At 32.5% G+C, this 121130-nt stretch overlaps 11 protein-coding genes across 12 annotated transcripts; 5 read left to right on the top strand and 6 right to left on the bottom strand.

The window, feature by feature from the left end:
• Positions 1 to 6128: 6128 nt before the first annotated feature.
• LOC124544261 lies at positions 6129 to 24979 on the top strand. Its single transcript, XM_047122733.1, has 12 exons — positions 6129 to 6386; positions 8965 to 9091; positions 10753 to 10896; positions 11200 to 12735; positions 12812 to 13003; positions 13094 to 13234; positions 16906 to 17030; positions 17254 to 17524; positions 18309 to 18647; positions 18860 to 19456; positions 22096 to 22287; positions 24533 to 24979. The coding sequence occupies exons 1-12, from the start codon at positions 6276 to 6278 to the stop codon at positions 24673 to 24675; spliced, it is 3918 nt and encodes a 1305-aa protein (XP_046978689.1). The 5' UTR covers positions 6129 to 6275; the 3' UTR covers positions 24676 to 24979.
• LOC124544024 lies at positions 24667 to 28488 on the bottom strand. The gene is made up of 3 exons (XM_047122398.1): positions 25934 to 28488; positions 25562 to 25623; positions 24667 to 25239 (listed from the first exon to the last, which is right to left on the bottom strand). Exons 1-3 carry the CDS (start codon positions 27720 to 27722, stop codon positions 25201 to 25203), a joined length of 1890 nt encoding a protein of 629 aa, XP_046978354.1. The 5' UTR covers positions 27723 to 28488; the 3' UTR covers positions 24667 to 25200.
• Positions 28489 to 29880: 1392 nt separating this feature from the next.
• LOC124544311 lies at positions 29881 to 46189 on the bottom strand. The gene is made up of 4 exons (XM_047122806.1): positions 45861 to 46189; positions 31148 to 34154; positions 30776 to 30837; positions 29881 to 30453 (listed from the first exon to the last, which is right to left on the bottom strand). The coding sequence occupies exons 1-4, from the start codon at positions 45873 to 45875 to the stop codon at positions 30415 to 30417; spliced, it is 3123 nt and encodes a 1040-aa protein (XP_046978762.1). The 5' UTR covers positions 45876 to 46189; the 3' UTR covers positions 29881 to 30414.
• Positions 46190 to 59695: 13506 nt separating this feature from the next.
• On the bottom strand, positions 59696 to 60764 carry LOC124544486 (probable endochitinase). Its single transcript, XM_047123066.1, has 2 exons — positions 60474 to 60764; positions 59696 to 60397 (listed from the first exon to the last, which is right to left on the bottom strand). The coding sequence occupies exons 1-2, from the start codon at positions 60504 to 60506 to the stop codon at positions 59795 to 59797; spliced, it is 636 nt and encodes a 211-aa protein (XP_046979022.1). The 5' UTR covers positions 60507 to 60764; the 3' UTR covers positions 59696 to 59794.
• Positions 60765 to 69616: 8852 nt separating this feature from the next.
• Positions 69617 to 79048, top strand: LOC124544341 (protein PTCD3 homolog, mitochondrial). The gene is made up of 15 exons (XM_047122846.1): positions 69617 to 69781; positions 69857 to 70039; positions 70132 to 70360; positions 70626 to 70849; positions 71169 to 71265; positions 71640 to 71801; positions 72004 to 72178; positions 72834 to 72964; positions 73370 to 73488; positions 73900 to 73984; positions 74053 to 74194; positions 74653 to 74761; positions 76485 to 76677; positions 78112 to 78293; positions 78902 to 79048. Exons 1-15 carry the CDS (start codon positions 69756 to 69758, stop codon positions 78984 to 78986), a joined length of 2142 nt encoding a protein of 713 aa, XP_046978802.1. The 5' UTR covers positions 69617 to 69755; the 3' UTR covers positions 78987 to 79048.
• An 822-nt stretch (positions 79049 to 79870) lies between these two features.
• On the top strand, positions 79871 to 80635 carry LOC124544260 (the record flags this gene model as incomplete). The annotated part of the gene is made up of 1 exon (XM_047122731.1): positions 79871 to 80635. A coding segment is annotated over one exon (765 nt), but the record flags the coding sequence as incomplete, so codon positions are not given.
• LOC124544350 (MATH and LRR domain-containing protein PFE0570w-like) lies at positions 80605 to 86501 on the bottom strand. 2 transcript variants are annotated; one of them, XM_047122856.1, is made up of 3 exons: positions 86314 to 86501; positions 82989 to 86228; positions 80605 to 82892 (listed from the first exon to the last, which is right to left on the bottom strand). In XM_047122856.1, the coding sequence occupies exons 1-3, from the start codon at positions 86359 to 86361 to the stop codon at positions 80784 to 80786; spliced, it is 5397 nt and encodes a 1798-aa protein (XP_046978812.1). In that variant the 5' UTR covers positions 86362 to 86501; the 3' UTR covers positions 80605 to 80783. The 2 variants fall into 2 exon arrangements, with proteins under 2 accessions (XP_046978812.1, XP_046978811.1); XM_047122855.1 differs by having other exon boundaries at positions 80605 to 86228; positions 86314 to 86500.
• A 2632-nt stretch (positions 86502 to 89133) lies between these two features.
• LOC124544347 lies at positions 89134 to 95988 on the bottom strand. Its single transcript, XM_047122852.1, has 5 exons — positions 95697 to 95988; positions 91989 to 92112; positions 91255 to 91407; positions 90008 to 91177; positions 89134 to 89687 (listed from the first exon to the last, which is right to left on the bottom strand). The coding sequence occupies exons 1-5, from the start codon at positions 95766 to 95768 to the stop codon at positions 89335 to 89337; spliced, it is 1872 nt and encodes a 623-aa protein (XP_046978808.1). The 5' UTR covers positions 95769 to 95988; the 3' UTR covers positions 89134 to 89334.
• Positions 95989 to 97607: 1619 nt separating this feature from the next.
• Positions 97608 to 99475, top strand: LOC124544300. The gene is made up of 5 exons (XM_047122780.1): positions 97608 to 98161; positions 98284 to 98432; positions 98525 to 98688; positions 98758 to 99017; positions 99351 to 99475. Exons 1-5 carry the CDS (start codon positions 97825 to 97827, stop codon positions 99437 to 99439), a joined length of 999 nt encoding a protein of 332 aa, XP_046978736.1. The 5' UTR covers positions 97608 to 97824; the 3' UTR covers positions 99440 to 99475.
• On the bottom strand, positions 99465 to 101109 carry LOC124544301 (transmembrane protein 41 homolog). Its single transcript, XM_047122782.1, has 5 exons — positions 100829 to 101109; positions 100492 to 100624; positions 100276 to 100404; positions 99792 to 100129; positions 99465 to 99716 (listed from the first exon to the last, which is right to left on the bottom strand). The coding sequence occupies exons 1-5, from the start codon at positions 100875 to 100877 to the stop codon at positions 99547 to 99549; spliced, it is 819 nt and encodes a 272-aa protein (XP_046978738.1). The 5' UTR covers positions 100878 to 101109; the 3' UTR covers positions 99465 to 99546.
• A 1969-nt stretch (positions 101110 to 103078) lies between these two features.
• On the top strand, positions 103079 to 119630 carry LOC124544453 (tumor necrosis factor receptor superfamily member wengen). Its single transcript, XM_047123017.1, has 4 exons — positions 103079 to 103448; positions 104332 to 104785; positions 111347 to 111469; positions 119443 to 119630. Exons 1-4 carry the CDS (start codon positions 103431 to 103433, stop codon positions 119502 to 119504), a joined length of 657 nt encoding a protein of 218 aa, XP_046978973.1. The 5' UTR covers positions 103079 to 103430; the 3' UTR covers positions 119505 to 119630.
• Positions 119631 to 121130: the final 1500 nt, after the last annotated feature.

Raw genomic sequence — 121130 nt, 5'->3', positions numbered from 1 at the left:
CCATGCAAAAATATATTAATAAAACTCGTTCCTTCATTACTTATAAAACTAATTTCATATTTCATTATATTTTTGTTAAGTCAAAGTCATCTTAAATTGGTTAATTTAAAATCTTAAAATTGATCTTATATCAGCAATAAAACGAGTCTTTAAAATATTCTTCGCAATTTAGAATTCAGTTATTAAAATATTTGTTATTAAAACAACAGTAATGGTATTAAAAAACTATTGGTTAAGCTTTATTATTATTATTATTATTTTTCTTAGTTTTAATAAATTGTAGCAGCACACTTGCTTATTAAAATGAAAGCTGCTTTAATACCTCTGTATATTTTTATAGCCGTTCTTTCTAGCTATAAGAAGCTAATGAATATTCTTTCAAGGTTCAACAAGGAATATTCATTAGCTTCTCGTTTTAAAGTTTAAATTCGTCGCCTTTGATAAACATCGCTGCAAATATGCCTTCTTCTAATATTGCTCTTTAAATGATTAAATAATCGCTACATATTATAAAACATGTCCCTTTGTGTGCTAAAATCTTTAAAACTACGCAATGGATTTTGATGCGGATTTTTTTAATAGATCCAGTAACTCGACAATATAGTGACGAAACACAGATAAATTTAGAAGTTTGTAATGTGATGTTGATGACAAATTCTATAGTGTATTTAGTATCAGTATTGTACCCGTGCGAAGCCGAGGCTGGTCGCTAGTATTAAATAAAATATAGTCCTGTTTGTATTTCAAAGCAAAACTTTATTGCAAGTCGATGGACTTTGCCTTAATAAAATCGGAAATATCTTAGGGTTTTACTGATGATCTTGGTTTTCGTGGAGCACGAGACAAATTATAAACATTTCATGTCACCACTAGACCATCTCTTTTAAAATATATAAGAATGCGTATTTATTAATCAGTTGCATCTATTCGTAATATTTAATTCATGTTAATGATTATATATTTGTATGTAAATTCTTTCAGTTTCATTATAGAGGTTTGAGTAGAGTCACCTTAATGGTGAAAAAATACAGATGACATTTTGTGAGCTAGTATTTTATTACAATTTTTTTACTATTGCCTTACAGTATTCGGTTACATGGAAGTTTTTTTGGTAAATTTTAAAACTATTCTATTTTAGTGCACTCTGAAGATAAAAGATATTTAGGCAGTTGCTAAGGTCTTCTAATGTTTTGTCTATATATTATATAAAAGATAATATAATCATGACCAAATAACAAGAGGTCATTGATAAACTTATGCATGAAAAAAGTAATCAATGCTTCAATATAGCTCATAATTTTGCTACATAAATTGATAAGGAATATTATCAACACTTTATTTTATACAGCTCTGAATTCAATTAAGATCGATATATTACTTTTTGGACAGTATACTTACATCAGTGGTTACATTAAACTATTCTATATTATTTGTGGTTACTACGTATTATATTGTCTCTTAAATTTTCCGAATTACGATAAATTATGTCATTAAAAATCGTCGTAATCAAAAAGACAGTACCAAGTAGGTACAATTGTTTTATATCATTGATATTAAAGACTGTGGTCGATTATTATAAAATAATGATAAAGTTATTAACGGATACTTGTATTTATTTTATTGTTGCATTAAACGCTGATTATACTAACGAGTATGTTTCCATAGAGTGTCAGTATGAGATCACGCGCCGGTTAGCGTGCTTTGCCAACGATACGATCTACGCCAACAGAATTATGTAGCTAGCGCCCTATAGATAAAGGTACGTTATTTGGAAAAGTTTTATTATGTTCTACATACACACATTCATTATGGAATAAGATTTAATCTTATTTTTCTTTTATAATTTATAAATATTAAAAAAAAGTATTTGCTACGTGCCTGAGTGCACCGGACAATGACAATATTTTAGTCACATAAATGTTTATAAATAAATCATCGAAATTATTTAGATTCAGTTGGATCTGTCGCGTGGGAACTTGTGAAAGTTTCTTAGTTGGTATCGCAATTTTAGATTTGGTACGTCAATAAGTTATTCTAGATTTAGTGACGTGTCTAAATACTATTAATACTTGCAAGAATTTGTTACTTCCGAAACGGTACTTCTCAGCGGTGTTAGTACTTTAGTTATAAGCAGTGGGACGGGCTATTGTTTAGTGGTCACCACCGCTGTTTAGTAGCTGTAAGATATTCCTTACATATGTGCCACCAACCTCAGGCGCAAAGGTGTCTCTTATGCCTATCATTACATTGGTTCTCTTATCCTTAAAACCGGAACCGGAAGTGTTCGGTACCGACCCAGTGAGACTTGCACAAAGCCCTACCAATAATATTTATACTTTTAAAACAGGTTCCGAGAAATCGGTATATTGTTATATTTTCAATTGAAAAAGAATTTTTTTCTTCTTTTTTTATTAATAGTATATATATGGGCCAATAGGCCACTCGATGATAAGTGATCACCACCGCCCTGACACAATGGTGCTGTAAGTATATTGACCATTCTCTTCATGGCAAAGGCACCAATAACCTTGGGAACTAAGATGTTATTTTTCTTGAATCTATAGTTACACTGGCTCTCTTACCCTTCGAACCGGAACACATGAGTGAGTGGTACCTATCTGTCGTGCACGAAGCCCTACCACCAGTATTACAATTTATAAGCAATGGGTTAATATGATGGTAAGTGATCACCGCTGCCACTGTAAGAACTGTTACATCTCTTACAAATTCAACAATTTCGTTAACCCGAATATATTTATTTATAGAAACATCAACTTCACACATATTAAAAACTTACATTTATCTTAAAATTAAAGTATTTTTTTAGATCTGAGTGACAATTATAAATACACACATATTATACATAATTTCCTTAAAATTATTTTCTATCTTATTTGTGATACTTCAAAATAAATAAATAAAACATTACAGAAGAAGAATTATAATTTAAATAAATAAACTAACAATTAATACTAATAAAAATTAAAGTACTAAATTACCAAAGTTATTAATTTCGGGATATTTACCATGTTTTTTATTTTTATTCGGAGGAGCTCGATATTTCGACATTATCTACGAATGTCTTGTTCACGAGACTTAATTAATAACTGTAGTAATAAAATAACTATGTTAATTTCAAATTTTATAAAGTACTAACGGTTCGATTTTTTTATAAATGATTTTCATTAAAATAAATAAAATATAGGTATTAATATATTATTATTATCGTGGGTAGTATTAATCCTTGAGAGCCATTAACTAGGTGTAGCTAGATTGAAAAGATTAATATTATCTCCTAGTGCGCTGTGCAATCAATTAACCGTTTAAATTATAATTAAGGATTATTATTCCTTGTTTTAATATTAATAAGTAATCTTTATTAAAATTTCTCACGTTACTATTATTTATATGTATACTAGTTATCGCTCGTGTTTTAGGGAGTTGATTGTCTTGTGTTAGGCAAGACGTTAGGTAAGTTAGGCAATGACGACCTCCATGGTCGAGTGGTGTGTACACCGGTTTTCATGGGTACACCACTCTGAGGTCCCGGGTTCGATTCCCGACTTAGTCGATGTAGATTACCATTAGTTTTCTATGTTGTCTTGGGTCTGGGTATTTGTGGTACCGTCGTTACTTCTGATTTCCATAACACAAGTGCTTCAGCTACTTACATTGGGATCAGAGTAATGTATGTGATGTTGTCTCATATTTATTATTATATTATATATTATTAAATTTGCAAAACAACATAAAAAACTAATAATAATCTATATCGACTCGACCGGGAATCGAACCCGGGACCTCGGAGTGGCGTACCCTTGAAAACCGGTGTATATACCACTCGACCACGGAGGTCGTCAAATTTAGTTAATAAAATGAATAATTTAGTGGAAGCCCTATATATACTTAATCAATAAATAAATATGGTACACACAACAGCCAAAAATGTAAGCAGATTGAATACCTTGCTCCTTATGACCTTCTAAAATTCTCATTTCCGTGTCTAATTTTGATACTTAAATATATCATTAATTAATGGTGATCACACTGATATAACAATTTTAAATTCAGGAAGTATTTTTTCTTAATTGGAAAAAAATGAGCTTGCTGTCATAACGATCGGTCAACGTTCAAAGTCTGTTAAACTCAAACGGACACAAGCCATTATCTATATCGAATAATTTAAATATCGAATCCCACACAGAAATAAATATTTATGCTCACAACATTGATATGATACAAAATGTATATGTAATCTGCGATTCCACAAATTATGATATATGCTCACGTATAGCATACGAAACGTCACATCAACTTGAACAAACACTGGGAATATTGATTAGTTCTTAGCCATGAGAACGAATACATTGTATATTTGATTTGTGCATTAATTAATTAATGTAATATATACATAATTAAGTCGATGTAATAACAAACATAAAGGATCTTAATTGCTTGGTGTGCGGACGTGTCGGGAATGGTGAACGAGAATGTGAACTGTTTGAATGACTATAGGCCTCGGTCAGGTAACATCAGAGAGCACATTTATCTGTTGGCCATCTTATGTTAATTAAAAAAAAAGACGAATTGTCTGTATCACGCCTTATAACTATAAATTGACACTTAATTGTCAAAAATTGTAAATGGATTTCAATAATTCTTTTCCGAAAATACCTACCTGTTTTTACAAACACAAAGGAATACCCAGGAAATTTATATGATTATATTTCCTACGGTATATTTATCTTAAAATATTTTTCGATTCACGCAAAACATCCACATCCATACTTCTATAATTAATATTATAAATGTGAAATTAACTGTCTGTCTGTCTGTAGCTCTTTCACGACCAAACCACTGAGCCGAATTTGATGAATTTTGGTGAGACGCAAACTTGAAGTCCAAGAAAGGACATAGCCTACATTTGTGTCTAAAACTTGGAAACCGACCCCTAAAACGCAAACGAAGCCGCGAGCGACAATTAGCATAAAATAAAGGCCCAGAAACACGTGGTCATTATATCTGGAGCACCACGCTATCGGAACATTATGTTACGTCGTGTCGTCATTAGCTGACTAAGGGCTAGCTCGTTATAATTTAATACGATAAGATAATGAAATTTGTATGCAATTAACAGCTTTCTTACTGAGAAGTGTAAAGAAATACCTTCGCGGTATACCGTCTGAGTTTATTTGTTTGTTGTCTGAAACACTTTGATAGTAATAAGTGTGACAATTTTTATCTAATCAAAGTGATACTTATGCGTTATTTGAACTACAAATTGGTGTATCTAATTACACATAACTTGTTATATACAGCTCTATGATGTCTATATTAGAAATAGATAAAGGCGTTCTGAAGTGAAGTGTTTATAAACATAAAGTAATGTGACTATTTAATTCTTATATTTACAAATAAAAAAAATATTCTTGATATTCCATGATGTTTAATTCTTATTTACTTAAAATCCCTTTATGTTTATAAAACGTTAGAAGTATAACACGACTTAAATTAAAATTCGATTAAAAAGAATCATTACACATTGTTTTGCCATCAGTACAAACAGATTGTGCAAAATTTCAGCTTACTTAATTAGTCCGAATCGGCTTAATATTAAGGTTCAAGATTTGTCATATAAACAAATTAATTACAATTAACTTTCTTAATTGCAAATCAATTTAAAAATAGAATGTGTTCCGATTTATTTTTTAATATTTAAAACAAATCGAAACTGCAAATGCGGCACTGGACGATGTCGCAATAATTATTTGATTGATTGGACTCTTGCCTTTTTATCACGTGAAATAAAAATACCTATTACGATAATTTCACATGCTGATCCGTCATTATTGATGTGTGTACGTCATTGTTGTTTATTTAGTGATGTATATTTAATGCAATATATGCATAAGTAATAAATTAAACGTTTCACGATAATCCGACATCTTTTCAAATGATATCATATTTTTATAACGTACAAATAAACAAACCATGGAAACGTCGTAGAGATAAGGATTTCCTGTACAAATAGAGACTATCTCTAGAATCCGCATATCCCAATTAACCGTCTTCGTATATTTATTATTTATCTCTATCATAATTGTCCCATTTAATAAACGCGTACAATCAATACTTATCATTTTAAACGGTTTCGTTCTACGAGTCAGATCCGACAAAACGGCTCGTATTGGTTTTAAGTCGATGTATGGCAGTCGACAGACTATCGATGTCCCGTGCTTGATTAATTACATTAGTGTTTTACGAAATTACAGACGATGAATAAACCGAAGAAACAGTTGAATTTGAAGATAAAGAAAGATGGAGATTTCATCCCCCCGGATGGAGGCTGGGGATGGATGATCGTTATTGCAGCTGGATTTTCTAATGTAAGTTGTCTTCTATGTTTTTGGGTCATATGATATACTGACATATTTAAAAAAATCTTACGGTATTAATCATAATAATTGTATGTATATTCGTTTAGGAATTGTCATTGTTCAATCATTAATAACTCACTTAAAGATGAAGTTATATGTACGTTCCTTTTTTTAAAAAATCATATATTTCATTTTAAAATTATTCTCATTCTTAAAAAAAATGTTAAATAACATTTTGGAATTTTTTGAATAAAATAAATAAAAATTAAAGTAAAAATAAAAAAAAAGTTAAATTAAAAAAATGAAAAAATAATAAACATTTTTTGTTTCTAAGTTTAATACAATACGTTAAACCTATAAAATTATTTTTAATTAACAACAATAAAAAAATACATATTATTTTAAATTTGACTTAACTAAATCTCAATTTATATAGCTTGACTGACCGTGAAACAGTGTAGTGACCATTGGCATCTAATATATTAATAAATCGTATCTTTGAGTGTAACCATAAATGAACTTATATCAAATGAATTATAAAAAACGTACAAGGTGACGTAAAAAATTATCTCAAGTGGTAATACAAGGAAAACTAATGTTATATGGACAATCAACGCATTGTAAATACCTACAGCGTGGTTAAGTCGTGATGATAATGTTGCTCTTTGATCGTCTTTACTGTTGTCTTGTGTGCCACTGGCCATTTTTTTTTATTTTGAGAATATATTATACATTATACAACTCAGCCATATCATACTCCTTACCAGACTAGGTTTACGCTTGCTGGGTATTAAATGAAAAAGGGGTAATTATCACAATAACAACTGACTGTAAATTTCCCACTGCTGGACTAAGGTCTCGTTTCTTTTTGAGGAGAACGTTTGAAACATGTTCAACCACTATGTTCCAATGTAGAATACACATGTGGCAGAATTACTGTGAAATTAAACACATGCACTCACGATATTTTCCTTCACCGCCAAGCTCGAGATGAATTATAAACACAAATTAAGCACATGTGTATACAGTGGTGCTTGCCTGGGTTTGAACCCGCAATCGTCGGTTAAGTTGCACGCGTTGATGTATTTATTTACATGTATTATTTATATTTATAACATAAATAATATATGTTACATGTAAAGTTATTTTATTGTTAAAGGTTTTAACACCTCTAATATGGCTCGCGGGTGCGTCATTTCAGGTGTGCAAGGACAATTACAACAAATTTTATTAAACGCCGTAAACATTAATACTGGCACCATAAATGTTATAGATATAAAGATTAAGGTGTAGGCCCGAAAGTTATATTCTTGTGATAAATATTTATATATAGTTCTACAAATAATCTTGAACCTGGCTTAAAGAACAAGTTTAAATTATTGTATATGCTTACTAGCGACCCGCCCCGGCTTCGCACGGGTGCAATATACGGATACTAAATATACTAAAGAATTTGTTTATTTACGACATCACATTACAAACTTCTAAAATTATCAGTGTTTCTTTACTATATTTTCCATGTATTATATACAAAAACCTTCCTCTCGAGTCACTCTGTATATTAAAAAAACCGCATCAAATGCGTTTCGTAATTTCAAAAATCTAAGCATACATAGGGACAGACAGCTGTAAGCAACTTTGTTATGTACTATGGAATAATGAACGTTTCCATCGATGATATTATATAGTTATGTTTAGTTAAAATCAGTATGCGACTGCGAGGAACTAATTTATAGAATGCTCTTGAATATATTAGTTATATCTATTTGACATGCGCGTATAAGAGGTATGACTTTTGCATGTAATATTTATGGAACAAAGCAATTGCTTTAAATTACTATGTTTGTACAAAGATATACAAAGTAAAATAAACTATTGGACGTGTTGTTCTAAATTTGTATTTCAGGAACGTAGTCAGTACCTAACAAAAGTCAGTCTAATTCAATGTTATTAAATTAAAAAAAATAAAGGAATGATAACAGCTCTGAAGGCTTTGGACCACGCTGCTTCCCTGCAGTTTGCTAGATTGACATTAAATTGTACATCACGATGTTTTCCTTCTGTTAATATCAGATGTTTTAAATGCGTACTACGTCTAGAAATGTGTAGACTTTATTTTAGTTATGGTGTAGTGGTAAATGATAAGCAAGCGATGTAAAGTTTAAGGGCAATGAATAAATACGTTTTTACTTTTAGGCTACCTTGAGATGAATACGTGAAGTCATAGATAATAGTAAACTTTAACTAGTGCGTTTATGATGATGATTTACATTTTTTTAAACCTAGTCTATTATTTAACAAGAAATAATTAGCATTTAAATAACATACCTATGGAAATTTTAAATAATGCACGAACTTAAAAATACTATGAAATAGGTATACTAATTAATTAATACTTTTGTTTCCTGTTGTCAAATAGTACATTGACAATGAGAAGTCATCTTACAATCCTAATTAAGGTCAGAGCTGATTCGTGTCAGAGATGAAACTTAAGTGTTTTATCTCATTTACCTTCGTTTCATTTTACTTTTAATTCACTAAAATATATTAAGCAAGGTAATTAACACTTAATATGATACTGTTTCAGTTGTCAACGCTGCCTATGCTGCAACAGTTCGGATTGCTGTTCCGGGACAAGTTCTCCCGCCTGGGCATCAGCAGCTCGGAGACCACGACCATCATCAACATGAACGCCGCGCTGACCTCTTGCGTCGGTGCGTGACGCGCCTCGCATGGTAACTCTCTGATACCATACCGGCAATTCTGTGTTTTAATGACCAGCCATCGTGCCAAACTGTACCTAAATGTAGAATAATTGCTTCAGACACGATATTAGATATTGTCTCGTCGGTAATCTACGATTCCAGTTAGAACAATCGCATATTATATCAACTACTTTAGTATTTAATACAATATGACACGATACACACTTAAAAGTTATCATATATTTAAAAACTAGATAATAAATAACGAAATGCGAGTACACTGTCCAAAGCACTTTTTCCAAGTAACGGATTCAGCTAGCGTATTCCGGAAGTTGCCTCCTACGAACTTCACGTTGCACAGTGCTGCCATCCGTTGAGATGATATTTGACCGGAAATCGAATGGCGGTAACACATATGAATAGTAAATAGCTATTAAAAAGTCATCATACACAAGGCTTCAAAAAATGTCTCTACAATACGTCATTTTAGCATTTTATCACAAATTATTTTGAAATGAAATATTTCACTGAGTCCGCTTTTGTTTAAAAATTTAAACTTACTATGAAATAAATTATTAAATTAGGTACTAATATGAACATAGAAATGATATTATGAACACTAACCAAGCTCTGTGAGGATTGAATGTTAGTTGCATGGATTGGTAAAAAAAAATTTAAATTAATACTTTTGAACCGTCATTTAACAAGCTACTGAATGTAAATTCTGAAGAACCGACAACTCAGTAGTTATTTTCTCAACATATAAAATCTTATTAAATCTAAGTACCAACAATCTTCAGCTTTTACCAATCCTAGTGCTCTATCTCCATATTTACGTGACTTCAGTTATATTTCACATGCGATATATTTCTTACTAATCTTTATATTTAATTCTGAATAAAATTAATCATAGTACTCTTGAGTCACACTCATAGTTATAGGTTGAGAGACACTTATGATAAGATACTGTGTTTCTAACATCGTGTTTTAATTATTGCTTAAACAGGATAGTTAGTGAATTTTATTAAGAATGCCAAAAAGTATTGTCAAATTAAATCTCCGGCTGCATACAATAACTGCCTTGGCTGAGATATGAACTTGGAGGGCAAACTCAAGGCCAAATAAAAAAGATAATACAGCACATAATGTTATGTATGTACGTCGACTTTCATAATCTGATGGGACGACATAGATCAGGTAGTAGAGCAACGTTCATTTGTTCCTTCCGGTACCGTTAACACTGCCAACAAATTATACGCGATATTATTGAGAATATTAAAGGGATATATCCAAAAACATTATAATCGTGATCATTCGTTTTACCAATCAAATTATCGGTTAATATGCTTATTAACTATGTAAAGAAAATAATTAATAATAGTTATTAAAAACGGGAAATTTGCCATGTTTTTTATTTTTATTTGATGGCTCGATATTGATGATGCTTTAGATGTTGACCAACATCTACCCGCAAACTTCAGTCTCGTAAACAAGACATTCTTAGATAATGTCGAAATATAAATATGAATATCCCTTTTTTAATAACTGTAATAATAAAAATAACCATGTTAATTTAAAATCTTATAGAAAATAATGAATCTAGCAATTTTAATTCCGCTCATAATAAATTAGTTATTCTTTTGACATTTAAAACATTGTTTTATTTACAGGATTAGCAAATGGCCCCGTCTTTAAAATCTTCAGCTATCGCCAAGTATCGCTGACGGGAACGATAGTGGTGTTTATAGCTTTGGTATTGACCGCGTTCTCCTACAACTTTATCACGTATTTGATATGTTTCTCAGTTCTCTACGGTAAGTACGAGACGAAAAAATACAAACAACTTAATTTATATACCATAATTATTACGCTAGAAGTTGTATTACAAAGTATGAATTTTATACGTTGAATGCTATTTTTTGTAAAAAAATATTTTGTCCAAGTGCTCAATACCCTTTGTATGAGCCTCATAACTTTTTGGGGCTTCACTTTACATACACAACTTTACATTTTACCGTTTTATGAAATAAATCATCAACATAACACATGTATATTTTCGAGTTACCTTTCTTTAAACGTTTAATGTTTAATTTGATATATGTTAACTATATTTTCAGGTGCTGGATATGGTATAAGCAGTTCTGCCAATGCCTTAGCTCTAAATACATATTGGAGAAATAGAAGGAGATTAGCTACGGGCTTATCGTGGACTACGACAGGTCTAGGTCCAATAGTATGGCCGCACATTATAACTGCACTGTTTGCTTCCTTTGGCGAAACGGGCACCATACTTATTATAAGTGGCTTTGCGTTACATTCAGTGGCTTGCGCTCTTTTACTACAGCCAGTGGAATGGCATTCTAAATCTCCAGATTCCAAAGATCAAGATGAGGAGCGATTAATAACTCCAAACCCACAAACAGACAATTTAACTAATGACAAAAATGTTGAGGAAAGTGGATATTTCAGTCAAGTGTCAAAGATAAAAAATCTTAGTCTGTTTTCGAGTCAATATCTATATAATGAAGATGACCCAGTAACGCCTGGATATGAAATAACGGATCCCGGAGTACCGATGATGTTACGAGCAAATGACGGTTATTTTAGTCAATCGAGGCAATCCCGAAGTAAGCTATCTTCCAGAGAAGGATCTGCTAAAACATCTCGCCTTAATTCAAAAAAACCATCTATGTCTAATTTATTAGAAAATCGATCAAGAAAATCATCCACGTTATATCTAAATGAATCTAAAAAAAATTCCTCCGCTAATCTAGGTGCTCTGATGCAGGATCGTGAATCCAAACAAACAAATAAGCCCAAACGTAAAACCTCAATTACACTTAATACTCAGATTGAAGAATCAGAAATAGAAGATTGTCCAACATTAAAGGCCCCTCAAGATTTAAAAGCAGATGAAAAAGCTGTAGTAGAAAAAATAGATCCCGAAAAAGCAAAATATATTGCAGACAGAGCAGAAAAGCATTTAGCGGGTACAAAAAGTCTCAAATCTTTTAAAATGGATGGACAATATAGCGAAAAATATCATAAGGATAATCATAGCAATATTTCTTTAAAAAATCAAAATGAATCTGAGGAACGAAAATACCTAAAAGACAATCACAGCAACCAGTCATATCGCACGAAGCATAGAAGGAAATCTAATAACTTTAATTATGAAAGTGAAGTACTTAAGCAAGCCTCTTTAAAATTAGAGCAATACTTAAAAGAAAGTGAAGATGATTACCAATCGAATAAGTTCAAACTTTTTGTAAATAGTCCATCAGAGGATGACGTTTTTGAACAGAAAGATGAGCTCAAAAAAGAAGACCAAGAAGCCGAAGATCTCGAATTAACATTCTGCCAAAAAGTTGCAATGTTCTTTGACTTAGATCTTCTAAAAGATTTTACATTTATTAACCTTATGTTAGGCATTACGTTGGCTAACTTCAATGAATTAAACTTTTCAATACTGACTCCCTTTATCCTCGGCGACTATGGGATGACTAAACCTCAAGTAGCTTTCTTCATGTCACTGTTAGCGGGAGTAGATATTTGCGTTAGATTTTGTATCCCATTTGTAGCTGGGAAGATTGGATGGGATAACAATTCCTTTTTCTTATTCGGTGTCTTATCAATGGCCATGGGAAGAGTAGGTAATTACACTTTTCTTAACAATAATAAAATGTTAACCCAAATCTTTAAACTAAGAACTGTTTTTTACTATTTCAGTACTAGCTTATTGTCAAGATTACAGCGTAGTACTTATGGTGGCAATAATCATTGGCTTTGGAAAGGGTCTTCGAACAGTATTTATGGCTCTCGTAATTCCTACCCATGTACCTCTACATAAGCTGCCGGGTGCTACCGGGATACAGCTGTTAACAGCTGGAATTGTTTATTTAACATTAGGACCAGTTGTTGGTAAGATTTTCTAAAAAATAATGAAATACGAACAATTAAAATTTGGCTCATAACATATCGATTTTAAAACCCTTTACATCTTTCTTCTAGGTTGGATAAAGGATGGCGCTTCCACGACAGTCATATTACATTGTCTCAATATATTTACATGGCTCACTGCTATTTCGTGGGGCACAGAGAAGTACTTCATAGCGAGAAAACAGAAAATCGAAGCAACATCGATAAAAGCGTGACATGAAATACTTAATAACCCTAAGCGTAGTTAAATGTAATATAAATATTCAAAATAAGTTGTTAAGTTTAAGTGAATAATGCCCGAATAAATGGGTCCTATTAACCAATGATGTCGATTAGTAGTGTCGACAGAGGCCGGGTTGTTGAGGTCAAGCGGGCCGTCAGTGTACGTTTTAACTTCGATACATGTGTCGCGATAACACCTATCATTTATTATTATTACCACTTTTTATCTGTTTATAATTGTCGTTAACGTCTCAATAAAGTGTTAAGTGTTTTAACTGAATTTTATTGACATCTACAAATTCCCGAAATAAGTGACAAGTGTAAAACCAACGAAAATTTCAAGTAATATTAATTTTAGATTGGAAAATAGTCAAATTTTAGTGTGTTATTATAGTATCATACGAAAACATATTACTGTAAGCAAGAAACAATTCTAAAATAAAAGGCACGGATACGTTTTCACGATTGTCATAACGCCCGAATGTATTGTTAGTTAAATTTCAAAAACGCCTTACAATAATTAATAGCTAATTGGCAATTTGTTAAATTTGCCATAATAATAACAGCGCTGTTTCAATTTTCTGAAAATGTTAAAAGTGTATTCCCTCGGTTCTACAAAATTAGTAACAATAGTTATTCAATTGCGTTTAATTGCAATTTAAAATTCCTTAGTACCTTCTCGATGCAAAGACTACTGACTAATAATATTATTGAAACTACATATAACATATACAACAATATGAAATTAATGTTTAACTTTGAAGTTTATATTACTTAATCGTAATCAACTACTGTAATTTTTATAGTAACATTAATGTTAATTGACATATTTGATATAATTTTTATGGGTCACATATTTTAACGTGCCTTTCATATTAAAGAAATAAATGTTTTTTTTTTTTACGAGGACACTTACTGATTTATTTCACATTTTTTTATATATTCTTTATCAAAAAAAAAAAAATGAAAATATCCGTATAGTTTAGTAGAAATAAAACCCTAAGTAAAGTAAAGATGAAACCAAGAATGATATTTTTTTTTTTAATATAAAACAAAATAATAACAATATAATGTAAACAAATATATATTTATTTGTGTTTCAAAGTAGCGGAAATGTGAATAATGGTTTTCTACGACCTTTATCAGTATTTAACGACTGTTAGAATTATTTTATGTCTGAGATAAAATTAAATATAAATTCATAATTATTTCAAATACAAACGTAAAATATGTAGATTAAAAAATTGAAAGTGAAGACACGCGGAAGTAACTTTTTAATACCAATTGTCAACGGCCTGTATTGCATAATTCCACACTTTTTAATCTATAAATGGAATCACTCATAAATATAAATGCATTACATTAAATATAATTAAATTTTTTAATTGCCTTAAATTCACATAATCCGATCGATGCTATCATTTTAATGATAAATTTAATCCACTGCGTGACCAGTTTATCATTGATAAGGATTTTACACTCTGTAGATTAAACTGTCGTTGTGTCAATTTAAGCATATTTTTAGGGTTTCGTAAGGATAACACTTTTAATGCTGACCCATCATTATCTATAGATACACAACTGTCTGTTGGTCTCTAATTCTTATACCGCGAAATAGTTACACTTAGTATTGCGGTGTTTAAGATTAAGTGTAAATTTTCCATGGTTCTGTATATATTAATGATGTTGACAACTGACGCAAGCTAATCCCCAGCATCGATAAGGTATCAGGACTCCTAAGTTAGAAGACCAGCATAACAATTGCTGTGACATAGAAATACGAGAGTGTGGGCAAGTGCACATGAGCTTGCAAAGAGATATGTGTTCTATTCCTGTGCATCTGCGCCGTGGTCAACATACAGTCAGGGCTTTATTTATGTATCATTATGTACGTTTTTATTGTTGGTACCACGACGTCATTAAATAAATTTAAATTTTGTACGGAAACCTCATTGCGCGAGTACATTGACTCCTCCTACCGACTACTGTACGTCAGTTTTCTCAATAAGCCCTGTACTCATTAGTTATCACTACGTGATTTCAAAGCGCTATATTAATAGTACAATTTTTGTAATCTCACTTCGTAGGTAAATAAAACCATTTGCTTTACGAATTATATGTATGAAGCGTTCGTTTACGTCGATAATAGATTACAATAAAAATAATAGACATCATAATAGATGCATTCGATAAAAGTTATATTCGTTTAATTTCAAGAAACTTAGAAATGAGGTCTGCTTTAAATCTGTTAATCAATAATCAACTTTTTTAGTAGGAAATGGCGAATTATAATCATCCTGTAATTCTTATAAAATATATGTAAAATAAGTTCTTAAATAGAGACCGTATTGCTTTTAGTGATACTTTTATTACTGTTTACAAAATATTTGTTTACAATATTTTAGATCACTCTTTGTTTATATAAACTATTATCTTTGACACAATTAATATCAGTATCGTACAACAACGTAAACTATAACTGCTTATTATATGTAGGTAGGTAGGTATGTATATTTTGAAAGTCTCAAGTATAATATTTAGTCGATAATTTTCTATAGTTTCATATATTAAATATAACACCAAAATATAGTGGACTTTCATGTAGATGGTTTCACCATAAGCGCTATGAAACTAATATAAGGACAGAAGAATATATTTAAATTATCCTGCTGCAAATATAATTTATGATTGATACAAAATCTAAATTTTATTTTAAACACATTATTAAACTAGTTTATGCGTGAAATTAAATGTCAAACAAGAAAGCAGCTAGAATAATAAAACATATGAGTTACATTTCACGCCGATGCATCAAGTTAATCTTCTTTTATCAATAGTTTCCAGTTGAATAAATTAACCTTTCATAATTATATCTTTATCTAACGTCATAAATGCTATAATTAATAATATATAAATATATACTTAGGTAGTGAGGAGCGGTATGCTTAGCAATTAGGTTAGATACCTAAGAGTCATCGGTCACAGTGCAAAGAACATCTCAATATGTTACATAAATTTGAATATATATTCCAATGATAGTCGTTCACCTGTTTTGTTTCAACAGCTTTTTTCTTGGGCTATTATCGTGTAAATATTACAAAACCTTACACTTTTTTTTCGACATTATAAAAACTTGTTAATTGTAGTTAGTATTTGTATAGATAAAAAAACCTAAAAACCTAGTGACCTAAGCTTTTAAATAAAATTATGATACAATTAATTATTTTGATGCTAAAATAAAAAATATTTCTAAATGTTATTTTTTGTGTATAATCGAGAGTGTATCTAAAATTTATTTTCACAAAATAAATATAATTATCATATATCTGAAAAATGTTTATAATTACAAAAGACTATGTAAATATGTAAGTCTTAGTGCCAATAGTACGTTATTTGATAACAGGAACATTTTAGTCGCTCTGATAACAAATGTCTGAATGTATAGTTACTTACTAGCCGTCGCCTTATAACAATACTTGCGACCGCGCTCCGAGCCCACCACGGACATCAAAAGAACAGTGTTTAGTGCCATCAGATCTATAGAAAAGACAAATTGACCGGGCAGTGTTAACAAATAATGGTTAATAATAAACGCCGTGATGGCGGCTGAGTGAACTCGTGAAAGTGATTCGATTTAGACGGACTTCGTGGATAACTCTTATTGTTCGAGAAATGTGACGGTTTCCCACCCGGAATAACTTTCGTCGAAATGTCTCGTGCAATGAACAAAGTGCCACCCGATGGGGGATACGGATGGGTCGTCACTTTCGCCTACGCGTTAAATAATGTAAGTGTGAATATATAAATGCTATAGTTGGCAAAATTAAGGCCAAACGGAGATAATTATTCGTCTCTTGTTTGCTAAATTATGAGAAATACAGATGAGCATTGAATATTATAAAAAAATATATGTGGTCATTAGACCGTGAAACGTTATAAAAATTTCTTTTTAAATTACCTTCGCCTCTGAGATTTCTAGCATTTATACAAATATATATTTTTTGTTTTAGGTGGTAGTACTGCCTCTTATCGTAGGCTTCGGCCTGGTCTTTCAAGAAGCCTTTGAAGAAACCGGCTTGACTGCAACACAGGGAAGCCTCGTTATTGTCTTAAACCATGGAATCGGAATGCTTCTGTCGTTTTTTGGTGGACCTGTACTTAGTCGTTTTGGGTACAGAAAAGTAGCACTTATAGGGGCTTTATTGGTCTCATCCGGCCTTATATTAACTGCCGTTGCGACCAACTTCTGGCTGTTTATAATCTCTTACAGTATTATTAATTGTAAGTACAATGCACTCACTATAAAACAATCATTCGATTTGAAACTCTATTTCCTATATTATATATTTTCACTATATTTCCAATGGTTCTGTTGCGAAATTTTTGAACATAAATTAAAGCTTATAATTGTATCATTAGAAAATGCATATGAGAATAACCAATAGCGACATCTGAACAAATATAATAACAGAACAAAAGAATCATCTCGCGCGTCGCGTTACTAAGTGTGTCAACTAAACATGCCGCGAATGTTTTTGTGTATCGTGTAAATAATGCCTTTAATAAATCTTTACGTTTATGTAAAAGGCAAAGATACTGACACTTCAAATTTTAATAAGATTTATTAATCAAAATGTTTTAAAAAATTCATTAGTAATCATTAATTTCATTCCGACAACTCTTTCGAAAAATCATAATAGGTATTAAACTGATACGTTCAAATTATGATCTACATTAGACGAATGTGTATCTCAGGTAGTTCTCATATTATATAGACCTAAAAAAATATTGAAAGTCAATTATACATATTATTATACCTAATGAAACTCTAAAAAATATATTTTCCTTATTTAATTTTAAAGATATTTTTTATCATTTGGCGATTTGTATAAACTTGTCTTGTGTTTATGTATGTAATCACAAGTAAATAAGCTGATGTTTTTCTCGAAAGGCAAATTCATAAATAACTCTATATGGCTTGCACAAATATATGGCCATTTTTATAACCCGCGAGTTTTGTAGAGACAAATACCATAAGATTTATCCTCTGCTTCTTAATTTACAGCTATGGGGGTTGCAGCAGTTATGGCAGCCTTTTCATTAGCAATAAATTCATACTTTAAAGAAAAAAGAGGACGAGCTGTTGGTATTGGCATGTCCATTACAGGATTAGGAGCAATTTTTATGCCACTACTAATGAGCGTTCTTATATATACGTACGGTTGGAGATACGCCGTTCTCATTTTAAGCGCAATATGCCTTCATTCCCTCCTAGCAGCATGTTTACTTAGACCGGCTAAATGGTACTTAAAGGATCCCCAAATATCAGAGGAAATGGTTCCATTAAACAAAGATCTTAGCATAGAGCTAGTCAATGGTAGCTTTACCACATCGTCTAAACAAGGTAAGGAGATCGTTCAAATTACAATTACCACTTTTAGCTTAAGACTTGTTATTTGACTATGTTGTTGAGTATACGACGACTCCACGCACTCCATGTACGAAGACTCCAAGTACATAAGCAAGAAAATGATGATATTTAACAGCAAAATCCAGGAATATTATAAGATTTTTATAAGTTGTTCGTTTTATAAAAAACTACTTTTCTTCTTCTAGGAATTAATTCGCTGGCTAAATTAGACGAATCTATTGAAAATGGTCTACCCCCACCCAAAAGTGTTTCTATGCGAGCCTTGAGTGGTTCCAATGGAATCATCAATAGGAATGCGATTTCGCATCCCGATATACGAAAAGAAACATCCGAGACGCCTCTTGCTGAATCCAAATATAAGTGGTGGGAATCTCAAGAAATTAATTTGGGTAGCTCCATTAACATATTTAATGAGACAGAATATGATAAAAAAGAAAAAGAATTAACAAAAGAGTTGCCTGAAGAAGAAAAATCGAAAGGAATTGTACAAAAAATTATAGACTTCTTCGATCTAACTCTTCTGAAAGATGCAATATTTATAAATATACTAATAGGGTTATCGCTGGCTTCTTGCGTCGAAACAAATTTTTCCCTCTTGCTGCCTATTATTCTCAAGGATATGTTAAATTTTGAGACGTCAGATATTGCGAAGATTATGGCCGTAATAGGTTTCTCCGACACTCTGTTTCGGCTTGTGTCAGCGTTCATCGGGGAGTGGTGTCACAGACCTCCTCGAGTTATGTACCTGGTATGCCTGATTATAATCATCTTCACAAGAACGAGTGAGTACTTTTACTTATTCTAAAATATTTTACGCTAAGCCGCCAAAATCACTTAGCATTGTTATGTTCCGGTTTGATGGGTAATTGAGCCAGTGTAACTACAGAAACAAGGAACATCTTAGTTGCCAAGGTTGACAGCGTATTATTTATGGAACAGTTAATATTTCTTATAGCGTTAATTCTTATGAAGAGTGGTGAGCACTTACTATCAGGTAGCCCTTTTGTATAGCGCCCTCCAACAAAATTAACCATTTGTTTCAAGAATAGTAAAACCTCTTATAACCTTTATTTTTTAAGCATTTTGACAAAACAGTAATTTATTTATTTTAAAACACGTAATTAATGATTTAAATTGAATATAATATTATTTTTGATATAAAAATTCCACTGCACGTCATAAAAGCTGTTATTATAAACATAAAAATGATTTGAATAAGAAATTATGTTAATTATCTGTGCAAAAATTTAGTCGGTTAGAAAATTCTTAATTTGAAATCATTCTTTGAGATGAAATAAGTGTTGTGACCGGCTATCACTCGTTCTCTTCGCTAGACGTAAATTAAAACGCAGTTATAATAAAAAGTATTTTTATGACCACTACGATGCAATCACATTCTATAAATACATATAATGTTTATTAATTAATAAATACATGATGGCCAACGTTATGTATGCCTTCTATACCAAATAACATCCGACCTTCCGGCGTTCAAGCGTGAAGCATATCCATAAAAACTTTATAAAATAATTAGGTATATATAATAGTATGTGTCAGCGCATTTTGTTATTACTTTAAAGAGCTGGAAAATAAAGTGGTCACCACTTTTGACACTTAATAATAATCATCCCTTACAGTCTCAATGAACTAACCTGGCAAACCAATATATTATGTACATTCTACATTAATTTCCACCGGCTTACCCTTTGAACAAAAACACAGAAATAGTTATTTTTGTGGTTCTAATTATAATTAGGAATGTTGATTGTCTGTAAGATTTGTACATTTGCACCTTGCATAATGCCCTACCGCCAAATATAACTATTTGAAACAAAATATTGTCATACATGTACAAAGGTACATGTACATGTCGTGAAGGTCGTCGCAGATAACACATGCACTGGTTTAAGACGAGTTGACGTGGACAGTTTGTTTTGATTTATCCATAAATAGCGGCCCTCCCCGGCTTCACATGTGTATCGTTATATTATGACCAAATAGCATAAAATCATTATAAATTGTAGCCTATCTGTTATTCTGATATACATCCTATATTAGTGGAAAATTTCATCCAAATCCATCCAGTAATTTATTTTGTGAAAGAGTAACAAACATACATACACCTATCCTCGCAAACTTTGCGTTTGTAATATTAGTAGAATAGTTAAACGCACAACGTAGCGTGTATAATCACGCATGTCAGGTTCGGTACCCTCGTGGACCAGTACCTACTTTAGTTTCATTATTTGATAATATTTCTATGTATGCAATGTTTACAATTGATTAATACTAAACACTTAACTTCGATTTCTGGCCATGAGCCCTTATGTCTTTAAGTAGAAACTCTAATTCGATTTTATTTTATATTTTACAACTTTGCATAATAAATAAATGAATATGAGACAACATCACATATATTACTCTGATCCCGATGTAAGTAGCTAAAGCACTTGTGTTATGGAAAATCAGAAGTAACGACTGTACCACAAGCACCCAGACCCAAGCTGGCATAGAAAACTAATGGTAATCTACGTCGACTCGGCCGAGAATCGAACCCGGGACCTCCACACACTCGACCACGGGGGTCGTTATAATAACTTTTGTGTTTCAAGTAGATTGATTAATTATTATTGTTGATACAACTTGTGATATTATGTAATTACAAGTATCTCTTAATTGACTCTTGCTAATCTTAACTCAGATTAACGAGTAATACACAACGTTTGTGTTCCAAATCATTTACTAATATTTAACTTTTATTAATTATCAATTAATAATGCTGCATTTTATTGCTATGCTGACCTAGTTGAGCTTTACAATGTTGATACTGCTGTCTACTCCGTGCAAATACTACCTCGTTATCAGTTATTCAACCCCCAAACATCGATTTACTATTTATATGTTAAGCCTCTTACTATTAAGACCATTTATTCGTCTGTTTCTTTGTAATAAAAAAGAGTCTTTAATGATTAATATTCAAAGGATTTTTTGATAATTTTAATTGTGACAAGTATATGCTTACTTGAAAAGCTATCATTATAAATCAGGCTTGTATGCAATAATTTATACTTTCAAGACAATTAGATTAGAATAATTAAAGAAAATTCGTTAAATTACAATCAATAAACTAAAACTATCTTAAAACAAAAAAATATACGCTGTGTAAGTTAATAGGGTTTTAAAGAACAATCTTAGCCCAATCATCAGATGAGTTAAATTATAAATTGCACTGTCAATACGATTACATATACTAGCATGCCATTTTGATACGTTACCAAACTATTTAATTTTGTTCACAAACTGCTTACCTTCTTACCTACCTTAGTCCTATCTACGCTTTATAAATCCTTTAAAGGAAAGTTATAAAATAAATGCAAGCGAAAATGACATCTGTTAAATATATTTATGTTTTTATTTCCAGTAATGCTGTTCACGACGACATTTAGCGGCATGCTCTTTGTAGCGTTTCTGATGGGGGTGACTAAGGGCATACGAACCGTGTACATGAATATCATAATCCCGAGTTATGTGCCCTTGGAGCGGCTGCCCTTCGCTTCTGGAATTCAAATGCTCTGTAATGGGATCGTTATAACCACCATCGGTTCACTCTTAGGTACGTTTTTTTTTCCACTTGTTTCATTATTATATTGGTATTATGTGGGTTTTGTATTTTTTGGAAATATACCTGTGTGTCCATCAACCCGCGTTTGAGCAATGTGGTGGAATAAACTATAAATGTACGGAAGAGATGAAAGAATCTTTGAGCAATAGTTACATATTAACTTGTGTTTAAAATTGTTGTTATATGTTTAAGCAGGATCATTAGCTTTCCCAGTTCTCTAATTTATTGTATTAAAGAAAAAATAAATCTTAGTAATATATCTACTCTATACAATTTATCATATTAAATAGGTACTAACTTACTATGTTTAAAAACTATGATAGATATTGTAATATTGTTGATATTATAATACAAATTGCCTTTATATTTCTGGTATTATATTTTACCTATATATTTTTTCTAAGTGCATATTCTTTATTTTATATACGAGGCATATGAATTAATTTCAATAATTATTACTAATTCAAATGTTGTTGTGTGTGATTACGTTGCTATGCCATACATTTTATATATTTAAATATTAAGTCATTTTGTTACGCGTATCTTTATATTATCGTTTTTTGAATTAATATATTTATCTTGAATGATTACATCAACATTATATTGCATATGCTTCGCTCATGAGGCCGAGTTTAAAATTGCTTTAATCTGATTAAATTTTAAGACAATAAAATTCCTTATTGACGCACCTGGTATCAAGGCTTTTTGAAAGTCCACCTGGGCAGGTACCAACTACAAGTAAACAACAACAACAACAACAACAGCCTGTAAATTCCCACTGCTGGCCTAAAGGCCTCCTCTCCCTTTGAGGAGAAGGTTCAGAATATATTCCACCACGCTGTTCCAATGCGGGTTGGTGGAATACACATGTGGTAGAATTTCTATGAAATTTGTCACATGCAGGTTTCCTCACGATATTTTCCTTCACCGCTGAGCACGAGATGAATTATAAAGACAAATTAAGCATATGAATCAGCGGTGCTTGCCTGGGTTTGAACCCGCAATCATCGGTTAAGATGCGCGCATTCTTACCTCTGGGCCATCTCGACTCTATGACAATAATATGACAGTTCAATAGTTAAGGGCGCATAGGTCATGTAGGGAATGGTAAAAAAAAATTACTGTGTCTGTTATATGTGTCTAGAAGCGGTGATGGCCGATGTATTTAAAAATGAAACTGAAAAATTCTTGAATAACAGAAAACATGAAATATGTCTGTATATTAGATACAATTTTTTTTGTCTATGTTCGTACTGTTGTTCTCCTCCCATCGGATATCCTATATTACACTTGTATAAAACCATATAAAAGCCAGAGCATAACCATAAAGCCGAAAATATAGCCGATCAAGGTATCATTATTAATAAATCATCATTAATAATAAAAATATCAAAAATTTATTCTAAGATAAAACGAAAATAATATTGTAATCTAAGATGAAAATATTAATGTTCCAACTAAAATCAATTAATTAAGTCTCTCTCAAACATGCCTTTAATCTTTATCAGACTGACCAATATTTGGCCTAGCTCTGGAAGCAATTGAAAGTACTTATTATCACCAACTGCGTATAATAAGAAAACTATTATAATTTCTTAGTATACCAAATGCTATTACAAAGAAGTACGACACATCAGTAGCGAATGTTATCTTCCAACAATTATCTGTTATAAATATTTTATCAGATAAATTGAGGTCGAGATAGCGGCTCATAAAAATATATTTGAAGTTATAATTACATAACATATAACACACACAGGAGATTTGTATGAATGGAAATTCTACTTATTATTTTTGAAACATCTTCTTTGCATTGTATAAAAAAAAGTTTCTTCCCGCTGTCTGTCCCTATGTATGCTTAAATCTTTAAAATTTCACAAGAATTTTGATGCAATTTTTTTAATAGATACAGTGATTCGAGAGCAAGGTTTTTGTATAAAGTACATGAACAATATCGTTAAGAGACGCTGACAATTTTAGAAGTTTCTAAGTTGATGTTGCAATTACTCATATTCTTTAGTTTATTCACCCGTGCGTAGCCGTGCGGGCCGCTAGTATTTAAATATTATATTCATGAGTGCTAAATAAAAAACACTCAATCAAAATTTCGTCTAAAGTTTATTTAATTTCATTTACTTTTAAAATCGTTTTATTATTTAAATTTGGTATAAGTCTAAGACAAATAATATATTAGTGAAATGTATCTTTTACTGACTACAATCCTTTATTTTTCCAGGTCGCTTCCGTGACTTGTCCGGATCTTACAGAATGCCGATAATGATTCTGAATTTTGTTACGTTTCTAACAGTCATCTTGTGGAGTGCAGAGTTTATCTACTTCAGGATAAAGAACAAAAATAATGAACAAATATCTGAATAGAATGTTTTATTGTTGGACGTTACATTAGCTTATTATATATTTTAGTTACGATGTACATATTATTCGCTAAGATACATCACTTCATGCTTTATAACTTATGTACAAAACTCTTCGTATTATAAATTGTACAATACAATTATTTTAAACCTAAAAACTCATTTATTTACAAAGTATATTTACAAGTATGGGCTGTTAGTGATTATGATAATCGGTTTATTACATTTTGGATACCAAATAGCAACAACCTTAAACCTAAGCAAACTATAAGTTTCAGTTTGTAAATAAAACGAAGATTAAGACCTTACTTTGGTTTATGTTATTTTAAAATGTATTTACTATTAATTGATCAAATTATGAAGGAAACAACTGCGTATACTTCATAATTTGCTCATGCGTCTTATAATTGCACTACTTGACTAACCACTATTTAATCAGTCTGTGATAATTAATTAAAAATGTCTTTTATTTGTATAAAATATAGCACTCAACACTGTATGGCATTGCTGCCATTGGGGTCCTTCTGACTTACTCGTCTACACTGTCAGCTTTTGAAGATTTGTCCTCCTGAAATAAGAAGTATATTTTAGATTAATTAGCCCGGTGCCTATGACATATGATACATTCTATGACACTATTCGTATATTATAATACGAATAGTGTCATAGAATGTATCAATGATACTTCATCTGTAATTATTTTAGCTCTTTGAAGGCAGATTTCAAGATAACTTGTTAAATAAGATTTTATCTTTAAGTAATTACGGGAGTTTTTAAAATACCTCGAAACTAAAATTTTAAGTCATTTAAGAGTATTTTTTACTTCATAGATCAACCATAGATTATGCATGGGCATCAAATTAATTTGTAGACAAACTAAAGTAACTTACCTTAGTGTCCTTATCTGAGTCTTCTTCATAGGATGAAGAATTAGGATACTCCAGGTTATTTACTGAAACAAAAAATTGCTATTTGTAATGTGTTTCACTTCATCATTACCTTTTTGTGTGACCTATTGCATGAAATGAAACCAGATCACTAATAATACAAAAAATAACTAAGAGATCACTAATAATACAAAAAAAACTAAGAGATTGGTAAATAATTCAAAAAAAAGAACTAAGAGATTGCACTTTGGCCTGCGAACTGGTTAGGTGATTGATGTATTGTAGATCTTATTATTGGTGGTATTGAAATAACACCAATTACACATTCGAAAGTTAGTTATTCTAGTTCAATTACTAATGTTATGTTTTACTTACTTCTCCGATGCCATCCTTTAGAATAACCATACGGCGATTCAAGCTTCGTGGATTCCACTGAATCTGCAGTAAATCCGTACGAGGGTCTGTTGGAAAAGCGAGGTGACTGAAATGATACATCTTCTAAAGAGTCATCATCGAGTTCCTCTTTTTTTAATTCCAAATTTTCACCCCCATAATCATATTCCTTTGTGATATTGTTTTCCCGCCATGGCTTAGATGTAACGACGTATACTTTTTCATTTGTCAATGGTGATATTGACGTCTGAATATGTCCCCATGGCGCTGGGGTCGTCGTCTTAACGCTCCGAAAAGTAGAAGCAGCCGTATAAATATGTAACTTTTTAGGACCTTCTGACACTTCGTTCTTGTCACTGTTGTAACTATTTTTTGTCATTTCAATAACATTATATTCTTTACGTTTAATAGGAAAAGAGTTTGTCCTATTTTCGGTGACTGTGTATTGTATACTGCTCGATCCCTCGTGATCGTACGAATCAAAATTGTAGTTACTAATTTCAGTGTCGAAATTTGTAACTGGACTGATTGTTGTAAAGTATTCATCAGGTATCTGCTTGGCGTACTTTTCATTGGAACGCGTTTTCTGCGGGATGCTATAGTGTTTGGAATACTCTTGCTCCGTCCAGTCATCTATTGTGTGCTGTAATTTTATAATGTCAAACGGTGGTTCTTTAACGTCATAAAAGTCCATAGCTGGTGTATTTATTCGTTCCGTGTCATAGTGCTCGGTCATAGTTGCCATCGGTGTCTCAGTTGTTGCTGTGTTGCTGTAACCCTCTGTTGCGACGGTAAGGAAACTGTTTTCGGTATTTGATTGAATCTTTCTAGCTTGATATTCCTGGTCGTCATTAGTGAAATCAATCTGACTAGGTGAAAATTTATTATTATTGTCATCATATGTTTTTTGACCGTTCGTGTACGGTACAATAATTTGGACTATCTTAGGACGATTTTTATTTTCTTCCTCCGCAGTTGTATGAGATAAATCTTCAGTATCGTGTGTCCTACTTGTATCCCAAGTATTTAAAAATGTTGTTTGTGTTGGCGATAATGTCGTAGGAATGTCATCGTATATTTCATATTCATTTTCTTTACTTGGAGTTGTCCTCGAGAATGCAAAGTTTTTATAATTTTTATGTGGTGCACTAGGCTTTAAATAAAGTAGAGGTGAATCGATGTACTGCAAATTGCTCTCAGTGCGATATTTATCTACGTCTTCATCTTTAACTCCTCGCAAATCAGCAAAGCTAACTTTATGATTAAACGGAACTTTAGAAGATTGCTGTAAGTCAAAAGGAACCCCTGCATCATATAAATCGTTAGTAAACCCGATACTTTCAAAACTGATGTCTTGGTTTGATTTTGCTGCTGATATGTGATCTTCGGATGCTTGAGGAGATATATCTCGTATTTCATCTATTTCATGCCCATTAGCTATGTTTCTGTAAGCTTTAGACTGATTCACATTTCTAAGTTTATCGATATCAATAACCGGTGATTGAATAAAAGTTGTAGGATACTCTACAGACTGTGTATATTCAGCAACAGGAACACTCTTCGCTATGTTAATCTTGTTTTGTCCAGACTGTAAATGGTTTATACCTTGAACTACGTTTGGAGGATATTTTGTTGACACTGGCCGAAATGGGCGTGCATTAAAAATTGGAGGTAGCGGCGAAACACTGAGATTAGGTAATGCAACTGGCTGTAGTGTGTGAATATTTCTTCCTCTATTTAGGCTAAATGGCGCAGGGTTAGATAACGCCATAGTTGTGTTTGGTCCTTGAGCTTTTGTAAATGAGTCCGGTAATACTTCAGTCTTTATCTTAGAAGATGCGGCACCAGCAGCTGATACCGAATATGGATAGTCCAAATGGTACGTATTGACAATAGGTTCGCCGTAAGAATTTCTAAAACCTGTAGGATGTGTAACTTTAGGAAGTTGAAATTCTGTAGCTGGTTCTACTTCCCTAAATTCGTCTATATTATTTTGTACCGGCAAATGCTGATTTAATATTTCAGGATTATAACCTGTTGAAACTGGATTGTGTGTTGTTGATTGTACCGGATTTCTATAATTTAATGAAGGGCTTGTATATATGACAGGGGATGATTGATATGCTGAATCATGTGTACTATATTGTGAATTATGTCGGAAATTCGCACCAGAACCGACAGATGTGTTTGGTGGCTCGTGTGAGGAATTATCAGAATATGGAGCACTTGGTGGAGTTTGACTAGCAATATTTATAGTGTGGGTAGGACTTGGAGGCCCGTAAGTCGAGCTCGGGGTTCTAAATTGAGACAGACCTGGTGGTCCGTAACTGGTATGAGGTACGCCAGTCGAAATTTGACCTTGTTTAACGTTATTATTTTGTGTGTTGAAAGGTACTGGCACATTCTGCCCTGAAAAAGCATTAGCTTTGGCTGTTGGACTTGGTGGTCCGTAAGTAGGGCTATTACTTAGACGACCGCTATCGGGCGTTAAGTCATAGCGTATAACCGGGATCCATGGCACTAAGTTGCATGGATTACAGTCTTTCTTTGTGCTTGCCTGGGTTTGAACCCGCAATCATCGGTTAAGATGCGCGCATTCTTACCTCTGGGCCATCTCGACTCTATGACAATAATATGACAGTTCAATAGTTAAGGGCGCATAGGTCATGTAGGGAATGGTAAAAAAAAATTACTGTGTCTATTATATGTGTCTAGAAGCGGTGATGGCCACACATGTATTTAAAAATGAAACTGAAAAATTCTTGAATAACAGAAAACATGAAATATGTCTGTATATTAAATACAATTTTTTTTGTCTATGTTCGTACTGTTGTTCTCCTCCCATCGGATATCCTATATTACACTTGTATAAAACCATATAAAAGCCAGAGCATAACCATAAAGCCGAAAATATAGCCAATCAAGGTATCATTATTAATAAATCATCATTAATAATAAAAATATCAAAAATTTATTCTAAGATAAAACGAAAATAATATTGTAATCTAAGATGAAAATATTAATGTTCCAACTAATCTCTCTCAAACATGCCTTTAATCTTTATCAGACTGACCAATATTTGGCCTAGCTCTGGAAGCAATTGAAAGTACTTATTATCACCAACTGCGTATAATAAGAAAACTATTATAATTTCTTAGTATACCAAATGCTATTACAAAGAAGTACGACACATCAGTAGCGAATGTTATCTTCCAACAATTATCTGTTATAAATATTTTATCAGATAAATTGAGGTCGAGATAGCGGCTCATAAAAATATATTTGAAGTTATAATTACATAACATATAACACACACAGGAGATTTGTATGAATGGAAATTCTACTTATTATTTTTGAAACATCTTCTTTGCATTGTATAAAAAAAAGTTTCTTCCCGCTGTCTGTCCCTATGTATGCTTAAATCTTTAAAATTTCACAAGAATTTTGATGCAATTTTTTTAATAGATACAGTGATTCGAGAGCAAGGTTTTTGTATAAAGTACATGAACAATATCGTTAAGAGACGCTGACAATTTTAGAAGTTTCTAAGTTGATGTTGCAATTACTCATATTCTTTAGTTTATTCACCCGTGCGTAGCCGTGCGGGCCGCTAGTATTTAAATATTATATTCATGAGTGCTAAATAAAAAACACTCAATCAAAATTTCGTCTAAAGTTTATTTAATTTCATTTACTTTTAAAATCGTTTTATTATTTAAATTTGGTATAAGTCTAAGACAAATAATATATTAGTGAAATGTATCTTTTACTGACTACAATCCTTTATTTTTCCAGGTCGCTTCCGTGACTTGTCCGGATCTTACAGAATGCCGATAATGATTCTGAATTTTGTTACGTTTCTAACAGTCATCTTGTGGAGTGCAGAGTTTATCTACTTCAGGATAAAGAACAAAAATAATGAACAAATATCTGAATAGAATGTTTTATTGTTGGACGTTACATTAGCTTATTATATATTTTAGTTACGATGTACATATTATTCGCTAAGATACATCACTTCATGCTTTATAACTTATGTACAAAACTCTTCGTATTATAAATTGTACAATACAATTATTTTAAACCTAAAAACTCATTTATTTACAAAGTATATTTACAAGTATGGGCTGTTAGTGATTATGATAATCGGTTTATTACATTTTGGATACCAAATAGCAACAACCTTAAACCTAAGCAAACTATAAGTTTCAGTTTGTAAATAAAACGAAGATTAAGACCTTACTTTGGTTTATGTTATTTTAAAATGTATTTACTATTAATTGATCAAATTATGAAGGAAACAACTGCGTATACTTCATAATTTGCTCATGCGTCTTATAATTGCACTACTTGACTAACCACTATTTAATCAGTCTGTGATAATTAATTAAAAATGTCTTTTATTTGTATAAAATATAGCACTCAACACTGTATGGCATTGCTGCCATTGGGGTCCTTCTGACTTACTCGTCTACACTGTCAGCTTTTGAAGATTTGTCCTCCTGAAATAAGAAGTATATTTTAGATTAATTAGCCCGGTGCCTATGACATATGATACATTCTATGACACTATTCGTATATTATAATACGAATAGTGTCATAGAATGTATCAATGATACTTCATCTGTAATTATTTTAGCTCTTTGAAGGCAGATTTCAAGATAACTTGTTAAATAAGATTTTATCTTTAAGTAATTACGGGAGTTTTTAAAATACCTCGAAACTAAAATTTTAAGTCATTTAAGAGTATTTTTTACTTCATAGATCAACCATAGATTATGCATGGGCATCAAATTAATTTGTAGACAAACTAAAGTAACTTACCTTAGTGTCCTTATCTGAGTCTTCTTCATAGGATGAAGAATTAGGATACTCCAGGTTATTTACTGAAACAAAAAATTGCTATTTGTAATGTGTTTCACTTCATCATTACCTTTTTGTGTGACCTATTGCATGAAATGAAACCAGATCACTAATAATACAAAAAATAACTAAGAGATCACTAATAATACAAAAAAAACTAAGAGATTGGTAAATAATTCAAAAAAAAGAACTAAGAGATTGCACTTTGGCCTGCGAACTGGTTAGGTGATTGATGTATTGTAGATCTTATTATTGGTGGTATTGAAATAACACCAATTACACATTCGAAAGTTAGTTATTCTAGTTCAATTACTAATGTTATGTTTTACTTACTTCTCCGATGCCATCCTTTAGAATAACCATACGGCGATTCAAGCTTCGTGGATTCCACTGAATCTGCAGTAAATCCGTACGAGGGTCTGTTGGAAAAGCGAGGTGACTGAAATGATACATCTTCTAAAGAGTCATCATCGAGTTCCTCTTTTTTTAATTCCAAATTTTCACCCCCATAATCATATTCCTTTGTGATATTGTTTTCCCGCCATGGCTTAGATGTAACGACGTATACTTTTTCATTTGTCAATGGTGATATTGACGTCTGAATATGTCCCCATGGCGCTGGGGTCGTCGTCTTAACGCTCCGAAAAGTAGAAGCAGCCGTATAAATATGTAACTTTTTAGGACCTTCTGACACTTCGTTCTTGTCACTGTTGTAACTATTTTTTGTCATTTCAATAACATTATATTCTTTACGTTTAATAGGAAAAGAGTTTGTCCTATTTTCGGTGACTGTGTATTGTATACTGCTCGATCCCTCGTGATCGTACGAATCAAAATTGTAGTTACTAATTTCAGTGTCGAAATTTGTAACTGGACTGATTGTTGTAAAGTATTCATCAGGTATCTGCTTGGCGTACTTTTCATTGGAACGCGTTTTCTGCGGGATGCTATAGTGTTTGGAATACTCTTGCTCCGTCCAGTCATCTATTGTGTGCTGTAATTTTATAATGTCAAACGGTGGTTCTTTAACGTCATAAAAGTCCATAGCTGGTGTATTTATTCGTTCCGTGTCATAGTGCTCGGTCATAGTTGCCATCGGTGTCTCAGTTGTTGCTGTGTTGCTGTAACCCTCTGTTGCGACGGTAAGGAAACTGTTTTCGGTATTTGATTGAATCTTTCTAGCTTGATATTCCTGGTCGTCATTAGTGAAATCAATCTGACTAGGTGAAAATTTATTATTATTGTCATCATATGTTTTTTGACCGTTCGTGTACGGTACAATAATTTGGACTATCTTAGGACGATTTTTATTTTCTTCCTCCGCAGTTGTATGAGATAAATCTTCAGTATCGTGTGTCCTACTTGTATCCCAAGTATTTAAAAATGTTGTTTGTGTTGGCGATAATGTCGTAGGAATGTCATCGTATATTTCATATTCATTTTCTTTACTTGGAGTTGTCCTCGAGAATGCAAAGTTTTTATAATTTTTATGTGGTGCACTAGGCTTTAAATAAAGTAGAGGTGAATCGATGTACTGCAAATTGCTCTCAGTGCGATATTTATCTACGTCTTCATCTTTAACTCCTCGCAAATCAGCAAAGCTAACTTTATGATTAAACGGAACTTTAGAAGATTGCTGTAAGTCAAAAGGAACCCCTGCATCATATAAATCGTTAGTAAACCCGATACTTTCAAAACTGATGTCTTGGTTTGATTTTGCTGCTGATATGTGATCTTCGGATGCTTGAGGAGATATATCTCGTATTTCATCTATTTCATGCCCATTAGCTATGTTTCTGTAAGCTTTAGACTGATTCACATTTCTAAGTTTATCGATATCAATAACCGGTGATTGAATAAAAGTTGTAGGATACTCTACAGACTGTGTATATTCAGCAACAGGAACACTCTTCGCTATGTTAATCTTGTTTTGTCCAGACTGTAAATGGTTTATACCTTGAACTACGTTTGGAGGATATTTTGTTGACACTGGCCGAAATGGGCGTGCATTAAAAATTGGAGGTAGCGGCGAAACACTGAGATTAGGTAATGCAACTGGCTGTAGTGTGTGAATATTTCTTCCTCTATTTAGGCTAAATGGCGCAGGGTTAGATAACGCCATAGTTGTGTTTGGTCCTTGAGCTTTTGTAAATGAGTCCGGTAATACTTCAGTCTTTATCTTAGAAGATGCGGCACCAGCAGCTGATACCGAATATGGATAGTCCAAATGGTACGTATTGACAATAGGTTCGCCGTAAGAATTTCTAAAACCTGTAGGATGTGTAACTTTAGGAAGTTGAAATTCTGTAGCTGGTTCTACTTCCCTAAATTCGTCTATATTATTTTGTACCGGCAAATGCTGATTTAATATTTCAGGATTATAACCTGTTGAAACTGGATTGTGTGTTGTTGATTGTACCGGATTTCTATAATTTAATGAAGGGCTTGTATATATGACAGGGGATGATTGATATGCTGAATCATGTGTACTATATTGTGAATTATGTCGGAAATTCGCACCAGAACCGACAGATGTGTTTGGTGGCTCGTGTGAGGAATTATCAGAATATGGAGCACTTGGTGGAGTTTGACTAGCAATATTTATAGTGTGGGTAGGACTTGGAGGCCCGTAAGTCGAGCTCGGGGTTCTAAATTGAGACAGACCTGGTGGTCCGTAACTGGTATGAGGTACGCCAGTCGAAATTTGACCTTGTTTAACGTTATTATTTTGTGTGTTGAAAGGTACTGGCACATTCTGCCCTGAAAAAGCATTAGCTTTGGCTGTTGGACTTGGTGGTCCGTAAGTAGGGCTATTACTTAGACGACCGCTATCAGGCGTTAAGTCATAGCGTATAACCGGAATCCATGGTACTAAGTTGCATGGATTACAGTCTTTCTTTAAAGGCGCGATGTTGTAATTGTAATTTACTTGTGGTTCTAACTCGGATGCTGTCTGTTGAGACGGAAAAAGCCAGCTGGAGACTTTTTGAAACAAATTCGGCGATGGTGTCGTCGTAAATGGCTGAGGTGCCGGTACGAAGTTGAAATTGTACTGCTTGTAAAATGGCGCGGGGAATTTGAAATCTGTCGGTGGTGCGATAGGTGGCGCTGGAGGTGGTTGCGGCGGGGGCACCTGGTACTGATATGCGAAGTCATTGTTCTGTCTTATTTTCCCCGTTCCTCCGTGGAATGGTACTGGCAATATAGGCAGCAGCGGCGGCGGCTTCAATATATTTCCATAATTTGACGCAGTTTTTCCATTATTATTATTATAATTGTATATATTCGTTGGTTCACATTGGCATTTGGCTAGTATTGCGATAAATAAAACCGGAAGTACCTGAAAGCATACAAAGAAAAAAATTATTTAGTATAATTAGTTGTTATTTTTGCTATATTACGAATTTACGATTGCAAATGCTTTAGGAAAATATTTTCTCATCCACTCCATTGAAATAAGTACTAATAATGTCATTATAATCTATGTTTAATAATGCAAGACATCTGATATACATAACAATTGACTGATGATAATTGGTTTTGTAATTTTATTTCATTTAACTAAGCTGAGCTTAGTGGCAGTAATTAGCTAGAAAATACAGTGAAACCCGCCGAGCACAAACTATTGTGTCCAGTTCCCACGAACTACTATTCCAGCACTTTTCTCTTTTCTCATTCATACCTCTGAAAGGTATTTAAAAAAATCCGAAATTCCAATATAATATCTTATCTAACCTATAATATGCCCAACTGAAAAACTACTGAATCCATTATATAATATACAGTTATAATCCAGTATATAAATAGCTAGTTTATATCATATTATACACAATCAATAAAAAAATTTAAAGTAACCAAAAGCGTTTGTGTGTGTACATAAAAATTTCACCCACATATAAATTGAAAAAAATATATTTTTAATAACATTTAATTAACTTCAGATACTAAATTCATGAACACGATTTGTTTAGTCCTTATAAAACTTATTTTTTTTTTTTTAATTTAAATATACCGTTCAACGACCTAAACTTAAAATATATTTAAATAAACAGCTAAGCTTGCTTATACAAAACTGGAAAAAAGGTTTTTTAATAATAATAATGTTATGTTATGTAATAGGCAGTTATGTTATTATTTCAATTAAAAGTTTTGATTTGGGTACTAAGTAAAAAAGCTTGAAGTCGCAATTATAGTACTTACAGAAAGATACTACGTAACAAATGTGTGGTCTCTTGCACAGCCTTGTATGCGCTTAAAACTCAATTAATATGTCCTGCACGAATTTGAGTGTCACCGTTTATAGCAATAACCGATTCAATTGTCGTATACATAATTTCGTCATTCTGCTTGTTGTATTGGCAACTTATTTTGGCATATTGTTTTACGATCCGTTGCTAAATTTTTAGGACCCATAAACTGAGCCATTGTTTTGTCTGTTCAAATATTATATAAAACGTTTAATCGCCATTTGAACCAATAACAGTAAAAGAATTAACTAGAAGTATAAAAAAATTGTTGAAATTTACGTCACAAAAAATATGTAATCATAATTCATTCAATTCATAAGTTAATGAGATATATGTCAATATTTTATGAATAAATATAGGTATAAAATATTATATTGGCTATAAATAAATAAATAAGATAGTAAAATACTTCTGTCCAATTAAATTGAGAAAAAAAATATTTTTGATTTAAAAAATCAAAGTCAAAATAAACTTTATTCAAGAAGGCTTTTACAAGCACTTTTGATTCGTCATTTTAGAATTAAGTGAAGCTACCACCGGTTTGGAAAGTAGATTCTACCGAGCAGAACCGGCAAGAAACTCCGTAGTTACTCTTCTTTAACATTTAAGAAATACAAAGTCAAGTTAGTTAAATACAATTATTGTAATTAATATATGCTGCTTGGAAGTCAACAGGTATTAACTCCACGCTTTTTTATCATCTATAAAATCTTGTATCGAATAATATGCCTTTTTTACCAATGTATTTTTTATAAACGATTTGAATTTATGAAACGGCAAAAAATGTAATCGTAATTTATTCGATTACTCTTATTCCAAAAACAGAAGCTATATTAAACCCAAACAAATCAATAAACATTATTATTAAATGATAATCAATTCCAATCAAGTGATTTATTTCAGTGAACTTTAAATTAAAGTATTTTCGAAACGTCCATTTTCTTCTCCACTTATGTCTATTAGAAGCTAAAATACATTTTTTGATAATGCAACAGTGTTCTTTCATATATTTTTATGATACAAATAAATTAACATAAACACAATGTCACAGACATACAAATTAGTATTCGTTTTACATATTACATATTAGTGAAACGCAATTTACCGACATTCGCTACGATGACACGAACATTGTAAGCGACCAAGGGTCATTTAAATAGTGAAAGTTACAAACGTTGGCATAAAACTATTGTTTACATTTAGTCAATCTTGTCTTTGAATCGTTTTTATTAACACTTCTTATATTAACTTCAGGAATCATTAATCTAGATACTAAATAATTCATACGGAAGAAATAGCATTTCGTTAAACAATTATTATAGTATTATGATAAAGTCTAATTTAATTACTGAGGTATGATATCATTGTAACAAGTTTCCGCTTCCGCATTCAATTCATCCTTCCTTTGACGTTTTATTTCTGTCATGTCGTACGTAAAATTTCGCTCGATAATAAATTAAATCCGTGATAAAAACTTATACGTATATTTAATAAATAAACTGTATTAACTGTTGAAAATCACTAAGTACTGTGTGTCGCCCGTTCTTTTTTTGTAAAATCGCCATTCCAAACCGATAACTTTGATTTTTATCAACAATTAAATTGTAAAATGGTTAAATGACAATGATGCCGATGATGATAAAATATATTTCAAAATTAAAATTAAATAATAATTTACTCAAGTAGGGTTTTACAAGCACTGTTAAGCGATCGGTTCAAAATATAGATCTATTCTATGGAAAAGAAACGTCAAGTTACTCAGTAGATTGCCTTTTTCAACATTTAAAAATATGTCATAATATAAGTAAATACAATTATGTATGTATGTAATGTATTGTAATAGTTTTTGAATAACAGATTAGTCTTCAACTAGACTAAAGCTTTTTTCCTCTAAAGGAGAAGGCAGGAGGGGAGATAAGCTTTTAATGTATAATATTTCATATTAAGATTATTATAGAAGAAGTTACTAAAGGACTTTTGACTATGGTTCGTTATTCAAGCTTACGATCCAGTGTGAGTGTGTACAACATAATGTTCCAAATAACAGAAATCACACTTTTCAAATTCGATTGAAAATGACTTATATAAGGAACGAAATGTTTGTGTGCATAAGCTTAGTGTGCGATATTCCTCATTGTTCTAATAGAAAATATTAAGAAGAAAGCGTTATTTCAAATAGTTTTATGTAATAAACAGTGTGTAGTCCTATTTCGTAACAATTGGTGAAATTGTATTTCATTTGGTAAAATTCTATTTTCATTAATTTAAAGAATAAATGCAATTGTATCAGCCGTACATATATTAATTGACTGATTTATAATATTAGATTATTAATAAAAGTCACATGAATTAATCTGGTTGAAAATTCTTTAAAAATGTGTATCTTTTAATTACTTAGAATAAAGGTAACCGGACCAAGGTAACTGACCTTATAGTGCTTAAGATGGTACGATAACACTAGTCCCTTAAGGGCCAAAGATCAAGCCGCCTCAGGAAGTTTTAAGTTGATGTATAACTATATTTCTAGCCGTAACGATAAGCTACTTGACACCGAAAACACGCGGGTTTTATGTTTATAATTCCGAAAAGTCAAAATATTTGAATTTAACGTAAAAATCTAGACTAGGACGAGCAAGCAAGTTTAAATAAAATCCAGATATATGAAAAATCTAGGACATTTATTTGCATTGTCATCATAACATACGCCAAAAACAACAACAGCCCGTAAATTTCCCACTGTTGGGCTAAGGCCCCCTCTTCAACACGCTGTTCCAATACGGGTTGGAGGAATACACGAGTGGCAGAATTTTTATGAAATTAGACACATGCAAGTTTTCTCACAATTAATTCCTTTATCGCCGACCACGACATTAACACAAATTAAGCATGATCAAATTAAGTATTCAGTGGTGCTTGCCTGGGTTTAAACCCGCAATTATCAGTTAAGATGCACGCCTTCTAACCACGGGTCCAACTCGGCTAACATATGTTAAATTTAAGCTAAATCAGTTGTCCGGAACAGAGAACAAGTGATTTATGACACTTAAAGGGAAAGTGATATTACCAATGCCATAAACATGAATTACCATAATCGCAGGGAAATACCTAAAAAAAAGGCCAAATTGATAACATCCTTCTTTTTGAGTCGGATGATTGGCCGCGCTCTATGAGACTTACAAACCGTTAAATAGAACAACTCGAGTGTCATCTTGTTTGTTTTATATAAATATTATATAAAGCATCTCATATTTCTTCATATTGACATTTAGAATTTCTTGTAAATATAATAAAACAGTTTTAATGAAAGAAAATTACATGAATATAATATCCTTCCATATAATTATCTATTGTACTTGACATTTAACAAGATTAAGACTCTTTCTTATTTCAAGACTGGTTGATGGACTGACGATTTCATAGTCTTGAAATTAGTTAGGAAGTTGACAGGGTCCTGTGCCTTAAGGCCGAAAACACCATGCCGGCTTTTATACTGGTTCACCCTTATGCTTAGAACCGAACCGCAAAAGGGCTCTTCCGCTTAGTCCACAGAGAGTCATTAGAGTTAAGACGAGGCTACCCTACGGGGTCGTGAACTACGACAAAGCTTCTCGCGACTGAAATAAATAAATAAATAAATATGAGACAACATCACATACATTACTCTGTAAGCTGTATCCCAATGTAAGCAGCTTAAGCACTTGTGTAATGGAAATAAAAAGTAACGACGGTACCACAAACACCCAGACCCAAGACAACGTAGAAAACTAATGGTAACCTACATCGACTCGGCCGGGAATCGAACCCGGGACCTCAGAGTGGCGTACACATAAAAAACCGGTGTACACACCACTCGACTGCGGAGGTCGTCAAACCACCACCAGACAAAGGTGCTCGCAGAAGTATACCGGTTCAGGTTAGAAGCGAGGTCACGCGGCGGCCGTTGGAGGTGAAGGTGAATCAACTCATGGCTTTGGTCTAGCATGTCCTGATTGAGGCCAACAATGAGAGGAGGATTCCCGTGCACTTAGCACTTAATCCCACATAAGACTAAAGTCAATAAAGACTGTTGCTGTATTTGTGGATTGGTAACACTTTATTCAGATAAACATTGTACAGTCAGTGTAAGAAAACCTTCGTCAGTTTTCAAATGAATTCCTTTATCAAATCTTAAACTCTTAGTACCTGTTGAATATAAACATCAAATAATTGCGACGCAAAATGTCATTCTCGATCGGTGAAGCAGATTATCGCTCATACTGAGCACACGAAAATAGATCTTAAGGTGACGAACCCTTTCTTACCCCGACTATACTTACAGTGAGTATAGAATCTATATATATCTGCTACTATTATTAGTTCTCAATCAACTGTCGGGGTTCATAAATTTGAACTATAAACCGTAATTGGACGTATTATACATGCGTAGTTTCATCACGAAGCGGTAAAATTGAAAGTAAACGTTTATATACTTGTAAGCTCAACTCAAACACCGGTAACCGGTTTGATCACAGATGATAAACGAAAGGCTCAGGAAGTAAGTAAATTTGTTTTTACGCATACCTCATGCCAAGAAGAAGACGTAAGTTGTTTAAAATACATCTTGTGTTATTTATATATTTTGTAATAAGCTCCCAGTCTACGCGAACTTTGTTTCCCTTGGTTAAGCCGTGTCTTATTCCCCATATTAATTAACTGATAAAACTAAATCTACTGCTCATAAAGCAATGCTAATTAAACAAATTATTACTGTGTCTTATGTCTAAGAGATTAGACACAGGATTTATACAATATTCGAATTAAACGTCTGCTGCTACAGATATAACGCTTTCCTTGATTATACTTTGAATAATTACAATCAACTTATTTTAATTTGTTCAGTAAGTTCTAAGTATTATAATATGGATAAAAGCCTTCAAAGAACTGTCAAAGTGTAATCATAGACAAAAGATTTAGGTAGAGACAATTTTACTAATTTTTAATGTGATTTAATATAATAATAACACAGTTAAAACTGTTGGAAAATTACTGTTACAAATAACAAACAAGATATACAATTATACAACATTGACAATGGTACACTTTATATTTTTAAATATACACGGTAAGTCGATTTTCAAATTATATATGAGATACGAAATTAGTTCTTACAGACATTGTTATGATTTATATGCCAAGCAACTTCAACATTGTATACATCTTAGATTATTAAAGTATATTATACATATTACGCTCAGATTATGAACTGCTTATAATGACGATAACTACACGTTTGGAGACTAGACTACCTCTATGCTTTTCCAAGCAAAACACCCTCACACCCTATATAAAAGTATTTGCTCTGATAATTTGAGAGCTCATATACACAATATTATATTACTTAGTATGAGTTCAAGTTAGTTTTAATCTATAAGAAGTTTACTGTGATGAAGACACAAAAGGCTTATATATGCTATATATAAATGTTTTCTATATTTTACCTAATATACTGTAATTTTTAATAAACAGCTTAATAAAATACCTTTTAATAAAGTCAATACATCCGCCCTCACTCTAAAGATACACTAAAAGTCGATATAAATAGTTATTCATACTATTAAAAACGTGTTTATGGATTATTTGTACATAAATAAAAATAACCTGTAAATATATATGGGTTGGCAAAGATATTTTTCTTTTTTTAAGCGATTGGAGTTTATTCCACCAAGCTCAGTTTCAGTTTGTTATATATAATAAAACAGAGCTAAAAGATATCACATGGAATTACTATATAAGGTTTGCTTTTTTAACTTTTTATATATCTAATATTTGTATAAAAGGATAAGGTAAATAATTGTATTTAACTAACATTACTATAATTTGAACGTTGAAAAAGAGTAACTAGGTATGTAACCTACTGAGTTTCTTGCCGGTTCTTCTCGGTAGAATCTACTTTCCGAACCGGTGGTAACTTCACTTAATGTAGTTGCTACATGAGGATTTAAGAGTGCTTGTACCTACTTGAATAAAGTATAATTTTATTTTGTTTTTCATTTTGAATAACTACATGTTATAAGTTACGGCAATTCAAATGTCGTATAATTAAAAACGTTAATAGCTAGTCATAGAACTAATTAAAATGGAAGCATAAATCGTTGTAATTTAGAGGGAGGAATCGACCGTTTATTTTTATGTTTCGTAATGAAGTGAACAAATAATTTAACGTATCCAACGATAAATGAGAAGACATTAAAAAATCGTTTAAGAGAAATTCAACAGATGACCATGTCAAAGAGAACGTCCGTAGGAGTGATTCGAATTGTTTGAGAATACGTAAATGTCACAATTATGAACCATTACCGAGAAAACGATACGATAAATTGTAATCATGATTTTATTTTATAACAAACGTTAAATTATGTAACAATAGATTTATTATTATTATCTACAAAGTACTTCATTAGAATATTGATATTGGAATTGGGAATAGAACAGTATGTGTGGCCCTAGACCGAAATTACATACCTCCTGTGTAGTTAATGGTATATCTTAAATTAAATTTTAATTTCAACTATATATCTATTATATTATTTCGGAGATCTCTGGATAAATGGTTTCATAGGAGTCATAAGTTACATAAATAACAAAAAAGACTAATCTATATATTTATTTATTAGTTTACTCACACTAAATATAAGGAAAGAAAACCTTAATTCATTAAAATAGCTAAATATAATGATTAATTATAAGTAAATTTATCATTAATACAATAATTACACGTATTAATGTTAATAAATAACAACATTAATAAATTATAATAAACGTTACGTACCGCACGTTTTGTATTCAAGAAGTATAATTTACCTAGGCATATAAATAAACGAATCAAAAAAAATATCAACATTTTTTCTTTAAACTCTAAGAAAAACATCAAACAAACATATAGAGAGACATACATTAGACAATAAACCACATACGATAAGTAAAACAAAACATTCGCATGCACATTCGATAAATTTGTGGATCAAATCTGTAAAATATTATATACTTATCACATATATTACCTATATAATACATTCTAAAAAAATACTATCTTGTTAGTAAGTTGTATTTAAATTTATATTTTGATTAATATAATTCCAAATATTTTACTCTGACGTGTAAAGAATTTATCAAGGAATGTAACAAAAAATGAGCAAACGAAATAAAAGCAAAAATTATGCATACTGTAATTAAAAATAAAGTGCGTGTAACTTAAAAAATATCATAGATACGTAAAATTTTTGCGTTGATAACTTTCACTCAAACGTTACATACAGAAACGTTGCATATCAATTCGATGTTTTATATGAACACTCGGTACTTTTCATTGATATCACTGTAATACCGTATACATAATATTGCATTGAAGTATACGCGATGACCAATGCACAATTTTAATTGAATGCGATTTAACGCCGGTGAGTAATTATCGTGATCAGCTGCGTGTTGATTTACATTAAGTGCACTTATTCCGCACTTTTTTTCATTATGTACAATTGCATAAAACTGTCCGATGTAATTTTAGCAAATATAAGTAACAACAAGCGCGTTGACTTGTTTTATAATTTTATAGCTTCCCGTCCCGAATTCTAGTAAATATGATTTAATCTGTCAGTTAAATTTGCTCAAATGTTTTATCTTAAGAAAAAAGAGTGCAATCCTCAGTGTGCAAATCCAATCAAAATATACTTTAGTCAAGTAGATTTTTACAAGCACTTTGGAATCTTCATTTAACAACTATATTAAGTGAAGCTACCACCGAGTTCTGAATGTAGATTCTACCGAGAAAAACCGACAAGAAACTCAGTAGTTACTCTTTTGTAGCTGAATGTTACCGAAACAACCAATGTGTCACATACAAACAAGTCACCGAAATCTATCAAAGCATTTAACACACACACACACACACTAAAACTTTATGTATAGGACAACATTTTTGTAACACGTTATATACATAAAGAATGAAATGAACTTTCATATATTCACCGAGGTTGGTAATTATAACCTCGTGAATCGTGGTCCATATGATCATCGAAATCCAAAGGTTAAGTGGATGGTTTCATTCAATCAACAAGACAATTACACAACTCGTGGGACTTTACGAAATAAGCACCACAACTGCCATAGTGATAGGTGAGAAAATACGCTTTCACGAACTCTAGAAGAATACATTCCCAGACGTAACAATTGCATGGAACAATGATCAGTTCAAGAGCACTCGTGTATTATGTTCGGTGACATTAGCGGATGTCGTGAGATATGGTCATGAGCCGTTTAATGTTGGTAACATGATCCTCTCATTAAAGGTCCTAATAAACCGTATTGGGTTTTAGAAAATCGATGACAAACGATCGTGTATATGAATTCCCCTTTGTTTATCTTTTGTTTTGAATACTGCAAAAAGATTTACATGCATATCGATCTCTATAAATCTAGTACAATGAAAATATGTATCTGTGTTACTGTCTATAACATTATTGATAATAGATAGTAATTTATATTATTAATATTATAAATCTGAAAGTATCTCTGTCTGTCTGTCGTTCTTTCACGACCAAACCGCTGAACCGAATTTCATGTAATTTGGTATGAAGCATACATGAACTCCAAGAAAGGCATAGGTAAGTGTTTTCATAACCAACACACAAAAAGCGACTGAAGCTGCGGGCGCCTGCTAGTTACTGATATAGAGGAAATTACGTTTTAGTTCCTATTTCGGGAACATACATGGTGGTATTTCCTATGTCAATACCTGTCATTTGATAACCACACATAAGACACAATAAATACGATCTCAATATCAACAACGATGAAGAACACATACCATCCATACATTTGACAACCACACAATGAAAAAAACACTGTAACTACGCACTTTGATTACCAATAACTAATAGAAAAAGACTCAATAGTAATTTGTTTAGCTGATATTATATTTTATATATATGCAATTTAGTAATTAATTATGTTATAAAGACAATGTGTGTCTATGTCGTCTCGCTGTCTGTGTGTCGCGGACATCAAAGCCGAAAACGAAAGTGAAACGCGCGTAGTGAAATAATAAACGATTCGACCCAAACGCATTACAAATTTAATTAAAAAACTTAATCCTACTTAAAATTGATAGGATATATTATAATTGGTGACGTTTATTATATATTATATTAATGAAATTAAATAATAGAACTTCGATTATGTAATGATTCTTAGATTTAAGAATTCTTGTATACGTTTTTATATGTTCAAAAAACAGCAATATGCAAATTAAATTGTGCTTGATTTTACTGTAAAAAAATAATCTTTAGCGGTAAATGTAACAATTCGTTTTTTACATTTTTATTCGAAATATATTACCCATTTTAAAACTGTTCTTTATTTCAGAAATAGAGAAAAAAAGAACAAATAATAAAATCTCAATATTTTATCAGATTAATAATAAAAAAATAAACTAGTTTACGAACAAGACTTGTGAGTGATGCTTTGCGTTTTGAATTCTGATGATTGAGCAAAATTTCTTAAATATAGGTTTAGTAGTTAATGCGTAAAAAAACAAATAAAAAAATTACTTTCGTATTTCTATTATTATGAAATATTTATATTTAAAAATCAATATTTTTCATAAAATACGAGATAACAATTATAAAACTGTAAATATAATTATGATTATTTACCGCTAATTTAGTCGTAATTTAAATAAGACTCGCGATACCGACCGCACTTTAAATACTTTCATTTTCCAAACAATCCAGGCGAACTTCCTCATAACACTAGACATGTTACGACCACATCACGCATGCGTCTTAATTTTTCCTTCTTTCAAACGAACACGACGGCGGTGTCTTGTCCATTAAAACGTAAACATTTTTTTCGAATTTCTCTTAGTGTCAGAATACAATTATGAAACGTTAAAATTTCGTCAAATCATCTCCACGACATCGCTGTGAGATGAACCATTAGTTTCCCCTGAGCAAGCTTTGCTTTTTATTCAAACGCTTATCGGAATTACGAATAAAAACTCCGGTCATGCAAAAGCCTGCTGAGTGTCATCATTTCCTTTTGATTGTTTCGGTACGATTTCTCAGAGAATCAGCAATTAACTTTCGTCGTAATTTCGGTCCACTTCTCAACAACTTTTGATTCCTACTTCTAAAATATAAATACCTCGTTTATCGTTATCTACTTAAGTGTTAGGTTTTAAGGAAGTTAAACTTTGCTATCATTAAATAAATAACACATCGCTTTAACCGTCTAATGGAAACCGATATAAACTACTGTTGTAAGACTATACTGTACTTAACACCTTAAAAGGATTTGGGTTGCTTCGGGTTTAAATCATGGAATGCTATGTATATTTATATCAGTTAACATCTAGTGTACCATTAAATAAAACGTTTTAAATATTTCACGTAAACTTTCTTCTAACGAGAAAAAAAACTAACTTAATTTATTTACTAAAAAATGGTTCACGAACGTTTCAGGAAATGAAGAGGTCTCGTATAAACATACATTTTAAGGAATTATAACTGTATACTTTTGAACGCTGTAACATTTAATATTGTTATTTCTATTTAATTTATTAGAACCTTATTCAAATGTAACAGATAACGTACATATAACGTCTACCAGCATACATTAATAAATCTTAAAGTTCAGTATGACCACAATAAAGCACGAAATCATCTGTGTCTATAAAAGATAAAATTTATGTAAACAAAGATAGGTAAGCAACTTATCTAAAGCTACACGAAAAGTTCCCGAAGTAAGGTCAACAAAAAACTCACCGGCGCGACCGCCATTATCTCCGATTATCTGATAGCTATATACAGTAATCACTTTGTCTGTTTGATCATCTCTCAAATATGATCACTAACGACGAATCCAATGTTACAATACTGCACTCCAGTTTTCATATCACATAACACTAAAAACGATCACCCATAATCGACTCTTAACGTGTTAACGCTCCCGGAGTTGCGGAGGTATAAGCGTTCTGGTAAAGCACGAAAAAGTCAATGGTTCCCACGTGAGAGAAATGCTCGAGCGAACAATGGTGGAGGCTGCGCGCGAGTCGAAAGGTGGGCAAAAAGCGAATGAGCGCGGGCGCGTTGCGCGCCGTGGAGCGGGAGTCTACCTACCTGCTGACCCATTTCGTCCAGCACGATTTATTTACAAATCATGAACCACAGCCTTACAAAAATCCAAAAAAATACATTGAAGATTTTGGAGAAAACTATAATTCGTTTATTTATGATAGAATTTGCTAAGATGTGCACTAATTATTGAAATGACGCGATCACGTCAGAAAACCGCAAATGTAATTTACTAAGTAGAAAATTGTAAATCATATACGATAATTAAATACATTAACTTTCTAAATGATATTTGCAAATGAAAATATATTAAAAGTAATATTTTTATGAGGTGCTAGGTAAAATGAAAGTTAGGTGTTACTAGAAACGTATTCAGACAAAAAAGCAACAACATCCCAGTACATGATGTTAGTAATAAGAATTCCAAAAAAAAACGCATGGCACAAAAAAACTAGGAACAAAAAAAGTTAGATACAACTTGTTAGATACAATTACAGAGATATATTTTTATTATGTAGATTTTATTATTTGTTTAATCAATTTACCAAACTTTTGCAGCTAGTGCAGTGCCCAATAAATATCGATATATGCTGTAACTCAGAAAATCTATTACGACTATTTGTTACATAAACATACGATCCACTTGCATACAATAGTGATGTAATTGACAAAGAATGAAAAGAATTTATCGGACGGGTCAAAAGGATTTTTTGTTGCTTTTAAAATTTCCCTTAAAAGGTCCAGGGCACCTATCGTTATTCCTTTAAGCATAAAAACTACTTGTTACTAAAAGTCACGGTTTGTGATCATTAAAAGTTAACTATTGTCACCGTTCCAAATATAAACATTCTTTATTTTTTTTAAACAATACATTATAAAAACACTTGCACACACTATTCTGCCACAAGAAAAGGTATTTTTAAACTATATTATATATATAATAAATATTTTAACAATAAAAGAAAATGACATATGATATATATAAAAAGTTTAATTGATTAAGTACGTGAGGAAATGTTTGAAAATGATTTATAACGACTAATGAGCATGTGTTCCGATAACAAATAGGAAGGAATCATAAATTTTGCGTGTAGCTTACGTTATCAAACAGACACATGAAAAAAATATTTGTTACAAGTTACTTTTTAGTTTTTATTGTAAATATACATAGGTATATGCCATTTTATATTGTTAAGTATCACGCGAAATTATATAGAATAGGATTTAATATATTGAAATAGTTGGGTATTCAATGCTTTTTTTCCATATAAATATTGATTTTACCAGTAACTTTTAATTTTGTTTACACTAAAGCGCCTCTCGAAATTGTGTATTGAATATTTTTTCCATTCATTCCAAATACGTTCGTCTTTTGAGAGTCACGATGTTACATTCATCGATCACAATCACTTGAACTGTCAGAAATAGGTTTACTTGTTTATTTTGTATGAATTCATCGATTGTAATTATACTTTTATTATTAAAAATGTTTGTTATTGTATCGAAACATGAAAAAGAAGGTTTAAGATATTGTTCGGGTGTTTATCGTTAAATTAAAGTCATCAAGTTGACGAATTTTAACAGGTTTTTGAGTTGATAATTTTTTTGAGTTGATCTTCGCACACACATTTACTTATTTATAATTTAAGAAATACTTAGAAGCCTGTGCCAAAAAGTCTTATAAATAATACCTATAAAAGCACAATTTTTATCACAGAGCCAAGATAGCTCAGTTACGAGAATGTTATTCGAAGATTGCGGGTCAAAATCGAGCAAATTCTGTCACGGCCTGAGCATTTCATTTTGACTTATCTTCTAAAATTGAAGGTTTAACCCAAGCAGTGATACAACTAGAGTCTTCCATTATGGTAGATCTTATTAGGAGGCAAGTGTTCCATAGACATTGGTACTCTAAGAAATGTTAGTCATCCTTCATATAAAAATTGCGCCAACTTTGAGAACTACGATATTATATATTACTGATAGTAACACTGGCTCACTAACCCTTCAAAATACAACTCAACAAAAACTTTTGTTATAGTTAATATACTTTGCTTTGGTTGAATTTTGTTAGTTATATAACATACGAATTTACTTAAAATGATATAATAAAGTTCTCGTTTCAAATAACAATTAATTTAATTTATCTAAAATGTATGTGATCGCGTTTCGTTTGTGAATACAAAGAAGGAATTAACAAAATGTTATCAGCGACTAACATACAAACTGCACTGAACGTAATCCAAGTTAGTATTCAAGATGTCGGTCAGTTATTCAGTGAAATTGTAAAATTTCGAAGCGCAACGCATTTACTAAGCAGACGGCTTTCGCAACTCATGTCATTCCGACCACGTCCTTTATCGAAACTTTTACTCTTGGCTATATATTTGTCAAATTAAATTATGTTATTTCTTGTTACGAAATTAGATTACATCTGCATTTTGGCAGACTTTATAACCTACATAAGGAATGAAGCACACAGTGAGCGTAATCGTACATGTACACCACATAACGTATGTGTGCTACATCTATTAATATTTATTACTTATTCTTAATTAGAGAAATAGCAGAAATTAAACGACTAAGAAATTTTAACAGTTACATTTTTGATGCAGATATGATAGTCACTTACATACATTGTGCTAATCCTAAGATCTTTGTTTATTCTACCACCTTGTTAGTCAGTGTTATTGATATTTCGATACTACTCTACAGCCAGTATAATATCTGGTACAAAGGATATAACATCTTAGTTATCATTGTTGATGGTGAATGCTGATGTCTATAGAATAGTAAATACCATCAAGTGTAATAAATGCTTGCCTTAAAATAAAAAGACTATATAGAAACGTAACTATATAAACCTATTTATTATTAACACACGTAAACTTACACATACATAGACAACTGTACATATCCACTGTCATTGTGAAATAGTTACATTGCATATAATGAGAAAACCGGAGACGATCATCCAAGAAGCGAAATTAACAATTCGAATGAATGTTATTTAATCAATTGCAAAATCGTCTGACAGTCAACCAAAAAAGGAAAATGCAGTTTATTTGGAAAACGTGCACGTGCCCGCTTTGTTATTATTCCATTAGCATGAGCTGTAAACAAGGCTGTGTGCTCGGAATGTGACTCCGGTCGAAAGTATTGCGAATATACGCAAAACGTCGAGAAGTCGAAGTGCTTTGTCATGGCCTAGAAAGCTTATCTCGATGTCGGTAAGAGTCGATAACTGTAATATAATTACCTCGTTAGTCTAGCCATTCGCTTGTCAGGCTTCACACCCTTGAGGTCCTGCGATCAAATTCCACGTCGGCCAAAAAAAATCTCGCTCTTTGTTTTTCGTGTATGCTTGCAATTCTTAACTGACTTCGAAAATCGGACATCAGATTTTTTTTTTTAAATAAATTATTTTAGAAACGATTAATAGATCCTTACATATCTATTGATTATAAAACTTATTACATAACAATATATTCCAATAGACTCTATTTACTCAAGAAGATTAGAATAGAACTAAAACTGCTCCATTTTTTTAGTATCCCTGACAAATTCCGAGAGCGACCCAAGTCATAACAATTGTCAGTTAATTACCGTACGTTACTAATGTTTCCTCTACATTACTTATAAAACAGCCCCACTATTTATATATCTATAGAGTGGTACATATCTTTAAATAACTAATTTATAAACAGTCATCATCTTGTAGAGCATAACATATGAGATGTAACCGCTTTTATTGTTGTTCCAGCTATTAAAGTAATTGAACTATGAAACAAGTAACATTTCAATGTTTAGAGATGTTAATGCATGCGTTCGTTACTCGTAATTACTTTTCGGTTACGCAACTGAGCAATCATGTTTATGCGAGTGACACCTTTCAATATATCAGGCGCTAAATGTCGCATCATAGTATGACCAAGCGCAGTTTACTGCTGGGTACAATCAGCTCGCGAGGTGCGGGAACTAGATCATCATTCTGTATCCAGTCATATACCGAAGCATTCTTCAGGTTTTAGGTCCTTACTAATCTGAACAGCTTCAAGAGTCCTTGCTATATCAAGGGAGCCCTTGATAGAGCAAGATCAATAGCTCAAGTTTTCTCTGGATAGTCTTATTCCTTATTTATAAATATCACATCGTTTAAATTTAGTAAAGTAATTATTTGTCGATGATAAGTCGAAGAATTAAAAAAGAAACGTCATCAAAGTTTATAACATTCTTACTTATATTGATTATTTTGTATACTTCGCATAATATACTTCACATACTTAAATCTTACTTTAAAAAAAATCACCTGTAAAAGTTTTCAGTTCATAGATAACAATAATCAGCAGCGAATTAAAACAAACCAAAGCTGTGGGAACCGATCAGCGGGGTTGTAGAGACACGCGAGTGAAAGCGTATATCACACGATAGCAAATTAAACAGAACATAGAAATACATTGATTAGATATTCACACAATAACATTAAATAATATTTTAACACGTGCGTAAAACATTGAGTAAAACATATCGAATATTGTCTTGCCTCTTCATCTTGCTCGAAAGATAAATAATTAGTTTTGATTTCGATACATATTAACCATATTGTAATGCATTTATGTGAAAAGTATAATTGTAAGTGGTATTTCAACTATGGAAATAAAATATATCGATATAACTAACATGACATTTATAAATGGAGTAATTGTTATTTGATTAAATAAGTAAGTTTTTGTAGTGTAAAGTAGAAAGTGAACAACATAATTCAATATATATTCTGACAATATAAAATGTTAAATGCCAACGTCTAGAAGTTTATCAAAAAATAAACAATACATGTCGACTCTATGAATTTCTTTGTGAATTTGCGGAAGTAACTATTAAGAATCGTGTATAGCAGTGGCATTGAAAACAATGCTACAATCGGGAGCATTCTCAGACTCTTCCCTGACAAATTGTATATAATTATAAGTTTAAATTAAAACAGCACTTATCGTCAACATAATAAAGCCCATATTTATGTAAACAATACATGTAATATCTAATATAATTGTATAATGGCGTATTTAAATGATTCTCTAGACAAATTTGACCTTGATTCTGGGGGAGAGAGGCGATTTTATGATGTAGAGTTTATGTTTTTTTTTATGGTATAATTTGGCCGGCGAGCATATGGGCCACCTGGTGGTCACCATCGCCCATAGACATTGACGCTGTAATGTCTTGATAATCAATGTGTCACCAACCTTGGGAACTAAGATGTTATGTCCCTTGTGCCTGTAGTTACACTGGCACACTCACCCTTCAGACCGGAACACAACAATACTGAGTACTCTTGTTTGGCGGTAGAATAACTGATGAGTGGGTGGTAGCTACCCAGACGGGCTTGCACAAATCCCTACCACCAAGTAGGTATTCACTTCTTTATTTATATATTCACTTTTTGCTAGGAAACGACCGTTCATGTCGGACGTTATGCGTGACCGATGTCGTAAGAAGTGTTACTGTTCCGGAATTGCTCCATTAATATATTGAACCAGAAACACAAATTAAATCGTCGTATAGTGTGTTTCTAATAACGATATATCGGTTTATTGTTATTTTTGTTAGTCGAACAACGTTTTTTTTTTTTTTTATTTTACAACATCCACAGGCTCGCAGATGCCCGTGACTTTTTTTACATTCTATTTTTAAACATTTTGGCGTTTTTTATTTTCAACCGACTTCCAAAAGGAGGAGGTTATCAATTCGTCTGTATTTTTTTTTTTTTATGTTTATTACCTCATAACTTTTCACTGGGTGAACCGATTTTGATAATTTTTTCCGATGATGGTATCCATATGAAAACGACATAAGTCTTAAATTTGCATTATGTATATGAGCGACAAATAGGTGAATAACTGAAAATCACGTTAACCAATTTTGATAATTCTTTTTTTATTATAAAATATATACTTCAAGGGTAATTTGGTGAAAGTTTGGTAAGGTTCTGAGGACAGGATCCATGACAATTTAACGGAACGGAAGGGAACGGAACAATTCTGAGGAGCACGTTAGCGATACTCAGTCGAATCTTTTATTTATAGGTTATTTGGATATTTGAGGCACCTTCCGTAATGTGGTTATGTTTATGTAATTATCATAGTCGAATATTATAATCAACTAGCTACCCAACCCGGCTTCGCACGGGTGCAATACTGATACTAAATATACTACAGAATTTGTTTATTTACGACATCACATCGCAAACTTCTAAAATTATCAGTGTTGCTTTACTATATTGTTCATGTATTATATACACAAACCTTCCCCTTGAATCACACTATCTTTTAAAAAAAACCGCATCAAAATCCGTTGCGTAGATTTAATGATATAGGGACAGAGAAAGCGACTTTGTTTTATACTATGTAGTGATGGAACTCCTATACGGCTCGCAGTTAGGGTGCGATATGGGGCAGAATTTCTTACTATCTTTAATCAAATTTTGTGTATGTGATGTGATTTCATATGATGTACGAAATATAGTTGGTCTTTTTCAAAGTTTTTTTGCTGAGTTCGATTACAGCTCTTTCGAGGGATCCTTGTAGTTTACGCCGCGTGACGTATTAAATCCGCATTTTCGAAAGTCTGTTTTTGCTTTATTCGCAAGTTTCCTTGAAATTGTCCTCAAAGTAGTTTCTGACTCATATAAACGGAACGCTTAATCTATCCATATTAAAAAAAATTAGTTAGTCAACATCAGCTTCACTTAATATCAAAAAATAAATAAAAATTTTAACAAAAAGAAAAACCGACTTCAAACAAAACACTATTTTAAAACAAATGAATATGCACGAAAAAGTAATAAAAATAATTGCGTATTCAACATATTTTTTAGAGTCTTCCTAAGTTAAATGAAATGAAAAATATTAGACTACTTAAAAGTCGATTAACGATTATATCATGTAGTTATAATTATTGTTATATTTGGAGTCGGTGTCAGCCAATAAAACCCTACAGTATATCTATCAAAAATCCATACGAGAATACTTTAACAAATATGTTTTTTACAAATTACCTTTTACACAATAATATACTGGATCAATCAAGGGGCTCGTATCGTTTCTTTCTTTTGATTGTTGGGGCAAGGGCACCGTGGCTGACACCGGCTCCAAATATACCAATAAATATAAGAAAAGTAACTAAAGTAAAGTAACAGCCTGTACATTTCCCACTGTTGAGATAAGGCCTCCCCTTCCATTAAGGAGAGGGCTTGGAACATATTCCAGTGCGGGTTAGTGGAATGCACATGTGGCAGAATTTCGATTAAAATTAGACCCATGCAGGTTTCCTCACGATATTTTCCTTCATCGCCGAGCACGAGAATCCGAGTCGACATCCAAGTCGCCGAGGCTGTACTCTCTCTGATCAAGCGCGGACCAGGACCCGCTGGATTATAGTAATAAGAATTACGCATATATTACCACATATTTTTATTATTTATTATCTATTATAGATTATCTATAGTCAGTATACTGTCAGTGTGGACCACGTCTCCCAAGAAGACGAATGAAATCCAGCGAACATCTGCTGTGAAATATGGAGACTTCCTGTATAGAATACTGTCCTTTATGATACAACAACAACAACAACAACAACAACAACAACAACAGCCTGTAATATTACCACTGATGGGCTAAGGCCTTCTCTCCCTTTTGAGGAGAGAGTTTGGAACACATTCCAGGAGTTGGTGGTATAGATATGTGGCAGAATTTCTTTGAAATTTGACACCTGCAGGTTTCTTCGCGACGTTTTCGTTCACCGCCGACAACGAGGTTTGAACCCATCTCGCCTTTATGATACTTTTTCAATAATTAGTATAATCAGTTGAACAGCGGTGTGTGCCTCTAATTATATCTCAACATAATCAAGATTAGGTACACTTAACAAAATGATAAATATTACCAAGTATTAAAGAATTGGACTTATTTTAGTAAACGGCACCGTTTAATCCATAACCTACGTAAGTAAAACCTTCAGGGAGCGAAAATGCCAGCCAGACTCATATTTGTTGCAGTAAATCACTATCTCCCTGTAGACTAGACACTCCTAATAGTGAAGCAAACATTTTAACTTTTGGACGTTTTGTAAAACAATACTTGCATAGTATAAGCAAAAAATCTTTTATTTAGTGAATAATGATGTAAAACTAGCCGCGCTTCAGAAAAGTAAATACCCTGGGTTGAATCGTAGGCTAAAGAAATTCAGCGTGGTTTTAGATAGACTGGAGAAATGTAGGCTGTATCATAACGATAGGTCTCCTGCCTGACGTCAACGTTTCTTGGAAATATTTTGGATATTATGAGTCTATTATTGCTCTTATACTCTCAGAATACATACGAGGTCATATTCAGCATAATCATATTCCACTACACTTACACTGTTCCAATGCAGATTGTTAGATGAAAATGCCAGACATTCATCAGCCACATGCAGGTATCCTTACAATGTTTACCTACGCCGCTTTCGTATTTTAAAATGAGATTAAGAGATTTTGATATTAATAGACCAGGGATTATTGTTACGAACTGAGCACATGGATTCGGACTTGCTCACACCGCGTTTCAACTTGAAATCATCTGTTGAGACTATTTTCTTATTAACAACTTAACAAAACATTACTTGGTGGTAGGGCTTTGTGCAAGCCCGCCTGGGTAGGTACCATCCTCTCATCAGATATTCTACCGCTAAACAACAGTACGCAGTATTGTTATGTTCAGGTTTGAAGAGTGAGTGAGCCAGGCATAAGGGACATAACATCTTAGTTCCCAAGGTTGGTGGCGCATTGACAATGTAAGGAATAGTTAATATTTCTTTCAACGTCATTGTCTATGGGTGATGGTGACCATTTACCATCAGGGGGCCCATATCCTCGTCCGCCAACCTATTCCATTAAAAAATATCGGTCTGTCGTGGATCCGTATCACTGTTCATTGTTTTTAAATCTAAGAACAATATTCGTTTAACTTGAATTATTTAAATGTGTAGTATATTTAGTACCAGAATATCTTTACATTCACAACTTTTTTAGCATTAGACTTAGACTTTTTTGGTGTTATAGGTACATAGAATTTTTTCTCTTGATTCAATATATCTATTAAAAAAACCGTATCAATACTGTTGCGAAGTTTTAAAGATGGAAACATGCATGGAACAGGCACACAGAAGCTTTGTGTTATAGTGTGTAGTGATGATAAATATAAGCGTTTTATTCTTATTAACCTACTGCGTCAATATTATGACTAAAGCGGAAAGAAACTGTGTCGTCGAATCTTCTGTCTAGCGAATGTCATAATATGTCATTGTCTTGTTTAAAAACGTCTAATATTTTATTTAATGGTTGTTCCCAAAACGAAATATATTTTGTTTACGCATTGGATACTGACTGGCCTCGTAACGTTTACGTGTTCCGTGAAAACGTATCAAGTTAATCGAGTCAACGAATCATCGTACATCGTAACCAGTTTCCCTGATTATGAACAAGATAAGCTAACGTTTAAAGTGAAAAATAATGCGCTCAGAGAGGTAGCAATGAACGACAAGAGATCTACCAGAACGGAGTACACTACCCCTCCGACGACGGTGACCGTCGGCGATGGTAAGAAAGCAAAAACAAGTCCAGCGGCAACTTACATACAAAAAATACGTGAACATTATTTTCGAAATTATTTCGCTACAATGAAATCAACCAATAACATATATCCGTCCAAAACAACGGCCATGATCGACGCTCTAGCGATAAATAAAAATGCTAAACTATATCAAGTGAAACACAACCTAAACATCGCTAGGAAATTAGCATCGAAATTAATTCTTGAATACAATAAAAACGAGCTTACAGAGAGGAATGACTTTTATCGCTATACAAATATAAATAGAAGACAATCCATTGAAAAAGGTTTGGAATTTTCAAGTATGAATAAACGTAAATACAGATAGATAAAGCATGGCTTAATAAACTAACGATTGATGCAAAACCAAATAATCTAGAAGACTTTTACGTGATATTGTTGACAAAAAAAAGGCACACAATGCCGAGAATAAAATTGAATCCACACTAAAGGAATATATATTTTTTATGACTGAAATGAAGTCGTCATTTTTCTTTCCCAAGGTTTTATTTACGTGCGCTATCAGTAATTAAACTTTAATGATAATGTGAATCAAATGACATCACTTTCTTTGCTAAAGTAAAATATTCAGTTAGAACACAACTCTGTTCAAGATTGATTGTTAGAGATTCTTAGAATGTAAAAATATTTGTAGCTTCTTATTTTTTATTTATTTATATTAATAAAAGTTTTTAAACGAATCAACTAAGTTTATTATATATATTGTGTTATGATATATTTTTAACTAGCCGCCTGTGCCTTTGCTCGCGTTTTAAGGTGTTGCTTGGCAACAAACGGAGCCCATGTCCTGTCTTAGAGTTCAAGTTTGCTTCATACCAAATTTGAACAAATTCAGTTCAGCGATTTGGTCATGAAAAAGCGACAGACAGACAGAGTTACTTTCACATTTATAATATTAATATAGATTGATATCATGTTTTTTGGCTGTCTGAACATAATACAATTTTTTTTAATTTTTTTTCAACTAAGTATATCATGCGTTGGTGTGTTCGAGATAAATTAAATAAGACATGGTATAAGAAAAACAACAAAAAAAGTATAAATAATATTTTAATACATGATTTCTCTAAGCAGCTGAATTACACGAATAATTGTGGGTACATATACCTTTAGCAGGATCGAATAGTGATGATTTAGGGCAAGTGTAGGAATATGGGGTGTAAGCATTATTAATCAACACGCAAAGAGTGTAACCCTGGCATGTTGTGTCATCTGGGTCTGGAAACCTGCCGGCACCGTTTTCTGCACAGTTTGCTGCGGCAGTGGCCTCCCGCAACAAACAAGACACGGCAAGAAACTAGAAAAGAAATACTAATATTTACATTTTTTAATTTAGATACATATTTTTATTTTAAATGGATATATATTATAGTTATTTAATAGGGATATTAACTATGATTTTATTTTAGTTAATGCAGCTCGATACTTCGACATTATCTACGAATGTCTTGTTCGCGAGACTCAGTCTCAAAAAAAAAACAAAAACACAAACAAAATATCCCGTATTAAACAACTGTAATAATAAAAATAACCATGTTCATTTAAAATCATATATGGATAATTTTTTTTAAAAGGATGAATTTATGGTGATCCAATATTGGCCACGACAGCAATGTCATAGTCATATATCGAAATACTAGCTAGGAATTGCACAAGATCGCCGCAGGGACCTGGGGGGTCCCAGTACCCCGGGAATCCCCCCTAGGTGTTGGAGGTTCGCATAGGCGGGCCGACCATCAGGGCGTCACGGTAGCATGCATAAGCGATCCCGTGGCATCCGCCGAAAGACGGAGAGGGTACCGCTGGTTTTTTAGTGGGTAAAAAAAAGTACTTGGTCGCACACGGAGTCCAGGGCTTCGGGAAGTCCCACTCATCCCACTACTTTCCATCACGTGGAGGAAGCGCGTAATGCGTTTCTCCAGGGAGAAAAAAAAGGAATTCCACAAGATGTCCATAATGGCATTCCATCAATAGTTGTGATAAGATGCTGAATATAGCTTACAAGGAAACGGACGCTATCGCTTCATAATACAAATACAGAAATGTTTATTTAAATGTTTAATTAATAATAAAATTCAGACTTTTTTAATGCAAAATAGTAAAACAAAAGACTTACAACGAATAATCCAGTGAAAACGATTCGTACCATCTTAACTACAGTCGAATATGTTACCCACATATTTCGGCGCAATATCTTTTATACCAAAACACTTGATAGACCAATTAAGCAATTACGAGCATTACCCCTAATGACACTCACAATAAATTGATGCCATACTAATCCGCTTTTACAATTACTTTACTAAAACACTTGAATCTTTTCCTGTAATAAAAGTTCCGCCGTTATTGCCGTCAGTATGTACTGCAGCCTGCAACGAGTAGCCTCGCCTTATGAACCACTAGTTCATAAGACGAGGCTACTCGTTGCAGGTCTGATGTCACACTGCTGTGCGTGTGCATCTGGTGTGCACGTCTGGTGATACAAATTCAATTCAATCCAGTCAATAATCCAAAGAAGGTTTTAAAACACCTTTTTTCAACAAAATCTATTTTAATGTTGGCCAGTAGATTCACTTGGTCACTTGGATCACCGCCTTTTGCGGTACCCAACACTTAGCCATCTTCTGGGCGACACCAACTACGCTATGCTCGAGTTTTTTGCACCCCCTGTAACCTGGAACAAGATGAAACGAGTGCATGTGATGAATAAACTTAATCATAGAGCTCTGTGCAAGCTCGTCTAGACAGGATCTACCTACTCATCAATATTCTGATGCTAAACCTCAGTAATGTGTATTTCATTATTCGAAATTTGAAATGATATATACAATTGGTTTCCCATTAAGTTATCTGATTTTCCATATCCTACCATATATTAATTAAAAGGGTAGTTCTCCAAATAAAATAAAATGAGAAATCGAAGTTTTTGTGTTTTTAATTTTTATTATTTAATAAAAAAAAGAATGTAACGATTTAAATAAACGCAATAAGAAATAAAAGATATTTATTTATATTTAATACGTATGTAAATGTAATTATTCAAAAATGTAATAATTGTTTTAAGTAGCCATTATAGTTTAAAATGATTTTTTTAGTAATTTTCGCTTTGCTTTTGCGGTCCAGAAAGGATATATTTCTGGATATTTTTTAAATTCATCATTGTTTTTAATCTTTTTTGTAAACGCGTATTATCAGCAAGTAAAATAAAAGTTAAAAATAATAAATATTAAGATTCAGATAAATTGATCGTCATAACATACATCCAGTATTGCTAATATCTATAAGCAGGATTATCAGTAGTTTTTATTTCAAAACAAAACAGGGAAGTATCAAACTTTTTCTATTAACGTCAATTGCACTCAGCTAATTTTTAATCTTACTTATACAGTAAAGATTTCCAATAGACTGCGACTATACCCGGGGCATAAAAAAGAATCAAACTTATTAATATTATTTGTAAGAATTTAAACATTTCGTATGTGGTGAAGGGTACAACAAAACATGATTTATGAATATTGAATTTATTATGAAATAACCGAATAAATTGGTATACCTACGAGTTAATAATTAATTATTTAATAAGTTAAATAAAATATTATTATAAATAATTTTCGTCATTATCGTCTTTTGATACAATGTGTTTGTACTCCAGACGACGAAGGTATTCAGTTTTCTTACTATTAAGATTATTATTTTTTTATTCAAATATTAAAAGTCATTTAAAAGGAATAGAAAAAGCTCAATCAGCAGAACATGGAATTTAGCCAGATTTGAAGATTTACAATAAAAAAATATATTTGAGAAAATGAAGTGTCTTGATAGTGATAATATAACTGAGGATTCAATATAAAAATATAATCATGCTCAATAATATATTTCCGAAAGACAAAATAACATTAAATTTTTATAAATATAAATATCCTCAATATAAAACAATTTACTTCGTCAATTTATCAATCATGTTGGACAAGTATAGCTTGTTGTGCAAACACGTGTATTAGGATTGAACACCGACGTTGAAGGGCAAGTGTACAGGTACTGTGCGTACGTCCCATTGGTTGCTAGCACACAAAGGTAATAGTTCCTACAAGTCGTGACCGCGGGGTCTGGAAACCTGCCAGCCGCCGTACAAGTGAACCCACAAACATAGTCCGTTTCACACAAAGTAGAATTCGGGTTATAAAATGAACCATCAGGGCATGTTATAGGAAATTCTACAAAAGTTCCATTCTCCGACAGGCATTGTATGTAACTCGAGCAGTTTGTCGAAGTGGGGTCTTGGGTAAAGCCTTCTGCGGTGCATACTGTTGATGTCGTGGTGTTGGCAGTGGTGGTGTTGGCATTGCAAACGTAATTAGCCGTGCACTGCGATGTTGCGGGGTTGAACAGCGATGTGGTAGGGCAGACGTAGTTGTAGGACAAATATTGTCCAGTGGTGGTGCTCACCAGGACGCAGAGAGTGTAGTTCTTACAAGTTGCGTCATTTGGATCCGCGAAACGTCCTGCACCAGTTGACGTGCAGTTCACTTGCGCATGCGCATCCCATGCCAAACAGATAACCTACATAAACAAATACATAAATCAATAACATTGTATTCAAACAGAAATATATTTTTTATATTATCAAAGTACTCACAAGAAATATGGTAATGTAGAGTTTACCGTCCATTTTAGCTATCTCAATAAATCTAGGAAATCATACGTCTTTTATACTTGATATATTTTATATCCATAATTAGCGCGTCGGATTAGCTAAAGAACTTTCAACAACACTTCAAATTGAGTGGGTGCTATATAATTTCTGTGGAAAGGATTTGTAATATAGCTTATCAATTATTGCCATCAGTATTTTTGTATCTCTACTAAAACAAAGATGCAAAAAAGTGCCGGCAGTACAGGAAAATCATTTACTTAACCACCAACCTTGTGAACTGAGATGTTACTTCCCGTGTGAGTAGTGTAGTTACGATGACTCCGCAAACTAAATTATAATAAATATGTAAGTACATCAACATGGAGTATTATGTAGTCTAAATATTTTTATTAAAATTGACTTTAACATTCGATGTATATTTTATAATTGGTTATAGTTACAGCTGATTCGAAATGTAAGTCAAGAATCGGGAACAAAGTTCCTGGTTGCTCTTTTTACTTTCATGTAAATATTTAATTCCTATGCGAGATCTAGCAATAATAAAAAATAGTTAAATTTTATTAGCTATATATTCGTATCGTATTAATTACTTATAAGATTATTAAGTACCGCGCGCTTTATGAGCCAAGATGGCCCAGTGATTAGAACGCGTGCAACTTAACCGATGATTGCAGGTTCAAACCCAGGCAAGCACCAATGTACAATCATGTGCTTAATTTGTGTTTATAATTCATTTCGCTCTCGGTGTTGAAGGAAAACATTCTAAGGAAACCTGCATGTATCAAATTTCATAGAAATTCTCCCTAAGTTTATTACACCAACCCGCATAGGAACAGCATGGTGGAATATGTTCCAAACCTTCTCTTCAAAGGGAGAGGAGGCCTTAGCCCATCAGTGGTGAATTTACAGGCAGTTGTTGTTGTGTTGTTGAGATTATTATTAATGACAGATTCAAATTTGTTTAGTATCAGTTTAACTACAGGCAGGCACTTACCCTGAAAAGTATTTTCATCTTATGGCGTCAAATATTTGTAGTGATAAGGTTTTTTATTTCTTGTATTCATTTAATCTCGTTTAACTTATATTATAAAACAATTAATATTAATACCAGAGAAAAACTAGTACGGTACAGTGGTAGCTTCACCTTATTGTAAAATGACGATTCAAAAGTGCTTATAAAAGCCTACTTGAATAAAATTTATTTGATTTTGATTTGAAACTCATAAAAGCTGTGTGGTGACCGCGTCTCGGCAAACGTAGTGTAGGACGTTCTCAGGCACGGTGGAGTGACGACTTACGCAAGACGGCTGGCAGGAGTTGGATGCGAGTGGAGAGGCCTATGTCCAGCAGGACGGAAATGGGCTGAGGGATTGAAAAGCTCTAAATGTAGCAAAGAATGATGCCGGTATAAGTATGTATCTATGATATTTTACTTCAGAAATAATTGTAATAATCGATTCTGATAGTATCGATATTAAATTGTCAATTAACCTTACCATGAAATTTAGCTTACCAGTTAAAACTTGACAGATGTGGCTCTGACTGAGGATTTAAATCGTAAGACCCCAAAATATCCCAATTATTCACATTCACATTACTCATTATTATAAAATATTAATATTAATTCAAAAGTATGTTTATGAATAACAATAATATTAAGATATAAGGGAAATACGGACAAAATGACATAGTCACCTTATTTAAAAACTGTCGAGTTTTAGATACATCTCGACTGTATCATGTAAAGGGAACCATATTTAATATCCTGTGAGATTTTGAGCGCCATTGTTACAGTCGCATCACAGTAAACAGTTCAAACGTGTTTCGCGCCTTTAAAAGTTAATTTTTCAGATTGGTTTTCGCCTATTTTCTAGTAAGTTATTTGTTGTTATCTGTAATTATTTCTATTATAATCGATGAACTATTTCAGTACTCTGTGATTTCGATTATCTTTATTGTAATCTTTATTTGTTTCATGGAAGCATGATGTTTTATTCGTTTTAATTTACGTTTGGACAAAATAACATACATGTAAACATATACAATGGACAAAAAGACATACCATGTCATATTGTCAACAACTTCATTTTCAGGCCGAAATTGAGCATGAGTTAGTAGAACACATCAAGTTTTTAGAAACACGACTTTGTGGTTTGACGCGTACATCACCCCAAGAGGTTGCCTTTGAAGTAACCGAAAAAATGCTTTCAATTACCCTTTCAACAAGGACAAGAAACGTGCAGGGCAAGGATGACTTAAAGGCTCTCTGGGAAGAAATAGAAAGTTGGTTACGATGTATTTCTTGTTGTTTCCTTTGGGCTCATGCGTCCTATCCTGATGTCCTAAAGAAGATCACAAACGATTTATTTGTGAACTGTGTTCTCAAGAATTAGCATGTCATTTTGTCCGTAGATAGCATGGTTTTTGTGATTTGTTACATTTTTCCTAATATAAATTTTATTATAGGTTATACTTAATTAAAAGACAGTTTTACTGATAGTCAATAAAATAAAGATCACCTAAAAAGATTGAGACTGATTATAATACTAATAAATAAATATGATTTAAAAACAAAACACCATGTAATTTTGTCCGTACTTCCCGTACTGTGACTAAGTGTCTTTTTAGTTCTATGACATTACAGACGGACGTTATTAAAATTAAATAAAGATAGATTTCCGATAACCAATAAAAATGTACGCATATTTTTAATTAATAAAAACCAAAACGACAAATGTCATATTTTCTGGATTAAGACATACTTTATTAAATATCAAAAGCTTCAATATTTTTTATAAATATACAATTAGACAGATTAAGAAAAAATGCATATAAAATAAAGTCATTTATAACTAGAGTAGATTGCTTACTTTTACAGTCATATTTGAAATTAACGTAAATTATTGATCATTATATATATATATATATATATATAATAATTTTTAGTAAAAATCTTGTGGTTTTAGTGAAACATGAAACGTTTTACATTCATAAAAAATGAAAGGGTAAAATGAAAAGGGTAACTAGTATTCAACAATAATATTATGCATTTTTTCTGATTTTTACAACATTTACAAATATCGATTACAAACACAGATAGCGTATAATAATTGTACTGTATGATAAGAACTAGCGGAATATTTTACTGATAATGCATATGTTTAGGTAATAATTACAATAGTTTTAAGATATGTTCCATGAATTGTGAAATAAATGTTCTAATTATTATTGATTTCGGTTTATTTTTAATTTAAACACCGGCTCTTGATCTTAAGCTAATTCTAACAATTACAAAAAAAATACTTTAAGCTAGAATATACTTACAACGTTATTAATTATACGGTATAACAACTATAGAATAAGCCTACGACAAAGCTCAACTACAACTACAGTATTGTACGACACAACTTAGATGTAGCTTCGGAAAATGCAATGAAATGAAAATAAAACCGATTACTGCCGTTTCACACAACCAATAGAAATAGCTCCCTATCGCGCCGCTCGACGCTATTCTTCGCTATAGAATCTCGCGTCAGAGAAAATAAGTGCATATAACGTGCCAAATTAAGAAATAAATATTGACAATAATTTGGGACAGCGTACTCAATTCGGATGTGATCGGTTTTACGAATTTTGCCGATGCTACATCTTAGTTGTGTCGTAGTGTACTAGTATAATAACTAGATGATGTTTCGAGGACAAATCCACTAATTTATGAAGTCTACGATACGTTCCGGTCCTTTTTCGATAGAATTTCGATCTTACCCCAACTTGTTGTTGTATTACTGGAATAGGAATAGGAAAAAAGGTAACAATTCATTTTTAATTCGATAGCAATAAAGTGACAATTTCTTGGGATAATTAAACTACTTGACCCCCTATTCATGGACCGAAAAAGCAGCTCAATTTAAATAGCTACATTACGTTATACAGTATGGTACACTCCACAGAGAAAGTAAATAAAAATTTTAACAAAAAGAAACGACTTCAAATAAAACACTATTTAGAAACAAATTAATATACAATAAAAAGTAATAAAAATAATTGGGTATTTAAAATATTTTTTAGATTCCTCCTAAGTAAAATGAGATGAAAAATATTAGACTACGTAACAGTCGATTTACAATTATATATTTGGAACCGGTGATAGCCAACCAAATCCTACAGTATATCTATCAAAATCAATACGAGAAAACTTTAAGAAATATGTTTTTTACGTTTGTTACCCCAAAAAAAAAGATACAGACGAATCGATAACCTCCTCCTTTTTGAAGTCGGTTGATAAATAAACAGAACACAGATTCAACTTTAATAAAAGATGCGTTTGGCGACCTTATCGCTACATAGCGATCTCTTCCTGGCAAACAGCACTGTAGGATAGCTCATAGAATATCAATATGAGGTGAGTGGTGCTGTAATAATAAGTAAGATAACATGAATCTATTACTAAATCTAATAAATAAATGCATTAAATAATAATGATGTCGTCCTGACTGTTTTCGGTCACAAAAAAGCCAATCTCACCAGCCAACTAAGCAAGAAATATTACAGTGCACAATTGTTTGTGAAAACTCAGATGCCCTATGCTATTCCCTCACATAAACTAATGGGGCGGCAAATCCGACAATGGTCTTGTTCTTCTACAAGGGCTAAAACCCAAAATCTTGAGACCTGAGACCGTTTTCTTTATATCTAGTCATTAGAGATGGCCGAGTGGTTAGAACTCGTTCATCTTAACCGATGATTTCGGGTTCAAACACAGGCAAGCACTAACTATATATATGTGCTTAATTTGTGTTTATAATTCATCTCGTGCTCGGCGGTGAAGGAACATCGTGAGGAAACCTGCATATGTCTAATTTCATTGAAATGCTGCCACATGTGCATTCCACCAACCCGCACTGGAACAGCGTGGTGAAATATGTTCCAAACCATTAGCCAAGCAGTGGGAAATTTACAGGCTGTTACTTTACTTTACTTACTTTACTAGCCATTAAACCATCGAAGCACTCAAAATCGCAACATTAAAAATACTAATAAATTCAAGAATCATTAGAAGTAAAATTGAGGATTTTTTTTAATTCATTGTCTCACTAGATTCCTTACACCTATTACTATTTGAAAATTTACATATCATGGTGATGTCATGATTCATATGGAACATATTACTAATCTAGATATTAACCGTGTTTGCAGTACAAATCTTAATTATAACGATTCATAAACTTTTCCTGTTACAAAATGAGATTTTACATCAAAACTCTACTTCAATACAACATAAGTTCGTAAGGCATTTAAAACTTTACTTACTACTAATACTACATAAAAATGACGACTTTTTCACATACGAAAAAAGTTGTTTTTTTATTCCTAATTAATAATCGATTACCATTATCTGTAATCGATAACGTAGGATATCAATTAAACCAGTGAAGTTTCATTAAAATACGATTTAGAAGTATTGAGTTATAGATGATACATTTTTATATTCTAAGTAAACCAGTCCCTTGGTGCAGTTATATTATAATTAACGTAGATGCCTACAGAGAGATAAAACATGAGCCTTTACTATTTAAACATTATTATCACTTATCTTGCGACCGCCTAGTGATGTCCTTTATTAAATATAAATAGCACATAATTATATACGTACCCTGTAAAATAATTTAGGGCCTTTGTAGAAGTAGAAAAAGTACCTCGTAATGTTTCTGTTTGATATAAGCGCCGATTTTATGAAGTATGTTTATTAAAAAATAATTAAATTTAATTAAAAATTAAATTAAATTTAATTTATTTTAATCCTCTTATTTCGTCTGATACTAAAGTTTTTTTTAAGTTTTAACATAAGAAAAATATACGGAGAATATTAAATGTTACAAAACAAATTCTTGTATTCCTTACACAATACAAAGAAACGTTTTTTTGTTTGCATCCCAATTGCGTCTTGGCTGGTTTGGCGAATGATAGTGGCTAGTTCTATGGCTAAAAGTCAAATAAGTCGTTCTAGAAGTATTGATTGTTTTTTGTCAATTTGTTCATTAGTAATAAATGATACTAAACGTATAATCGAAGCAAAGTACAACACTATTATTAAAATAAGATTTACGTCGCGACAGTAATTCTCAGTTTCCGTTTACATGTCGTGACTGATTTGAGAAATATTGAAACCGTGTTTTAGAAAATAACAACATTTTTAAATACGTACAGATCATAAAATGTTTATACGGATTTTAATTCTACTTGTAGTGAGTATCGACTTGGTGTACCTTTAAAATATTCCTTAGTTTTATTTACCTAGAACAATAACAAAGACATTCTTAGTTCAATAATGTTTTAGTATTTCTGAATATTGTTCTTTAAAGTATTAAAACTATCAATATCCCATTCTTAAAATTTGAGTAATTATTATAATTTTAAATATAATGTATTTGGTTGCAGATTCTTTACCACGAAACATGCACTGCTGCTGAATGCTCTACTAGGGGCAGATTCCCCGACAATACGTATTCAGACTGCCGAGGATTCACAATGTGCTTGAGCACAGGCGCAAATTCAATGAAATACAACGTCCTCTGTCCAGAACATTCTATTTACAGTCATTTAGAAAGCCAGTGCACAAACGTAACTAGTTATCAATGCCTGCCTCATCATAATTGTACCATGGAAGGAGATTACGCTAATCCTTCAAGTGAAGATTGCTCATCATACATAGCCTGTGTAAAAGACCTGAACGATATTATAACAGCAAGACTTATTTATTGTCCAATTGATCAGATTTTCAGTGCAACGGAAAATGTTTGCGTGAATCAAACGCTGTTTAAGTGCAATGCAGCAACTGAAGGACCGAAGGTTCTCCAAGTATCCGTTAATAATTCACCAAATATATCTGGAAACTTTTCGTTAAATTCTGGATACATTTTTAAACGCTATTTGTATGTGACCATTGTACTGTGTATTGCTCTTAACATTGTAATAAATGTGTGACGAAAATATTGTTGTTATTTCCATCGGTTTCCTGCGATTAAGTCGTTACTTTTGTAATACTAAATTTGAAAGACCCACATAAAATAAGATCAAGGTTTCGCACGAGCATACTTGAATTAACGCGACATTAATTTACCTCAACGTGAGAAATGTGCAGATGTTAAATCATTCACAGTAAAAACATTGTTTCGAAAGTATTATGAATGTTAAAGTCATTTCAATAATATAAAAAATTTATTTTCATAAGTATAATCGTTTTTCTAATGATTTCACAAAATACGTACTAATCTTTGGACTAATTTTATGTTATCCTGTAAAATGACGATTTAAAAGTTTATTGTAAAATTGTACTGGTGTAAGGCATTAAGTGTAACCTTTTGCTCTACATAAAATTATATTAAATTCGTTCTAATTTTTTGAACCATTGTCAGATAGACAGAGTTACATTCGCATTTATAACAGCATAGTATAGATCTGAATTTCATTTGATTTATTATTGTTCACTTGTTTTAAGATAAATCATAATATTTGTTTTTCTTGAACAAAGATAGGCAAGGTTGGTGTCAGTGGAAATACGTAAATGATGAAAAATACTATATCTATATATGCCATTGTTTTTGTTATCTTATAATTTACTAGTTGAACATTAAAAAACCTGAAAAAAGGGGTATAGACCAGCGGAACTATCCCTATAATCATCTAGTGACGATTCCGTATACATTAGTCTTAGTCACAACCAATGATGTTTTAGTAAACAGATATGTTATTAACGCGCAAAAAGTGAAGACTAGAAAACGTCCTAATTGGGACGTTTGCCTTTAGTCATTTTACGTAGTAATACGTTATAATACATCATAATTACGTAGTAATACGTTTTGCGTAATTAAGACATCTAGTTATCCCTTTTACTTATTGTTTTTATCAAGCTATCCTTTTTACTTTTAACGAAATGTAAAAATAAATTTAAATAAACGGTCCCCGGCGCGGCACACTTTTTTCTGTTGTTTAGTATGGATATAACATATCTGTTTATTAGAATATCATTGGTCACAACCGATACGTTCAGTAGTTTTCACATTATCGCCGCACAAAGGAAACGTATTTTTCATTATAACTAGTCATACTTAAGTATATACAATTCGAGGATATAAAAATGTACTCTTAATTTGCGTTAGCATATTAACTACAAACAAAATAAAATAAATTTTCAAAAATGGAATAATATTTGTTAATAAATAATTATATACTTTGTTATTTTTGAATAAATTATGCAATATAAAAAAACGGAGTGCTTTTATTTAAAGTTTAGTGTTTTTTTTTTACAAATAAGAGTAATAATGATTAAGACATATCTTGCTTACTAATGTTTAACTGTGCATAAAAGGTTTTCTTATCAATTTACACTTACAAAATTTTATCTTACTCGATGATAAAAAAATATAAAACAAAACCCAGGACATCCTTGACCGAATCTTAATTAACTAGATTATTAAGTATTCATTTACAACACACCTTTTCTTTAAATTATCTGTTTTTAAAACGTTTACTTAACTTGCAATTTGTTTATTTAGTTCTTATGAGCTGAATTAGAACTAGTTCCAATTATGCTTATGCTGGAAATATGAAATGTAAGTTCAGTACCAATTACAATGCACTATTATCATATGCTTGACGTTATTGCCCAGGATTGAATCCAAACGGAGAAACTCCTCAACGTACTTTTGTATACAACACTTATTCTTGTATGCATCGACGAGATTGTATAAGCTTAATTTGTATTGAATTGTATGTTTGCATCCAATTGTTATTCAGTTATTTAAAATTAATTCATTTATGAGTAAAAAAATGTATATTATTAAAAACGAGAAGAGTAAGAAATTAATCGAAACTGAAATCGATTAGTTTCATTTAAATAAAACTAATTATAACGGATGAATCGTGTATATTGTAGACACGGGTCTACCCGTGACCACGAACACTGCAAAGTGCTCGAAACGTCGGGATGTTTAAAAATAATCAATATACGCGATTCATCCGTTATAATTAGTTTTATTTAAATGTGTAATAATCGTCGATTAGTTTCAGTTTATCGATATTGATTACTACGTAACAAACCTGTGTGACACTACTGTCTACTGTCTGTCACAGTCACAGTGACAGCGACATTTCAGCTGTCGGACTGACAACAAAGTTTAGGTTATGTTAAAGTTTGCATTTTCCAGGACGTAAGGAAAATATAACTGAAAACTAATATAAATATAGCTAAATAAATTAATTTAAATGTATTCAAACATTATTATACCAAGGTGAAGATGGTGCTCAATAAAATTTATTGTACTAAATGTTTTTTCAATAATGCATTTTTTATTTTTCATTTAAAGGCAATGGTCCAGGCTCGCTTGTGTTTGTCGGTCTGTTGCGTCTATAGAAGGTCAAAAGCTTCCTCAAACCGGCACATCTAGTGATGGCATTTCTCCACCGCCTCGTATACCCAGAGGTCCGACAGATATTTTGCAAGCTCTAGCGGCAACTGTCGGAAATGACCCCACCGCAGCCCATTACAAGTAACCTATATATACTACATACTATATTTGTCTGGTATCACATCGTATAAATAGGTAATAAAATTACTATATAATATTTAATTATTTTCTAGATATCATGATGATCCATATCTCATCCCACTGTCAAATTTCCGTAAACGAGCGTACGCCTTATCAGCGGAGGCAGGCAGAAAAGCAGCTGCTTGGATCAGGGATGAGCATGCAAACCTTTTCACTACGAGAGAATGGGATCCACCAATGAAAATGAAAACCCCGTACTTTAATGCTGACCCAAAAATTCCAGCTTATGCCCCTAAACCATTTTATAATGATGAAAGCAATGTAAGTATATAATTACTATAAGCACATATCAAAAGCAATATCTGCTGTATTATGGCTAAATAATAAATAATATAAAAAAAATAATTCTTAGATTTTTTTTTACCTTTTATAAGTTATTTTCATAACAATAATGAACTAAAATTTCCAAATTTCTAAATCTAAATTTCTTAATATTATATGGGGATTAAGACTAAGCAGCTTTACTATGTTATACACAAAACTAACTCATACACTAAATAATTATACTTAATTTGTAACCTTACAGGTCACAGAAGTTGATTTACAATACACCATAGACAATGCACTGCTAGAAGATGCCATTAAAGTATTTGAATTGCTCGGTGGAGAATCAGGAATAAATAGTGAATTAAAACTAAAATTTCTACAACTTCTTTGCTTTTACAATGAAAAGGAACCTGTCGCGATGGAATGGGTTGAAGAGAGATGGTTTGCTGCGGCCACAAGGGAAAGGCATGCTACTACCTGGAAGTAAGGAAATCATCTCAATTTCAATACTACAAAATTGACGATAAATTTCAAACTCTGTGCATTGACCCTAAATTCATGGGCATAGGAGGCAATATTTGTGTTAAACACATAATGACATCAAAATTAAACCCCTCTGCATTACTTAATCTTAAAAATAGAAGTGTCAGACAATCTCAATGGCATATAAAACACCATTTGTTTGCATCATAGGCCCAAAATCAGTGGTATAAGTTCAAAAGACTACACATATAGCTATTATCACCATCAAACTTATCATTTTTTCTTAATTGATTTTAAAATCTTAGGTTTTTCTTCACAGATTGGGTGGTCTAGCTGACAAAATATTCACATCTATGGAACCAAAAACACCTGAAGCATATTGTGCTATTATACAAGGAATGGCAAAATATTTTCAGGTAAATATGGATATTTAAAAACATTCTTTCTTTTTTAAAGTAATAAGATCATAGACAACATAGATTATCGTTTTAAATGTTATGTAATCAATTTTATTTCATGAAATAGTTTCAACATTTGTAACCATTATTTATTTTTCTATTATTATTTTCTATAACTTCAATTATTTACATAGTGTCACACCAATGAGTACACATATTATATAAGTTTTTATTAATAAAAGTTATAACAATTTTTCTGTACACAAGATGGCTACAAATCTTTAAAAACTAATTTTTTTATAATCACTGGACTAATAAGTTTATACACTAATTAATATGTAGATTATGTACAATGAATGAATTTATGATGCTAATTATTAAAATATTTTTAGGCTGAACGCGCTTATGCCTTGACGGAAGAAGCAAAAGAGAAAGGCATTCCTCTGTCCACTAGTGTATATAATTCTCTTTTGGGTTGTATTGGTTTCCTAAAGGAAGGCGTATCTTTACGTATTGAAGCTTTGAAAGGCTTGTTGGTTGAAATGAATGAACAGGTAAATCCCTATTTTGTGACAATTAAGCACATATATATAGTGGTGCTTGTCTGGGTTTGAACCCGCAATCATCGGTTAAGATGCACGCGTTCTAACCACTGGGCCATCTCAGCTCATATATTTTGGTTTCCTAATAATGTTGCAAATTTAGTTCCCTCTATTTAAATAATAAAATGTAACTCTATTATGAACTCTTTTCCAGGGTCTGTCACCAAACTCAGAGACGCTGACGGCGTGCCTGAAGTCTCTGTCGGCGTGGGGGGGCGGCAAGACGCTACAGGGCGTGGCGCTGCAGACTGTGGCCGAGTTCCGCCAACTTGGCATCGAACCCAGTCTATCTGCCTACTACTACCTACTGTGCCTGTTTTGCAAGGACCGTGAGTATATTTCTAATATCAACTAGAGTAATGTATGTGATGTTGTCTCATATTTAAAAAAAAAAAAAAAACTTTTACACATATTATAAACCTATCCTACTGCTTCTCTTTTTTCAAATCTGTTATGTATAATATTGAGTATAATGTTATGATTATAAAAGGTAGGGTACTTTTTTACTTTGTTAAATAATAAAGTGAATTAAGTGGTTGTGTTCAAAAATAGTGTGACACAATGAAGCTATATTCGGAATTACATGGTTAATTAAAAGCTCATGTGTTTTCTTCGTTCCTACGAACATAATAAAATCCCACACAAGATCTATTATAAATAAATTAAACACATTAAATATCATAGGTGATTTGAAGTTATAAATAAAGTAAAAAAGTAAAGTAACAGCCTGTATATTTCCCACTGCTGGACTAAGGCCTTCTCTTGCTGGATTAAGGAGACAGTTTGGATCATATTCCACCACATATTCCAATGTGTGTTGCACGCAGATGAATTATAAACACAAATTAAGCACATGTGTATAGTTTTAAGCACCACGGGTGCTTGCCTGGGTTTGAACCCACAATCATTGGTTAAGATGCACACATTCTAACTACCATCCAGTTTGTTATGAATAAATTAAACTTTTTTGTATATTGTTGACAGAGGGACCAAAAATTGACATATTAACGAAAATAATAGCAGATCTGGAAAAGAGAGAATCATTGGAACCCACGGAAGCTATGGATACCAACTTCTTTATTACCGCTATGGGAGTTTGCAGCAACCACTTGCAGGTATACTTTATGCTTACCGCAATGTGATATATATATATATATCTCATTATCCTAATTAGTCTGATTGTAAACAACCATGGAGATATTATTGCTGACGCTTTCAGTCACCATGATTCAAAAGTGCTTTTATGTGCCAACTTGAATAAGGAAAATTTTGATTCTTTTTTCAATTTTTTTTTCTGTAACTCTTCCTGCTGAAACAACCATTATCTTTTCATAAAAGTCTATTCATAAAATCAAAAACAAAATATTCTTTAATAAAGACGCTAACTCCTCTGAATCATCATTTTTTAAACCCATTAAAAGTATAGATAAGAAAAGTTTCAAATGCAGTATTTTTTACCAATAACTGAATATATAAATGCTAAAAATTATTATTTACTTTCTTTATATAATTATTTACAGGATATAAATCTGGCAGAGAGGTTACACGCATTGTTAATGAAGGATGACAATTACAAGCTAGTGGGAGACGCGTACAAGGAGAGCATATATTACAGGCACTACGTGACTGTTGCCTGCAGGTGAGTCGTTATTGCTAATATTTTACAGTCTGCCACGCTGGGCTAGTGACTCACATATAAAAATACTGGCCTTGAAGTCATAGGTTCAAATCTTATATCATCCTATGAAATGATGGAGTTTTACTTTTGAGAAATATTTTTTTTGTTACACTATCAGTATCACTGTCTATCAAATTTTATATAATACATTTATGCAATATGGAAGTGAATTCGTCTAAAGGGACGGAAGTGTGTAACAGGAAGTGCGCATTGTTTGTTTTGACCAATGAGCGCGCGTCACTAGTGTCGACTCGTTTGCCGCTGGCAATTTTCCGAAAGTACATTTAAATGATGATACTTTTTAAATCGATATGTCTATTTAAGTATTTTTTGTTTTGCTATAATTATCATTACCGGCTATTTTACTTTTAGATTCGCGCCGTTCGAGAGAACGACCCAGCTGCTAGACACGTTGATACCAAACGTATACGTCCCGGAGCCGTCGGTGATGGAGGAGGTACGGGGATGCTAAATGGCTAATGCTTGCGCGTGTAAGGGAGCGACTGTAATGCCCCCCCCCCCCAGATCGTGAAGGCGCTGGAGCTGGCGGGCGCGGGCGCGCGTCTGTGCGGCGCGTGGCGCACGCTGCTGGTGTCGGGACACGCGTCGCGCGCGCGACTCGTCGAGCGACTGCTGCGCGCGCTCTGCGTCTGCTACCCCGACCAGGGTGAGCACCAACACACACACACACCCACACACACACACACACCCACACACACACACTCACACAAACACATACACACACACACTAACACACACACACACACAAACACACTAACACACACACACACACACGCGCGCACACACATAATCACACACGCACACACACACACACACACACACACTCACACAAACACATACACACACACACTAACACACACACACACACAAACACACTAACACACACACACACACACGCGCGCACACACATAATCACACACGCACACACACACACACACACACACACACACACACACACACACACACCCACACACACATACACACACACATACACACACACACACACACACAGACACACCCACACACAGACACACACACACACACACACACACAACCCCGCACCCCCCCGCACGGCGACCGCTCACGCCGCGTCTACTGTTCCAGATGACGACGTGAAGGAGAGCATGCAAGCGGTGGCGGCGGATATCCTCAAGTTCGGGGAGCTGGCCGAGGAGCGCGAGGAGAGGGAGGATCGCCGGACTCCCGTACAGAAGTGAGTCGCCTTGTGGTATTGGTTTTGCGTTGCACTTGTACTACCCAGCCCTAAATGGTTTGTGTAAAATACTATTTAACCATCCTGATCGCATTTAATATATTTACAAATTAAATAGATTTGAATTGTATATACAGTAAAATTAAGTTGATCTCAAAACCGTAAAAACTGAGGAAAGAAATTTAGTGGATTATCCATGTTTCATGTAAAAAGTTTTTGATCACAGTGATAAATATGTGTAATCTCTGGCGTCAATTTAAACTTTAATCGTGACAAAATGTTTTCAATATAGAATAAAAAATAGATCCAAGAAAAGACTAAAATTGCAAACCCAGTGAACTAGCTTCCGAGTCTTCCTTCCCTAGGGATGGAACTAGAAATTGGATTATTTTAAGGATGATCCAAAGCAGGTTTTCAGGAGTTCGGAACGACGCCATATGCATAGGATTGCCAGAAAGGCGTGTTAAAACTGGTGCCAATTCAGGAGCACATGACCGTAACACTAACAGAAAGGATACTTTATCCAAGGTACGAAGTGCCTTACCAATTGCACTTCACACACCAGAATTTTACCTCCGGCACCGCGTATTTGTTTATGGTGACATTCCTCGGTCATCTCTTGAACTAAGTAGAGAGAGGCCTGTGCAGAGATGGGAAAGAAGATGAAATACAATACGAAATAAACAATTCCACACCCTATAGCAACACATCAGCGTCAGAGTTGACGTTTCATTAAACCAAACAAACACATGAGTGAGATGGAAACAATGACCACATTCCATCTCGATTCGCTAGCCGATCGTGCCACACTCGACAGCAGCCCACAAAGCGAGACCACGAGGATATAATAGACAAATAGTCTACAACGGACAGATAGACAGGTAGACGGTATAGACGTGACAGTGAGAAGTCAGCAGAAAATCCAACAGGAAAGGACTATGATCCTTCTCGTTGGTTATTCGCTACTAATTTTTTACTTTCCAAATTTCATAACAAATAATTTTTCATGTCGTTTTAATATAATATTAAAATCAACTAAATATGGTTTTACTTTCTATATGCAAAGACTTTGCCGTAAAATGTGCGTTCCTCTCAAATATTATAGTAAGCACTAACGTAATTAATAAAAGGAACTCCGATTGTATTATCTTTGATTCTAAAGATCAGACGATTCTGGGATTTCGAGAAATCTAGCCGCTCATTAAAACTCCTCGAATTGTCCGCCTTTAAAGTAAATATGGTATAATATTCATATTTTTACTAAAACTAGTTACTGTATAAATCTTGACCGCGTGGAATGGTGGCAAGAATGCTAGCAGCATTTCCCCGTTGAATCGCAATTAAGATCTTCTGGGTAAAAAACGAACCAGCCCTCCTGTCACCAGTGGATTTGAAATTCATATTTGTATATATTTAAGCATTTAATGTTGTTAATTCTTATGTTAATAAAGATTTATTTTTATTATCTTTAAAAAACTGTAACAAGCTGTGTATTCATACTGTCAATTCTTAAACTTGACTACGATTTATCACGAGCCCTCCCTGCCGTCTCAAAAATGGATACGTTACGCAACGTTAAATTTTTTTTACCCCATCACCCGAGACGACAAGAAGGAAGCCCCCTCGATTCACACGGATGCTCTGTCCCGCTCGCACCCCATCCCACGAGACGGCAAAAAGGAAGCCTATTGGCTCACACGGATGCTCTGTCCCGCTCGCACAGGCTGTCGGCGAGCGCGCTGGGCGACGTGCTGGAGCTGTGCGCGGAGCCGCGCTGCGACGCCGCGTGGCGCGCCGCCGACGCCGCGCTGCGCCGCCTGCGCGCCGCCGCCGCGCCGCCCGCGCCCGACGCGCGCACCGCACTGGCCGCGCTCGCGCCGCGCGCCGCCGCGCACGCGCACCACGCACTCGCCGCGGTGAGCCCGCCTTGCTTTGACTATTTATTGAAAAACCTCTACTCATATTAGTAAAGTAAAGTAACAGCCTGTACATTTCCCACTGCTGGGCTAAAGGCCTCCTCTCCCTTTGAGGAGAAGGTTTGGAACATATTCCACCACGCTGTTCCAATGCGGGTTGGCGGAATACACATGTGGCAGAATTTCTATGAAATTTGTCACATGCAGGTTTCCTCGCGATGTTTTCCTTCACCGCTGAGCACGAGATGAATTATAAAGACAAATTAAGCACATGAATCAGCGGTGCTTGCCTGGGTTTGAACCCGCAATCATCGGTTAAGATGCTCGCGTTCTAACCACTGGGCCATCTCTACTCTTCTCATAATAGTATTAGGTGTAAACGGAAGAAATCATTTAACCTTAATAGGCTATTTGACGATGCGAAAAATGAAGTGTCAATTATTGTAATCAGTATATATTATGACTTTAAAAATGCGTTTTTACTAACGAAAGTTGAAAATTAAACTGAATTTATTCAAAAATCAATGAATAAAAATACATTTTTTCAAATATTTTTCACGTGACACAAAACACCTCTGATTGGCCGGGTTTATGATGAAGTCACTTGCTCGTTAACCTTGCTTACCTGCTATATGTACCACAGATTAAAATACAGACAAGTGACGTCACCGACGTATCGTTTTCACGCGCTTTTAGAATATGTAATTTTTAATATGATTTTTTTCGGCAAAAATGTACTAGAAATAAAAAAATGAACTCTTGCCGGGTTCCTCAACCTCTACTAAACAATATAAAATAAAATTTAAATATTCAAATAATTCAAAGTCAAATAATTTAAGTATATTTAACCAATTATATTGTTTTTGATAAAATTTTCGAAAGTTTTTAGAGACAGTTTCCATGTGTGATTCTATAAAATCAAAATCGAAAATTTTGTTGGTCTTGGTGTTACTACTTAAAAGTTAAATGAGCTACGATGAGTACAATTTCAAGTAGAAGGAACATATTTGAAAATTTAGCTTAGCCATTACATTGAAAAAGTAGTGGCAACTTAGTAAATATATGTTTCTACTTAGAAAATGACCACTTATCACGAAAAATCTCCTTACTCGTTTACTTCTCGTCTCCTTTAATGAAATCTAATCAACAGTCTCCCTGTGTATCATTTAACCCTTAATCGGGAACAGGGGTTTTTCCACGCCTAATCTAGCTAAATTCCCCAATATTTAAAATGGCTACCTTTAGGTTGTACTATTTACACAAAAATAATCTTAGATAATTACAGAATTATTTTACTGATATATAGCTATCCAACTTCAAATGTCAAACTCAGAATCATGACACAAGAACATATACTTAAGCTATGAAATGCTATTTTTTTGTTTTTTTTGTCCTGGCCGATTAAGAGTTGATTTTATTTTCATCGCATTCCAGACGGCAGTGTCATACCTAGCCGAGTGCGGATTCGAGGAAGCAATTCCAGCGAGTATTGAAACTCTGAGCGTGCTGTTGAACCGAACCACAGAGGAGGTCGAGAAACTTCTAGAAGAGAATAAATCATCTCTGACGACGTCCTTACAGCCTGCAGCGTTAGAAGTCGCACAGGCGTACCACACGTAAGAATCCACTATGACACAAATTATTATTATTACTATCTGTATGCCCCCTATATATTTATGCCCCTAGTACTCTTGACGGCGATTTAAATTATTTTCTCATTATTTTATTGCATAATATGCCATCTTGAGTAGTACTTTAGTCATTTATGTAGTTTTTCATTTGAAAGGTTTTTGTCCATGGGACGAAAATGACCCATCGAGCAGATATGGGTTAACAATATTTTTTTATGGTATAGTTTGGCGGACGAGCATATGGTCCACCTGATGGTAAGTGGTCACCATCACCCATAGACAATGACGCTGTAAGAAATATTAACTATTCCTTACATCGTCAATGTGCCACCAACCTTGGTAACTAAGATGGTATGTCCCTTGTGCCTGTAGTTACACTGGCTCACTCACCCTTCAAACCGAAACACAACTATACTGAGTACTGTTATTTGGCGGTAGAATAACTGATGAGTGTGTGGCACCTACCCAGACGGGCTTGCACAAAGCCCTACCACCTTTTTTATTTAAAATATTCGTCTAATAACATGATCTAATATTCTTAATAGCTTTATTTATGAATGTCATTTTTTTAATGTTATGTTTATGTTCATCAGAGCCAAGACAGGAACATCATTACGAGATTCGGGATCATCGACAAGTTCTGACAGTGACAGCGAGTCATCTTCCGATGATGATTGAAGATTATTATAAATATAGAATAAAATTTAGTATTACAATAAAACGCATTTAGATATTATAAACAGTTTTTTATTTTCATCGCACAATGTTAAATGAAATTTATACAACAATAATATAATCAATTAAGAGTTAATAAATTAGTTCTAGGTAACAATATTTTTCTGTACCGACCAATACAACAGTTTCAAACAGGTGAATCCATTTTAATCATAAAAACATTTACAATGTCATATAGGAGCAACTCGATTTTGTTATTTGTACAATTTTTCAACAAATATATAATCTAGTTCTATTTCCTAAATATTTATTTTATAATTCATACGTGTAAACGGAAAAAAAATCGTTGTACAGTAAACACGAAAACGCATGTGAGGCTCAACTAACCGTGACCCGGTGCGCTAATGACACAAAATCCGCTCACAGAGGTGCTAAAAGTCATAATGGACTGTGACATGAAAAGTTTGAAAAGAAAGCCTGTCTCCGTTAGTCAATCTTCACTAGTCTTGCGATCTTGACCGAGACCATAGTTTAAACGACTCCAGCTGTAGCGACGTGAAAATGTTTAAAAACTTCCTTTTATTTCTTGTAAGTAATTTAAATTTAAGTAATGTACATCAAGTTTTTTGATTGTTCAGTATAATAATTTACGAGGTGATTGGGTATTAATTTGCAAAATGTGAAAAGTTGTTTTTATAAAATTCTGTAAATCTTACGAAATAAATGTGAAAGTGAGATTTTATGTTTGTTTTGCGTGTCCGACTCGACATCAACAAATTAACACACGAGATTGAGACACGACTTGTAATTTTTTTAAATCTAAATAAATGTTATTCAAGAAAAGATATGAGTATAAATAAAATGTGTTGTGATATGGATTAAATATACATTGTATACTTTTATTTTTCCAGATCCTAATCAAGAGCAGAGCGGTATTTGGGTTTTTCAATCGTGTTAACGGGGAATGTGGCCCTTACGGTTTTGTTTGCGATGGAATATCAAAAGTAAGGTTATGCGATGGTGATAAATTACTAGGACCCACTTTTCTCTGCCCAGCCAACACCATTTGCAACGAAGAGTCCAGTGATCTGTGCGAGAATGTTATAAACTATATCGATTCTTCTATTACCAAGAACGTGCGGTGCCATCGAAGTGAAAGATTAGCTGATCCAACTGTCCCTGACTGCAAAGGCTACATTCTGTGCATTCCTAACAAAAATCGCTTTCAAGGTATCAAGTTTAAATGTTCAGGAAATACTATATTTAATGGTTATACTCGCGCGTGTACCTCCCCTGATAAATACAAATGCCCGCTAGTCAACACAACGAAGACCAAGCCCCAATTATATGGTGAATTTAATACAAAGGCGAATACGTATCGCGACAATAGTTTCCAGAGCTCGAATGCCGCAGGTCATAGGCCTATAGATTGCAAAAATTACAAATTCACGTTAACTCAAGATACTACTCCTGTGCGATCGACATACTTTTGCCCTTCAAAACCGGTAAGTGGTGAAAATTCAATTCGATGCACAGTATTTTCTAATCATTTTTGTATGACACTAGAAAAGGATGTCGAAGATCAATTCATTCAAAGAACAGGAGCGGCATATCGGATGCCACGGAAGTATCTGGCTCATCAGCAACAATAGAGTATAAATGTATATTTAAAATGCATAAGACTGAAATAAATGTATACAAACAAAGGCTGTTTTCTTATTTTTAAACAATTTAGATAAACGACTTTTTAGTGTGATGTAATTATTATTTTATTTGTCTTGTCTACTTGACTGATAAAATTTAACACTCGTAACTATCGGCATCTACACATTTCCTTTTTTCTTTATTGAAAACTTCGTCTGAGCTGCATTTTTTAATTTTACGACGGAATTTCGACTTGGAACTCTTTCTACAAAGGAAATACTTTCTGCAATCTTCTGGATATTCAAACTTTCCTTCTTTTTCACATTCAAATCGTGTTTCATAATTCTCTGAGTGCGAAATGTCCTCCGATCTTATTTCCTTGGTACTTTTGTCACTGGTAGTGTTGGAACTATTTTCAATAGAGGATTTATCCAAAGAACATTGTATATTTTCTTTATCTAAATGATAACCCTTTTGGCATTGTAATTTAAATCTAACGTAACCGTCTAATTTCTTAACGCAAATGTAATAAAAGTTGTCTGATAAAACGTCAACAAACCTTCCTGAAGATAAACATTTAAATTGGTTGTTTCTTATACAGTGTGATAAATTATTCGTGCATTGTTTTCTTATTTCACTGAAAACGGTATCGTCTGGACACATACCAATAATCGGTTGAGGTTTTCCTATACAAATATAGAATTTATTGCAATTACTTTTATCAGAATATTTGCCACGATCACGACCTTCGCATGTGAAGGTTTCATGTAATGGTTGGCTGGCCTGGTTACCAACATGGGTCAAACTTTTCACCGTACTCATTGGTATCGCTGTAGTTTTAACAATGTTCGATAATTCTACATTATATTGTGATGTTGTTAGATTTAAGTCTGATTGTGAAAACTTTAGCGTTTCATTTATTTTCATTTCATTCTCTCTAAAGTGGCTATTAGTGTTGTTTGTTTTACCTAAGGGCGCTACTGTATTAACATTATTTTCATTTTCATTATGAATAATTTCACTTTTATTGTGTGATTGTTTTAAGTTTTGAGTTAGCTCAAAGTTAGAAGTAGGCTTATTTTCCAATGTAGGCAAGGTTTTGGGGTTATTTAATTCATTAGCACCTGTTAATTCACTTTTTACTTTATCAATATTTTGTGTCAATGTAACGTTATTTAACATTCTAATGACATTTTCTTCGTTATTTATTACTTCGATGTTGTTCGTTATTATTGTTACATTTTTGTGATCTGTTACGTTACTTGTACTTAATGAATTGTTATCGTTTTTGTTAATCATTTTCACGCTAGAATTAGCTAGTGAAATATTTTTAACGTTTGAGACAAAATTTAGATTATCGACACTTATATTGTTTTCAAAAGTAGACCTGGTAGTTTTCGTTAAATATGGTGAAGATTGAATAATAGCATCTGAAATAACTACCGTTTCATTGTTGCTTAATTTTAAATCTTGTATATTTGACTTATTTTCAGGTGCATAATGAGGTGTGGATAATAAGCCCCTATCGACATATTCAGTGGTTACAAATAATTTTGAATCGGTACCATTTTGCTGATCATTCGTATTAGTAGACGGTTCAGTAAACTGTTTTTCTTGGTAAATGTATGGATTAGTTGCTCCTACAATAAATGAAGTGATAGAATCATATGTTTCTGTTAGCTCTTCATACTTGGTTGAAAGTAAATTCGCATTATCAGCGATCAGTACAGCTTCAGTAGTACTAATAAGTTCGCCAGTCTCTATATTACCATGAGCAGGTTTATTTTCGTATGTCTGCAATGTTTGGAGTTTCTGTACTGATAAATTTGCTCTAACTACATCATCACCGTTAACCAACTCATTATTTGCAGTAACATTGACATCATTCAAAGGTAAGGAAGGATTTTTCTGTGTGGTATTTAAAGGTTTTATTACTATAGTTTGATTTACACTAGATTGAACCAGTGCGTTGTTATTAAACATATGATTATTATTTGTTATATCTGTTGCAATATTTAATCCCGGAGATCGTATTTTCAATTGGCTATAAGTCGTGTTTGGTGAACTTATGAATACACCAGTCTTTTCTCCATTGGCAATATTTTGCGATGTATTCTTCCTATTAGAGTACAAATCATTCATATTCTCATTTTCAGATGTGTATATCTCTTGATTCGGATCTATATTTGGAGTATCTATTAATGACACGGTTATGTTTTCATTCGTATTGGAGACTGTTTGATTAGAACTTATGAAATCTCTAATATCTTTATCATATGTTTCAATATTTGCACTTTTATTAGGATAATTAGTAAATGTTCTGTTATAAATATCAAGATTTAAATTAGACGAAGATGGTATTTCCGTAGTTGTGATATTCGTAATATATATTTCAGGATTAGCACCTATTGTTGATTGAAAATATTCAGGAGTTGAAGCATATTGGCTATTTATCGTGGGGGTAGAACTAAAATTCATATTTGTTAAAGTAGTATTAATCATAGGATTTTTATCAAACGTAAAAGATGTATCTTCAACTGTAAAAGTCGTGTTATACAACTCTGCTTTTAAGGTAGTAATTGCAGACGTATCAATAATAAGAAATGAAGTGTTATGTTTATCAAGACCTACACTACTTATATTTTCTGCATTAGTAACTTTGGAATTTACAGGTGGGTTATCGTAACCTATCGTAGTACTTACAATTGGGTCTTTATACAAAGTATCATTAGTTATATTATTTTCAGGTAAGTTTGTTACAGACATATCTTTTAAATTACTCATCAGAGATATATCACTAACCGTAGAAAAATTACTATCATTATTTAGAACTTCAGATGCTTTTAAACCTGCTTCTGTTCGGCCGGAAATATCAATTTCTGAAGACGTATTAGATTCCATAATATGTTTTGGCAGCGATTCGTTACTAGCGATTTTTTCTGTATCTAAAAATTCACCATGAGGTGTAACTTGATGATGTATTACATCATATTTACTTTCCGTTTCAAGTAATTGATTATCCGGTGTTTGATTTAGAATTTCACTTGCTTTATCGGTAGCATATATTGAGCTTGTTACGATATTTTCAAACTTTTTCGAATCGTTGCTATTCATAGTGAGCGAATTTAAATCAACAAACTTGCTAGGTACAGTACTACTTTCTACCGGCTTGGTAGAAGGCAAACCCGTATATGACGAATCTAATGTAAATAAAGATTCGGTTTTATTTAACATATTTTGGTCATCTATATTTATTGTAAAACCATTATTTGTCGATAAAGTATTTTCTATGTCAGAATATGTTTGTCTAATTATGGGTATAGCAACATTATATTTAATATCATCACTACTACTTACTGTATCTGTGACATTTATCACCAGGTTACTTATAGGATCACTGGCGACTGTTGTAATAAAAGTTGTAAAAATGTCTCTATTTTTCGAATTAATTAGATCTGTATCTACTGTATTTAAATTAGCTGTAATGGTAGATTTTAATGAAATTGGTAAGGAAATACTTACATCATTTGCATTATTTGAATTGTTAGAAACACTCATTGGTTTCGTTGAGGTTTTGGAATAACTTAAGTCACTTGTGGTTTCAGTGGAATATGAAATTGGATTTCCAACAACTTGATTCGAATTACTGCCATTTAAATTAGTGGTATTTAGAACAAGAGCATCTATGTTTAACTCCGTTGCACCTTGAATAGTTTTAGGTAAAGATAACTCATCACTTATCAATGTTCCACTTTTATTTAATGTAGCATTTAGTATAGTGTCATTCAGCGATATCTTTGCAGTCACCGTTGAATCATCATAAGTTTTCGTCACAGTAGCACTATCACTTTTATCACTTGTTTTATTATAATTAATGTTATTTGCACTGCTCGAATTCACTAGATTTAATGTGTCATCCGATATTGTTATTGGAACAAAATTAGAAGTAACGTTGTTGATAAGTTCATTACTTGTAAACGTAGTTGTACTTGAATTATGTGTATTTTTTTCAGGGGCAATTGTAGTAACTTCAAAATTATCCGAAGTTGATGTCGTACCTAATTGGAACGATTCGTTGGTTACATCACTCTTTTCTGAAGGAGGCAGAGTGGTCGTTACTTGATAATCATCACTTGCACTTTTGAAATACACTTGATCGAATGTGTCATCCGACGTTGTTGATGCAGTATAAATAGAAGTATCGTTGTTGATAATGTTGTAACTTGTGGTAATCGCAAGTGCACTTGAACTAGATGTATCGCTTTCCGGGGCAAATGAAGTAACTTCAATATTTTCCCAAATTGATGTTGTGCCCACTTTCGGCAACTCGTTGATTACATTACTCTGTTCTGTAGATGGGAGAGTGCTCGGTATTGGATATTGCTCTAGTAAATCGTTTGTTTTATTGTACTCAGAGTTATTCTCAATAAAATTAAATGTATTGTTTTTGATAACTTCATTATTTATAGCTATTGTAGTCGCACTTGAATTATCATTTTCAGGGGCAAATGTAGTAACAACAAAATTGTCCCATGCAGAAATTGTGTCCAATTTTGATGGTTCATTAATAACCTCATTCTTCTGTGTAGAAGAAATCGTGGTAGTTACTTGATGTTCATCACGTAAATCACTAGTTTTATTATATTTAAAGTTATTTGCACTGCTGGTGTACACTTGATTGATTACGTCATCCGATGTTGTCGATGAATAAAGATTAGAAGTATCGTTGTTGATAACTTCGTAACTTGTGCTTGTCGTGGTCGCAATTGAACTAAATATATCGTTTTCAGGGGCAAATGTAGTAACATCAATATTATCCGAAGCTGATGTTGTGCCCAATTGTGACAGTTCGTTGACTATATCACTCTGCTGTATAAACGGGAGAATCGTCGTTACTTGATATACATCACTTGTTTTATTATATTCAAAATTATTTGCACTACTGGAATACACTTGATTGAATATGTCATCCGATGTTGTTGACTTGATAAAATTAGAAGCGTTGTTGTTTATAAACTCAAAACTTCTTTCCATTGTAGTCACGCTTGAATTACTCGTATCATTTTCAGCGGCAAGTGTAACAGCATCAGTCTGTGTTGTAGATGGAAGATTCGTCGTTACTTGATATTCATCACGTCGATCACTTATTTTATCAAATTTAAAGTTATTTGCACTACTTGAATTCACTTGATTTATTGAATAATCCGATGTTGTTGACGGCATAAAATAAGAAGTATCATTGTTGATAAATTCATAGCTCAGGTCAATCGTAGTCGCACTTGAACTATATGCATCGTCTTCAGGGGCAAATGTAGTAACATCAGCAACTGATGTTGTGCTTAAATCTGCCAGTACGTTCGCTACATCACTCTGTGTAGGAGAAAGAGTGGTCGTCACTTGATATTCACACTCAAATTTATTAATATCGTTGCACACAGTACTTCTAGGACATGGTATAAGAAACTCGTCAACTGTCCTAGTCACGCCTCCACCTAGATCAACGCATATCTTGAAATGTGTTGAATTCACACAATGAAACGATTTTCCTTTGCAGTCGATATTCTCAGACGATATCAGTGGTAAAGTCAAAATCGCGATAGCCTGTAACAATATATTTATTTAAATTTTACAATAAATAATAATTAATCTGTTTAGTTAATTGTTTGTTGTAAAAAGTTTTCATTACCAGAAGCCCAGGAAAAAAAATACAGTTCGCTCCTATGTTGAGTGCCATAGCGGCATTTCTTATTTTATATCTTCAATATAGCGCAAAATGTAACACATGTCCCGCATATCGTTGTTTTCGAGAGAATAAAGGCAAGATTTTGATCGCAGATAATTTCAATAGTCGGGCGAGATTTGTTAACACAAGACACCTCACTTTACACAAACATTTATAGAACATGTTGATTAAGACGACACCGGGTAAATATTGTTGACACTTTATTTCCTGTAATATAATTATTCCCCAGTTCTTCGAAACAACTTGCAGTTGTTTTAAAGTTATAATAAGGTTAAGAATTAATAACATTAAATGCTTAAATGTAGACAAATAGTTACTATATAAATCTTGACCGCGTGAAATGGTGTTAGGAATGCTAACAGCATTTCCGCGTTGAATAGCAATTCCGATCCTCTGGGCTAAAAACGAACCAGCCCTTCTGTTGGCACCAGTGGGGATAATTAGTAGAGGTGTTATGCAATTGACGAAGCACCACTATTACAAAAAATAACTAAGATAAATTATTTTATTTTAAATAGATAGACAAGCCCTATTGCTAAACAGTCACCATCGCCCCCATTTACATTTGTACTAAGCAAGATTATCCATCCCTTAACCGATTGATGCTAATCACTAACTAATATTATTATATAATAAATGCATATTTAACATAAGGATCGAAACGACTATGACATCAAATTTTTCTAAAATTCTTATTATTTTGTATGATTGATATGAAAAGTTTGTATTTTCAATTAAATGCGTTATCTTAAAATTTCCTTTTCATTATCAAGATTGCAAAACGTATATAAGCTTATTTCGAAATGAACAAATATTTACGCCAATGTGGATTTTACCTCAATAACTCAATTACTTGCTTACATCACCGTTAACAAACATTTAGTTAAATAGTAATCAGATTAGACAAACAAACAACTTCTCTACAGAAATACGTCTACGGCAATTATGTTCGACACTATCTCTCGGTTATACAAAATTAGTTTTACTCTACTAAATATAGCTTTTTGAGTTTTTGTTTGATTTTGTGAAAACGATTTAAAGTAATTTTTATCTTTTAGATAATAGACACATTGGTATATTACGACACGACTTTGACGTAGCATCGGCAAATTCCATAAACTGATTACTGCCCATTTATACAACCAATAGAAATAGCTACCCATCGCGCCATTCGACGCTATTCGTCGCTATAGATTTTCGCGTCAGATCAACCCGAGAAAGAAGTTTATGTAAATCGACGTGTCAAATTAACGAATATAATTAGGTCATAATATGATAATACAAGTTATTATGTTTGCGTAAAGATCATTTTCACATAAGAAATACATAAATATTGATAATTTGGGATAGCGTATCTACTTAATTCGGATGTGATCGCTTTTACGATTTTTGCCGCTGCTACATCTAAGTTGTGTCGTACTATACGTGTACAAAAATAAAAATAAGACAGAACGATAGTTCAATGAATAAATTTTATCACGTATAACGATAATTACTTTCACATTGTGAATAGAAGAATCGGGAAGGCATCATAACCGTAAAACAGCCTAAGGAAATTAATTAATTAGAAAAATTTACACTTTGTTTCGATTTACGGACACTCTTTAAACAATGTATGCATATGTATTTAGTAAACGGAGAATTTAAAATAAATTATCAAAATGAAATCAATGATATGCATAAATATTAATAAATTTATAATCAACATTTTATAAAATTTACCTTACACAGACCTATTTGGTGGTAGATACAAGCCCGTCTGGGTAGGAACAATCAACTCGTCGAATATTTTACCACCAAAAACGAAGAATTACTTAGTAATGTGTTCCAGTTTGAAGGGTGATTAAGCCAGTGTAACTAGAGGCACAAAATCAATTGGTTAATGTTTTTTACAGCGCCAATGTTTATGAGCGGTGGTGACCACATACCACGGGTAGCCAATATATGTTTATATTTAAAAAGGAAAAAAATAGCAAAGACGAAACTATAAAGTTGAATTGCGAAGTTTGAAGAGATTTTGTGGGACCAGGAAAAAAAATGAAAACAACTGTAGAAATATAATAATGTTTTAAGCAGGTATATTATATACTTTCCTCAGATTTGATTTTGTCAGTGCAGATCAATTCAGATTTTTGTAAACCCTCTTCTATTATTTTGCCGCGAAATTATAGGGCTTCTTATCATTGTATGTATTGTGTATTTTCTACTAAGGTTATATAGATTATGTAAAAACCTTATATGGAAAATGTTGAAGCTAATTCACACAGCGCCCTCTTACTTGGTGGCAGGGCTTTGTGCAAAACCGTCTGTCAAATATTCTACAAACAAACAGTAGTGCTCAGGATTGTTGCGTTCCGGTTTAACGAGTAAGTGAGACAGTTTGAAAAAAGACACAATCCCATCATAGTTCACAATATTGGTGGCGCAATGGGTGGTGCGATGTAATAAGGGCTGCACTTACCATCAGGCAGTCTATTTCGTCGTCCGCCAACCTATTTCATAAAAAGCATATACAGTACGATAGCAGCAATGTTCTGGTGATAACCCATCCATCCAGAAATTATTTATAAGAGACCTTTTGAAACACCTCATCGATGATTCAAGACTAAGCCGTGTACACGATTACCTACTTAAAAGACAATTACAAAAGTAATTAATAATATACCTATTTATGAAATAACTTTGGATGGAATGATGCACAAATTCGAATGTAAAAATTTATTTTAATTTAATTAATTATAAATAATATTAATAAATAATGTCATTCATAATTGTCTATAATTTAAACAAGTAGGTTCTTATATTATATGTACAATATCATGGTACGCGTTTAACTAATTGTATAATTTTCCAGCGGAAAATCAGCTTATACCTAAATTTACACATGGACTAACTAGATCAACGATAACATTGACTATATAGATTCAAAGTTAAGTAAATTCATTTGATATAATTAGTTGTCACTTAAGTAAAACCACGGTTCTTTTTTAAACTAAATGATCGAAGTTTGCTCTTGTAAATCGATACAATTGCGATGACAGACCAAATTAATGTACAAACAGCCAGTATTACACCTAAAATTAACATTGAAAATTGGAGACCACTTTCTTGCCGCAGTACAAAGAACAATCCCACGACAAGCAAAGCCTGGAGGATCGCTGATAGGGTTTCTAGTGTACTGTGAATTTTTGGCCATTTGCGTGCTCCAACGAAGTCTTGGGCGGCTGATTCCCAGCACGAAGTTACAGCTCCATATCCGAAGCCGGCCATCACACAGCCGATAGCAAATGAGTCATGGTTTCTGGCTTCTGCCAACACTAAAAAATAAATCACCCATATGTATATTACATTTGTAAAACCAATATAAGATAAGTAATCTATCTCCGGAGAGTCATACTAAACAAAGACTAAATGAGTAACAAGAATAACGAAAATATAATTTAAAAGTAAACGGATGCTAAAAAATTTAGATAGCGTCATTTTAATTACTAATGTTTAAATAACCTACATTTATATTTATTTAGGTACCCTTTTTTATTTGTAACAGATAACTAAAACAAAATAATGATCCAACGCCGCCATAGATACTCTTAGTATAAAAAAAATATATAATTATATTAAATAATAAAATACATACCAAAGCAAGCACAAGTTGTTATGATGAGCCCACAGACTGCAACGTACTTAAAGTTTCTCTTAGGAGTTTGTGCCAGCCATGGCGTGCACATCAGGAAACACACCCAAGTGAATCCATGTAAAGACATTAAGAAGTTATTTTCCAGCACTGCTATTCTAGGTCGCAGCTGCAAGCCAATCATTGGCAACAACACGATCCCAACTCCTGTTAGAGTCAATTTAGTGAAACTTAATAATAAAGCTGGATAAAATTTAAAACAAGAAAGTGACCTCGTTAACGGTTTCACAAATGTGTCATTAATATTATACATCAGGTACAAAATTCTTCGTCTTATCCTATAAATTCTATACGATGGTATCCATAATTTTCTCTTCATATTCACGTACGCGGATTGACATCGAAAGCTAAAAGAGTTTAGGATTTTCTCAGTGTGAATATCAGTAACGGGCGCTATGGTCTCATAGGTGACTTCGACTTCCGAGTAATCTTTGTCATTTGCATCCCCATGGCACTGAGAATCTTTTCTTAATTGATTTATAATACATCCGTCAAGATTGTCGCCCAACGTACTTAACCTTTTTATGGCGACACTGAGGCGTTTCTTATTATTATTTATACTTGTCACACTCTGCTCGTCTTCGTCACTCTCTTCGCTTTCCTCTGGTATTTCTGGTAGAATTTCAACCCCAAATATGTTCCTTCTCTTTTCTTCCGGACTAGGAGGGGGTGTTATCGTTTCTATTATACTACCGTCATCGAAATCCAATTCGTCCAGCCTGTGTAGATTATCATTCGAGGGATTGTTCCAACACTTTTTACTCAAATCGTGAAGTTTTAGTTCAGTACCATAGAAATTGTCCATAGAATCGTTTTTGAAAACCATAAAAGTTTGTGACAATTCCTTGTATCTAGATAAGTAGTTGGATTTTCTAGTTTCATCTATTTTCAGCAACATTATTGCCGGCAATGTCTGCAACATGATACCTGCCAATACTATGTACGAGAAGTGGTAGCCGTATTTTTCTATGAGCACGTATAATATATGTGGAAAAGTGGATTGGCCGACTGCCTGGCCTGTATAACACAACCCTCGTATGAACCCCAGACGTGAATCATATGTTTCGAAGAGAACTGCATCTACTTGCGCCGATATTAGCGATGAACCTACACCTGAAACCAAATAATAATAATAATAAATCATTGACAAGCAAAGACATTTTGAAATTCACTTAAAAGGATTTCCTTACCACAGAATATACCATACACGAACGGTTGTATATGGTAAGGGATGAAGGCGCAAATTATTAACCCAAGTATCACAAGTACAAGTCCAAATGAAGCCATAACCCGGTACCCTATTGACCCGCCCCATGAGTCAGCTGCCTCTCTGAACCAGCATTCTGAAATTACCAAATAAAATATCGTTATTGTGTTAAAAATAAAATTCCTATCTAGATATATGCAATTCTTGTTATTTGATTAAAATAATAATTAATAAGAAATAGCTACGCGATTTATATCTTTCGAGATGTATAATCAAATTTTAATTTAGATAATACCATTAACAATTTATTTTTAGTACAAATTTCTACAATTCCGTTGACCGGTTTGAAAATCGTGTGAACCATAATAATCAACATGCACTGGCACAAGTAAGTAAGTACATATTTTAGCCTTTCAATATTGTATATTAAATATTAGATGTGTCCGCGACCTTATGCGCATTCGAATTTAACAAAAAATTATTGTAGACTTAGTCACTCCTTATTATATCAGTTATCTGCCAATGAAAGTTGATCCCGCCAAATTTAATCCAGCCGTTTCAGAGATAAGTCGGAACAAGTAGACAGACAAATATTTTAAAAATGTTATTTTGTTAAATGTACCGAGTATACATTCATATGCATTGAGTAAAAAAGGGCTATTTTAATATTACAAAAAGACACTCCGATTTTATTATATGTATAGATTGACATCTTACGTGTTAACCCATAAATTAGGATGAAGATTGACGGAGCAGCCAGACCAAGCCATAAAGGAACTTCGTAATTCGCCAAATGTATCCAAAACACACCATAAGAAAGCACCAAACTTGGCAAACTGATCTGAAAGTAAATAAAAAAATTTGATAACATTTAAAAAACATATATCTATAGATTAATAGTTTTATTGTATACATGTAATACATAGGTATTCAAAGTAAAAAAAATCATCTAAAGTAAAATTGTCTCTGTCTAAGTCTCATTATCTTTGCTTAGGTCTATACCGCAGGATATTAAAAAGAGATATTAATTACTTGTTTGTTTGTATAAAAATCTAAAATTTTGTTCATTCTTAGATAGCTTTATTATTCCTGAGAACCATACATTCTTCTAGTTCTCTTCATTGATACAGGCCCGTGCGAAGCCAGGGTAGATTGATAGTAGTTTAATTGGTATAATTTATAGTGTAATTAGTACATTAAACAAGACTTGTTAATCGTAATAATACAATTTAACTTAAGCCTACAATAAACAGCTAAGAATGGTACGTAAAAAGAAACTAATCGCTGTAATTCATTGCGATTTATACAATAAATAAAATGGCATCACGAGAAAACTGTATATTAGGTACTGGGTTTATTTTGTTTAAATTAAAATATCATTAAAATATAAATTTGACGACCTCCGTGGTCGAGTGGTGTGTACACCGGTTTTCAAGGGTACGCCACTCCGAGGTCCCGGGTTCGATTCCCGGCCGAGTCGATATAGATTCTCATTAGTTTTCTATGTTGTCTTGGGTCTGGGTGTTTGTGGTACCGTCGTTACTTCTGATCTTCCATAACACAAGTGCTTTAGCTACTTACATTGGGATCAGAGTATATAATGTATGTGATGTTGTCTCATATTCATATATTTATCATATTCATATTCATATTCATATTTTATTATCTGAGCCAGTACAGTAGGAAGATGCCTTATTAAAAAAAGGTTAAAAGGTAATCAAACACACAGACTTCTCAGACTAAAAATATTGCCTGGCTATAAGATGCAGGCACATTTGAGTAACATAATTTTATATAAAAATTATAAATAATATGATTTAGAAACGGCAGAACAGGACGTCTGTGGAGAAAATAAAAATTCGTTTAAAAAATGAAAGTTTAGTTTTCAATTATTCTTACATTTTTTTCATTACCTGCCATACGTAAAAGGTATCTGAATTTGCCAGATTTTTTTTAAATATATTTTTTTAAAGATTCAGAAAATAAAGAACTTTCCGCAGTTATATAATGTATACCTGGTATCATTTTATTTATTGTGATAATAAAAATCATATCTTTTTACGTTCCCACGTAGTAATATACAGATACGTGAGAAATTTATATATTTATCAATTTAAGCACGTGATTCTTTACGCAAATAATAATATTATAATGTTAACTACTAACACTCAATTATCATTCGTAATATAGGATATTACGTACTTAATAAAGTTGAAAATAATTACGTATTCAATCATTAAGTCACAGATAAAAAAATGTTAATACACCATTCTATTCTATAAAGGTAAATGCTATAGCAACAACACTGAAGAACCGGGTAAAAAAAATTATGACGGTCATATTTTCAAATATTTTATCTCACATGTGTCCACCAACCCGCATTGGAACAGCATGGTTGAATATGTTCCAAACCCTCTCCTTAATGGAAGAGGAAATTTACAAGCTGTCACTTTACTTTTTTTACATGTGTTTTAATTTTTAGTTATTTATTATTATTTTATTATCTTAATTCGTAATGGTTATTTTACTATAACTCGTAGTAAAATAACACGAACAATTACAATTGTTTTACTTTTTATTTATATTATATAATCGAAAAATATTAGCCATAGTCAATACATTTACTTGCTTCTCAATAGCTAGTAATTGTAAATCAGTGTAGATACTCCTTCAATCAGAGCATTATGCACATCATCATATATCATTTACGTCATACCTATACCACTAATTCTAAAGCGATATATCATCTATTTATTTACCTACTTGCTCCATAATAGTTTGTTACATTAAGCTAGAGAAGAAGCCAGAGAAGATCGTCATATATCACTTACGTCATAAGTATATCATATAATTAAAAACAAAAACAATATTTCATCAACAATGTTTATATTTGATACCAAACAAATAAGTGATGTCAGCACTTTGAATTAAAAATAGGAAATTATTATCCTTGATAACTTTTTTTAAATGTTAATCTGGCACGTCCGAAATTAAATGTCAAGATTGGAGGCCCTAATTTAATTGTTTTGTAAATTAATTCGAACATTTTATCTATAAGCAATAATTTATAAACTCTTTATATAATTACTAGCAACTATTAAATACTAAAATCCGACCCTGAATATAAGGAAAACATTACAATAGAATATACAACGAATACAAATATATAACTATTCGTATCTAGGTAAACTTATTTCAAGCGCTACGGGTACTGTTTCAACTGATTGTGTATTTATTCTAATTTATAAGAACACGTGTTCCTGTCACCTGTATATCAGCTTGTTTACAACATTTGTCCCGATAACCAACCCTAACGTTATGACACCACGGTCGCACTGATAAGATGAAAGCAAAGAAAATGCAATCTAATATCTAATGATTGCTTATTAAATACAAACACACAACATAAAGTTATTGAAACAAACATTACCTAGAGATATGCACTGTAGACTGTGAAACATTTGTGTGTATAATCTATGTATAACTATATATATTATTTCAATAAATAAGACACAAAAAATATTTATTTTAATCGTGTAGTCGTGACTCACATAGCGGAAAGATTAAACATTCCTTTTTTTCCCTCCTACGAATAGCGATTTCTTATATTTGTAATATCAATGCTGGAAACTATATTGTCTCCACTAACAATATGTATATGTATAAATATACTGTGTCTTTATATATCTTAGTCTCAGATAAAGAAAAGGAAATGATTATGCTTTTAAAATTCAAAATAATCTTCGTATTAGAAATAAAAACGTGTCTTATAAAATATTAACTCTTGTTTTTAAATCTAAAGTATAAAAACGATTTTAAGATTTTTTTTATATTTATATATCCGATATTTAATAATTCAAATAGTGTCAGAAAAATTGTTTACGAAAAAGTATTTGTTTAACGTAATTTGAAGTTAATTTTATTTACACTGTACCCTTCCTTGATGCCTATAAAAAGTGAGATATACACTACCAAATTATTATATACATACATTAGCATATTCCTAGACTTATACATTCAACTTCTTTGTCTTTAATCTTTATCATATAATACTATGTAGGTACTGGCGCTGACTCTGAATAAAGTTGATTAGTAATAATTATTAATCTGTATAACGCCAATTACTCTCATTTCTTAGTAACAACAATATCAATTAATATAATGTTTATATAATAGAACGATTCATTATAACCATTTAACAATTTTCATCCCTTAAAAAAGGTTGCATATCTTTATAAATACATATCCCAATGAACATCTTTTATTCCTGGGTACAAGTACTGGATGGAAATTCCCTACTACATCCGTATGCCAATGGGTATAATGGTATGCCAAATATGACAGTTGACTTCCTCGAATGTAACGCCCATTAAACACAACTGTCCGATTTAAGTAAATCTATCTAGTCTATAGAACAATACATACGTTCAACACCGTAACCGCGACAAGAAGTGGCCACCGCCAGCTCGCGCCATTGGATCGCTCATTAATCTCCATTTAGTATACTTTTAACATTTTACAAACATTTTAAACACTTTCGTGTAAAGGCACTTCACAATAGGCGTATCATTTTCATAACAAAAGATTTTATCTTAGAAAAATATCAATCTATACGTCTTTGAACGAGCATGACGTCGTATTGACGACTCTATACTTGCATTGACAGTGTTATCTATCGGCGGACCCGAACACGGCTACTTTGTCTTATCTTATCGAGTTATTATTTCGTGGTTATTTTAAGTGCTATTAGCCTAGAGAATTCATTACAGAACTGGGAATATATAAATAATAAAATATAAAACGAAAAAAAAACGTTAATAAAATGTTTATCTTTACAAATCTTATTTTAACGCTGCACTAATTAATCTTTATTGTATTTTATATAATATACGTACGTGATACGTCACGCGGAACGAATACGTTGTATTTATAGTTTCAATCGTTTTCACAATATCATAATAATCATTCTGCAATAAAAACATAAGTAATCTCTTAGACACATTGTTAGATTTAGTAAAGTTAGATACTAAACTGGGATTAAGTATTGATTCTCATTATATATAATAGTAGCACGAATATGTTTGTGGTAACTTCCATCCAAATTTGAAGCTAACTGCTCATCCAGTTACATAAATAGCAAGGAATAGTGTTTCAATGTTATAATATAAAAGTGGCTTACAGTTTTAACCCTTATCTCTTTGATCTATAGTCACTCTTAAAATCTCCGTATAAGAATCAATTTCCGGACCAGATTAGAATGATTAAATATACATATATATTTGTTGATTATTCTTTGTATACATGTAAGTCCAATATATATTGGCATCAGTTCTACTTTATGGCTGTCAAAATTCCACGAACAAAATAGTAATTTAATTTTAATAATTATAGCAAGTAGATTCTAAAAAGTTATCTTCCTACCGTTATTCTTACTACTAAAATAACTTACTAACGTAGAACCGCTGTATTAAATTCACTAATATCATAAATGTAAATAACTCTTGTGTGTTACATCTTCGCGCTTAAACCACTATTGACATGAAAATAGTCTAAGTTCTACGATTTTTTTATTCACTCCTCAATGGACTGAAATGGGGGATTAAGGTTTGTCTGCTATAAGTAATGTAGTGTCATAAGTTTTGTGCTTCTCAAAATAAACCAAATGTTTTACTGTCTCTATTATTAAGACTGGTTGGTTTTCGAAATTATAACCTTTCAGTATAAGGTAGAAGTAAGTGTGTTTACTCAACTACTCGTTATGGACAGGCACATAATCTTTACCTATGCCATTTTGCATTGCAAGTTATATCAAATCAAAATATTTTGTTGACTAATTATTACCTTAAATTTCAAAATGATTTTATTAAAAAACCTTAGATTCTTCTCTATAAATTTGTAATTTATTTGGGGATTAAATTTATTTATTTTTATTTTTTATTATTAATTATATTTGAATCTCATCTCAATTTCATTAAATATTTTTGATCATTACATTAAAAATACAGACGAATTGATAACCTCCTTTTTGAAGTCGGTTGAAAATTGCTGATGTGTTGTGTGAAAAGCGTATACCAAATGTTTTAAATTCCTAACAATTTACGTATTCCACAAGTTTATTTATAAAATAATTATAAATAAAATACTTTGATAAAAATAAAACGCTTTTGTTATATGGATATCCTACCCATATAAAAAAAAGAAGGAATGTAAATACATAAGTTATAAATTCAGATTGAGTTAATCGTATTAAGTTTTAAAACGACAAAATCGTGAAATGGAACGAAATGACGATTGTCAAAATAATATTAGTGACATTGACAATTGAAATGACAAAAATATAAAAAAATAACAAGTAAATCACGTCTCCAACGCATATTTAATGCTATTGTAAATGCATAATAACATAATATTATGTTTACGATTCTAGTGTGATGAATAATAAGTAATGAAATGTTGATATTACCTACCAATTGAAAAAAATCGTACTCCCAAAAAGTGCCAAAATAGACAATTAAAAAATAAATGTTATTATATATTTTTAAATTGTTTAAAAATGACCAATAAAGAATTATTACAAGAGTATTCTGAATCTATAAAGAGACTTAGAAAGGAGAGTGCTGATATAGGCATAGATGATGATGAATTTAGAAAAATGTATTTTGAAAGTCTAGATGATTTAGACGAAAACTTAGAATTAAACCGACGCCAAAGTTTTTTTAAAAAGTACAAATTTCTTATAATGTTTGTTATAATAATTATATTTGCCATATACCACTTCAAATCTATATATAGCTACATAATATGCAACATACAAGAATATATTTACCCAGGACTAAGGTTATTAAGAAAAATTTCCATTCCATTCCTGTCATTATTTCCTGCAGTAACTGGTAAGTCCATTGGAAAGTGTATTTGGGATAATTATTATGCACAAGAATAATAAAATGTATATTGAGATCATATCAGTCGTATCTATAAAATTTTTTGCATTAATTGACTATGTACATTTTAGATTTATACCAGGAAACATGTCTGATACAAAATCCATTTTTCACTGTTGTGGACATGGATTGCTGGCCTTGCAGTACAGTTAACAACATAGGTGAAGTTTTCAATCCACAACCAATCCATAAACAACAGACTGCTCCTTTTATTTATAAGGTAGAAGAATACATTTCAACCTTTGCTTTTATATAAATTTATTTTTTTAATAGCATATGAAAAAAATTATATTAACAATAGAGCTATTTCAGACTGATCAGCCACAGATAGATGTGAATAAATTGAAAGCATTGTATTTAAAAAATAAAGATATATTTAATAAGGAAAGTTCAAAAGTTCTTACAAACAATAAGTACTATGAAACACCTAAAGACATTTTCGACTCAGAAATATTAAAAGAAAATCTTTATATTTGGTAAGCGGCAAATTTTATTTTATTTTATTTTCCTATATTGAATATTCTATAACTATTTTTTCTGTTTAGGAAATTCAATAACTTCCATGTTGCAAGGATACTACGCCAGATCATTGCAAGGCCGAAAATTGTTCCAAAATTTGGTCAAAGCACTGAGAGATTTATCATAATAGATTCTAAACATGATACATTTCACATACCAGATACAGAATGTAGCTTTGCATTTCTACTTGTTCTAAGTGGTACAAGAATTATTAATTTAAATCCAGCAGAAGAGTGCAAACATCAGTGTAAATCCTTCAAAATGGAATTAAAGAAATCATATTTATGTAAGTATACAATATACATAAATATTTATTTCTACAATACTCTGTAAAAAGTTATAATTAATGTATAGGTCAAGGTAATATTATACACATATTAATATTTATTTATACATATATATTTAAATAACTTTTACATGTGTTACTTACTAGGAAGGCTGGAAGATTTTTCTATTAGTGATTTTGTTGATGGGCATAAATTAGTATATATTATACATAGATATATCTATCAACTTTTTTTTTATATAATTTGTAATAAACATTATTTATGATATTTTTAAACAAATTCTTTAATAAATAGAAATATTTCATTTTACAATTCCTTCTACTTCTTTTCAGTGTGGTACAACTGGTGGTACTGGAGACCATCAGTTCAACCGACAAGAAGCAATGAAACCTTCATAGCGCACGTTGGCTCATATTGTTGATAATTTATAAAAAATAAACACAGACTTGGAATGTTACACTGAAACACCTTTTATTTACCTTATATATATAAATTTTTCTAGTATAAATTAGCTAAATATAAATCAATTCATTCAAACTTTTCTCTGAGCTTCTGTTTAAGTAAAACAGGTACTAGAGAGATGAGAGCAAAAATGCTGAGAATAGTTATAGACGTCCAGGACCAAGCATCACTCGTAGACGTCAATGTATGTAGTGTTTGTCCAGCTTGTATTGCTACGAATGATGGAGGAGCCACTCCTAAAACAAAATATTAATAATATATGATTCTCGTAGAAGTCGATTAGAAACAAATTACTTCCTTGAAACACTTACCAATGAATGTCCCCAAAGCGAATGGCACGAGAGGCACACCGATAACTGGTGCAGACATATTAATAAACCAATTTGGTAAAAAGGGAGTCACCCTCAAAAATATAATATAGTTGAGCAAGTTATTTTTGTGTTTCGTCACAGCCTTTGACCATTGTGCCGCTCTCTCTGGGAAGAATTTTCTAACTAATTTCTTTCCCAAAAGATTTGACAGAAAGAAACATAAACTTGCTCCAAGTGCTGAACAGCAGCATACTAAAAGTAAAGCTAAATAAAAAGGAAATAAAAATCCTGAGAGTATACTCAGGAATATTGAACCCGGAATTGCAAATGTTTGCAAACTGAGGTAACCAAGTCAAGGAATATTATTGCTTTCTTATATTCAAGATAAATAAAATATTCTATTAAAAATGTATTTTTTTTTTCTGATAAAGTAATCTCGTTAAATTTGTTCTCGTTCATGTTAGTGATAACTTTCAAAGGATACAATATATAAACTAAAAATACTCCAAGTAATACTTCATAAAAATACTTCTCCTTGTACCTATCTAATACAAGACCTAGCTGTTTAGCATCTTCTAGGTCCCAAGGTAATTTTATATGTTGTTTTTCATGTCTAAAAAAAAATGGCAGAATATATATTTCTTTATAATAAGTTCACATTGTGGCAATATTTTTATAAAATTTAATATAAAATACTCACTCTTCTAATTTGGGAAACTGTGAATATAAAAGACCTAAAGCTGTTAATGATAGGACAAATATTATAACAACTAAAACAAGAGCCTTTGATGTTGATAATCCCTTATTTTTCGAGTTATCAGTCGTTTGTATATCTGTAAAGTAAATTTGTATTTACATCAATTTACATTTGACAAAGAAAAAATAACTAAATGTTTAAAATAAAGGATATTATGAATAAGACAGGAAATAGGTACTTGGGATAGGGAAATATAAACCAATGCAATCTGTTCTGATAGACCGTATTCTGGGTTTGATATTGGATGTGGATGAAACTGAAGGATCTTGTACTTCATCACCTTGAACCAGTGGCGCACGAGAATCATTTCTGCGATTAATTATACTCATTCTTGTGGCCTAGATGATCCAAAAAAATCCTTAAAAATCTATAAATGACACTGATTTTACAACACAACTTAAATATAATTATTTAATTCAGGTCTAATGTACTTTTGATAAATAATATTATCAACTTTGAATTATTATAAATGACGATTGACGTGACATTAAGTCTTTAATTCTTAAATCTGACTATTCAAAATCTTAGTTTTACATGACAATTTAAATTTGTTACAAAAAATGTTGCTATAGTAAAGACGCAAAGCGATACACAAAATCATAGATAATAATATAATGTAAGCACTACCCATGTGTATATTTATGTATTATCAATAAAATTTATCGCATAAGTTCTTTTCAATTCAGTCCAAACTTTAATCGTCATGAGATCTCTCAATGTACAATTAATTTTTTTTTTATTAGTTGTCAGCAATCAGCATTAAAATTAAGTAAATGTTAAAAATTAAGCGCCAAGTTCAACTTAAGCAGATAAAAAAGATTTCATCGTTACTCAATTAATAAAAAAGTAAATTAATTGGAAATTGGAATTAATTTCAAAATGTTAAGACGTCAGATCATTGACAACCTTAAAAGTTAGAAACAAATGCGATCTTTAATTTAAATTTGTTGATAGCCCATTCCATTTCAATTTATTTATCGAAAGGATAACCGAAGTTATACCACTTATACTTTTTTGGTAATCCAAAAAATAAAACTTCAGAGGATAAAAACTTATTTTCTACTAATGTAAATATAGCAAAATAGCAACTAAATCATAATAATTCATATTCATATATTAAGAACGAAAAATTACCTGGCTCACTACAACACACTATATTTATTTATGCTTTTTCTTTGAGCACAGCTACTAGAAAGAGAATGTCTCTATAAAATAACTTACGTTTCAAATATGAACTGAAATAAATTTCAACTTGAAGTAGGGAAAATGCGATATTTTTATTTTTGTATTTATTTTAGAGAACTATATAGGATAGATCACAAGTAGGCTAAAAATTTACGACGTCATTGCTGTCTATCACTGGCCCACTGATCGTACTTGTCCTCACTGGCTCTCATACTTGTGCAATTTTAATCGATCTTTGAGATACTTTTTTGGTAAAATTTAAAACGGATACTTCGAAAAAAAGCTTTGTTGACGTATGTGTTCATCTACTTCAACGTAGATTTCAAATAAATTTATTTATATTTATATTATATTTATTTAATTTAGGTTTTTGACTGGACCTTCTGACACAAAACTGAGATAAAAGTGGTTTTAAGCTGAAAAGAGGAATCTGGAATCTGCTTTGACAAACGCCATTTTAATTCGAAAAACGTTTTAATTTTCGTTTCAATGTTCACTTTTTTAAAACTACAACTTCAAATAAGTAGTCATAACAGGACTGACGTCATTTAACGCTAATTAGTGTTATTGAAATACGTTCCGTTTCACGTTACGTAATCATTGCTGAAAAACAAAATTATTTCAAATATTAACCTTGTGTTAACATTTTCATTAATATTATATTCACATGTTCCCCATTAGCATAGAAATGAAAATATAAAAAACAAAAACTTACCTATATATAGAATATTGTCTAATCTTTTTTTTTAGTAATGAGCTTTCCATGTATAATTATACCTTTATACTTATAAACGTATAATAAAACGTAATTTTGTGTTCATCGTTGGAACTACAGAACACAAGAATACCTATTGATTTGTATTTTACGTCAATGTTTTTTACCCGCCTAGATGTTAGATATAGCATTGAATAATACATATGTATTCTTCAGTATCTATTCATATAGGTCAACGCACTGCAGTTGTTAATCCTTAATAATCTTGTGTTCTGTACTCTTTCGACATCAGCATGATGAGCACAACATTTACAATTATCAATGACAGACACTGCATTAATGACTATCATTATGATTTAACTTATACAATCACGAACTTCTGAATAGGGAAAATAAAATCTTTGTGTGTCGAATTTTAAAAGTTTTTGTTACTTAAATTTTTAATAATAACTGTCATAAGAACATAATTTAATTAAGTTTAACAAAATATTAAAACATAAAGCTACTTAAAATTAATTTACATAGGTAGTTTTGGAACAAATAGAACTAGACAATGTAGGAGGAACGTCACAAATAATAATCACTTATGGCTAGACGAGTGGAGGCTCGAGAGATTCTCAAGTCGAGCGACGGCGACGCGACTCCGGCAGTCGGCACTAACTCGGACTCGGACGGGTGTCGGGTTCAGTCGATTTACGGGTTTAGTTACATCTACTTCTACTAGCCAGTAGGCGTATCGCGTCGCTAACGTTACACGTATTCACAACGCGCGTTAAAAATACACATTGTAAACATCGATATAAACAAAAGTTTATGAAATGTATACGAAAATACAATAAACGACTTTTCATGTACTCATTAACGTTATAATTTATTTTGTGAATGTTACTTACGTTTAGAAGAAAAATGTGATGTGCTAGTGAAAGTTTTGTATTATACGAGGAGATGAGGGATGACCTTTATGGAAACCTAGGAGAGCTACATGAATCTAAGTACTAAGGTAAAATTATCACATACTTTTAAAGTAATATTAATATACTACAGCATCGTTGATGCGTTCAAGATAAAAGCTAATAGTATTTTATTATTTTATAAAATATCCTGCAATGTTTTTTAAAATTCTTTTTGAATTCTTAGAGGAAAATGTTCCAATTTGTTAAATATATTTTTGAAGGAATAAAAATGATTCCAATTTTTTTTTAAATCAATTTGTAAGGCTAATTACATTATAAATAAGTATCAACAGCACTAACGAATGGTAGAGAGTCTATTCAAGTTTTTTTAGTTTAATATAACGATGGCTTAGTTCACGAATATAGAAGCGTATCGATAATATGTAAAGATTTAGGTCCATTTATATGCATTGGACGTTACGTTTAAAATTAAGGTTACAAGGGTTTTAGAAAGTTGTTAGTTGCAACTTACAAGGAGAGATTACATGAAAGTGTGTTTCAAAATAATAAAACTGACATGAATTATATTTGTAATGCGCTGACATCAAATTTCAACCTGAAAGGTTCTACAATCCGAATGAAACGATGTAAAAAACGAATAAGAGTCGTTTTAAAAATTATTTTTTTTATTTTTGTAACTCTTGTCATAACCAGTACGTAAAAGACCGTCAATTTGAAAACATAATGTATTTTACACACTCCTATGACTTGTGAGTATTATCTGGTATACCATCTAGTTGAAAAAAATAATGAAAATTTTTATTTTCTACCACGGTTAGATACCTTAATATCAGATTTTTTTATGTGATTATGATATTGTTCTATCAAATATGCATATTTAGTTTAGGTATTCTTATAGGCGAGGCTTTATAAGTCTGATAAGTGATATAATCGAACTTCATAAAAAAAAATGTCCGTTTATTTGTTCAGGTAATGCGAGGTGAGATAGCGAAGTTGTGTTTGGTGATCGCTACCCTCGCGCTCGGGACCGTGTCAGGCGACGGGGCGTGCGAGCGGGGGCGCACTTGGTGGCACCGGCAGCGCGGCGCCTGCATCCCCTGCACACGCTGCGACCCGCGCCGCCTCGCCGTCAAGTACCCATGCGAGCTACACCGGGACACCATTTGCCAGCCTCTCTACGAGGTCCGCATCTGGCCCTTCAACACGGAGAAAGACAATGACGCGAGTGAAACGTCCAGTGATTATGAATATTACGAGGACACAGACTACAGCGGTGAAGTGAGCGATGATCTGGAGTGGGATATCCAGACGTCGACCCTAACTCTTGCCGTCAGTGGGTGTATTGTGTTTTTTGTGGTTGTTGTAACTCTGTCACTATACCACGCGAAGCAATGGCGAGTGCTGAAACAAACCCTTAAGACAGGTAAATAAATACTTATTTGGTAACATTAATATTAATAACTGACGTCATCTTGTCTTAGCTGTGAATATTCACCTCGACAACAATAATAATTAATTATTTTAAAAACATTGTGTTTATTTTAAAGCTTTTTGAAACATAACTTTGTTACTTTACTTTTTGGTACCAAATACTTTTTGGTAAAAATAGTTTTTCACTTGCTATTAGAAAATATAAATGAGAATAATGTAGTAGTAGTAAGTAGTAGTAGTAACAGCCTGTAAATTTCCCACTGCTGAGATAAGGCCTCTCTTCCATTAAGGAGAGGGTTTGGAACGTATTCCACCACGCTGTTCCAATGCGGGTTGGTGGAATGCACATGTGGCAGAATTTCGATGAAATTAGACACATGCAGGTTTCCTCACGCTGTTTTCCTTCACCGCCGAGCATGAGATGAATTATAAACACAATTAATCACATATATATAGTGGTGCTTGCCTGGGTTTGAACCCGCAATCATCGGTTAAGATGCACGCGTTCTAACCACTGGGCCATCTCAGCTCAGAATAATGTACAAGGTATAAAAAAACAATGAAATCGACAAAATTATTCTCAAGTTATGGCTTCGCAAAGGGAAAAAGAGATTAGTTTTTATTTATTTTTTATAATACTTATTGTACACAATATTGTAAATAATTGTTATTATTGTTGATTATGATCTCAATAATCGTCCTTATACACGCGTCTTTATGATGTAAAAAAGTGACAAAAATAACTCGGAGAATGCCCAGCAGACGAGTATATTTTTGACAGAGTTGTCTTCGCTGTAATACATTATATAACTAAATATCTCAACTAAGTCTGGTGCTGCATACTGTTATATAAAATTATAAACATTATTATAATATTTTCTGCAATAGAATTGAACAGCATCCTAAACATTATATAAAGTAGGTTATTTTGTCAGAATTCGTAATTTCATAAATCGTTGTTTGATTTTCCATTTATTTGTGTCTACAGTTTGCTTTCTTTGACCTCCCCTGTTTCATTTCTGGCGCCAGCATTAATTTCTGCACTTCTTTCGATCCCTTATATCTTTTACACTTATACACCAGGACACATGGATACAAGAGATATTTAATTATTTTCGTTTTGCGACTCTGTCTCTGCGTTATTACACGAATTAAAATGGAATTTAAAACTTGAATTTATTGAAAAATACAATTATAAAATTTACACTGAATTCAAACATAAATATAATCTCTCCTAGAGAGATGATCGGACGTACCTATCAGTACTGAATACATTTTCATAGACTAAACAAATCGATTATTCACTATCATAATTTATTTCTAAAACTAGGTCTCTCTAAATCGGATCCATTACGCGTAGAAATTCTTATGACGATCTGATTATGAACAGACTTACCGAATACCATCCAGGTCGGCTAAGGTAACCAGAATTCTATGTAGACAAATGACACCTTTTCAAGGTAACTCTACCCTAGAATCTATGACTGCCAATATCACTATTCATATAAATTGTTTGCATATAAAGAACGTAACCTTATTTGTTTATTAGTTGACGACTTTTATAATCTTTGTTTATGTTGATTGACACGTAAGCTTGTATGCATTGCATATGCAATTACTTTGGAAACGCATTGTTGTATTTCAAAAGAAATCGTTTATTTGTTTCCACTTAAATATCAACATGGATGTATAAGTTGTTGTTTATTCTAAAAGCTAATTTGTTTGCCAATTTTTTTACATGAAATTTCATTCATTCATTGAAGCAAACTAAAATTACAAACACAAATGGAGTATACATAAAAGAGGTGCAAATATAATTTTACCACAACACAAATTAAATAAAACAAGGTAAAAAACCACACTTTTTTTGGTTTGTTCATCAATGCAGCGTACGTTTGTAGTTTCAAGTTTGCTTTACACCGAATTTAACAAAATTTTATTCTTTAATTTGGCTGTGTAAGAGAGATTACGTATATCATAAACGACAATTGCTGCAAACGCTGTTATGATTATGAAAACTGAGAGAACGACCTTTTGTTCGGTGAGCATAATTACATCTTCTACAAAGTTTGAGGCCTAATTTTCTACTCAGTGTTATCAGCCTTCGATGATATAAATCAAAGGGGTACTCGACTTTAGCGTTCTTCGTCCATTCGCGGATAATTGTAATGCTTGAAGCGCCCAGCAACTCTTTGACGGCGCTCCTAAGTGTAATGGGGCCGTAACGTAAATGTAATCACTTCGTGCAAAAATTCCTCTTCCACTCCTATAATAATGGTGAAATTTAATCGTTCAAATAATGATTACAAATGTGGGAGTGATGCCCCATATCCACACTTCCTAATCTCCGATGTACACACACACGTGTGTGTGTGTACACACTTACATTTCCTTCATGAGGGGTAAATAGTCTAAAAGCCTAGTATCGCACGATTATGCACATTGAAGTAAAAAAAAACTTCTTTAGTCCTTTGTCTTACACATTCAAATGACGTTTGTGATCGTATTATTTAAGATATTCGTTATACTCCTTATTACGAGCATCGTAACTAAAATATTGACAAACGATCGTAATACATTGTTACACCAAATGTCAGATCTTAAATAATTCCTACCAGGTAAAGTTTCTTCCAATTAATTTTATTACTATTTAAATATATAGGTGAATAGGTTATCATTAAAATGCTACCTATGAAACAATACTATGTAGTAATTGCGTCCACCGATGTAACACATACAAACATAACATACGAGTCAACAAAAAAGATAATAACAAATAAAATTATGTTACATATAAACAAATTTCAAATAGTTACAACAACAGTTTATTTATTCCGGACGCTGGCCATGCGGCCTCCATGTACAACTGTGGACAAGCATATACTCTATAGTTTTATCTATGTAGGCGACTCTAACGAAACAGACGACGTTCAATGAATATCAAGAGATTAAACGATTAACATCTTCGACCTCAGCTGGACATCTATTTGGACGGATACAAGTATCATACTTCATATCTTAGGTATATGTATTTCCTTATTCAATAATGAATTCATGTACTTGATTATAATTATTGTTGTGATGGTTTTTTAAAGTAATGTGCGCAATAGTTACTTATTTGTTCGTCAATATATACGTTATATATTTATATAATACGCATACATACGTCCTAGCCTTTCCTTGATGCTCTGGGCCTGGTTTTTATAATATTTTATTTATATTCTAAAAACACTACAATGTCGTCAATATTGAATATCAAGACATGGTCTTAACTTTTTCGCCATTTTTAGTTAATGCATACTTCAAATGCGTAATGACGAAATTGTCATTTTATCAGAAAAACAAAACGAACGACTCAATTTAATTCTGCTAGCTATTGTTTTAAATTGTTTTCATTTCTACATATTATTTGTAACATATTTAAATAACAATAATGTAAAAGAAACATTATTACAGTCCTTTAGTTGATGTTTGCTAACAGACATACATTTTTGATACTTAAAAAAAATATAGCAGCATTCTCTCTTATATCAATACATGTCACACATATATAAATGTATGTATGGCATGTATTACATGTATGTATGATATTAATGTAGGTCGTCCTTCGCTTCATTTTAATACACGACCAAGATGGCTCGAACGGTATGCCGCGAGATTCACGTATTTAATTAATAAAGGAACAGTACCTAATTTATTATTATAATATTTTTACTTTTTTTATTAAAAGTTAGTTCTATAATAAAAACAAAATAATAATATTAAAATAATTTGTAAATAAAAATTGCATTTAACGAGCTTAAATAATAGTAAAATTATAAAAAAATATTACGACGATTTTGTTTATGTTTTTTGCATTTTCACAATAATTGGCGTACTTATAATGATTGTAAAGACCACCATGACATATTTGTGCCAAATGGCCCAAAGTATTCTGCCAAAGTCACAAGTGGAGAACAAAACAAAACTGAAATGACATACAAGACATACACGACTGATCAGTTGATTGTAGATTCTTTTATATAATTATTACGAAATTGAAATAGAAAACTTGTCGCAATCGTTACAGCCAATTTAAAGTGTGGTTTTGTTTTTAATAACGCACAATAAAATTGGAGAAACGAAACTACTAAAATCTGTCCAGTAGCTACAAACTTAAATTTACCTTTATCAATTACAAACAAACAAATCAGAATTCCATCCAAACCCGTTAAGAGATTCTGGTGAAATTAGGCAACAAATATTCATCCAAATTTTTGCTTTAATAATATTATAAATATTTATAATACTAGCCACCCGCCTCGGCTTCGTCCATGTATTATATACAAAAACCTTCCAGTCGGATCCACTCTATATATTAAAAAAAACCGCATCAAAATCGGTTAACTTGAAAGATCGAAGCATATAGGTACAGGCGGTAAGTGACTTTGTTCTATACTATGTAATGATAAGATTATAATTGTGGAGGTAGAATTAAATGTGCAAATAAACTGGAGGGCTCTAGAGATGTGCCGCGACCGTCTCGCCGAAGAACGGTACTCCTGTCGAGAGCTCTCCTTATGAGCATTCATGTCGTCGATATTTCACAAGGCATAATAATTAGTCGGTTGAAAGATATTTACTAATAAATTACTGAAATATTCTTCAATATACACATTCTCATTTCTTCCCATTCTTATTGAGATCTGCCCATCAATACAACAAGGTGTTGATGTGTTTACACTTGTATTTTATGAGCCAAAGCTTTTATTATAAAATTTAATGGGAAAGAAACTTCGAACGCTTCGGGCGGATTAGTGAGTTATGGCTCATTCCGCCCACCAGAGGCGCCATGAGCCATGAGTATTGAGTTGTATAGACTAGCCTACACAGAGCATGAGTGTGCCTCATCTATAATATCGTTAATGACTAAATGTCCAGACAGGGTAAGAAAAGGTTCGTCACCTTAAGATCTATTTTTGTGTGCTCAGTATGAGCGATAATCTGCTTTACCTGCTTTTTTCATTAGAAGATATCATGTCTAATTTGAACATTATAAAGGTTTCATATTGATATAAAACTAGACGTAGTCCAAAGATGTTACGCCATTTTGAACCAAGTTATCATATTTTTAAGTTTAATTTTACATGCAGTTGTCAGTTTAGTGCTTTAGTTTAAAAAGGTACTAAGAGTGTACGATTTGATAAAGGAATTAATTTGAAAACTGACAATGGTTTTCTTACTCTGACTGTACATTTAGTACTCGTTGAAGGTGAACAGCGCAGGCGGTGATCCCGCGTAAACAATACGGGTTTGTTTAAACATGTGCGCTACTAATTCTGACCTGCGTTACCGACCGCCATCGAAACAATAGCTAACGGTGTTTTTTGTTTGCATTCGCTTATACCAAAACCAGAACACAGTCGGTAGCTGATGCGATTCGGTTTTGGCTTCACTGCGATCTACCGTTCCGTTTTTTTTACGCACAGGAAACGATTAGCCCGTATATTTCTACTCTTTTATTATTATTGATAGCTTTGAACTTTATTAGATGAGACGGCTTGTGAAAAACGGCCTTAAAATGTATATTTTTAAACATATGCTACGGTGTGAAATAATAAATCTTAATATATCTTATTATAATGCGTTTTATTTCATTACTAATTTTTATGACTTGCCCTGTAAGTATGGGTGTGTCCGTAGGTTTTAGATTAATAAAAGCTTATGTCCTTCATCGCGTTTTAAGCTTACTTCATACCAAATGACATTAAAATCGGCGCAGTGGCTTAGCCGTAAAAGCCGCACTCATTTATAACATTAGTATAGATTTATAAATAACTACAGCTAGTTCATATAGACGTATTGACAGAAGTTAACCTATTCATAGTTTTATATATTAGGTAGAAAACTTTCACTTATCGCCCAAGAAGAAATGTTTTATTACAGTTTTATTAGTCTTGCATCGTTATATTCAAATCCATGAAACGTGATACGAATATGAACCAATTAACAAATGGTACAGATTAAAAAACGTTGAATTAATTTCAAACTAGCGATCAATAAGAAGCTAAATACGTTTTAGACTGAGGGTCTATAAAAACAGAGACTAAAAACTAAATCCATCATCCACGGTCCACATCCGGTCCGTTTTTTCACGAGGCAAAAATGTAATGTAATTTTATTTTATAATTGACTTCGACTATTCCTAATGCCAATCTGTGGTCATTGGTCGAAGCTGTCTGTTCGTTATGTACCACAGTAATTTATTGCTATTTAATTTGTCTTGATATTTATTAGTAGAGCTAAGATGACCTAGTGGTTTGAACGCGTGCATCTTAACCGATGATTGGCAGGCAAGCAACACTAGGTATATGTGCTTAATTTGTGTTTATAATTCATCTCGTGCTCGGCAGTGAAGTTACATGGCGAAATACTGCCACATATGCATTCCACCAACCCGCATTGGAACAGCGTGGTGGAAAATGTTCCAAACCCTTTCTTGGATGAGGAGGCATTATCCCAGTAGTGGGAAATTTATAGGCCGTTACTTTATTTATTTGTAATAATTTCACAGACGTACAAGATTTATCAGCCAAGCTGAGACTGATGGAGGCCGGGGCAGATGTTCCAGCAGATCCGATGCCCAGTGAACATCACATTTACTGCAATATACACGTCGGCAAAGATGCTTTGCTTGGTGAGTTACTAGAATATACATATAAAAAATAAAAAGGTTTACTAAAAACTTCTTAAAAAATTAACTGGTTATATGGTGTCAGACACGTTCTCATAAACATTACATAATTAAACGTTGCTACACATTTCGATTTTGATATTCCCATCATGTACTTATTTAGTTATCCACGATTGGCCCAGGATTAGATTTTTTCCAATGGAGCATGACCCCTTATCGAAGGATGTGTGCTACTATACTATACTAATATTATAAATGCGAAAGTATCGCTGTATATCTGTCGCCCTTTCACTCCCAGATTACTAAACCGAATATGATTAAATTTAGAATAAAGTAAACGTAAAGTATAGGTCTAACTAACAACGAAGATCAAACGAAGTCGCGTGCGACTTGTAGTAAAGAAAGATTTATCAAAATAATGATGTCGGCCGCATCGGACAGTCCGCGTATTTCATACTCGTAGTAGGCAGCCAGTCTAGTTTTCAGTCTTGCTAAAAATACCTCTACGCCTCAAACATATGACGCTCGTTACCGTGTTAAAAGCAGAACGAAAAGATGATTTCAAAAAGGAATCCCTAAAGGGAATGTTTACGGCGTCGTAGTTGTAACTCGTTAGCGGGCAGCGGGCCGGCGCGGGCGCAGCCGTCTCGTCCGCGAGTCGTGCGACGCTCCCTGGCGTCATGCCAGTTATTGGATCCAGTTAAATGTTCTAAAATAAAGTCGCGTGGGTGCACACGCTCGGCGTTACTTTGATTTGCTGGGGTCACATTGAATTCGATTCCCGTCGACGTTTCATGTTCTTATTTCAAAAGCATGTAATTATATATCCGTCGATGAACCGAAGGCAACGATTAAAGGTTCGACAAAAAACTCATCAAAACATCTTAAATACTCTCATGGATAAATTGGTATTATTTATATTTTTTAATAATGTATTATTTATATATTTATTATTATTTTGCAAGCTATGAGTACCGAATACCTAAATAATATTATATATTGAACACATTTATAAAATTTTAATTTTATGAAATGTAACTGCCGACCGTACCTACATAATTGCAATGGTGATGATTTGCCATGCCAGTTTGTTTCGCACGATTTTATATCTCAATAGCTTTTGCACACGAAGTCGTCTCAGCGTTACTTTATGTCAAATTCGGTTCAACGGTTCGCCTATGAAATACCGCCAGACAGACAGACAGAGTTTCTTGCGCATTTTTAATCTTTATCTAGGTGAGCCACGAATAAAAATATAATACAAGCGAACGGCTTAATCCGCCAAGTAATGGAACGAATCATTCCAACAGTAAAATTTTTGTTCGCACCTCAAGCAGAATGACTAGTCTTTTATAAATTCATCTATACCTTAATTAAATGGAGGTTATTACAGCAATTATGTTATTAATATAATAGTATTGAATACAAAATATTTTAATGTAAAAAATCTTGTTTAAAACCAGATACCTACTTGTTAGCTACCATTTAAACCCGTATAAGCGATTCATCATTTACAGTATATATTTCCATCTTATATTATATAATATAATTAATATTATAAATGTGAAAGTGTGTCTGTCTGACTGTTTGTCGTTTTTTTGAACCAAATTTGATGAAATTTGCTACGAATCAAACTAGAAATCCAAGAAAGGACACAGGCTACTTGTTTGCCTTACACATGACAAGCAACACCCTAAAATGCGAAGCCGCGTGCGTCTACTAGTATTATATAAAGAAATAAAATAGAATACAAGTCGTCGATCGTCAACCGCTGCAGATATGCGTCCGATCGATACGCACGTGCGTGGTGCGTTCATTTAGTCGTATTTGTAATGCACGCTTGTCTCTCGCGCCGCACCGCTTCCGCCCCCGAGGTTTTCACTCGCCGCCGGGAAGCCTCTCACTTCCTGCTCATACCAATTTTTGACAATTAACGATAAATAAACATTAATATAAAATTTATTGGTTTGTTGACACCGACGTACCAACATCTAGCGCGTTACTGAAGAATGTTATGTTCAAACTAAATATTAAATTAAATACATATTAAATATTGGGCAACATTACATACACTACTTTGAACCCAAAGTAGCCAAAGCACTTGTGTTGTGGAAAATCAGAAGTAACGATAGCGTTAGTAAAGACCGTTATTTTTAGACTAAATATTAAATATTGGACAACACTACATTACTCTGACCCCAATTTAAGTGGCTAAAGCACTCGTTTTATGGAAAATCGGAAGTAACGACGATACCACAAACTCAGATCCAAGGCAACATAGAAAGCTAATGAACTTTTTCTACATCGAATCGGCCGGGAGTCGGACCTCGGAGTAGCATACCCATGAAAACTGGTGTACACACCACTCGACCTGAGAGATAGTCAAAGACCAAAAGATACCTTTCAGAATACTATGAAATTGCTTTAATTATGTATGTTAAAAAACATAGACCGAACTTAGGAAAATATATTTAATATAAACTGTAGTTAGAAATCAGGGGCTTAGGTATAGCTTTTGATCAAGCAAATAAATTTCAATCGATACGATAAATTAAATTTCAGATGAAAGTTGCGAGTTCTCAACTCACGAACGATATGTGAAATAGATAAACAAAGGAGGCGACGACTGACATCGGGCAGGTGTTTTTATAACCTGTTTTTCATGAAAAGCACATTTGTGTTGCGCTGAATACTCGCATATTTATAATCTCACATGAAACAGACTAAACAAAACGCGATGCACGTGAGCAATGAACTCGACTTAATATTCAGCGGTCGCTCGCGTCGTGGGATAAAGAATAAGGCGGTCTCTGAGAAGTATCGCCGATAGATTTCGGCGTATCTTCACGTTTCCATGTTATTTTATTGTGTTTGTAAGTCACTAGTCCGACCCGACTTCGCTCGGGTGAAAGGTTTTAATAAAGGAGCGATATGATATCAATATAATCACTATAGCCTATGTATTGCTATACATATATATTACCCTATAGCACTCAGGAATAATGTAGCTTTTTACGAGTGAATTAAGTTTTAGAATTAGAGCATAATTTCCGGAGATTACTACATATAAGCTTGAAAATTTCACCTCTTTATAATATTAGTATAGATTAATGACTATAACTAAAAACGTGATGCACATACGTTACAAACAACTATATAAATCAAATTTTCTTTTATGTAAATATTTTGCAGGATAATATTATGTCATAAAATATGGAAAGAGTTGCTACTATGTAATAATTATAGTTTACTAGATACAACATGGCTTCGCTTGGGTGAAATAAATAAAACAAATATAAATGTAGTGTACACTATATATCTATAATTATCGTGCCCGTGAACGAAATGATTATTTGAAAAACACTTTCTGAATGCACCTCTGGGTCACAGTCAACCGCCCGTTGAAGATAATTTAGTGTCGAAATATCTCGATTATAGAACTTCTTTATACGAATTTGTCACCTTATTACGGCTACAGTAACAAATGTCTTCTCTTAGAATAATTCATAGAAAGTACTTGCATACATATAATAAGTGATACTTAAAAATAATTTAGCACCCAAAACTATCGGAATAAACGAAAATTGGTCAATAACAGTAAAATATATAATAAAAGATACAAGTAAAATAGTGCCACAGTTTATATGCCAGTTACATGTAGATAAAGATGTGAAAATTTCGAGATTTCTAACAACGTTTTCGGACGTAACGTTTACCTATGAAAAATTAACTTAGCCACGCGTACTAAATTACACAATAGGACATTGGACATTATTTTGAAAATTGATTCATACTATCTCAGATCCGTAACACTATTTAGTAACAAATGTGCGTTTATATTAATGATAATATCATTATTCAATTCATTACGACACAGTGGACATAAATTACCTTAGCAATCTGTCAACTCTACATAATTTTAGTCGTTGCCTTTAATTCAAACTTTTACTATTTATTATTTAGACTATGCTATTATTGAAGGGCTTTTTGTATCGCACTGTGATTAATAATATCTTATGGGTATAATAAATAAATACTGTACTGTATGTACTATTTTGGAAGTAACTCTTTACACTTAACTATTTTTACTATTGTATTATAAATCGTAAATATATTTTTTAACGATTCAGCTGTATTGTTTAAGATTTAAAGTTTATTTCACTCATACCTCGCAAATCATTTTTTTACATTAGTGTCCGCGTCACATCACTGTATCGAAATTTATTCTTAATCACAAACTATATAGTTATTAATTACTTTAATTGTAATTTGTATATACTTGAGGCGCCAATCTAAGTTGTTCATGTAACTTTCACAAAAATCAATCGTTAGTTTATTTATCTTACAATATGGAGACAGATACTTATTATAACTTATAGTGAAAAATATTGGCATATAAACCGCCCTTAATATTTGATTCATATCGAAAAATATTTGATTCATATATGGTGCTCAACTACATACCCTATTTTTCTATTTTATTAATGTAAGGTGTAATGGAAACATGTTGCTTTCGTAGAACGATAGTAAAACAAAGTCTAGTCACGTTAAATCGTGATCGTGTAAAGAAACGCAGCTCGAAACACTGTGGTAACGAAATTACTATTAAACACTTATTCTTGTTCTTGCCCTATTCTGATTCAATACTAAAAGCAATATAAATACAAACAATTACAAATTAATCTTTAATAAAAGATTGTGTGGTTAATTAAAATCAAATAAAAATAATATTCATTCAAGTAGGCTCATAAAAAATATCGCCACGTTAGAGTATTAAATTAAATGCTACATGAGTTCGAAATTTAGATTCTACCAAGAAGAACCGGCAATAAACTTAGTAGTTACTATTTTTGTCAGAAGATCTTAATTAGAATGTATATAATGACTTGACAAAAAGCTCATTATTTAACTTACAACATAATGTGTTTTTATCAAGTTTGTAAAACCTTTAACTTTGTAGAATATTCACAACTTATCGTATGTATTATTTCTTGTGATAATATTCAAAGGTCGTCAGTAGCAGCTAATCTTAGAACAAAAATAGAAAGTCTACTACGAGTTCCGGAAAGCTTTAATTATTCGTAAACGTAAAAAAATGTTCGTTTTATAAATATGAACGGATGTAGTAGGTAAAACGTGCGTCACGAACGGCCCCATTTCTCTTGCCAGGAAATGGCCCAAAGCTTCCCTTCGAGATGTTTGTGCAGTCAATAATAGACTCCATCCAATCTAAACTGTTTATTGCCGATCTATCATAAATGCCAGAAGCATTGACGTACATACAAAATATGTAAGTACATTGAGTTATTTCTCACTTTACGATAACGGGCGGCGGCTATTACGCGCGGTAATACCCTTAAACATTGTAAAACATAATATGTTTTGTTCTATTCTCGTCTAACTAAATACTATATATGTTACATTATGTTGCTATGTATATGTTACATTACTAAAACAAACGAAGCAGTAGTGTGTGATTTTAAACAACTAACACAAACATTTAACTGCAGGAAACAAACATTCTTATTTATGCCATTATGCGCTTAAATCAGAAAAATGCAATTACTATAAATAAAATTTCGAAATTATGGTTTACTTTTTTTTAGAATTAATTAAAAAAAGTATATAATAACCATATGCAAGATATAATACATAAGAAAATGTCATTAACATTAAACAACAAAACAACAATAGCGTGAACCGTGAACGAACTCGGCCAATATGGTGGTCGTGTACAGAATTGCAAACTTGCCTGCGAATTTCCTTTCCTTTCCGGGCTCCGGAAGTGCTCATGAGTGCGATATGGACATCTTCTTAACATGCGAAACGCTCGTTGGCGAATCGTCGGTAATTGTTAATCAATACTAACCGATCGTATCCAAAATTTCCATGTAATAATATGGAATCATTTACATAAATAAGTACCTGGCAACAACTTATCGAAGTTTGGATGAAAAAACGAGGGCTTTTTTAATTTGTTTTAATTTAAGTTTTAATGGCAAAGGTAACGTATAAACAGCCAAAAAAAATCTTAGACGATTTAAAAAAATACTATAGATAATATAATATCAGTTATTTATTACTTACTAAATTTTAAATCTTTTCTGATATGACAATAAGCAAGTAAGGACAGGTTATCCATAATCCTATTTTTTTTATTTAAAAATAAGTATCTACATGACTAAATATTATTAGTTAAAATATAATGTAAAGTAATTCTAAGTATCGCTTGATATGTAAACAGTGTCAAAACCATTCACGGCCGCATTGTGATCAGATACGTATAGACTCGAGTTAATTCGCGAAGGTCCAGTGCGTCGATGCATCTGCTATTACGATTCTATTCAGTGCATAAAAATAATGACACATTAATTCTCGGCGCACGTTCTATTGTATCGCACAGATCAGTGGGAGGTGCTAAAGCACGACTAGCAAAAGATACTCGTTAATATCGTGCGTGTCCTCCACGTGTCGCTGCTGCTTTATAATTGTTTTTATTTAACTCATTATTATTATCCCATTCAACAAATACATACCTTTAAAATATTTTTTGACAATAATACATGTGTAAAATTTCATCATAGTGAATGCATAAAAAACTATATTCCTTATGTATTTATTCCAATAATGACGCGTACAATCTACATAATTTTAATTCGAAATATTTGTTGTCAGGCGTCAGATTTACGATCCACGCGTATAAATAGTATTGAATGAATGGCCCTTGAAAGTCAATCACAGAGGATCGTCTGATGCCAAGAGCCGTAGCCGGCCCTTATCGTGCTTTAAATATCTCGTCGCACCACTCAGACTGGACGACAAATGATTTATTATGTTTATGCAGCGTGTCCCTGGCTCCATAAAGACGTCTCGTTGTAAATAAGATTTAAATTGTGCGCCGCGCTCTCCAGACGGATCATAGAATTGGCGAGCGTTTGAAGGTTAAATCATATTAAAACAGAGACTGAAGTTTAGATAGGAAACTTCCTGGAAACCACGCCTGAAATAGGCGGCTCGCGCACGTTCCCGTACACTTGCCAATATCACGCCTGTTTATAAACATTGCCTCTGCGTCTAATAAACTAGTCGTTCGTAAATAGAACATTTCACTAATATTTTACTTTTATTATTTAGTATAATTTAACACAAGTTAATACGATTCTGATATTTACTTCAAAAAGTTTGTTATTCTAAACAATTTAAAGTTATGTAGATACTAGGTAGCAGCTGCCCGTCTCAAATAAGGATTTTTTCCTGAGGTTTTTTTAACAACTGAGATAAACATTCACCATCCGATCTATTCGTCCGTATGGTAATGTGTCGTCCAAGTCCCGCATATTTTTTCACGTGTTTACTTCATCTTTTTTTATATATGAAACTACCGGTTCGAATTTTAAATTTTAAAATTAATTATTATGCACATAAAACGTTTGAGATTAATATGATTATTATCTTACTAAGAATTATAACTATTCAATAATTGTATGTTTTTAATTAACTTTAAAGTGCTTACTAGATCTGAAAATTGTGTGTTCTAGAAATATCTGGTTTATTTATTTTATGAAACTTTAATACACATACAATGAACAAAACTTATCCCTTCATAATTTTAATCCAATTGAGTTCTTATATGTAAAATTATATGTACTTAAATATAAATAATGTGATAATAATAGTAAATATAATATTTATATATATTTAGGATTATGACATCATAACGTGTAAGAAGTAAGAACACCGCAAGCAATTTTAATTTCCTAAAGTTCGTTACATTTAGTCAACCGCGAATAGCATCAGCAGCTGTGTGCCGTTTAGAATTCCAAACGCACGCGCATGCGCCGTAAATTCATATACGGTTGCTACAAACCGCAATTAGCATAAGCTCCTTTCAAAGGGAAGTTTTTTTATTACGAATATCAAGTTACGCAACAAGCAAGTGATTCGCATGTAAATAATGCATCTTTTTTTCATTGCAGGCCCTGTTTCGACCAAAAAAGGCTTGGGGAACGTATACACGCAGGAGAAGCATTCTCCTTAACCGATGACCACCGTAAAGCAATCAATACAAGTACAAAATATATCGAAGAACCTCGCACATCACTTAGAAGGGACATAATGAAATACTTATTTTTGTAACACGAAATATATAATTCACTAAAAACAAGGTTTTCTTTTAATAAAAATTCTTAGATAAGTATATAAAATCCAAACACAATTCTAATGTTTGAATTGGATATTGGGTAGACTTGTACTATTTAAATAATTAAGTTTTATGCAGTTTTCGCGTAAGATTGAATTAGGTACCAAATTATTTAATTCCGTCCGTTACAAACAATATATTTTCCCTTTTGAATTATATATTAAAAGTTGGGATGAAGTGTCGTTTGACCCAGGGAGGGACTTGAAGGCATGACCATTATGGAGCATCATATACTTCATATCAGTTTTTTTAACTTATTTGAATTTAATAATTGACTAAAATCGATATTTTGCAATGAGATGGATCAAATAAGGAAAATAAAAAATGTAGGCAGATAACTTTTTTAAATTACTTTTAATTCCCAAGCCCTTAGAAATTAAAACGAAACAAAAAATGCAAGCAACGCAAAAAATTGTGAATTATTTTGATGTAAATCCCAACCATGGCTGTGCGACGCGTTGCCGCACGAAGTCGTATTATATTAAATCTGTTTTTGGTAATTTGCGTTATGTTTTAACCATAAAACCAGTACATTCCTCTCCACGAGTGTTTAATATAATCAATAAATCTTTACAGTAAATAATTATACGCGTTTTTGAGTCGGTATTTATACTCTACCGCAGTAAAGCCTCTAACGAGAAGAAACGGCGAGAAAGTCGTAGTTACTATTTTCAAAAAAACAGATTTAGTCTCTTATTCACAAATTATTTTTAATCAGTCATGGAAGGAACTAACCTAAATGCAGCCAATTTTCCTCAAAAAGTTTAAAGTAATTAAATAAGCTTTATTAGTTAATTTGGTCTGAATAACTTGTAAAACTATCATATCATATTTGTTTATAAGGTTTGTCTCACTACGAAAAAGATAATATTTGTAACAAATACTCGTTCAATGATACCCGTGATGGACAATAGGGTTGAAATAAAACGCTTAGTAATTTAATATTTTATATTACCAATATAGGTACTTACCTCCATCAGCTAAATCCGAGCAAAATATGGATTTTATTATATTAAATTACAATAAAACTACTTATCAACATTAAAAACATACCTTATATCTCAAAAATAATAATTTACTAACAAACATGAAAATAAGTGCTAAGAATTGGTATTTAAATAATCACTAAGTCGTTTACAATTCAAATACATTACAATAAATCTTTTAACGCCAAGTGCGATACCGTTCATCCATCACATTATAAAAAATTATAATTTGTAAATCATTGAAAGTTCACAAACATGTTTTAAAACTAACGTACAGTAGAATTACTTTAATTTTTATAAAAAAAATTGGTCCACGATACAATCACAATACTATCTACTTATCGTTCTAGGAATAGCGAAGTTGAACATTTCGCAGTCGTGAGAATCAGCGTGACAAAAGCGGTAGATGGAAATGAAATGAACACAGTAATGGTGAAAATAAATTTCTATGTAAAAATTTTGCTAATTTTAGTTTCGT

This window comes from Vanessa cardui, chromosome 4, assembly GCF_905220365.1.
Source record: "Vanessa cardui chromosome 4, ilVanCard2.1, whole genome shotgun sequence".
Classification (NCBI taxonomy): domain Eukaryota; kingdom Metazoa; phylum Arthropoda; class Insecta; order Lepidoptera; family Nymphalidae; genus Vanessa; species Vanessa cardui.
Note: the sequence above shows the minus strand (reverse complement) of the source record. Positions and strands in the feature narration are given on the sequence as shown.

Coding starts and splice junctions, on each gene's coding strand:
- LOC124544301 (XM_047122782.1), bottom strand. CDS start 100,877: ATGAGTATAATTAATCGCAGAAATGATTCTCGTGCGCCACTGGTTCAA. Junction 100,625..100,828: donor TCGTGCGCCACTGGTTCAAG/GTGATGAAGTAC, acceptor TTTACTTTACAG/ATATACAAACGACTGATAAC. Junction 100,405..100,491: donor CAGTTTCCCAAATTAGAAGA/GTGAGTATTTTA, acceptor ATTTTTTTTTAG/ACATGAAAAACAACATATAA.
- LOC124544453 (XM_047123017.1), top strand. Junction 104,786..111,346: donor GAAACAAACCCTTAAGACAG/GTAAATAAATAC, acceptor ATAATTTCACAG/ACGTACAAGATTTATCAGCC. Junction 111,470..119,442: donor CGGCAAAGATGCTTTGCTTG/GTGAGTTACTAG, acceptor TTTTCATTGCAG/GCCCTGTTTCGACCAAAAAA.
- LOC124544341 (XM_047122846.1), top strand. CDS start 69,756: ATGTATTCAAACATTATTATACCAAG. Junction 71,802..72,003: donor TGGTTGAAATGAATGAACAG/GTAAATCCCTAT, acceptor ACTCTTTTCCAG/GGTCTGTCACCAAACTCAGA. Junction 73,985..74,052: donor AGCCGTCGGTGATGGAGGAG/GTACGGGGATGC, acceptor CCCCCCCCCCAG/ATCGTGAAGGCGCTGGAGCT.
- LOC124544486 (XM_047123066.1), bottom strand. CDS start 60,506: ATGGACGGTAAACTCTACATTACCATATTTCTT. Junction 60,398..60,473: donor TCTACATTACCATATTTCTT/GTGAGTACTTTG, acceptor TTGTTTATGTAG/GTTATCTGTTTGGCATGGGA.
- LOC124544347 (XM_047122852.1), bottom strand. CDS start 95,768: ATGGAGATTAATGAGCGATCCAATGGCGCGAGCTGGCGGTGGCCACTT. Junction 91,408..91,988: donor CCTAATTTATGGGTTAACAC/GTAAGATGTCAA, acceptor TGGTAATTTCAG/AATGCTGGTTCAGAGAGGCA. Junction 89,688..90,007: donor AACAACTTGTGCTTGCTTTG/GTATGTATTTTA, acceptor TTTATTTTTTAG/TGTTGGCAGAAGCCAGAAAC.
- LOC124544311 (XM_047122806.1), bottom strand. Junction 30,838..31,147: donor TAAAGGATGGCATCGGAGAA/GTAAGTAAAACA, acceptor TTTTTGTTTCAG/TAAATAACCTGGAGTATCCT. Junction 30,454..30,775: donor ACTCAGATAAGGACACTAAG/GTAAGTTACTTT, acceptor TTCTTATTTCAG/GAGGACAAATCTTCAAAAGC.
- LOC124544300 (XM_047122780.1), top strand. CDS start 97,825: ATGACCAATAAAGAATTATTACAAGAGTATTCTGAATCTATAAAGAGA. Junction 98,162..98,283: donor ATTATTTCCTGCAGTAACTG/GTAAGTCCATTG, acceptor TGTACATTTTAG/ATTTATACCAGGAAACATGT. Junction 99,018..99,350: donor ATTAAAGAAATCATATTTAT/GTAAGTATACAA, acceptor ACTTCTTTTCAG/TGTGGTACAACTGGTGGTAC.
- LOC124544261 (XM_047122733.1), top strand. CDS start 6,276: ATGAATAAACCGAAGAAACAGTTGAATTTGAAGATAAAGAAAGATGGA. Junction 6,387..8,964: donor TTGCAGCTGGATTTTCTAAT/GTAAGTTGTCTT, acceptor ATACTGTTTCAG/TTGTCAACGCTGCCTATGCT. Junction 10,897..11,199: donor ATGTTTCTCAGTTCTCTACG/GTAAGTACGAGA, acceptor CTATATTTTCAG/GTGCTGGATATGGTATAAGC.
- LOC124544024 (XM_047122398.1), bottom strand. CDS start 27,722: ATGGCGTTATCTAACCCTGCGCCATTTAGCCTAAATAGAGGAAGAAAT. Junction 25,624..25,933: donor TAAAGGATGGCATCGGAGAA/GTAAGTAAAACA, acceptor TTTTTGTTTCAG/TAAATAACCTGGAGTATCCT. Junction 25,240..25,561: donor ACTCAGATAAGGACACTAAG/GTAAGTTACTTT, acceptor TTCTTATTTCAG/GAGGACAAATCTTCAAAAGC.
- LOC124544350 (XM_047122855.1), bottom strand. CDS start 86,361: ATGGCACTCAACATAGGAGCGAACTGTATTTTTTTTCCTGGGCTTCTG. Junction 86,229..86,313: donor TTTTTTTTCCTGGGCTTCTG/GTAATGAAAACT, acceptor ATATTGTTACAG/GCTATCGCGATTTTGACTTT.